The 143,187-nt window shown below is 43.7% G+C and overlaps 6 protein-coding genes across 14 annotated transcripts; all 6 read right to left on the bottom strand.

Annotated features, from left to right (window-relative positions):
• Positions 1-14,653: 14,653 nt before the first annotated feature.
• Positions 14,654-47,577, bottom strand: LOC310851756 (protein NKG7-like). 7 transcript variants are annotated; one of them, XM_083754432.1, is made up of 6 exons: positions 42,346-42,441; positions 41,266-41,315; positions 39,992-40,222; positions 38,499-38,645; positions 20,611-20,724; positions 14,654-14,854 (listed from the first exon to the last, which is right to left on the bottom strand). In XM_083754432.1, exons 3-6 carry the CDS (start codon positions 40,170-40,172, stop codon positions 14,808-14,810), a joined length of 489 nt encoding a protein of 162 aa, XP_083610558.1. In that variant the 5' UTR covers positions 40,173-40,222; positions 41,266-41,315; positions 42,346-42,441; the 3' UTR covers positions 14,654-14,807. The 7 variants fall into 7 exon arrangements, 5 of the variants coding, with proteins under 5 accessions (XP_083610558.1, XP_083610556.1, XP_083610559.1 ...); XM_083754430.1 differs by having other exon boundaries at positions 41,266-41,453; positions 42,346-42,423; XM_083754433.1 differs by lacking the exons at positions 14,654-14,854; positions 20,611-20,724 and adding exons at positions 35,171-37,120; positions 37,450-37,563.
• A 10,134-nt stretch (positions 47,578-57,711) lies between these two features.
• LOC310851760 (protein NKG7-like) lies at positions 57,712-72,495 on the bottom strand. Of its 3 annotated transcripts, none has more exons than XM_083754438.1 (5): positions 72,430-72,495; positions 68,400-68,618; positions 64,585-64,731; positions 62,547-62,660; positions 57,712-59,455 (listed from the first exon to the last, which is right to left on the bottom strand). In XM_083754438.1, the coding sequence occupies exons 2-5, from the start codon at positions 68,566-68,568 to the stop codon at positions 59,421-59,423; spliced, it is 465 nt and encodes a 154-aa protein (XP_083610564.1). In that variant the 5' UTR covers positions 68,569-68,618; positions 72,430-72,495; the 3' UTR covers positions 57,712-59,420. The 3 variants fall into 3 exon arrangements, with proteins under 3 accessions (XP_083610564.1, XP_083610565.1, XP_083610563.1); XM_083754439.1 differs by lacking the exon at positions 72,430-72,495 and adding an exon at positions 69,025-69,142; XM_083754437.1 differs by lacking the exon at positions 57,712-59,455 and adding an exon at positions 61,578-61,642.
• Positions 72,496-85,558: 13,063 nt separating this feature from the next.
• On the bottom strand, positions 85,559-110,342 carry LOC310851758 (lens fiber membrane intrinsic protein-like). Its single transcript, XM_083754435.1, has 6 exons — positions 110,076-110,342; positions 105,473-105,700; positions 105,075-105,221; positions 104,075-104,188; positions 102,392-102,896; positions 85,559-85,683 (listed from the first exon to the last, which is right to left on the bottom strand). The coding sequence occupies exons 2-5, from the start codon at positions 105,648-105,650 to the stop codon at positions 102,856-102,858; spliced, it is 480 nt and encodes a 159-aa protein (XP_083610561.1). The 5' UTR covers positions 105,651-105,700; positions 110,076-110,342; the 3' UTR covers positions 85,559-85,683; positions 102,392-102,855.
• On the bottom strand, positions 90,863-99,308 carry LOC310851761 (protein NKG7-like). Its single transcript, XM_083754440.1, has 5 exons — positions 99,156-99,308; positions 94,448-94,675; positions 94,040-94,186; positions 92,826-92,939; positions 90,863-91,556 (listed from the first exon to the last, which is right to left on the bottom strand). Exons 2-5 carry the CDS (start codon positions 94,623-94,625, stop codon positions 91,516-91,518), a joined length of 480 nt encoding a protein of 159 aa, XP_083610566.1. The 5' UTR covers positions 94,626-94,675; positions 99,156-99,308; the 3' UTR covers positions 90,863-91,515.
• Positions 110,343-116,304: 5,962 nt separating the features above from the next.
• Positions 116,305-122,971, bottom strand: LOC310851748 (peripheral myelin protein 22-like). Its single transcript, XM_083754423.1, has 5 exons — positions 122,890-122,971; positions 121,330-121,548; positions 118,992-119,138; positions 118,738-118,851; positions 116,305-117,099 (listed from the first exon to the last, which is right to left on the bottom strand). The coding sequence occupies exons 2-5, from the start codon at positions 121,505-121,507 to the stop codon at positions 116,999-117,001; spliced, it is 540 nt and encodes a 179-aa protein (XP_083610549.1). The 5' UTR covers positions 121,508-121,548; positions 122,890-122,971; the 3' UTR covers positions 116,305-116,998.
• A 1,721-nt stretch (positions 122,972-124,692) lies between these two features.
• On the bottom strand, positions 124,693-137,571 carry LOC310851759 (lens fiber membrane intrinsic protein-like). Its single transcript, XM_083754436.1, has 5 exons — positions 137,518-137,571; positions 135,174-135,401; positions 129,291-129,437; positions 127,601-127,714; positions 124,693-125,303 (listed from the first exon to the last, which is right to left on the bottom strand). The coding sequence occupies exons 2-5, from the start codon at positions 135,349-135,351 to the stop codon at positions 125,263-125,265; spliced, it is 480 nt and encodes a 159-aa protein (XP_083610562.1). The 5' UTR covers positions 135,352-135,401; positions 137,518-137,571; the 3' UTR covers positions 124,693-125,262.
• Between the last annotated feature and the right edge of the window lie 5,616 nt (positions 137,572-143,187).

The following is a 143,187-nucleotide window of genomic DNA, read 5'->3' as shown; positions in this document are numbered from 1 at the left end:
GGAAGGTAAACGGCGTTTCCGTGCGCTGCTCTGGTTTCACCAGAAGCGGCTTAGTCATGCTGGCCACATGACCCGGAAGCTGTACGCTGGCTCCCTCGGCCAATAAAGCGAGATGAGCGCCGCAACCCCAGAGTCAGTCACGACTGGACCTAATGGTCAGGGGTCCCTTTACCTTTACCATGAAACTCTGAGAGTATTTGGATGTTGTTTTTATTTCATTTATTTTTAAAATCATTTTGCACACAGCAGTCACTGAGAGAAAAAATAAGCATTTTTAAAAAATTCTATTTATACAAAATTGGTAGCGTCAGTATGCATGGTGGATATTTCTACTGGAATTCTACTGTAAGCCAATCAGGTTGTGGATTCACTTCTATCTGGAGCATGATTGGGTGGTTCCTGCCAACCAATCATACTGCTGAATTGTTCTAAGACCAATCAGACTGCTGCTGCCTTTTGGATCCTATTGTTCTAGGACCAATCAGACTGCTGCAGTTTGGATCCTATTGTTCTAAGACCAATCAGACTGCTGCAGTTTGGATCCTATTCAATTCAGTACATAACATTATGCTTGTTATTTTTCACACCATTTTCATATTAAATTGTTTAACTTTTTAATATACGTATCAGTTACATACAATAAAAAAGTAAGTGTGTCATCACTCTGCAGTTCACTCGAACACAGACCGGTAGCGATGTAAAATATGGTGGTGAATGGGAGGCCCAGGTGATATGTAGAGGGATAATGTTACAGCTTGGTCTCTCCCACAAACGTGAGACGACTCTGGCTTTTAATTATTTCAGATTTATTGCTAAAACAACAAACTAGGATGGAGCTCCTCTACTCATCGTCCTCCCCAGGAGATGGAGTTGCCCGGACTGAGCTCCTCCTCCTTCCCCAACACAGAAGCCCTCGCCTTCTTTTCTGGTATCTTTCACGTGTCTCGGCCACTTTTGTGATCCAACAAGATTTGGGAGAGAATACTTCCTGCATTCCAAGATCTGACTCACTATTTGAGCTCTCATGCAGCAGCCTTTCACTCTGGCCCTGTCCTTTTTCTCCCCTGTGTTCAGAGCTCAACTTACAGCTGCTCTCCCACTCCTCTCTGCCTTCCACTTTTAACTGTTCTCTCTCTATGCCTGCCTCTGCTTCTCATCAGCACTGGGGCTTCGCTGACAGATACCCAGAACAAGTGGTAGCCACTGCCCTGCTCTGCTGGCTCCTCTGCCTGCTACCTTAGTGGTTCATGCTCCCAGGATCCAGAAGCACAGATCTGCCAGAACTGCTACTGGCTACCTCCCAGTGTTGCTCCTCCTGCCAGGCAAATTCTTCATCCTGCTTGGTTGTGGCAGCATGAGGTGAAAGGGGCAAGGTTTTAGAAGCAAGCCATACTCTAGATCCGCCTCTTCTGGTATACCTTAAGGTCCACAAATAACAACACTTTGGAGGTCCCGAGCCGCAAGGAGGTTAGATTAGTCTCAACTAGGGCCAGGGCCTTTTCAGTACTGGTCCTGACTTGGTGGAACGCTCTGTCACAAGAGACTAGGGCCCTGTGGGATTTGACATCTTTCCGCAGGGCCTGCAAGACAGAGCTGTTCCTCATGGCCTTTGGTTTGGACTCAGACTGACCCTTATGTTTCCCTTCCCTTATGGTTTTGATTTATGGGTTACTACTAAAATGAGGCTGCATTTTAAATTGTATTTTAACCCGTATTTTAATTAACTGTTTTTTCTTTTTCTATTACGTTTAATTGTAATTTTATTGGTGTTAGCAGCCCTGAGCCCGGTTCTGGCCGGGGAGGGCGGGGTATAAATAAAAAAAATGTTATTATTATTATTATTTATTATTATTAAAAAGGGGGATGTGGTTTTCATTCAATGGAAGCCACTGCTCCCCACAGTGTGGCTTTTGAAGGCACCCCACATGGCTGCTTTCTAACTCCAGCATAGCAGGTGGAAAACAGCCTCCCTGGCAGGGCTATGAAAGCCCTTTGCATCTCCCCCTCATCTTTTGTAACTCTGAAACTGGAGGTGGAGAGGGGGAAGGGCATTTTTCACCCTTATTCATATCCATCAATTTCCATGGGTCTATTCTGAGTATAACTTAGTTCTGCCAATAGTGTTCTGTGAAATGAATATGTTTCATTTGAGCTCAAGTCTTCTTGGCACGGAATCTGTTTAAACACAGTCTACAGCTCTGATTTCTGGGGTTTCAGGGGCTTGGGCTTAGTGTGGACATAGATGCTCAGAACCCCCATGATACCTGCAATGAGGCTGGCTATAGCTGAGCTCTTAGTCTTGGAGATGGAGCCAAGTTGGAAGGGAAAGAAAGTGCAACAAAGTCCAATGCAAGAGATGGCTCCAGCAATCATCCCGAAGAACAAGAAGGCTCGGGTAGCATGGTACGAATCTTTCAGGAAGGAAGGAAGAGAAAGAAAAAAGGTTAAATGCATCTGTGGGATTTGGCAATAGCCCTGCAGACGTCCCATGTAATATTTCCCCCCATGGATGGATCAATCAGTTTTTATCTGACACATATCACTTTTGCATGCACCCTGTCCAGTTTCAGAATTATTCTGTATATAGTGGTACCTCTGGATACGAACGGGATCTGTTCCGGAGCCCCATTCGCATCCTGAAGTAAACTTAAGATGCGACTGTACATCTGTGCGTGCGCAGGTTGTATTTCACCGCTTCCGCACATTTGTGTGACATCATTTTGACCGTCTGCGCATGCGTGAGCGGCAAAACCCAGAAGTAAGGCGCTCCGTTACTTCCGGGTTGCCGCGGAGCGCAACCCGAAAATATTCATCCCGAAGCTACTTCAACCCGAGGTATGACTGTATATATAAAAATAGTTTTTATTCAGTTTTACATTCTTATATTCAACACAATCATCATTATCACAGGGAAAAAAGGGGGGACACATATAGAAATTCCAGCCTCTTTTTTTAAAAAAAAATGATATTTATTAGAAATTTCAAAAATTACAGAGAAAGAAAAAAGTAGAAAACAACAAAAAAATAACAAAACATACATAACAATACATAAAAAAGAGAAAAAAACATAAAAGCCAATACAACAATAACAATAAAAACACACATCCAATATTCCATATCTTTATCCTTCATTTACTTGTTTCATCGACCTCCTCACACCTCCCTTTTTGTATTCTAGTTTAGTTATTTATTTCAGCAAATTCTTTCCATCTTTCTCAATTTTTATTGAGTAGTTTGTCTTAACAGTCTAACCTATTAATTAACTCAGCAAATCCTTTCCATCTTTCACTATATTCTGTCATTCAGTTTACCTTAATTTATTTTAACCTTATCTTACCATAAAATACCTTTAAGCTTAAAACTTAATATTTGTACATAATTCCTTATATCATTTCTTCTAAAGCCAAATATTTTCATTCCAACATTTTTCCTAATACTCATTAATTTTACACTAATTCCCAAAATAAATTTTTAATAATTTTCTTCCAATCTTCCTCCAGCGTCTCTTCTTCCTGGTCTCGGGTTATGTCAGTCCTTACTGTCCATTCCATCTAGTCCATCAAACTGGTAATCTTATATCCGAGGTTCTTAAGTCTTTTCCATGTCCCTTCTGCAGATCTTCTTCTTGTTTGTACTTGCACTTTACCTTGTCTTTTGCTGATCTCTTTCTTAATTTCTTTCCTTTCTCATTGAGGAGTAGGTCTTGGCGATGTTCCAACCCGAAAATATCTCCGTCTCTCCTCAGCAGATCGGCCCATTTCCCACAGTCCCATTTCCCACAGTCAACAGTGTAGTCGAGAAAATATTTAAAGGCATGTTTCAAAGCCCCTCCAAACTTAAGGGCCCCCACAACTCCAGACCCCCCCTGGCCCACTCCAAATTCAGCCTTCAACAACAATGGCGTATGCTCCTGTAGGGCCTCGGGCCTCTCCATTTGTGTTACTTGAGGTTCAACAGCAGCCTCCTCCATTATCTTCTGCACTTGCTCTATCAAAACAGGTTCCTGGGTTGGCTCCTGGATGGTTTCTATATAAATATTCCCTGTTTGTCCAAAGGTTTTGACTGCAACAGTCATCAAATCCATCTTCTCATGCATCTGCTCCAACAAAGTGCTTGACTTGCAAAAAGCAAGCACCAAAACGTCTTCCAAACACATTTTTATTCAAGGTGACAGTCTGGTCCCAAGATCCTAATCTCCACAGCTGTAAAGTCCCCAGATCGACTCCAGCAACAATTTAACAAGCTCCCTCTAGAGGAGACAATTTCTATTTGTATCCATCTTTTGAAAGCAGGTACAACAAAAGAAAATTACTTTCATTTTTCGGATTTTTTGTTTCTTTTAAATGCAAAAGGCAACATTGGAATCAATTTGTTTCTCTTCTTTAACTATCTGTCAAAAGATGTTCCATTCACAGTCAATGAACTTCACCAAAAATCTCTGTCTCTGACACCCGGTTCCCAGGTTTGAGACGGTGGAAATTTATCTTTCTTTACTCTCTCTCCTGCAGGCTTGAACAGTCAAAATTCCCCCTCTTTACTCCTGCTTCCAAGAGAGGTTTAGATGGTTAAAACAGGAGGAATTTTAAACCTTTATGTACAACTTTCCAGACTTTAGCTTGCACAATTTTTGCTTCAGACTATTTACAAAAGCGGAAGGCGGACTTCCTGTTTAGGACCTTCCCGCTTGAGTGCCAAATTAAAATGTTTCTTAGCCCAATTTTCCGTTCTACTCACGGGTACTTGTTTAGAGTCCAATTGTCCACAGGAAAAAGTCAGCGCTCTCCGGCAACTGCTGTGCGGCTTCACTCCGTAAAAATAGCGGTCGATTCAAAACACCGCGCCACTCACCCCACGTCACTTCGGATCCCCAAAAAAGGGGTTTCCTTGCATGTAGGGGGGTGCTCCTGGTGTCAGCCGAATCCCACGTTCCCAGGCTTCCTCTGCCTGGGATTTTTAAAGGGTCTCCGCCTTCGCCGTGGCGGCAAGACCCGGTTTTTGCAGAGCGGGTTCCTCTGGATCAGAGGAATTCCGCCATTGCCGATGGCGCTAACCCGGAAGTCGGTAGAAATCCCAGTCTCCACCCCTACCCCCAACTTCCCTCAACTTCCTCTTCTGGTTCTTTAAGTATTTGTTTCTTCTGCTTGTTTTATTCTACCTTAATTTGTAGTTTAGTATTATTGCCTGTATATCATTTTTATACCATGTTTTCCAAATAACGTCTTCCACTTCATTATTTTCCCAATTATTGCCTCCTAACCTTTATACTTGATTTCTTAATTGTAAGTGTTTGGTCAAACTCTGCAAGTGAGTCTACTTCTTTACATTGTTTCTGTAGGTACATCATATACGGTTCCCAGTCTTTTTAAAAGTCTCTATTGTCTTTATCTCTACGTTTTCTGGTGAGCTGCACCATTTCAGTAGTTTTACTTGCCATTCTTCTTTCGTTGGTACCTTGTCGTCTTTCCATTTTTGGGCTAGTAAAATCTTAGCCACTGTTGTAGCGTACATAAACAGTTTCTTCCAGTCCTTTGGCAAGTCTTGACCCATAATGCCTAGCAAAAAAAGCTTCTGGTCTTTTAACAAAAGTTATCTTAAACATTTTTTTCATTTCATTGTAAATCATTTCCCAATAGCTTTGGTTACTTTACAATTCCACCACATGTGATAAAATATGTCTTCTTTCTCTTTAAATTTTCAACACTTATTGGAGCTTGTTCTATACATTCTTCCCATTTTTCCAGGAATAATATACCATTGATACATCATTTTCATGTAATTCTCTTTCAAAGCTATGCAATCAGTGAATTTAAAATTCACTTTCCATAACTTTTCCCAGTCTTCCATTTGTATGTTATGTCCTAAATCGTGAGCCCATTTAATCATCACACATTTAACCTCTTCATCTTTAGTTTCCCACACTGGCAATAGACTATACATCTTCAATGTTTCTCTTTGAAATCTGGATAAAGTATATGGTAGCTAAACCCTTTCTTGCTATCTTCTTTAAATACCTCATTTAATTGATAATACTGCATCTTTTACATATTCTCAAATGTCTTCAAGCTCTTTCAATTATAATTTCCATTCTATTAAAAGATCTCTATATGTAGGCCATTTTTCTTTCCTATTTACCTTTCTTCTTGATGTTGCTTCTGTTGGTGACAGCTACCATGGAGTCTTTTGTTCCAATAGGTCTTTATATCTTTCTCAAACTTTTAAAAGTGATCTCCTAATTATATGGTTATAAAATCCTTTATGTACTTTCCCTTTATCATAACACAAATACGCATGCCATCCAAATCTGTTATCGTGTCCTTCAAGATCTAACATATCCATATTGTCTAGTTTAATCCATTCTCAGATCCAAGCAACACAAGCAGCTTCATAGTATAATTAAATTCTAGAAGAGTGAAGCCTCCCCTGTCTCTAATGTCTGTTAGTAATTTATATTTTATTCTTGGCTTCTTCCCCTTCCATATGAATTTTGAAATATCTTTTTGCCATTTCTTGAAGCAAGCTGTGTTACTTATTACCGGCACTAACTGAAACAAAAACAACATTTTTGGCAATGCGTTCATTTTAATCGCTGCAATTCTCCCTAATAATGATAAACTCATTCTGCCCCTTATTTCTAGATTCCTTTTTATTTCATTCCAAATCTTTTTATAATTATCCTTAAAGATACAGTGGCACCTCGAGTTACAAACACCTTGGTTACAAACACTTTGGGTTACAGACTCCGCTAACCCGGAAGCAGTACCTCGGGTTAAGAACTTTACCTCAGGATGAGAACTGAAATTGCACGGCAGCAGCCCAGCAGTAGCGGGAGACCCCATTAGCTAAAGTGGTACCTCAGGTTAAGAATGGTTTCAGGTTAAGAACGGACCTCCAGAACGAATTAAGTTTGTAACCAGAGGTATCACTGTATTTATATTCTTGCTTGTGAGCCAAATTCCTAAATATTTAACTTTTTTTATGAATCTCTTTTTCTATACTCTGATAAATACTTTGTTATCCTTTTCTGATAGGTTTTTTTACTAACAGCTTTGTCTTATTTTTATTTAATTTGAAGCCTGCCACCTGCCCAAATTCCTGCATTTTTTCTAGGACTTTCGGAAGAGAATTCTTGGGGTCTTCCACTGTAATTACAAGGTCATCAGCATATGCTTTCAATTTATATGTCTTTTTCGCTACCATAATTCCTCTGATATTTTCATCTGCTCTGATATTTCTTGTCAGGACTTCTAGGACCGAAATGAATAATAACGGTGTTAAAGGATATCCCTGTCTTGTTCCCTTCTGTATCTTACATTCATCTGTTATCACCTGATTTACAATTAATTTTGCTTTTTGATCCGAATATATTGCTTGAATCCCTCTCCCAACATTTTCTCCAAAGTCCAAATTCTTCTTCAAGAATTTTTTTCATGAATTCCCAAGAGACAAGAGTCAAAGGCTTTTTCAGCCTCTATAAACATCAATGCTGCCTGTTTTTCATTTCTTACTCCCAGGTATTCTATTATATCTTTAATGTTTCTTATATTATCCTTCATTTGTCTCCCTGGAAGAAAACCTGCCTGATCATGATGTATGTATTCTGTAAGCTCCATTTTTTTTGCAATTCATGTTTTTCACTTTTCACCATAATCTTCGTTTTTTACAATGCAAGAATCCAATATTTTATTAAACACATAGCCAAAGTAGTACAATATGAGTATACATATAAGTGACTTATATAGCATTGAACATGACATGTATAGCATTGAAAATGACATGTATATCTATGTAAAGTTGGAGGTATGCAAAAAACTGTATTCCCTTGGGATACACAGCATACTGGGGAACAATTCCTTTTTTCATTTTCTGTTGCATGAGATTTTTCAACTGTTCTTATATGTTCTTTCAATGCTGATTTCAAATCTGAAATCGATTTTCATGTGCGTGCTATAGTTATCTTTCAATTTCTGACTTTTGCCGATATGTCATATTTACACTGGGGATAAGTGGACACTGACACGTTGATCTACCCTAAACCACATGGTAATTATTGTTTTGCAAACTTAATTTTTCTTAATTTTTATAGTTTTGTAACCTAAATATTTGTATTTTTCAGATTGGACCATGGCTTCTTCAAGTAGACAAAAATGTGTATAGCATGTATTCCTGAGTATCCTTAGAAGCTTATCATTTTGAAGGAAATAAAAATAGATATAAAACTAAGAAATGTAATGAAATACTTGGGAATAAATATAACAAGAAATTTAGAAAATTTAGACCAATAGAACCTTAACAAATTAAAGAAGGAAATTAAGGAAAAGTTGGAGGAATATAAGAAAATTAAGCTTTCATGGTTTGGAAGACTACTGATAAGTAAAATGAAATTTTTTCTAGAGTAAAACCTAAAAGACAAAGTGCGAGACTGGCTTCATTATTATCAAATATTGGAGGTCTATAAGTTGGATAGGAAAATTGGCTTTCAGGTGGAAAAATCAAAACTGGAAACAGAGTTGTTAGAATCCAAAACTAAGAATTTGTCAAAAATGTATAACTTGCTGTTGAAATGGAATACACAAGACGAAACAGTTAAATCGGCTATGATTAAGTGGGCACAAGATATTGGTCATAACATTATGTTTGCTGACTGGGAAAGGTTGTGGACCACCGGTATGAAATTCACGGCATGTAATGCCTTGAGAGAGAATATTATGAAAATGATCTATAGGTGGTACATGACCCCAGTCAAGCTTGCTAAAATTTACCACTTACCAGATAATAAATGTTGGAAATGTAAAGAAAATGAAGGCACTTTTTTTCACCTCTGGTGGACCTGCCCAAGGATCAAGGTTTTCTGGGAAATGATATATAATGAAATGAAAAAAGTATCTAAATATACTTTCCTGAAAAAACCAGAGGCCTTTCTCCTGGGTATGGTAAGCCATGAGGTGTTAAAGAAGGATAGAACTTTTTTTATGTATCTACAACTGCAGCAAGGATACTCATCGCAAAGTATTGGAAGACACAAGATCTACCCACTGGAAAAATGGCAGATGAAGATGATAGACTACATGGGACTGGCAGAGATGACTGGCAGAATCCGAGACCAGGATAGAGAGTCTGTGGAAGAAGATTGGAAGAAGTTTAAAGACTATCTTAATAAATATTATAAAATTAATGAAGGCTAAAAAGATATGGGTTTAAAAATTAGTGGTTTGCAGGGGTATTGACTAAGGAAAAAGAATAGAATAAATAAAAAAATATGGAAATATGGGAATGGATTTGCTGATAAGATAAATGAGATCAGAATACAGAAGGGGGAGGTGTGAGGAGGTCGGTGAAATTAGGTTTAGAAAATAAGGTTTGAAAGTATACTTGTTTTTGTTTTTGTTTGTTTGTTTGTTGGTATGTTTTTATTGTTGCTTGTATTTGTGTTTATATGTGTTTATTGGAAACTTAATAAATATCATTAAAAAAAAAAGAAATTTTTTCTAGAGTAAATTTTTTATTTAGAATGTTACCAATTAAGATAACGGAGACAGAGATAAAGGGTTGGCAAAGTATGATTAATAAATTTTGTAATGGGGATAAAAAACCTAGAATTAATAAAAGAAGATGGTATGATTAAGATATATCATAGATGGTATAACAGAACAAGGAGAGATAGAATGGTTAGAGAGTGGTACACAGGAAATGAGGGAGAAGTTAGTGAATACATTTTTTATCAAACCAAATAGACAATGGTGGCAGAATATTGAAAATCCCTTACTAAGAAATATCATTGAGATATGGGCGAAATATAAAGGAAAATTGATACTAGCAAATTCCCCACTAACCCCGGTGATGATGACAGAAGACTTCCCAGTAAATTGAAAAAAGTAAATTGAAAAAGAAGCGAAAGAGAAGAAAATACTTAAAATAAAGTTGAGTGGAGAAAATGAGAAGCAAAGAACAAATAAGAGAAGCTCTAAAAGGAAGTAAAATAACTTGGTTTAACTGCATACAACTGGAGCAATGGACAAAGAAGTGGTCAAGGGAAAACAAGAACTGCAAAGAATATACAAAATTTGGGGATATATATATATATATATATATATATATATGATAAAGAAAAAAATAGTTATAAAAATGGAAATCAATGAAATTTATAAAATATTAATAGAAATGGAGGATCAAGGAGATCAATTAAAAGAGGTGTGGGAAAAGAAAACAACAGGGCAGTTACATAGTAACAGCTGGGGGAAATATGGAAGAAACATATGTTGAAAATGCTGTCTATAAGAATAAAAGAAAATTGTTATAAATTAATTAGGAGATGGCATTTAACACCAGTCAGATTAAATCAAATAAACAAGAAATATTCAGTGTTATATTGGAGGGGATGCCAGGAAACCGGGAATTATGTTCACCTGTGAGGGTGCAAATATTTACATTTTTTGTTGTGTTTTTTGTTTTGTTTTTTTGCAAAAGGTGTTTAAGGAGATAACAGAAATCACTGGGTTAAAGGTAGCATTATTATCAATTTACGATGGGGTGGAAGGTTCACAGGCTATAAAGGACTTGCTCACTAATTTATTGACAGCTGCACGAATTATGATAGCTAGGAAGTGGAAGGGGCAAGCAGAATATAAAATGGAAGAATGGTATAAAGAGGTGTGGGATAGAGCTATTAATGATCAATAAACATGTGCCATTAAGGTAAGAGGGGGAATATGCAGGAGAAATGATTTCGGGGAGAAATGGAGGGTGTTTGTGGAGTTCTGTTCAAACAGAAAGGAGTCGGACCACCACAAGAGGTGTTGAAATTTGGGGAGGTTGGATAATTACAATGGAATGGTCTCAGTGGTGGGATGCACATGTTTATTCTTATTTAAAGAAGAAGGAGGAGAAACTCATCAAAGGTTTGCCAACTTGAAGACTAGTTGTGGTAGGGAAACATCTCTTCAGAGCAACTTGCCCAACGCCACAGATCTTCTCCTGCAACACACAGCTTCACAGAACTGAAGAAAGACACACCCAACTCACACCGAGCGACATTGGAGCACAGCAAACCTGCCAAGAGCACAGTGCAAATGGAGTGGGCACTCCAAAGCACTCCCAGGATCCTTTGCAGCATGCAAGGTTGTATATCGTAGGGGATCCTTGGCAGACAAAAATGGCTTCCAGACAGCATATATTAAAAATTAAATGCAAGGGTTATTTTGTGAAAAGAGGGGACTCAGAGGACTCATCTACACTGGTCAATTATAACGTTAAAAATGTGTTCTAAAAATGTGACACGAGAGGGCACTGTAGAGCAGTGATCCGTCGTCAATGGTAAACAGCCATATATATATATATATATATATATATATATATATATTCATATCTATGTAGATCCAGCCTCAGTGGTATGAACTACCATCACCTTTTAATTTTTTTGCTGCCCACCCACAGCAGCCATTTTGTGCAGGCACTCATGACACCTTTATCAAGATATGAGTCCCAGCACCTACTATTTTAAACCCCCCCCCCCAAAAAAAGGACAGGATAAATGTGTTATCTCTAGTCACACTGGACTTTCAGGGGGTTGAAGAAGGATCAACTGCCCCCCTCCCACTGCTGCATGCCTTAGAAAGGAAGATCAGTTCAATCTGCTTTAGAATTCTGTACCTTAAGCAGTCCAAGCACAAGACAGAGATCTCACCTGGTTCTACATCCATCGAATATGTAAAACAAATATAGCTCGAAGCAGAAGGACGACAAAATTTCCAGAGGCCACGGTTCAAATTGCCAATTAGCACCCAGTGGTCTGAGCCCAGGGCAATGAGAGTGAGAAGAAGGCTGATGAAAGCACTAACTACAGCACTGATCTGCAGTATATGCATTGTGAGGACAGTCAGGTCTGTGACTGAGGCTAGATGGACCTTCGACCTGACCTAGAAGGGCAACAGTAGAGGAGCAGGAGCAGGAGGAGGAACAATCAGGCAAGACTGAATCCAGAGAGTGGGCATGGGTTTCTAGTCTGGCCCTCTGTGACTGCCCAGTGACGCCAACTCTGATTAACAAGTTGGTGACTCATTAACCTATATGATTTCTGCAAATGGGTCTCTTCCGCCTTTTGATGCTGCTTGCCTGCCATAGATCAATAACCAAAGAAATACATTTGTGAATCAAATGCTTCTCATGAGTTGTTGATGCACTTTTATAACTTTGCATGCAGATGAAAATATGTGAGCAGTGATTGGAGCTTTTGTCAGTTCCGTATGCCTCACTCCCATAATCATTCACAAATATTTTAAGAAAAGAATTCTATGCCTGGTCTGGTCTGGGGAGTTGCAGTGTCAATCTCTCTCCCACACACACCCACACACACACCTACACACCCTGCTCTCCTTCCCTCTTTCATTCTTCACTGCACACTCCTATTGCCTCAAACTACAATTGCCTAGCCTAACCTAGCCATGCCCTACTTTGTTGGCTGATGGAATCAAAACAGAAGGCTCATGAAACTCTAAGAGTATTTGGATGTTGCTTTTATTTCATTTATTTTTAAAATCATTTTGCACACAGCAGTCACTGTGAGAAAAAATAAGAATATTTTACAAACTCTATTTATACAAAATTGGTAGCGCCAATATGTGTGGTGGCTATTTGTTTTTCCAAATTTAGAAAGCTTACTCAAGGTGCCTCCTGACTGTGTATCCTAAAATTGGGGTTGCATATAAATAATGTGGGTTAAAGCCATCTATTACCCTGAGACAACAAATCCATTTTAAAATATATATATATAAAGGAATCAGGGTTATAGCCAATGCTAATCTACTAACATAGGCTCATTAATTTTGATGAATCTACTCTGAATGGAATTCAGTGGGGTACAACCCAGACTTTGTGTGATTGGGGAGGAGTGCCGGGAAATGCATTGACAAGTGAGAAATGAGTGAATTATTACTGGGAACACATATAAACACTTGACAAACAAATCAGGGCAGGTGCTTATTGTAATATGACTCCCCAAGAAAAATCAGGATGGATGCTGAGTGAAGACCGGATATGGTCTAACCTCCACATAAGTTTTCTGCAAGTATATTGGGAGGAATAAATAGGCTGTGTGTGGGAACCTTCTGTTAAAGAGAAAGTCACATCCAAGAAGAACTGTTTTTCTCCCAAAACTTGCATGGGGGAGAGAAAGAGCCACATATCAAAGGATGGAGACGAGAGAGGTTCCATTGCTTCCTATGGCTTCCTTTGCAGGGAAGTCTGCTGGGAGCAAAATTAGAACTCTTGATTCTAAATCCAAACCCATGCTTCCACCCTCATAACCAGGCTGTGTTTTAGGCTTCAGAATCTGTGTGCTTATATTCTTGCTGCCAGAAGGTAAGCAAGATAAACAGAAGAATCAGAAAAGTCATTTGCTCATACAAACTATACGGAAGATAGAGACATATCATTTAATTCATAGACCTTCCTTCCTATTGATGAATAGAAGATGCCTATCTTACTCATTCCTTATCTTTATTTATTTATTTTTTAATGAAATTTTATTAGATTTTATCATAATAACACAACACAAAATATAAAAATAAAGGGGGAAAAAACACCAGAAAAACAGAAAAAAGAGAAAACAAGTATAATTTCAAACCCTTACTTTCTTGTACCTTACTTTCCCGACTTCCCCATACCTCCCCTCTCTGTATTCCAAATTCAATTTTGTTTCTTCAACAAATCCTTACCCTTGATTTTAACTTAATTTTTAAACTTTCTTTTCATTTTACTTGTCCATTACCACTGAAAACCATGTAATTTCTAAACCAACGTCATTCTAACATTCATTAATTTTACAATGTTTCTTGAGATAAATCATTCCTTATCTTTAACCCAGCTACTGAAGGAATAATAATATTGTTCATCATTGTGGCAGATCAAGCTGGTGGACTATGCCAAAATGGCAAAAATGACTGGAAGAATCAGAAATCAGGAAGACCAAAACTGTAATAAGGAATGGGGAAAAGGTATCTTAAAACCCATTGTAAACAGCTAAAAAAAATTAGTGGGATTGGAATAACGGTTGTAGTTTAATGGTGAATTTTGGAGACAATGGAGATGTAAAAAGGGTTGGATTATTATAGAATATGCAAGAGGAAAGGACTAACAATAGGACCCACAAATGGGAGGAGGGAAGTCCAGGAAGTCCAGGAGATTGTGTGTATATCTTATTTCTATATTGTATGTTGATACGTTATTGTAAAATTTTAATTTGAAAAAACCAAATAAATAAATTTACAAAATAATAATAATAATGTTCATCATGATTCTTAATGGGTAATAACAGCATACATTAAGCTAATGTGATACTTTAATCATCCTTCTCCCACCAATTTGAGAAGTTCTGTTCTACAGCATTCAGTAAATAACTTCCAGTTTCTTAACCACCTTGCTGGACCTATAAAAATGTCAGTTTTGTCATTAGAGGAGGGTTGCCATACATCCGGAATTTTCCCAGACATAGCAGGCACTTGTTTCATGTCAGAAGTATAGATTTTGGAAAATTTCATTAAAGAAAGCTCAAAAACCCTTAGAGATTTTGCAAAGAAAACTCAACAACTTTGGGCAAAACTAAAAAAATAATAATGAAGAAAAGCTCAACAACTTTGGACAAAAAAAAAATCAAAACCTTGACAAAAACTCAACAACTTTTGTGTCCTGATTTTCACTTTTTGAAATGTGGCAGCCCTACATTATATTCAATTCCCCCCAGCTCCAACTCGCCCCAATGCAGGCTGTGTCTGTGTGCCCCAGGTGTCATCTGAAGTGGAGGCACAGCCTTTTCTTCATGCTCCTGTTGACATAGCCCTATCCAAGGGGAAAGCCAGCCCACCTGTCAGGAGAGAAAAGGGACTGATTAGGGCAACGGGGAACAGAATAAAACACCACCCAAGATATCTGGGGCTCTGATCCCCAGCGTTACCTCTCTTGCTCATCCTCCAAGACCTGCTGTTCTCGTGGACCAAAATATATTCCCTTCCACAGAACCACACTGACTGCGCATTTTGAGACTTCTCCAAGGGACTAGTCATGGGCAGAACTGGAAGTGTCTAGGAGTGGATGGATAAGCCTATCTCCCATCTGTGTCATTAATGCATAAACCTGTTCCAACCCATTTTCACATCACACTGTAAATTATCTATTTTAAAATAAAATGTAACAAGAACTAACATGTATCCACAACATACATATATAAACACATATCTTGGGTCAACATATGCATTACTAAAATACATATTTTGATGTATATGTGCTGGTTTTTAAAGCAAGAGGCTTTTACTGATGTCCTCCATGGGCACATGGGATCCTAGAACTATTGGGGTAGTATTGGATTTGATCGTAGGAAGCAGCCATGCAGACACATGCCTTGGAGTGTATGGGTGTGTGGATAGCTAGGTTGATAGATGACAGACAGAGACGGATAGACGGATAGACGGATAGACGGATAGACGGACAGACGGACAGACGGACAGACGGACAGACGGACAGACGGACAGACAGACAGACAGACAGACAGACAGACAGACAGACAGACAGACAGATGATAGATAGATGATAGATAGATGATAGATAGATGATAGATAGACAGATAGATGATAGACAGACAGACAGACAGACAGACAGACAGATAGACAGATAGATAGATGATAGATAGATGATAGATAGACAGATAGATGACAGACAGACAGACAGACAGACAGACAGACAGACATAGATAGATAGATAGATAGATAGATAGATAGATAGATGATAGATAGATAGATAGATAGATAGATAGATAGATAGATAGATAGATAGATATAGATAGATAGGATAGATAAATAGATGCCATATATATCAATCCTGTGTGCCAACAGTTCTCGGGGTCCCGGCCAGATACATTTTCAGAACCTTCTGAGAAGCTTCTGAAGCTTGGACATGAAAAGCATGCATGTTATACTGAGCTACAGCTTCTCCACCAATCTGCAACACTTAGGCAACATAACTATAGAACGTCACCATTCCATTGCAGGCATTTTGGGATCCCATGCGTTACCTTGGCCTCAATCACCCTGGCTTCAGCTCTGCTAAGGGGCAGAAACTGCACTGGTTGTGCCTCCAAATTACCTTTGACTAGGGTTGGGTATTGGGGCTGTGACACTCTTGGTTCTTCTGGACATCTCAGTGGCATTTCATAGGAGTCCGCTTACCTTTCGGTCGCACTGTGGGTAGGCAATACCTCCTGGCACTCTCATCCGACAGGGGCCCTGGTGCTGGGAACTGCCTGGCTGGCGAGGGCGGCTTCAAGCTCACCTCATCAGCTGGCATTTCGGATTCAAGCCTGCCTGCAAATTGGCCAATGGCAGGCAGGCTTGGAGATAGGGCCTTCCCAGGGAGTGGGCTTGATAGGGCAGTTTGGCCCTAGTCCGAGCAACTAGTTTTTTGTTGGATCCCCCAGCCAGCCAGCCCTTTCTCATACTGTTTTCAGACCTAGCTGTGGCATTGGTGGTCACCATATTCGGTGCAGGAATTCGTCCATCAAGGAAATCAGCATCTGCCTGTTGGTTTTTTCCTACCTCATAGCAATTGTCACAACTTTGGCGGTCTAGGTATTGGATGCTCCTTAGTCTTGGCCGGGCAGGGGAGAGGTTGTAGTCTAGGCCTACCCCTCCCCAAATGTGTTGTTGTTTAGTCGTTTAGTCGTGTCCGACTCTTCGTGACCCATGGACCAGAGAACGCCAGGCACCTCTGTCCTCCACTGCCTCCCGCAGTTTGGTTAAACTCATGCTGGTAACCTCGAAAACACTATGCAACCATCTCGTCCTCTGTCGCCCCCTTCTCCTTGTGCCCTCCATCTTTCCCAACATCAGGGTCTTCTCCAGGGAGTCTTCTCTTCTCATGAGGTGGCCAAAGTACTGGAGCCTCAGCTTCACAATCTGTCCTTCCAGTGAGCACTCAGGGTTGATTTCCTTCAGTATGGAGAGGTTTGATCTTCTTGCAGTCCATGGGACTCTCCAGAGTCTCCTCCAGCACCATAATTCAAAAGCATCAATTCTTCAGCGATCAGCCTTCATTATGGTCCAGCTCTCACTTCCATACATCACTACTGGGAAAACCATAGCTTTAACTATACGAACCTTTGTTGGCAAGGTGATGTCTCTACTTCTCAAGATGCTGTCTAGGCCTGTCATTGCCCTTCTCCCAAGAAGCAGGCGTCTTTTAATTTCATGGCTGCTGTCACCATCTGCAGTGATCATTGAGCCCAAGAAAGTAAAATCTCTCGCTACCTCCATTTCTTCCCCTTCTATTTGCCAGGAGGTGATGGGACCAGTGGCCATGATCTTCGTTTTTTTGATGTTGAGCTTCAGACCATATTTTGCGCTCTCCTCTTTCACCCTCATTAAAAGGTTCTTTAATTCCTCCTCACTTTCTGCCATCAAGGTTGTGTCATCTGCATATCTGAGGTTGTTGATATTTCTTCCGGCAATCTTAATTCCAGCTAGGGATTCATCCAGCCCAGCCTTTCGCATGATGAATTCTGCATATAAGTTAAATAAGCAGGGAGACAAAATACAGCCTTGTCGTACTCCTTTCCCAATTTTGAACCAATCAGTTGTACCATATCCAGTTCTAACTGTAGCTTCTTGTCCCACATAGAGATTTCTCAGGAGACAGATGAGGTGATCTGGCACTCCCATTTCTTTAAGAACTTGCCATAGTTTGCCGTGGTTGACACAGTCAAAGGCTTTTGCATAGTCAATGAAGCAGAAGTAGATGTCTTTCTGGAACTCTCTAGCTTTCTCCATAATCCAGCACATGTTTGCAATTTGGTCTCTGGTTCCTCTGCCTCTTCTAAATCCAGCTTGCACTTCTGGGAGTTCTCGGTCCACATACTGCTTGAGCCTTCCTTGTAGAATTTTAAGCATAACCTTGCTAGCGTGTGAAATGAGTGCAATTGTGCGGTAGCTGGAGCATTCTTTGGCACTGCCCTTCTTTGGGATTGGGATGTAGACTGATCTTCTCCAATCTTCTGGCCACTGCTGAGTTTTCCAAACTTGCTGGCATATTGAGTGTAGCACCTTAACAGCATCATCTTTTAAAATTTTAAATAGTTCAGCTGGAATACCATCACTTCCACTGGCCTTGTTATTTGCAGTGCTTTCTAATGCCCATTTGACTTCACTTTCCAGGATGTCTGGCTCAAGGTCAGCAACCACACTACCTGGGGTATACGGGACATCCATTTCTTTCTGGTATAATTCCTCTGTGTATTCTTGCCACCTCTTCTTGATGTCTTCTGCTTCTGTTAGGTCCTTTCCACTTTTGTCCTTTATTATGGAAATCTTTGTACGAAATGTTCCTTTCATATCTCCAATTTTCTTGAACAGATCTCTGGTTCTTCCCATTCTATTGCTTTTCTCTATTTCTTTGCATTGCTCGTTTAAGAAGGTCTTGTTTCTCCTTGCTATTCTTTGGAAATCTGCATTCAATTTCCTGTATCTTTCACCATCTCCCTCACATTTTGCTTGCCTTCTCTCCCCCACTATTTGTAAGGCCTCATTGGACAGCCACTTTGCTTTCTTACATTTCCTTTTCATTGGGATGGTATCCCATTAAAGGGGTCCAGGAGGAGTTGCTTCTGGCTGTATGCCCAGGCAGGGGCTTGGACCTCAGCACTCCTCAAGGTGGTGACCCCCATGGGAGTCCCCCTATTTGACATAAGCCAGAGGAACCCCTGCTGCTGCGATGACCCTTGGTGTCACTTCCGGCAGGCGGGTTGGGAGTAAATGGTTGACCGATGCCTATGCCGAACCTCTTGCCTCTGATGTCAATAAAGTTGTGGCCTGGTTTGATCCCATTCAAGCTGTGTCATGTCCTTCATACTGTTATTCGGAGAGTTTGGGGGGAGTGCAGAGCCTGGTCACGTAAGTCAGGCATTATGGAGTCCTTCTGGCATAGTAGGGAAGAGAGGGTGCTGATTTGCAATGGGTCCTTTCATTGCTGTTAAGGGAGATGCAGGATGTGGTCCTATGAGATAAGTGTTCTACCCCACGGAGACTGATTTTGGAGCCCCACAGATATGTACCTTATCTTTCACACTATTTAACACCTACATATATACTAACCCCATAGGTAGCACACAAAAAAAAAACAATTTTCTTAATCCACAATCGTTCATGCTCATCCTCAACCTGCTGCTTTCAAACTTTAAAAAAATTCTACATCCTGGCATCCCACTAGGGTGGGTGTGGTGTTATAAAACCTTTCACCTAATTAGGGTATCCATATTTTTGCTTCCCTGCCTGTAGTAATGTTTACCCCCAACCGCTTGCCCCTCCCTCACCTGTCTCTGCTCTCCGGCCAGACTAGGTCTCTAGGGCAGGGCTGGCAGGTACATTACTTTTTGCAAAAACCAAACAAATTCGACCCGGTAGGGCTGCCACCACTCCCTCTTTTCCAGGGGACCCAGAATCACAACCCAGGGAGAAGGCTGCGATCCGTTATCCTGGCTGTCCCCCACTCCACAAGTTGTTTCCACAGACTTGCAGACAGAAATTCTACGGTAGGGCGTAACCAAGCGTAAGGCTAGGACTTAGCTATTCCCCGGGAAGGCACACAAACTAAAACAGTTTCATTCTTAAAAGTTTATTTTAAAATAACATAAGGAACATGCTAAAATAGCAGGCACTTCTTTTGAACGTTACAGATAAGAAAAATAAAGACATTGCATAGTATAGCTAGCTCTACATACTCACAAGGTCTAACACAAAATAGGATAGTTGAAGTCCTTTTAAGAATCTGCAAATTGAAGGCTTTTGAAGATCTCCATTTCAAAAGACGAACGACGGCTATTAGTTTGGGACATCACAGCTGGGCATCTATGCGGATTGCAGAGCAATGGCAGAGAGCAAATTCTCAAACAATTCCCTGATCTTTTATTCACAATTCTCACTTGGCGTCGTAACTCTCAAGCCAATCATAAGTCTTAATTTATTTTTGAATTCACCAATGACCGGCTTGCTGGTCAATCAATTTACTCCTTGACAGCTGGGCCAATTTGGAATCCAAACTTTAAATCAAAGGGTTTCCTCCCTTCCGTGGAAATTATCCAGATACACATTCCCAAGCAATTCAAGGACAGATAGCATCATTGGGGGGGGGGGGATGTTCACACTCTCAGACCCAGGTGTTAGGTCTTTCATTAAATCAAGGCTTCCTTGATTCCAATAAACCTTTCACGCCAAGGAGCCAGCTAGTCTAGGGTTTAAAGAAACACAACTTCTTTCCCAGGGTCCTTGTGGCTGATGAAGTTCCCACAAGGCTTCACTCTTTTTACTTGACCAAGGAATGATTTCTAAACAGTACCAACTTTACTACACTGCCCATGACTCAGATAATTGAAGAAGGAAGCGTTCTTGGCATATACCAACCCACAACATCATTGGGCAGGTATGGATGCGCACACACACACCTGCTTCCATCTGTGTTCAAATGGACACACTGTAGAGCAGCCCCAGACTTAAATAATGCAGCTGCCAACTCCATGAAAAAGCAAAACTTTAAATAAAGACGTGCATTTTCAGCATTTCCCATTTGACACATACTCACCAGTAATAAGGAAGAGAGGAAAGGAGGCCCAACCCAAGCCAAAAGACCATCCATAAGGGGCATTTCCTCCTATCTGCCCTGTGTAGGTGGCCATGGCAATCAGGACGCAACCAGCTAATATTGGATGTGCAAAGAGGAAGGGGGAAGCTCATGAAGGGTTTTCTGAACTGGCTCTTCTCCTTTGCACCTCTGACATTGGTGGAAATGGAATCAGAAAGAAGTATTTAGGGAGATCTCTAAGCCCTTTTCTAGTAAAGGTAAAGGACCCCAGCACAGCCATCTACGGAGAGCGCCGGCTTTTTCCTGATGACATTTGGACTCTAAACAAGTACCCGTGAGTAAAAACGGAGGATTGGATTAAGAAATAAAATTATTTTTTTGTTTTGAATTAGGTACGAAGCGGGAAGGTATAAAAAGGAAGTCTGCCTCCCGTTTTTTGTAAACAGACTGAAGCAAAGATCGTACAAACTAACTAGCCTTGAATTTGATTCAAAGATTGAAATTTCCGGCACTTATGACCATTAAAACCCCCTTGACGGCAGGAGGAAAGGGGGGGAAAGAACTTATCTAATCCTGAAGATAGAAAGTAAAGGAATAAATTTCCATTGCCCCCAACCTGGGGACGGGACGTCAGGACAGATTCTTTGAAGGAAATGGATTTGGACAGATAGAAACAAAAGAGAAACAAATAGACTTTAATGTCGCTTTCTGCTTGTGCTATTTGCAAGGAAACAAAGTATTGGGAAATTGAAAATAAATTTTCCTTTGTTTGATACATTTTAAAGATGGAGGTTAACAGAAGTTCTGCCCTCTAGAGGGAGTTTGTTAGCTTCTTCGTTGCAGTTCACAAAGAGACATAACAGCTGTGGAAATCAGCGTGAGACCAGATATTTGACCTTGACTAAAAATGAGCAGGAAGGAAGTTTTTCTTGCTGCCCTTGGTAAAGTGTATGCTATGCTACAGCAGCTGCAGGAGGATTTGAACTTGGTAGATGAGAAACTGGATGCCATGACTGCTGTAGCTAGAAAGTATGGATTGACAGGAGAAGAAGAGAGTGAAACTTTACAACAACTGACCCAGGAAACTGACTTAAGGCAAACCCAAGGGCAGGGGGAGATGGAAGAGATTGCTATTATACCTCAAAAGTTACAAAATGAGAGATCTAACGTCGTTGAATCCAAAGGGTGTCTGCAAACTTCTGGAGTTAAGGGGATTTTTAGCTCTAGTGGGACTGTGAAACAAGAGAATAAGTACTTTTGGAGCAACTACCGTTTGGATTATAAATTTAACAATGGGGAGTGGAACTGGGGGGAATTGAACAACTTGACAAATGAAAATGGAGACTATGACTGTATGGAACCTCCCAGAGACCCACTCCCCAAGGAGAAGGGGAAGAAAGTACGAAAGACTTTAACAAGGGACAAGAAAGTGTTGTATCACAACCAGGAGCAAGAAAATCTGCAGAGGTGGCATGGAAGTGACTTGAGAGCCTCAGACATTAGAACACCGGACTGAAAATTAAGATTAAAGGGAAGAAAGGACGGACGCAACCCGAAACCAGGAAGAAAGGGACGATGGATAAAACCAGAAGAGAACTGTGTGTGTGTGTGTGTGTGTGTGTGTGTGTGTGTGTGTATATATATATATATATATGCAGGTTTTGGTGTCCTCGGGTGTCTTCCCGTGTAAAAGTTGGGGTGTCTAGGCGACGTTTCGACGAGGTCTCACTCGTCATCTTCAGGCTGGTGCTTTCGGCTTCTTGTTACTGGAACAGAGCGGGATCTCAATGTTTGAGTTCCTATAAATACTGTAGAGGGGGTGTGGTGTCTAGCCTCCAATGTTCTGGGCAGAGAGGAAGTTCCCAGGCTAGTGTGCCTTTTCTTCTTTTGTTCCTTAATTACTTGAGAGATACCTTGAGTGATTTCTTGAGTGATATCCTGAGTACCACTTAGGTGGGTCATTAGGTGTGGATTAGTTGCTAAAGTCTTTGTGTCTTGACCTCTTGAACTTTGTGAAGAGTTTTCCTGAGAAGATGGCTGTATTGCACTTAGTTGTGCTTTGGCTTGGCTTCGTGTATAGGGGCGAGCTGTGGTTTTGTGGCTTGTGTCAGCCAGATCTGTGTAGGGATTGCAGGGGGGTGCAGCATCCGGAGGTGCCACCATGGATTGGCTACTGGATGGTGTCAGTAATTCATCTGTGGAGAGGGTCTGGGTTTGGGTCTGGTGTGGTTGATTGGTGTTGGCGTTCTGTGTGCCTCTGGATCTGGTGTCAGTTTTTGTGGGGAGGGCTAATTTCCAGATGTCTGGCAAGCGGGATGTGTCGTCACGCTTGTTCATGTTGTGAGGGTGTTTCTCTATCTCGATGGCTTCCATGATTATTCTCTTGTGGTGATGTTCCGTGTTAAAGAGCAATTTGGAATCTGCAAAATTAATTTCGTGTCCTGTTTCTTTCATGTGTTGGAAAAGAGAGGAAGTTTTTTCTTCTTTTTTGACGGCATTCTTGTGTTCTGCGATACGTGCATTTATTCGTCTGTTTGTTTGTCCAATGTACGTGGCTGGGCAGACTTTGCAGGGTATTTCATAGATCCCTTGGTTTTCCAACTGGATTTTATCCTTGGGGTTTCTGAGGATATTGGCTATTTTTTGGTTGGTGCAAAAGGCTGTTTTGATATTGTGTTTATGGAGGATTTTGCTAATTTTATCTGTAGTGCCCTTGATATAAGGAAGGAGGGCCATGCCATTGTTTTCTTCTGTGTCTTGGTTTTTGGGGGGTGTTTCCTTTTGGATTAGCTTCGTAATCCTGTTTTGCTGGTATCCATTGGCAATTAACACATTTGAGAGATTCTGTAACTCAGTTGTCAAGTGGTCTTTGTCAGCCAGGCGTTTGGTTCTGGAGATGAGAGTCTTGGCTACGGAGTTTATTTGTGCAGGGTGGTGGTGTGATTGTGCATGTAAGTAGCGGTTGGTGTGTGTTTTTTTCTGGTAGATAGTGTGTCCTAGGGAGCCATCAGGTTTTTTGTAGATTAGGACGTCAAGGAAGGGAAGTTGGTTGTTGGCTTCTATTTCCATAGTGAATTGTATTTTGGGGTGTAAGTTGTTGAGATGTGTGAGGAAGCTATCCAGTTTTTCCTTCCCGTGTGGCCAAATTACAAAGGTGTCGTCAACATATCTGAGCCAAAGTTTGGGTTTGTGTTCTGACTTGTCTAAAGCATTGGTTTCAAAGTGTTCCATGTACAGGTTTGCGATGACCGGTGAGAGGGGTGATCCCATAGGTGCTCCTTCTATCTGTTTGTATCTTTGTCCATTGTGGATGAAGTACGTGTTGGTTAGGCAGTGGTTGGTCAGGTCCAAGATGTATTCGGGGGGATTGTATTTGTTTTGAATAGCTGTCAAGGCTTCATTAATGGGCACTTGTGTGAAGAGAGATACAACATCGAAGCTCACAAGTAGGTCATTAGGATGTAGGTTTTGCTTCTTTATTGTTTCTATGAACTGGAAGGAGTTTGGTACGTGTGAAGAGATGGATTCTGCATAGGGCTGAAGTTGCTTGGCGAGAAATTTAGCGAGATTTTGTAGAGGTGAGCCTATGGAGCTGACTATTGGTCTGAGTGGTGTTCCTTCTTTGTGTATCTTGGGGAGGCCGTAGAGTTTGGGGCATCTGGATGATTTTTCTCTGGGGATGATTCTTAGCTGGATTTCTTCACTGATAGGAGAGGCTTTTATTTTGGATTTGGTGGTTTTTTCCAGATAGGTGGTGGGATCTGTTTTTATAGGTTTGTAGGCAGGATCTTGGAGTAGCTTTGATAGTTTTGCTTGGTAGTCCGATGTGTTCATCACCACTGTGGCATTACCTTTGTCTGCTGGGAGAATGATTATGTTGTTGTCTTTCCTCAGGTTGGTGAGTGCTTTCTGTTCTTCTTTGTGTAAATTGCTTCTGGGTGGTTTGCTGGAGCAGAGGATGTTGGTGACTTCAAGTCTGATTTTATTGGCTTCATCTGGGTTGAATTTGGTTAGGCTAGCTTCGACTCCGCATATGATGTTTTCCGTGGGGATGCGTCTCGGGGCGACTGCAAAGTTGAAACCTTTGGAGAGTACTTTGGTTTCAGTTGTGGTGAGGATCCTGTCTGATATGTTATGTACTGTTTGTTTCATGGGTTGCTGTGGAGGGTGGCCGGGCTTCTGGCGTTTCTCTAGTTTGTGGAGTTTGTTGGTGTGTGTGTCTGTCTTATGTGAGGTCTCCGTTTCAGCTCTCCAGACGGCTAGTTGTTTGCATTTGTCCCAGAGTGCAGGGTGGATTTTGTTACAGAGTTTGAGGTGAAGAGTGAGTAGATCTTTGTTGGTTTGGTCTAGTAGGTATCTTTTCTTGTGTAGTTCGTTTCTGATTAGGGATAGTTCAGATCTGGCTGACACAAGCCACAAAACCACAGCTCGCCCCTATACACGAAGCCAAGCCAAAGCACAACTAAGTGCAATACAGCCATCTTCTCAGGAAAACTCTTCACAAAGTTCAAGAGGTCAAGACACAAAGACTTTAGCAACTAATCCACACCTAATGACCCACCTAAGTGGTACTCAGGATATCACTCAAGAAATCACTCAAGGTATCTCTCAAGTAATTAAGGAACAAAAGAAGAAAAGGCACACTAGCCTGGGAACTTCCTCTCTGCCCAGAACATTGGAGGCTAGACACCACACCCCCTCTACAGTATTTATAGGAACTCAAACATTGAGATCCCGCTCTGTTCCAGTAACAAGAAGCCGAAAGCACCAGCCTGAAGATGACGAGTGAGACCTCGTCGAAACGTCGCCTAGACACCCCAACTTTTACACGGGAAGACACCCGAGGACACCAAAACCTGCATTCCTGTACCCGTGAAAATCTACGAAAGCATATATATATATATATATATATATATATATATATATATATATATAAGCATATATATATATAAGCATATATATATATATAAGCATATATATATATATATATATATGCTTTCGTAGATTTTCACGGGTACAGGAATGCAGGTTTTGGTGTCCTCGGGTGTCTTCCCGTGTAAAAGTTGGGGTGTCTAGGCGACGTTTCGACGAGGTCTCACTCGTCATCTTCAGGCTGGTGCTTTCGGCTTCTTGTTACTGGAACAGAGCGGGATCTCAATGTTTGAGTTCCTATAAATACTGTAGAGGGGGTGTGGTGTCTAGCCTCCAATGTTCTGGGCAGAGAGGAAGTTCCCAGGCTAGTGTGCCTTTTCTTCTTTTGTTCCTTAATTACTTGAGAGATACCTTGAGTGATTTCTTGAGTGATATCCTGAGTACCACTTAGGTGGGTCATTAGGTGTGGATTAGTTGCTAAAGTCTTTGTGTCTTGACCTCTTGAACTTTGTGAAGAGTTTTCCTGAGAAGATGGCTGTATTGCACTTAGTTGTGCTTTGGCTTGGCTTCGTGTATAGGGGCGAGCTGTGGTTTTGTGGCTTGTGTCAGCCAGATCTGTGTAGGGATTGCAGGGGGGTGCAGCATCCGGAGGTGCCACCATGGATTGGCTAACACAAACCCAAACTTTGGCTCAGATATGTTGACGACACCTTTGTAATTTGGCCACACGGGAAGGAAAAACTGGATAGCTTCCTCACACATCTCAACAACTTACACCCCAAAATACAATTCACTATGGAAATAGAAGCCAACAACCAACTTCCCTTCCTTGACGTCCTAATCTACAAAAAACCTGATGGCTCCCTAGGACACACTATCTACCAGAAAAAAACACACACCAACCGCTACTTACATGCACAATCACACCACCACCCTGCACAAATAAACTCCGTAGCCAAGACTCTCATCTCCAGAACCAAACGCCTGGCTGACAAAGACCACTTGACAACTGAGTTACAGAATCTCTCAAATGTGTTAATTGCCAATGGATACCAGCAAAACAGGATTACGAAGCTAATCCAAAAGGAAACACCCCCCAAAAACCAAGACACAGAAGAAAACAATGGCATGGCCCTCCTTCCTTATATCAAGGGCACTACAGATAAAATTAGCAAAATCCTCCATAAACACAATATCAAAACAGCCTTTTGCACCAACCAAAAAATAGCCAATATCCTCAGAAACCCCAAGGATAAAATCCAGTTGGAAAACCAAGGGATCTATGAAATACCCTGCAAAGTCTGCCCAGCCACGTACATTGGACAAACAAACAGACGAATAAATGCACGTATCGCAGAACACAAGAATGCCGTCAAAAAAGAAGAAAAAACTTCCTCTCTTTTCCAACACATGAAAGAAACAGGACACGAAATTAATTTTGCAGATTCCAAATTGCTCTTTAACACGGAACATCACCACAAGAGAATAATCATGGAAGCCATCGAGATAGAGAAACACCCTCACAACATGAACAAGCGTGACGACACATCCCGCTTGCCAGACATCTGGAAATTAGCCCTCCCCACAAAAACTGACACCAGATCCAGAGGCACACAGAACGCCAACACCAATCAACCACACCAGACCCAAACCCAGACCCTCTCCACAGATGAATTACTGACACCATCCAGTAGCCAATCCATGGTGGCACCTCCGGATGCTGCACCCCCCTGCAATCCCTACACAGATCTGGCTGACACAAGCCACAAAACCACAGCTCGCCCCTATACACGAAGCCAAGCCAAAGCACAACTAAGTGCAATACAGCCATCTTCTCAGGAAAACTCTTCACAAAGTTCAAGAGGTCAAGACACAAAGACTTTAGCAACTAATCCACACCTAATGACCCACCTAAGTGGTACTCAAGATATCACTCAAGAAATCACTCAAGGTATCTCTCAAGTAATTAAGGAACAAAAGAAGAAAAGGCACACTAGCCTGGGAACTTCCTCTCTGCCCAGAACATTGGAGGCTAGACACCACACCCCCTCTACAGTATTTATAGGAACTCAAACATTGAGATCCCGCTCTGTTCCAGTAACAAGAAGCCGAAAGCACCAGCCTGAAGATGACGAGTGAGACCTCGTCGAAACGTCGCCTAGACACCCCAACTTTTACACGGGAAGACACCCGAGGACACCAAAACCTGCATATATATATATATATATATATATATATATATATATATATGGCTAATTTTGAGTAATATTTCTGAAATAATAGATTGTGGCGGAAAGGAAATAATTGGCTTTAGTAGAAAGATTTGAAGATAATAAGTATAAATATAATTTAAATTCTAAATTTAAACGTATATGGTTCGAAAAGTAAAGATTAAGTTAAAGATAATATTGATAAATTTGAAATAGATTGTTAAGATAAATTATTCTGTTTTTGATAAATATGGGAAGAATTTGCTGAAACAATGATTAAATTGGAAGGGAGGTATGAGGAGGTCTAAGACACAAGATAATGAAATGAAGCTATTTTGAATCTTGTATATTCTTTTCTCTTTTTTCTCTTTTTTCTTTTTACTATTTTTGTTTGTTTATGTTTTAAATGTTTTTGTATCTTGAAAATTTGAATAAATATTATTTTTAAAAAAGGACCCCAACAGTTTAGTCTAGTCACGGACGACTCTGGGGTTGCGGTGCTCATCTTGCTTTACAGGCCGAGGGAGCCGGCATTTGTCCACAGACAGTTTTTCTGGGTCATGTGACAAGCAGGACTAAGCCGCTTCTGGCGTAACAGAACACCGAAACCAGAGCAGCACAGGGAAACATCGTTTACCTTCCCGCTGCAGGGGTACCTTTTAATCTACTTGCACTTTTTGGCATGCTTTCAAACTTCTAGGTTGGCAGGAGCTGGGACCGAGCAACAGGAGCTCATCCCGTTGCGGGGGTTTGAACCGCCGACCTTCTGATCGGCAAGCCCAAGAGGCTCAGTGATTTAGACCACAGCACTTTTCTAGTCTCCTACTTTCAACTTCTGATGTTGCAGGTGTTGCAGAAAGAAGCATTAGAAGTTCACCCTCCTGAGAGGCCTACAGCAGATTCATACCTTCCAGATGAACTGGATATGCAGTAGTGGCTCCACCACTTTCTAAATACCTGGGATGGATAGTATGGGTTTGAATTGTACCTTTTATCATGTCAATACATTTCAGTGGGTCTACTCTGAATATGACAGTTGGAGTCCACCAATAGGATTCTGTGTGGACTTTTCCTTTCAGCTCAAGTTTTCTTGGCATAGGATCTGTGGGATTTGTTCAGGCACAGTCTACAGCTCTGAGTTTGGGGCTTGAGGGGACTGTGGAATCAGATGCATATGACCCCAAGGATACCTGCAACAAGGCTGGCTATGGCTGAGGTCCTGGCCCGGGAGAGGAAGCCAAACTGGATTCAAGCAACAGCATTTTGCATGGACATTTCAGCTTGGCACAGTCTTCAGCTTTGTGAACCGGGGCTTAAGGGGCTTGAACTGACTGGAAGCAGATGCTTATGACACCCCCCCCCCCAATAATACCTGCAACAATGCTGGCTATGGCTGCACTCTTAGCCTTGGAGATGGAGCCACACTGGAAGTCAAAAAATGTTCCACAAAGAATAATGCAAGAGACAGCTCCAGCGATCATCCCAAAGAACATGAACGCTCGGGTGGCATGGATGAAATCTTGAAGGAAGGAAGAGAAAGGAAGAAGGGGGTTAAATGCCCATAACAGCCAGGGAGACCAACAGTAGGCAGTGCCAGAGGCCATTTCAGGCAGAGCCAACCCCTGGCAGGTGCCCCATTTGCCCTAATGGATCAGGCTCCTAAAATAATAATAATAATAATAATAATAATAATAATAATAATAATAATAATAATAATAATAATAATAATTACCGTAATTATTATTTACACATCTGGCTGAGTTTCCCCAGCAATTCTGGGCAGCTTCCAATCGAATGTTAAAAACAATACAGCATTAAATATTAAAAACTTCCCTAAACAGGGCTGCCTTCAGATGTCTTTTAAAGATAAGATACCTTCTTATTTCCTTCACATCTGAAGGGAGGGTGTTCCACAGGGTGGGGGCCACTACCGAGAAGGCCCTCTGTCTGGTTCCCTGTAACCTCACTTCTCGCAATGAGGGAACTGCCAGAAGGCCCTCGGAGCTGGACCTTGCTGTCCGGGCTGAACGATGGGGGTGGAGATGCTCCTTCAGGTATACGGGACCGAGGCCGTTTAGGGCTTTACAGGTCAGCGCCAACACTTTGAATTGTGCTCAGAAACATACTGGGAACCAATGCAAATCTCTCAGGACCGGTGTTATGTGATCCCGGCGGCCACTCCCAGTCACCAGTCTAGCTGCCGCATTCTGGATTAATTGCAGTTTCCAGGTCACCTTCAAAGGTAGCCCCATGTAGAGCGCATTGCAGTAGTCCAAGTGGGAGATAACCAGAGCATGCACCACTCTGGCGAGACAGTCCATGGGCAGGTAGGGTCTCAGCCTGCGTACCAGATACAGCTGGTAGACAGCTGCCCTGGACACAGAATTGACCTCCACCTCCATGGACAGCTGTGAGTCCAACATGACTCCTAGGCTGCACACCTGGTCCTTCAGGGGCACAGCTACCCCATTCAGGACCACGGAGTCCCCAACACCCGCCTGCCCCCTGTCCCCCCAAAACAGTACTTCTGTCTTGTCAGGATTCAACCTCAATCTGTTGGCCGCCATCCATCCTCCAACCGCCTCCAGACACTCACACAGGACCTTCACCGCCTTCACTGGTTCTGATTTAAAGGAGAGGTAGAGCTGGGTGTCATCTGCATACTGATGAACACCCAGCCCAAACCTCCTATTACTTAGCACCATGATTATTTTATTTATTTAGGAATATCCCTACCCCACCTACTAACCAAAGTTTTTGAGGCAGGTTACAATAAGTTCAAAACACTATTTAAAAAAGGCAGCGGTGCAATCATCAAAACAGCTCAGAGTCTCCCCTAACCCCTGTTCTCCAGCGCTCCAAGAAATGCCAGCCTGCAGCTGCATCGTCAATATGTCCTCACTGGGTGGCTGCTGTTGTCTCTCACAGCTCCAGCCCTCCTGGCAGATGCAGGAGTTGCTGGTTCATGTACTTGACATTTCAAGCACTGCAGTGGTTCATTTGACGGATCCATGTGCATCCCTTCTGTGCAAGGAAGGAATTTTTGACTTGAAGGAGCAGTGCAGTGTCTTTTGGCTGAATCTCGGGCAAGCCCTTGGGCAGCATTCACCACAGATTTCATACTCAGGGAAGGAGATGTGTTCCAAAGGAGATGTGGGAACTCACATCCTCATGCCCTCGCCAGCTCCTTGTTTACACTCCAAACACGGCCAGAAGCTCATTGCGACTGCGCCAAGTCTCCCCATAACCGTCCCCATTGCAGTGAAGGTGTCCTGTCATTGGTGATGCTTCAGGCCTGGCATTGCAGTGCTGGTGTACTTGCAGGTGGCAGCTACTGCAAGCAGGAAGCTACCGAAGAAGAAGCACTTTCTGTTTTGCCTCAAGTGCCGAAACCTCTCAGTCCAGCCCTACATAAATTATACCATAGTAAAGGCAGAGATGGGACTCACTGCTGCAGATTACTGTCGCCTATTTCTTTGCTTCCTGCAGCAGCCATTTTGTGCTGGCTTCCAGGGCATATTTATCAAAATATGATTCCCAGTGCCTAAGACAGAGTAAATATGTTATCCCTGTTCACACTGGACTTTCAGGGAGTTGAAGAATGATGAAGTGCCCCACATACTGCTGCATGCCTTAGAAATGAAGATCAGTTCAATCAGCTTTGGAATACCGCACCTTAAGTACTCCTAGCAAAAGACAGAGAAGATCTTACCTGCCACAACCATCCCGATAGGATGGCAATTAGGAATACACACATTCCAGAGGCCAATGTTCCAGAGGCCAATTTGCTGCCAGTAGTCTCAGCCCAGGGCGATGAGGAGGAGGACAAGGCTGATGAAAGCACAAATCACAGCGCTGATCTGCAGTATATGCATTGTGAGAACGGTCAGATCTGAGACTGAGGAGCACAATAGGGATGGTGAACCTGGGGAAAGGAGACATCCACATTATTCCACATCAGTGGCAGTTTGTGTTCAGGTGTGCTTTAAAGATGCACATGTGCTCAGAGGCCTGCCGCAGATTGTGCTGTCCTGAACAGAAGAGGTTTTCAGGCTGCGCAGACTACAACAGGCCTTTGGATTTTATATGTTCTGGGTTCTGAGGGCAGTTTACAAATTTTAAAAAACCCTGGGACTTCCTTCTCCACCCTGTTCTCATAAAGGGTATATATTATACATAATGTGTGTTGCTTAGTGCAATAAACTTTATGTGTAATATGTAAAGTACACATCCTTCTTGCCCGCTTTCCAGAAACAGCTACGAACTGCTCAAGGGAGGAGGCAGGCAGTGGCAGACACCGAGAGGCAACGGGGTGCTCCCTCACCACTGCCGCCAGCGCTCGAGACAAGCACCAGCTCATTCTCTTTCCTGAGCTCAGTGGTGGCAGCACTGGCAGGGGAAATAGGGACATTGTGGGATCAAATCAGTAGCCAGGCAAGGCAAGAAGCCACGAATTAAATATAAATTATTAACAGATATAAAGGAAAGAGGGGGCTTCGCCTTGCTGGATCTGAAACTCTATTATGAAGCCTCACGTTTATGTTGACTAAAAGAATGGTTGACATTGAAAAATACAGATATATTGGACATAGAAGGATGGGACAACAGATACGGATGGCATGTTGGATGGCACCCATATCTACGTTACGATAAAGTACATAGGATTTTTTAAAACCATATACCGTAATTTTCGCTCTATAAGACACACTTTTCCCCCTCCAAAAATTAAGGGGAAATGTGTGTGTGTGTTATGGAGCGCATACAGGCTCCATGGCTTCAGTGAAAGCAATGCGAAGCCTTGCTGCTCTCCGGAGGCTTCTGGCGGCTATCCATCAAGCCAGGAGAGCAAGAAGGGTCGTGCGCACCGACCGCTCTTGCTCTCCTGGCTTTGCTTCACTGGAGAGGCGCTGTGCAGTTTCCCTCTCTGTGCAGCGCCCCTTCAGCGAAGCGGGAGGAGAAATGGAAGTTGCTTCGTTTCTCCTACCGCTACGCTGAAGGGGTGCTGTGCAGAGAGGGAGAGAATTTTTTTTCTTCTTGTTCTCCTCTAAAACTAGATGCAGCTTATGGTCGGGTGCGTCCTATAGAGCGAAAACTACGCTAATTCAAAAATCTCTATACACAGTATGGGTCAGATATAAAGACTTTGTATATATAAAGACACCATGGTGGCTTTCACTGATGGAGGCCTTTATGGTAAAGAGGAAAAGTATGGAACCAAATTGGGCAACATATAGAAAAACTCTAAAAGAAGAACAAAGCCAATTTTAAAAAAAACAAAAATTGAAACAATTAGACATTATTGCATGGACTGGTTACAATATCATCAATTAAATGATGTGTTTAAATTAGATAAGAAAATTGGATTTGAAAACGAGAGGTATCAAAATTAGGAAAGGAATTATTACAGAACAAAAGGAAAATATCATCAAAACATATAGATTATTGCTGGATTGGAAAGTAGAAGACTAAGAGATCAAAAAAGTGATGATCAAATGGGCAAAAGATTTTGGAAATCCTATCCAGATGGAGGATTGAGAAAGATTGTGGTAAAAAGACTAAAAATTCACGGCCTGCTATACAATAAAGGAAAATTTCATGAAAATGCTGTATAGGTGGTACATGACCCCCATAAAATTGGCTAAAATATATAAATCAAAATCAAATGTTTGCTGGATGTGTAATCAAGGGGAAGGAACAATGTACCACATGTACATGCTTATTTTGGAATACTGTCTATGATGAATTTTTTAAAACGTTTAGACAAACATTGGGGGGGGGGTGTCCTTGAAGCCTTTCTCCTAGTCATTATGCGAATCAATATCCCAAAGCATAAGAAAAAGGTGTTCTTGTATGCTACAACCGCAGCAAGAATGTTAATTGCAAAGAATTGGAAAGGGGATACACCAACAAAGGGAGAATAGCAAAATAAACTGTGTGAATATTTGGAATTGGCAAAAATTAAAGCGGCAATAGGGTATCAACCCTACCAAAAACTTTAAAAGAAATGGGAATGTGTAAATAGCTATTTGGGAAAACATTGTTCCCAACACAACACAATTTCACCACTGAAACTATATTAGCATTTCAGCTTTCCCCAAGGGCTGGGGGTAGGGGGAATCCGAAATTCTTTAATCTGGATTCCACCCTGCCAGGTTCCTATCCAGGAACTGTGCTGGAAATGCAGAATTTCAAAGTTTTAAGTTTTAGGTCTCCTTCCAGATCAAGACAAAGCATTTAGTAGATCGCTGAAACAAGGGATCAAGGGAAAAGAAAAGAAAGTCTAAATGAAGGACCTAAATGAAATAATGTGTCGCCTAACAACTTTGTGCTGCTACTACCAGGGGCGAATGAAGGCTAACCGACACCCAGGGCGGAGAAACCACCGGGTGCACACGCATTGCGCCGCTACATGAGAGGCATGTGTGGCGTCGCTATGTAGGGTGCATGTGTGGTGCCACTATGCACAGCGCATGTGTGCGACACTGTGCATGCATTTTACGTAGCGGTTTGCTGCCAGCGCCGCCTGAACGCCACATGGGTGGTGGTCGGATCCTCTGCCTGCACCTGCAGCTGTGAACGAAGGATCCTCCACATTTGGCGTGATGGTTGCTCATACTGCTGAGCCCAGGGGAGGCAGGGCGAGCACCCCACCGGGTACCTTCTTGTCACCCTCCCCCCAGACATGGCACATGCCCCCCTTGTGACGCCACTGGCTACCACCACCTCCCACCCCACCCCCTCTGTAGGTATGTTGAGTCTGATGGTACACCAACGTTTGCTGGTGCACAGATCCAGAGGTTGGGAATGGGTCTCTAGGTGAGGCCCTCTGTTACTGCCTAGTGACGCCAACTCTGGTTGACAAGCTGGTGAATGATTTCTCCAAATGGGTCTCCTTTGCCTTTTGATGCGGTTTGCCTTCCATAGAGCAATAATAGTGGTCCAATCTGCATACAAATCCAGGACTGCTTCACTTTCAAAAGTGGATCGAACAAATGTATCAGCAAAGTAGGCATCGTCAAAATTAGAACAAAGAAGTTTATATGTAGCCCAGTGCAAAAAAATAAATAAATCGTTTTTAGTCCCTCTCATTTCTTCCCTGTATCAAAATTCACCAACCTTCAGCTACTGAAAAAATTCCATTTCCCTCCCGCATAAATCTAGAGAAGTTTAATCCCACCTGGCTCAGAATGCCTTCCTCTTTTCTTCAGGTGAAGTCTTCACTCTGGAACAAGGGCCAGGCATGCTCTGACTCCACCACCCATGGGAGTGCCCTTTTCCCCTCTGCAGAGGTGGGGGAACCTATTCGGAAGGTCCGCCCCCAGAGGCTGATGGATCCAGTGGGATTCCAAACGGTTCTGTGAGGTTTTCTGGCTGATATGACTGGCACCCATGTCAAAGCTCTGGCTGACCTCTGGAACAACTGAATGGCTTGGGCTATTGATATGATCACTCTCCCACTTTGTGGAGCCGGAAACTGATTTACATCACAATTTTATTTCTTATTTATTTAAGACATTCCTACACCGCTTAATCATTTACCTTTTCAAGCAGTGGGCATTTTTAAAAAACCAACTTACGGGATACAGGAACATCAAACAATAAAGATGTATCAATAAACCAGCCACTACCTTAAAATGCACAATGAAACAGTACTCCAGAGCTTAGGACGAGGAAACAAGCTGGGAAATGGCTTGAGCGCAAGTGGAGGAAAGATCTATATGAATGCAACCAAACACTGGTAAGGTGTCCTCTATGCTGAAGCTTCATCTGTTGATTTCTGAACACAGAGGCAGCATTCATGACTACTCCAGAGCTTAAGATGAGGAAACAAGCTGGGAGACAGTTTGAACACAAGTGGAGGAAAGACCCGGACACTGGTAAGGGCTCATTATCGACCTGACCTAGAGGCAGCAAAGGCAGCAAAGAAGGCACACTTTGCTGCCTCCACTGCATCCTCATTATGTCATCAGGCAGAGCTTTTCTGGGGTGTATCGTGGCCCAAAGGAGGTGATAGAACCAACGGTAGCTCTTTGTGACTTGTTTGTGAAGCATTTTGAGAATAAAATCACTTGCATCCACCCAAATCTTGGCTCTGCTGTTATAGCAGATGAATCTCATTGTGAGTGGCATATACATCTGCAGACATGTCCAGAGCGAAATCTACACTTGCTGGTTTCTGCAGATCAAACCACAGCTAAAGACACAGGAGGAAGCCAGGGCATTAATTCTTATCTCCCCCTGGCCAGCTGGCACTACTATAATTAGATCTAACTGCTAGGAGCAGGGTAAGGAGTGGAGGCAGTGGACCAGATGTCTGGCCCATCAGCTTGAGGTTCCCAAAGCTGCTCAGATGCTTTCCTCATTGTAGCTTTTTTATTATAAAATCAGAGAATTGTAGAGTCATCTAGCCACAAGGGTCATCTAGTCCAGCCCCCTGTAATCTTTGGCCCAAATGGGACTCGAACCTAAGACCTTGAGATTAAGATTCTCATGCTCTACCAACTGTTCAGTTGAGTCAACATCAATATCCATTGGGTTGGGGGAGGAGAGATTTTCATTAAAGCTTGGGGGGGGCATAGAAAAAGCAATATACAACAGTTTCCATCAAATAAGTTTTTTGCAAAAACATTTGGAGGAATAAATAGGCTGTGTGTGGGAACCTTCTGTTAAAGAGAAAGTCACATCCAAGAAGACTGATTCAAATGCCAGAAGTACTGTGAATTTCGGACACAATGGAGATGAAAAGATTTGGATTATTAAAGAATACACAGGAGCGAAGGACTAACAATAGGACCCACAACTGGGTGGAGGGAACTCCAGAAGATTCTGTGGAATCCTATTTCTATATTGTATATTGATATGTTATTGTAAAATTTTAATTTGAAAAAACCAAATAAATAAATTTACAATATAATTATAATAATGTTCATCATCATTCTTAACTGGTAATAGCAGCATACATTAAGTAAATCATATTTTCCCCGCCAATTAGAGAAGTTCTGTTCTACACTGATCAGTAAATAACTTCCATTTTCTTAACCACTTTGCTGGACTTTTAAAAATGTCAGATTTGTCATTAAAGTTGCCGTGCATCCGGAATTTCCCAGACATAGCAGGTATTTGGTTCATGTCAGAAGTGTAGATCTCAGCAAATTTCAGTAACGATAGCTCAAAAATCCTTAGGGATTTTGCAAAGAAAAATCAACAACTTTGGCCAAAAAGACAAAACAGAGGTTCAACAACCTTTGTGTCTGGATTTTCACTTTTTGAAATATGGCAGCCCTACATTATATTCAGTTCCCCCCCAGCTCCAACTCGCCCCAGTGCAGGCTGTGTCTGTGTGCCCCAGGTGTCATCTGAAGTGGAAGCACAGCCTTTTCTTCATGCTGCTGTTGACACTGCCCTATCCAAGGCGAAAGCCAGCCCACCTGTCAGGAAAGAAAAGGGACTGGTTAGGGCATCAGGGGGAGCAGAATAATACACCATCCAAGATATCTGGACTGCTGACTTCGCTTCCTCATCCGTGAGGTCACAAACTTGCCATTCTAGAGGGCAAAAATATATTCTCTTCCACAGAACTACAAGGTGCATTTTGAGTCTTCTACAGGAAATGCACACCTGCATTCATCTGTGTTCAAATGGACACACTGTAGAGCAGTCCCAAACTGTTCTGAGCTAAATAACGCAGCAGACTACTCTACACAAAGGTAAACCTTTAAATAAAGATGTATATTTCCAGCATTCGACAAATACTCACCAGTTATGAGGAAGAGAGGAAATGTCGCCCAACCCAAGCCAAAAGCCCACCCATAAGGGGCAATTCCTCCTGTCTGCCCTGTGAAGATGGCCATGCCAATCATGACACAAAGAGCTAGGAAGAAAAAATACATCAGGATATCAAGTTACTTGTTAGTTAAATCCTTGATGCTGAGCTGGAAGCTACAGTTAGTGCAAAATGGAGAAGATCAACTACTCATTGGAGTGGAATATGACTGACATATACTGCGGCTGAAAGAAATGCACTGGCTGCCAATCAGCCCCTGTGCAAGGTTCAAAATTAGTGTACAAAGCCCTATGCAGTTGTTTGGCTATCCTTTTATAGTATGTGTAACATGTAATAAAAAGGTAAATGTGCCATCACTCTGCAGTTCACTTGAACAGAGACAGGTGGCGATCTAATATAGAGTGTGATGAGAGGTGGTACATGGGTGGTCTAGGTGAAATGTAGAGGGACAGCTGGAACAGGTGGCAGCCACTGCCCTGCTCTGCTGGCTCCTCTGCCAACCACCTGAGTGGCTCATACTCCCAGGATCCAGAGGCACAGATCTACCAGCAGTCCAACTGGCCATCTCCCAGTGTTGTTATTCCTGCCAGTCAATTTCCTCAGCCCACTTGGCTGAGGCAGCATGAGATGAAAGGGGGAAGGTTTTAGAAGCATGCCATACTCAAGAAGGGGTGCGTGTCAAGTTACTTGTTAGTTAAATCCTTGATGCTGAGCTGGAAGCTACAGTTAGTGCAAAATGGAGAGGATCAACTACTCACTGGGGTGGAATATGACCAACATATATACTGCGGCTGAAAGAAATGCACTGGCTGCCAATCAGCCCCTGTGCAAGGTTTAAAATTAGTGTACAAAGCCCTATACAGTCGTACCTTGGTTGTCAAGGGGAATCTGTTCAACTTCCAAAAACATTGGACAACCAAGACACGGCTTCCGATTGGCTGCAAGTGTCTACAGCTCTGATTTCTGGGGTTTCAGGGGCTTGGGCTTAGTGTGGACGCAGATGCTCAGAAACCTCATGATACCTGCAATGAGGCTGGCTTTAGCGGAGTTCTTGGTCTTGGAGATGAAGCCAAGTTGGAAGGAAAAGTAGTTGCAACAAAGGCCAATGCAAGATATGGCTCCAGCAATCATCCCGAAGAACATGAAGGCTCGGGTAGCATGGTAGAAACCTTTTGGGAAGGAAGGAAGAGAAAGAAACAAGGTTAAATGCATCTGTGGGATTTGACAATAGCCCTGCAGACATCCCATATAATACTTTCCATCAGGGATGGGTAGATCAGTTTTTATCTGACACATACCAGTTTTGCATGCTCTCTGTCCCGTTTCTGAATTAATCTGTATTTTTTTAATAGACAAGTCAAAATAAATATTCACATTTAAAGGAATCTACAACAACAAAAAAGTATTGAAATGCCTTGAGGGCACGATTTCCTGGTGGTGCTTCTACTCCTACCTGCTTGGTCAGTCCTGAAAGGGGGGCTGTCACCAGTGGTGGCTGAAGCATATGAGTACTGGTAGGGCAGATGGCAGGAAGACCAAAAGTAAGTGGAGCAAGAGGGAATGTCAGACACAGCCAACCCGTGGTAGGTGGGTGTTGGCTGAAAGCAGACAGACGTTGGTGGACCAATGCTCCATTTCCCTTAATGGGCCGGCCTCCTATTACTCAGCACCATGGTTACTGGCCTGTTGCATAACCCACTGCACTCCACAGGGGTTCATTCTTTCCCCCATGCTGGTTCATATCTCTGTTAAGCTGTTGAGAGATGCCATCAGGAGATGAAGCTGGTTTAGTCTGTATTGTTCTAAGTATCCTTTGAAGCTTATCATAGGTTTGCCAACTTGAAGACTAGCTGTGGTAGGGAAACACCTCTTCTGTGCAACTTGCCCAACGCCACCCATCTTCTCCTGCAATGCACAGCTTCGCAGAACTGAAAAAAGACACACCCAATTCACACTGAGTGACATCGGGGTCCAGTAAACCTGTCAAGAGCACAGTGCAAATGGAGTATGCAGTCCAAAGCACTCCCAGGATCCTTTGCAACATGCAAGGTTGTATATAAGGTAGGGGCTTCTTGACAGACAAAAAAAAAAAAAAAGTTTCCTGACAACATATATTAAAAATCAGAGGCAAGAGGGTTTTTTTTTGTGGAAAGTGGGGACTCATCTACACTGGTCAATTATAACGTTAAAAATGTGTTCTTAAAATGTGACACGAGAGGGCACTGTAGAGCAGTGATCCATCGTCAATGGTAAACATCATTGGGAGCTATATTCTTATAGCGTTTTTATAGCATTTCTCATATCTGTGAAAATCCAGCCTCAGTGGTAAGAACTACCATCACCTTTTAATTTTTTTGCTGCCCACCCACAGCAGCCATTTTGTGCTGGCATCCAGGGTTGAGGAAGGATCAACTGGGGCCCCCACTGCTGCATACCTTAGAGATGAACATCAGTTCAATCTACTTTGGAATACTGCGCCTTAAGTACTCCTAGCACAAGACAGAGAAGATCTTACCTTGTACGGTATTAATCGAAGGTGAATAACAAGTATAGATCGAAAAGACAGGGCCGCAAGCTACCCAGAGGCCACTGTTCGCATTGTCACTTTGCAGCCAGTAGTCTGAGCCCAGGGCGATGAGGAGGAGGAGAAGGCTGATGAAAGCACAAACCACAGAGCTGATCTGCAGTGTATGCATTGTGAGAACGGTCAGATCTGAGACTGAGGAGCACAATAGGGATGATGAACCTGGGGAAAGGAGACATCCACATTATTCCACATCAGTGGCAGTTTGTGTTCAGGTGTGCTTTAAAGATGCACATGTTCTCAGAGGCCTGCAGCAGATTGTGCTGTCCTGGACAGAAGAGGTTTTCAGGAACCAAATTGGGCAACATATAAAGAAGAACAAAGCCAATTAAAACTGGGGAATTTTGAAGCTATTAGACATTATTGTACGGATTGGTTACAATATCATCAATTAAATGAGGTGTTTAAATTAGAAAAAAAGGATTCGAAAATTAGATATATCAAAATTAGAAAAGGAATTATTACAGAACAAAAGGAAAATATCATCAAAACATATAGATTATTGCTGGATTGGGAAGTAGAAGACTAAGAGATCAAAAAAGTGATGATCAAATGGGCAAAAGATTTTGGATATCATTTCCAGATGGAGGATTGAGAAAGATTGTAGCAAAAAGACTAAAAATTCACAGCCTGCTATAGATTAAAGGAAAATTTCATGAAAATGCTGTATAGGTGGTACATGACCCCCAGAAAATTGGCTAAAATATATAAATCAAAATCAAACGTTTGGTGGATGTGTAATCAAGGGGAAGGAACAATGTACCACATGTGGTGGGGTTGTGATAAAATCAAAATATTTTGGAATACTGTCTATGACAAATTTTTAAAAATGTTTAGACAAACATTTGGGAAATCAAACAAACCCTGAACCCTTTCTCCTAGGCATTATGTGAATCAATATCCCAAAGGATAAGAAAAGGGTGTTCTTGTATGCTACAACGGCAGCAAGAATGTTAATTGCAAAGAATTGGAAAGGGGAGACTACACCAACAAAGGGAGAATAGCAAAATAAACTGTGTGAATATTTCCAATTGGCAAGAATGACAGCAGCAATAAAGTATCAACTCTACCAAAAACTATAAAAAGAATGGAAATGTGTAAATTGCTATTATGTGTTGAATAAATTTCACAAAGTCACAATTTAGATAGATATGTTATATATTTTGTGAACTTTCAACCATATGCATATCAAACAAGTTCTTTACCTCTATTTTTTCAGTCCCCTCTTTTTGCCTTTTATGGTTTCCCTATTGCCCTGTTATTGAAAGGACACAGAATAGTGGCAGGCTCTAGCTTATATGGTCACATCCTCCTGTGTTCTGTAACTTCGTCTTTGTCTCCAGACATGAGTGAGCAATTGTGTCCTCAATGCTGAAGCTTCATCTGTTGATTTCTGAACACAGAAGCAGCATTCATGAGTATTAGGCACTGACAGTTACAATATACATGGACTTGTGTCTGGTTCCTCTCTAAGAGCTTTATATCCTCTTCCCATGACTGCATCTTACTGAGCGAAATATGCCTTAGGTATGATCCAGATGCCCTTTTCTTTCCCTGCTCCTTTTCCAGGGAAAACTTCTCTTTTGCTTTAAATCTGAGCAAACGGCAAAACAGCAATCCAAAGAAAGCCCAAAGTGCTGTTTGCTCTGATTGAAGGCTAAAGAGTTGTTTTTCCCAGGGGAAAGCAGGAGGACACGAGGAAGTGTGGATAAACCCTCAGCTTTTCTGGATATTGGTATTTGTGCTCTCTATCAACCTATCTATCAGGGACTGGTGGCTTTGCCTATTTCCAGTGGATGCCAGCTTCATGGGCACTTAAGAGATCCATTCTGTACCATTTTCTGTAGATAACAAAAAGCAGCAACATTTCACATCTAAATTGTATGCCCTTTCCCCTAAAGTACACATTTTATACTCATCCATCCCACCCAACCAAATATAGATTCTGTATGCTCTGAAATGCATGTCTGCTGTAAAATGCACATTTTTGTAGTGGAACTGAGCCACAAAATTCAAAGACATGTCTAATCCAATAGCTAGCTGTGCTCCAATCTGCATACAAATCCAGGACTCCTTCACTTTAAAAAGTGGATCGAAGAAATGTATCAGCAAAGTTGGCATTGTCGAAATTAGAACAAAGACGTTTATATGTAGTCCAGTGCAAAAATAAAATAAATCACATTGAGTCCCTCTCATTGGTTCCCTGTATCAAAATTCACCAAAAAATCAGCTACTGAAAAATTTCCCTTTCCCTCCCACATAAATCTAGAGATGTTTAATCCCACCTGGCTCAGAATGCCTTCCTCTTTTCTTCAGGTGAAGTCTTCACTCTGGAACAAGGGCCAGGCATGCTCTGACTCCACCACCCATGGGAGTGCACTTTTCCCCTCTGCAGAGGCGGGGGAACCTATTCGGAAGGTCCACCCCCAGAGGCTGATGGATCCAGTGGGATTCCAAATGGTTCTGGGAGGTTTTCTGGCTGATATGACTGGCACCCATGTCAAAGCTCTGGCTGACCTCTGGAACACCTGAATGGCTCGGGCTATTGACATGATCGCTCTGAGCGCCCTCTCCCACTTTGTGGAGCCCGTTTGGCCCCCTGGTATACTCCAGAGCTTAGGACGAGGAAAGAAGCTGGGAAATGGCTTGAACGCAAGTGGAGGAAAGATCCATATGAATGCAACCAAACACTGGTAAAGTGTCCTCTATGTGGAAGCTTCATCTGTTGATTTCTGAACACAGAGGCAGCATTCATGACTACTCCAGAGCTTAGGACAAGGAAACAAGCTGGGAGACAGTTTGAACACAAGTGGAGGAAAGACCCGAAGACTGGTAAGGGCTCATTATCGAGCCGACCTAGAGGCAGCGAAGGCAGCAAAGAAGGCACACTTTTGCTGCCTCCACTGCATCCTCATTATGTCATCAGGCAGAGCTTTTCTGGGGTGTATCCTGGCTCCAAGGAGGTGATAGAACCAACGGTAGCTCTTTGTGACTTGTTTGTGAAGCATTTTGAGAATAAAATCGCTTGCATCCACCCAAATCTTGGCTCTGCTGTTATTGCAGATGAATCTCATTGTGAGCGGCATCTGCATCTGCAGACATGTCCAGAGCGAAATCTACACTTGCTGTTTTCTGCAAATCAAACCACAGCTAAAGACACAGGAGGAAGCCAGGGCATTAATTCTTATCTCCCCCTGGCCAGCTGGCACTACTATAATTAGATCTAACTGCTAGGAGCAGGGTAAGGAGTGGAGGCAGTGGACCAGATGTCTGGCCCATCAGCTTGAGGTTCCCAAACCTGCTCAGATGCTTTCCTCATTGTAGCTTCTTTATTATAAAATCAGAGAATTGTAGAGTCATCTAGCCGCAAGAGTCATCTAGTCCAACCCCCTGCTATTTTTGGCCCAAATGGGACTCGAAAATAAGACCTTGAGATTAAGATTCTCATGCTCTACTGACTCGTCCGCTGAGTCAACATCAATACCCATTGGCTTTTTTTTGGGGGGGGGGGAGATTTTCATTAAGCATGTGTGGTGGATATTTGTTTTTCCCAAATACTTCCATTTGACATAAATTTAGAAAGCTTACTCAAGGTGCCTCCAGACTGTGTACCCTAAATTTGATGTTGCATATAAATAATGTGGGTTAAAGCCATCTATTACCCTGGGACAACAAATCCATTTTTAAAAAATATTTATAAAGGAATAGCCAATGTTAATCTACTAACATAGGCTCATTAATTTAGATGAATCTACTCTGAATGGAATTCAGTGGGGTACAACCCAGACTTTGTGTGATTGGGGAGGAGTGCTGGGAAATGCATTGACAAGTGAGAAATGAGTGAGTTATTACTGGGAACACATATAAACACTTGACAAACAAATCAGGGCAAAGGCAGGATGAATGCTTATTGTAATATGACTCCCCAAGAAAGATCAGGATGGATGCTGAATGATCTAACCTTCACATAAGTTTTCTGCAAGTATATTGGGAGGAATAAATAGGCTGTGTGTGGGAACCTTCTGCTAAAGAGAAAGTCACATCCAAGAAGAACTGCTTTTCTCCCAAAACTTGCATGGGGGAGAGAAAGAGCCACATATCAAGGGATGGAGAAGAGAGAGGTTCCATTGCTTCCTATGGCTTTGCAGGGAAGTCTGCTGGGAGCAAAATTAGACCTCTTGATTCTAAATCCAAACCCAAACTTCCACCCTCATAACCAGGCTATACGAAACATAGAAGCATATAATTTAATTCATAGACCTTCTTTTCAGCTTGATGAATAGAAGATGCCTGGCTTACTCATTCCTTATCTTTAACCCAGCTACTGAAGGAATAATAATATTCTTCATCATAATGGCAGATCAAGTTGATGGACTATGCCAAAATGGCAAAAATGACTGGAAGGATCAGAAATCAGGAAGACCAAAATTGTAATAAGGAATGGGGAAAATTTATAATCTATATTAAAAACCATTGTAAACAGCTAAAAGTAATAATTAGTGGGATTGGAATAACAGTTGTAGTTTAATGCTGAATTTTGGACACAAGGAAGGTGCAAAACATTTGGATTATTATAGAATACGCAGGAAGAAAGGACTAACAACAGGACCCACAAATGGGTGGAAGGAACTCCAGGAGATTCTGTGGAATATTATTTCTATATTGTATATTTATATGTTATTGTAAATTTTTAATTTAAAAAAACAAAATAAATAAATTTACATAATTATTATAATAATGTTCATCATCATTCTTAACTGGTAATAGCAGCATACATTAAGATAATACGATACCTTAATCATCATTCCCCCACCAATTGGAGTTTCTTAACCACCTTGCCAGACTTATAACAATATCAGTTTTGCCATTAAAGTTGCCATGCATCCGGAATTTCCCAGACATAGCGGCTATTCGGTTCATGTCAGAAGTGTAGATCTCAGCAAATTTCAGTAAAGATAGCTCAAATTTCAGTAAAGATAGCTCAAAAACCCTTAGGGGTTTTGCAAAGAAAGATCAACAACTTTGGCCAAAAGGACAAAACCGATTCAACAACTTTTGTGTCCGGATGTTCACTTTTTGAAATAGGACAGCCCTACATTATATTCAGTTCCCCCAGCTCCAACTCGCCCCAGTGCAGGCTGTGTCTGTGTGCCCCAGGTGTCATCTGAAGTGGAAGCACAGCCTTTTCTTCATGCTGCTGTTGACACAGCCCTATCCAAGGCGAAAGCCAGCCCACCTGTCAGGAGAGAAAAGGGACTGGTTAGGGCAACAGGGGGAGCAGAATCAAACACCACCCAAGATATCTGGACTGCTGACCTCACTTCCTCATCAGTGAGGTCACAAACTTGTTGTTCTAGAGGGCAAAAATATATTCTCTTCCACAAAACTACATGGTGCATTTTGAATCTTCTACAGGGAACACACACCTGCTTTCATCTGTGTTCAAATGGACACACTGTAGAGAAGCCCCAAACTGTTCTGAGCTAAATAACGCAGCAGACTACTCTACACAAAGGTAAACCTTTAAATAAAGCTGTACATTTCCAGCATTCGACAAATACTCACCAGTTATGAGGAAGAGAGGAAAGGTCGCCCAGCCCAAGCCAAAAGCCCATCCATAAGGGGCAATTCCTCCTGTCTGCCCTGTGAAGATAGCCATGCCAATCATGACACAAAGAGCTAGGAAGAAAAAATACATCAGGATATCAAGTTACTTGTTACTTGTTGAGCTGGAAGCTACAGTTAGTGTAAAATGGAGAGGATCAACTACTCATTGGAGTGGAATATGACCAACATATATACTGCAGCTGAAAGAAATGCACTGGCTGCCAATCCACCGCTGTGCAAGGTTCAAAATTAGTGTACAAAGCCCTATACAGTCGTACCTTGGTTGTCAAAGGGAATCTGTTCCGGAAGTACGTTCAACTTCCGAAAACTTTCGACAGCCGAATCACGGCTTCTGATTGGCTGCAAGTGCTTCCTGCACTCAATCGGAAGCTGCAGGAGCTGCACCAGACTTTCGGCTTCCAAAGAACGTTTGCAAACTGGAAGACACACTTCGGGGTTTGTGGTGTTTGGGAGCCAAAACATTCCCGCTTTCAACAAACATGCTAAAATCCTTATCTCGGCTGGTATCTGTCCTGGATTTGAATTGATTGTGCATTATGTGATGCTGTTCTAAACAATTTTTCATATTTGTGCTTGTTATTTTTCACATTGATTTCATATGCAGTTGTTTCGCTATCCTTTTACAGTATGTGTAACATATAATAAAAAGGTAAATGTCCCATCACTCTTCAGTTCACTTGAACAGAGACAGGTGGGGATCTAATATGACGAGAGTCTAAGAGATGGGTGGTCTAAGTGAAATTTAGAGGACAGCTGGAACAGGTGGCAGCCACTGCCCCGCTCTGCTGGCTCCTCTGCCAACCACCTGAGTGGCTCATGTTCCTAGGATCCAGAGGCACAGATCTACCAGCAGTGCAACTGGCCATCTCCCAGTGTTGTTATTCCTGCCAGGCAAATTCCTCATCCCACTTGGCTGAGGCAGCATGAGATGAAAGGGGGAAGGTTTTAGAAGCATGCCATACTCAAGAAGGGAAGTGTGGTTTTCATTCAATGGAAGCCACTGCTCCCCACAGTGTGGCTTTTGAAGCAAAACCACACAGCTGCTTTCTAACTCCAACATAGCAAGAGGAAAGCAGCTGCCCTGGCAGAGCTATGAAAGCCCTTGCATCCCCCTCCCTATCTTTTGTAACTCTGAAACTGGAGGTGGAGAGTGGGGAGGGCATTGCCTTGCACCCTTAATCATATCCATCGATTTCAGTGGGTCTATTCTGAGTATAACTTAGTTCTAACTATAGTGTTTTGTGAAATCGGGTTCTCCTTCCAGAGAGCATGCGTTGTGGTGAAGTCACCACAACTGACTCTCTGTTTCTGGGCTGGCTATGTTTGGATTGCCACAGCTACCCAATTGGATTGCCACAGCTACCCTCAGAAGCATGGGACCTGTTCCAGCCAATGGGGTTGCAGAAATTGCTTCCAAGGGATAAATATATACCACTGCACATTGTGTTGAGATTCTTCTGTTTCGTTTTGTCCATTGGATCACCCGCCCACCCTCCCTATACAGTGGTACCTCGGGTTAAGAACTTAATTAATTCTGGAGGTCCGTTAACCTGAAACTATTCTTAACCTGAAGCACTACTTTAGCGAATGGGGCCTCCTGCTGCCACCACACCGCCACCACACGATTTGTGTTCTCATCCTGAAGCAAAGTTCTTAACCGGGGGTACTATTTCTGGGTTAGCTGATTTCTGGGGTTTCAGGGGCTTGGGCTTAGTGTGGACGCAGATGTTCAGAACCCCCATGATACCTGCAATGAGGCTGGCTATAGCTGAGCTCTTGGTCTTGGAGATGGAACGAAGTTGGAAAGAAAAGAAGTTGCCACAAAGGCCAATGCAAGAGATGGCTCCAGCAATCACGCCAAAGAACATGAATGTTCGGGTAGCATCGATGTAAGCTTTCAGGAAGGAAGGAAGAGAAAGAAACAAGGTTAAATGCATCTGTGGAATTTGACAATAGCACTGCAGACATCCCATGTAATACGTTACACCAGGGATGGGTAGATCAGTTTTTATCTGACACATATCAGTTTTGCATGCTCTCTGTCCTGTTTCAGAATTAATCTGTATTTTTTAATAGAAAAGTCCAAATAAATATTCACATTTAAAGGAATCTCCAACAACAAAAAAGTATTTAAATACATTGAGGGCACGATTTCCTGGTAGTCTGTAGTAGCTGAAGTTGGGTGCAGGGCAGTCAAGTGAAGTCAAGTTAAGTCAGGAACAGGCATACAAGCAGGGAACCAGGGTGGGTCAGGAGCTCAGGCAAGAAAGCAGGACAGGATTCAGGCAGGAACTAGCAACCAACAATGTTGCTCCTGCAGTTTGGGACTGGGGCTGGCTGGCTTTTATCTGCAGCTCAGGAGAGGCTGGAGGGTTACCGGACCCAGAGGCAACCTCAGCTCCCTCTGACAGGGCTGAGAGTGGAGCACCTGCAGGCAATGGGTCCTCCATCACCTCAGGAGCCAGAGCAGACTCAGCTGATGCCTGCACCTGAGGATCCAGCACAGGCAAGGACCCTTCAGGCTCATGCCCCAGCCCTGGCTCAGCTGGTTCTGGAGGCGGGGAATCCTGTGCAGGCTGGGATCCCTCAGGTTCAGCATCTGAGTCTGAATCCCAGGCCATCACAGTGCAATCCAAAGCACTCCCAGGATCCTTTGCAACATGCAAGATTGTATATAAGGTAGGGGCTTCTTGGCAGACAAAAAAAAAAAAAAAGTTTCCTGACAACATATATTAAAAATCAGAGGCAAGAGGGGTTTTTTTTTTTTTGTGGAAAGTGGGGACTCATGTACACTGGTCAATTATAACGTTAAAAATATGTTCTTAAAATGTGACACGAGAGGGCACTGTAGAGCAGTGATCCGTCGTCAATGGTAAACAGCATTGGGAGCTATATTCTTATAGTGTTTTTGTAGCATTTTTCATATCTGTGTAGATCCAGCCTCAGTGGTAAGAACTACCATCTCCATTTAATTTTTTTGCTGCTCACCCACAGCAGCCATTTTGTGCTGGCGTCCAGGGTTGAGGAAGGATCAACTGGGGCCCCCACTGCTGCAAACCTTAGTAATGAAGATCAGTTCAATCAGCTTTGGAATACCGCACCTCAAGGACTCCTAGCACAAGACAGAGAAGAACTTACCTGGTACTTCTTTTATAAAAAATGGAAGACAAGTATTGAACAAAAACTCAGTACTGCAATATGCCCAGAGACCACTGTTCTCCTTGGCACTTTGTATCCAGTAGTCTGAGCCCAGGGCGATGAGGAGAAGAAGAAGGCTGATAAAAGCACAAACCACAGCGCAGATCTGCAGTATAAGCATTGTGAGAACGGTCAGATCGGAGACTGAGGAGCACAATAGGGATGGTGAACCTGGGGAAAGGAGACATTCACATTATTCCACATCAGTTGCAGTTTGTGTTTAGGTGTGCTTTAAAGATGCACATGTGCTCAGAGGCCTGCAGCAGATTGTGCTGTCCTGGACAGAAGAGGTTTTCAGGCTGCGCAGACTATGACAGGTGTTTAGAATATATATGTTCTGAGTTCTGAGGGCAGTTTGCAAATTAAAATGAACCTGGGACCTCCTTCCCCACCCTGTTCCCCACCTGCAGCAGCAGACACAGAGAGGCAACGGGGTGCTCCCTCACCGCTGCCGCCATCACTTGAGACAAGCGCCAGCTCATTCTCTTTCCTGAGCTCAGTGGTGGCAGCACTGGCAGGGGAAATAGGGACAATGTGGGATCAAATCAGTAGCCAGGCAAGGCAAGAAACCATGAATTAAATATAAATCATTAACAGATATAAAGGAAAGAGGGGGCTTCGCCTTGCCGAAACTCTGAAACTCTATTATATCTGAAACTCTATTATGAAGCCTCATGTTTATGTTGACTGAAAGAATGGATGACATTGAAAAATACAGATATATTGGACAAAGAAGGATGGGACAACAGATACGGATGGCATGTTGGATGGCACGCATATCTAGGTTACGATAAAGCAAAAGTACATAGGGGGGTTTTAAACCATGTAATTCGAAAATCTCTATACACAATATGGGTCAGATATAAAGACTTTGTATATATAAAGACACCTTGGTGGCTTTCACCAATGGAGGTCTTTTCAGTAAAGAGAAAAAATATGGAACCAATTTGGGCAACATATAAAGAAGAACAAAGGCAATTAAAACTGAAAAAAATTGAAGCAATTAGACATTATTGTACGGATTGGTTACAATAGCATGAATTAAATGATGTGTTTAAATTAAATAAGAAAATTGTATTTGAAAAGCAAATATCAAAATTAGAAAAGGAATTATTACAAAAAAAGAAAATATCATCAAAACATATAGATTATTGCTGGATTGGGAGGTAGAGGATGAGGAGATCAAAGAAGTGATGATCAAATGGGCAAAAGATTTTGGAAATCCTATCCAGATGGAGAATTGGGAAAGATTGTGGCAAAAAGACTAAAAATTCACGGCCTGCTATACAATAAAGGAAAATTTCATGAAAATGCTGTATAGGTGGTACACGACCCCCAGCAAATTGGCTAAAATATATAAATCATAATCAAATGTTTGCTGGATGTGTAATCAGGGGGAAGGAACAATGTGGTGGAGTTGTGATAAAATAAAAAATATTTTGGAATACTTTCTATGACGAATTTTAAAAAATGTTTAGACAAACATTTGGGGGGGAAGACCCTGAAGCCTTTCTCCTAGCCATTATGCAAATCAATATCCCAAAGGAGAAGAAAAAGGTGTTCGTGTATGCTACAGCCGCAGCAAGAATGTTAATTGCCAAGAAAAGGAAAGGGTAGACTACACCAACAATGGGAGAATAGCAAAAAAAACTGTGTGAATATTTGGAATTGGCAAGAATGACAGTGGCAATAACCCTGCCAAAAACTTTAAAAAGAATGGGAATGTGCAAATTGCTATATGGGAAAGCATTGTTCTCAAATCAAACCCTTGATATGTGTTGAATAAATTTCACAATTTAGATAGATAAGTTATATATTTTGTAACATAAAGATAATAAAGATAAACAACACAATTGAAAAGAAAAAGAAGATAGAAGATGCTGTAATGAGGTGGTGGGAAGTCACTGGGGAAGAATTATGAAAAAGATCTGGTTTATAAATATGAATAGTATATGTTAAAAATAAGAATTTGACTATATGACTAACAATGGAAAAATCTAATAAAAAGCATTTTAAAAACAAAAGAAACAAATCATGATTCCAAATTAGCCATGATTCCAGGATTCATGATTCCAGGATTGTCCCTGGACAATTGGGGCACTTGGAAGGTATGGTGGTTCTAGAAAAGAGCCTGGAAAGCCTTTGCCCATCAGTGTAGACCAGGGGTAGTCAACCTTTTTATACCTACCACCCACTAATGCATCTTTCTTGATGGTAAAATTTTCTTACCGCCCACTAGTGCTCGTTGGAAGGAGGATTCAGCTTGTGTCATAGAACCCCCTACGTCCCACCTGGAATCCTGAAACGCCTACTAGTGGCACCGCTTGAATGCCACATGGGTGGTGGCGGGGTCCTCTGCTCGCATCTGCAGTTGTGAACGGAAGATTCTCCACATGCGGCGGCAGGGGTTGGCGGGGCAAGCTCCCCACCGGGTGCCTTCTTGTCACCCCCCCAGACATGGCACCCAGGGTGCTCCATCCCCCCGCCCCCATGCGACGCCACTGGCTACCACCACCTCCCTCCCTTCCACACCCCACCCCCTCTGTAGGTTTGTTCTGCCTGATGGCACACCAACATTTGCTGGTGCACGGATCCAGAGGTTGGGCATGGGTCTCTAGGTGTGGCCCTCTGTTACTGCCTAGTAACTCCAGCTCTGGTTGACAAGCTGGTGACTAATTAACCTATACGATTTCTCCAAATGGGTCTCCTTCGCTTTTTGATGCTGGTTGCCTGCCAAAGAGCAATAACCGAAGAAATATATTTGTGTGTTTTTGAAGCACTTTTATAACTTTGCATGCAGATGAATGAGCAGCGATAGGGGCTGTTGGCGGTTTCGTATGCCTCGCTCCCATAATCATTGACAGATATTTTAAGAAAAGAATTCTATGCCTGGTCTGGTCTGGGGAGTTGCAGTGTCAATCTCTCTCTCTCTCACACACACACCCCCACACACCTACACACCCTGCTCTCCTTCCCTCTTTCCTCCTTCATTGCACACCCCTATTGCCTCAAACTACAATTGCCTAGCCTAACCTAGCCATGCCCCATTTTGTTGGCTGATGTAATCAAAACAGAAGGGCAAGCAAGGGGAAGAGGGAAAACATGAAGGGAACCAAATAAATTGTTATCTGTTCATTCAGGAGTCATTTCTGTCCATGGTGCTTGGCTCATGGCGAATAACAAAAGTGACAAACATTCACTCAATTTTCCAGTTCTTCCTGAAACAAAGGCACACATCTAGTCTGACCTAAATATTTCCTCCACTACAATCTTTTGTCTGCATAGTCACCATCTATCTTCCCCCATTTTTTTCTGCGTAACATAGGAAGCTGTCTTATACTTCTCACCATTGATTCATCTAGCACGGTATTGCCTTACTCTGACTGCCAGTAAATCCCCAAGGGCTCAGACTTTTCCACGAGAATCTGCTACCTCTTCCGTCTTTGTCTCCAGATGTCAGAGACCGAACTTTCAACCTTCTGCATACCAAACAAGTTCTTTACCTCTATTTTTTCAGTCCCCTCTTTTTGCCTTTTATGGTTTCCCTTTTGCCATGTTATTGAAAGGGCACAGCTTAGTGGCAGGCTCTAGCTTATATGGCCGCCTCCTCCTGTGTTCTGTAACTTTGTTTTTGTCTCCAGACATCAGTGAGCAATTGTGTCCTCAATGCTGAAGCTTCATCTGTTGATTTCTGAACACAGAGGCAGCATTCATGAGTATTAGGCACTGACGGTTACAACCTCCACACCTGTGTCTGGTTCCTCTCTAAAAGCTTTATACCCTCTGCCCATTACTGCATCTTAGTGAGCGAAATATGCCTTAAGTCTTAACATCCAGATGGCTGTTTCTATGAAGTCACCAATACTTTTTCTTGTCACATGCAAAGAAGGCACAGGTCTGAGCCCTTTCTCCTTTTTCTGCTTCTTTTCCAGGGAAATCTTGCGCTTTTGCTTTAAATCTGAGCAAATGGCAAAACGGCAATCCAAAGAAAACCCAAATTCTTGTTTGCTCTGATTGAAGGCTAAAGAGTTGTTTTTCCCAGGTGAAAGCAGGAGGACAAGAGGAAGTGTGGATAAACCCTCAGTTTTGCTGGATTGAACCCCTTGGTATGTAAGCTCCCTATCAACCTATCTATCTGGGACTGGTGGCTTTGCCAATTTCCAATGCATGGCAGCTTCATGGGCACTTAAGAGATCCATTCTGTCCCATTTTCTGTAGATAACAAAAAGCAGCAACATTTCACATATAAGTTGTATGCCCATTCCCCAAAAGTACACATTTTGTCCTCATCCATCCCACCCAACCAAATATAGATTCTGTAAGCTCTGAAATGCATGTCTGCCATAAAATGCACATTTTTGTAGTGGAACCGAGCCACAAAATTCAAAAACATGTCTAATCCAAAGGCTAGCTGTGCTCCAATCTGCATACAAATCCAGGACTGCTTCACTTTAAAAAGTGGATCGAACAAATGTATCAGCAAAGTTGGCATCATCAAAATTAGAACAAAAAGTTTACATGTAGTCCAGTGCAAAAATAAAATAAATTGCTTTTAGTCCCTCTCATTTGTTCCCTGTATCAAAATTCACCAAAAAATCAGCTACTGAAAAATTTTCCTTTCCCTCCCGCTTAAATCTAGAGATGTTTAATCCCACCTGGCTCAGAATGCCTTCTTCTTTTCTTCAGGTGAAGTCTTCACTCTGGAACAAGGGCCAGGCATGCTCTGACTCCACCACCCATGGGAGTGCACTTTTCCCCTCTGCAGAGGCGGGGGAACCTATTCGGAAGGTCCGCCCCCAGAGGCTGATGGATCCAGTGGGATTCCAAACGGTTCTGGGAGGTTTTCTGGCTGATATGACTGGCACCCATGTCAAAGCTCTGGCTGACCTCTGGAACACCTGAATGGCTAGGGCTATTGACACAATCGCTCTGAGAGCCCTCTCCCACTTTGTGAAGCCCATTTGGCCCCCTGGTATACTCCAGAGGTTAGGACGAGGAGACAAGCTGGGAAACGGCTTGAACGCAAGTGGAGGAAAGATCCATATGAATGCAACCCAACACTGGGATGCGGGTGGCACTGTGGGTTAAACCACAGAGCCTAGGACTTGCCGATCAAAAGGTTGGCGGTTCGAATCCCCGCAACGGGGTGAGCTGCCGTTACTCGGTCCCTGCTTCTGCCAACCTAGCAGTTTGAAAACACATCAAAGTGCAAGTAGATAAATAGGTACCACTGTGGCGGGAAGGTAATCGCCATTTCCATGCACTGCTCTGGTTCGCCAGAAGCGGCTTAGTCATGCTGGCCACATCACCTGGCTCCCTCGGCCAGTAAAGCCAGATGAGCACCACAACCCCAGAGTCAGTCACAACTGGACCTAATGGTCAGGGGTCCCTTTACCTTTACCTTAGAGGCAGTGAAGGCAGCAAAGAAGGCATACTTTGCTGCCTCCATTGCATCCTCATTATGTCATCCAGCAGAGCTTTTCTGGGGTGTATGGGGCCTTTTACATCCTGGCCTAAAGGAGGTGATAGAACCAATGGTAGCTCTTTGTGACTTGTTTGTGAAGCATTTTGAGAATAAAATTGCTTGCATCCACCAAAATCTTGGCTCTGCTGTTATAGCAGATGAATCTCATTGTGAGCGGCATCTGCATCTGCAGACATTTCCAGAGCAAAATCTACCCTTGCTGTTTTCTGCAGATCAAACCACAGCTAAAGACACAGGAGGAAGCCAGGGCATTAATTCTTATCTCCCCCTGGCCAGCTGGCACTACTATAATTAGATCTAACTGCTAGGAGCAGGGTAAGGAGTGGAGGCAGTGGACCAGATGTCTGGCCCATCAGCTTGAGGTTCCCAAAGCTGCTCAGATGCTTTCCTCATTGTAGCTTCTTTATTATAAAATCATAGTATTGTAGAGTCATCTAGTTGCAAGGGTCATCTAGTCCAACTCCCTGCTATTTTTGGCCCAAATGGGACTCGAAAATAAGACCTTGAGATTAATATTCTCATGCTCTACCGACTGTTCAGCTGAGTCAAAATTAATCCCTTTTCTTTTTTTGAAAGGTTTTCATTAAAGCTTGTGGGGGGTCATGGAAAAAGTAATATAAAACAGTTTCCATTAAATATGAAGCATCTTTTTTAAACATAACAATGAAAAGAAAGATAAGATAGAAGAAACAAGAAAAGAAAGGAGTGGGAAGACTTTTGGTGCTCAGTCTATCAGCTTTACAGGCTTATGCAAAACCCTTGCTCCACAACAGCGCTCAACTCTTCTACTTTCCGTACTTTTTAGTCGTCAAACCCAGATATCACAAGTTCATTTTCCTTTTCATGCAAAAAGTCCATAAGGGTTTTCCAATCATGAGATTATTCCCCATTGCTGAGGAACAAGTAAGCCACCCCAACCTCTGCCACCACCCATTGCTAAATATTGTTGTTACTGTTTGTCAGAATAATTAGGCTCTGCTAATTGTATCCTTTTAAGAAATGAAAAATAGCACACTTGAACATGACTAATGAGTGAGTCATTGAGGCTTGATCCATAGCTGTAATGGAAAAAAACTGACAAAAGAAGGCAGAAAGAATGAAAAAAACAAATTCTAGTGACTCATTCCATGAACACTGGAAAAGAAACCCAGGCAGATGGGTGGGGTAGAAATTAAATTAAATTAAATTAAATTAAATTAAATTAAATTAAATTAAAAAGTTGAATTGAATTGAATTGAATTGAAACTTATTTCATATTCATCTCAGAAAGGACGTAACTAGAGCCCACTCTCAACACTCAGAACATTACAGGGGGATCTCCTGGGATAAATGTTATACCATGTTTATTGCCGTATGAACCTGTACGAAACTGATTTACATCACAATTTTATTTCTTATTTAAGACGTTTCTACCCCGCTTAATCATCTACCTTTTCAAGCAGTGGGCATTTTAAAAAACACAACTTACGGGATACAGGTATATCAAACAATAAAAGATGTATCATAAAACCAGCCACTACCTACCTTAAAATGCCTAACAAAACAATAAAGTCTTATGCCATGCACCTGAAGTTCAAGGAAGTGCCTGCATATGTAATCTTGGCTGGGGGGAGAGCTTCACTTCCCTGGGCCCACTACAATGAATGTGCCGCTTATAGAAGCTGTGCTTCCCATGAGTTATGGAGACACTCCATTTTACAAATCTGCACTCTAATGAAACAAAACAGGGAGTGAGAGGGGTCACTCTTTTAGAGGGGTCCTGTGCCTTTACTCCCATGTCATTCACAAGTATTTTGAGATATTTCAGATTGATGGACATTTTGGCTGGGTGGGGGGTGGAGGACACACATTCCTGAGTATGGGGACTTGCACCCAACTGCTCTCTTCCCTGCCCCCCCCTTCCCTCCTTTTCTCATTGGACATCTGCGTTGTCTTGAGCTGCAACTATCCTACACCCAACTTTGGTTTGCCTAGGAATTGCAACCTAACCTGATCATGTCCCCCTTTGCTGGCATCTGGAATCAAAACAGAAAAGCAGGATAATAGGAGAGGAAGATATTTTTTAAAACCCTGTAAACAGTGCCAGATTTACGTATAAGCTGAACAAGGTATAGCTTAGGGCTCCACACTTTTGGAGGCCCCCCAAAAGTTTAAAGGAAAAAAAACCTGGATGTACATTTCCAAAATATAAGATAAAAAACAAATAAAATAAAACCTACATACAGCAACAGTGGTTTGTGTTGTGTAGGCTCCTATGATGTAAGTAATGGGCCCCGCCTGCTAGCCTGCTCCCTAAAATATCACTGGTTTGCTCATTTCTATATATAGGGTGCCTACGTTCTGCAGGGACTGTTATGTGCAAATGGCTTTAGATACCTGTTAGGTCCATAAATTACCATATAGCATATATTCAACACAAAAACAGTGACACTGTGTTGTTGAAGAAGGACAGCTGGACATATAAAGGGCCCCATTACCTTCAGTTGCTAAGGGCCTCGTCAAACCTAAATCTGGCCCTGCCTGTAAAAGAACCTGCTGTTCTCTTTTTCAGGAATTGTTTCTCTCGAGGATGTTCAGCTCCTGTCATAGGATATAGGAAGTTGACTTAAATCAAATCAGACCATTGTTCCACGTTGCTCTGCATTTTCTACACTGAGTGCCTGATCTGCCTCTTTAAACACCATCAGCCTACATCATAGATTTGTATAACGGCACTATAATACCTGCAGTTTTATTTTCAATTCTTTTCATAATGGTCCCTAGCATAGAATTTGCATTTTTCACAGCTGCCGCATACCAGGCTGACATCTTCGCTGAGCTAACCACTACCAACCCAAGTTCTCATTCCTGGTGCATCCCTGCCACTTTAGTAAACCTCATGAGCATATGTGTGAAATTAAGGTTTTCTTCCTCCGACATACATCGCTTTATATAAGTATATATTGAATGACACTTTCCATTTTATCGCCTTTTCACTCAGTTTTGAGGAGTGCATAAATGGATGTTCATTTTATTGCGGGGAGGAGGAGATTTTGCACCCAGCAGCCACTAAGAGAAAAATAAAGCATTTCATTTCATTTTATTTTAGAATCTCTTTTTGTGAGATTGGTAATGTCAACATGGTTCAGGGTTGCATATTTCTTTTTAATAGTTTCACTGGAGGTAAATTTAACAATGCTCAGTTGGGATGCCTCCAGATTGTCACTGTTTCGTGGGAAGGAGTAAAGTATAGGCTGTAAATTTAAGTTTGCGCAAATGAAGTGGAAGAAAGGGCTTGGTAGCCCTGACACTACAAATTCACTTTAAAAACAGAAACAGAGAGTTCATTTTTTTTCAAATAATATTTATTATTTTCAGTAGATAAACATAGTAAAGAAATGAAAGATTAACAATAATAAAAACAAACAAAAAAGAAAAGAAAAAAGAAAAAAAGATACATACAACATATTACCACTTAATTAATTAAAATTAAGTACCATCCATCTTCATAAACATAGTATTTGACTTCCTCAAATCTCTTCCATTCGAATTTCTTAGTAATTATATGTAGCAGTTTCCAATAGCAGTGTTTCAAAAGACCATATCACAGTCCTATTCATGTTACATAGCTTTCCTTATCGTACATTTTCTTATTTATAAATTTAATTCCATTTTAATCCTAGGCCTAATTGTTTCTTTCACTGGGAGAATCTGCGTCCAGAAAGAAGAGGAACATCAAGAAGACTGGAAGAAATTTAAAGACTATTTGAATAAATATTGTAATATTAAAGATATGTAACCACTTGACAGAAACAGAGAGTTCTAGTTGATGCTACTCCTTTAGTGTAGATCCACTGAAATTAATGGCTGTGACTAACCTAGGTCATGGGTCTACTCTGATTAGAAATTAGTTGGCTACAACCCTTAGGTTGACGAGGGGGGATGCATGGACAAGTGGTGTGTTTGTGTGTGTGGAAAAGTGATTAACAGGAAGACATATAAACACCCAAAAGTGATGAAGGCAGGATGACTGCTGATTGTTGCATGACTGCCCCATAAGCAAATCAGAATGGATGCTCAAGAAAGACCAGACACAGTCTAACCTTTGCCTAACTCATTTTTTTGCAAGCACATCTGGATGAATGCTCAATAAGTAGGTTGTCTAGGGGAACATTCTGTTAAAGAAAAAGTCACATTCAGGTCTAATTAAAATGCCCCGAAGGAGCTTGGCAAGAAGAACCATTTTTCTCAAAGGACTTGCATGTTTGAGAGACAGACAGAGGAAGGCCTATCAAGAGATGGAGAAGAGGGAGGTTCTATTGCTTCTGATGACTTTGCAGGGCTGTCTTCTGGCTGCAGAACCTGACCTGATTCTGAATCGAAAGCCATGTTTCTGTTGTCATATGCAGGCTGCCTTTTAGGCATGGGAATCTTTGGGTCCATTTTAAATATATTATTCATCATTGAAACCATAAGATATAGGAGAAAAACAGGTGAATCACAAAGGTCATACAAAATGTGAAGGCAATACCGCAAAGCTTATAATTTACTGCATAGCCATAGGCTATTCCTTTCTGCTGGATGCATAGAAAATGTCTGGTCTATTCATTCCTTATCTTTAACTCAGCCACTGACTACTGTTCATCACTATTCTTCATTAATAATAGTTGCATATGCTAAGCAAACAATATCTTGGATATACTCTTTAATGTCTTTTAAAAAAAATGAATGTCACCATTTGGGCAAGGAATGATTTCCTTCTAATCCAAAGTTAGCCTGTCTTTTGCTTTCCTAAGTCAGAAAGGCCAGTGGTATGGGATGCTGGGAGTTGTGTCTTTTGTTGGTAGTTCTGTTCCACAGTACTGAGTTAATAGATTGCAATTTGCGGTGAAGGGACTACGTTGCTGTTTCTTAACCCTATTGTTATTATATAATGCATCAGTTTCGTCATGCAAGTATAGTTATTTCCTCCAGGTCCAGCTTGTCTTGGTGCAGGCTGTGTTTGCATCCCACGTGATCAACATAGCTCCAGGTGTCATCTGAAATGGTAGCAGAGTCTTTCCCTCATGTTCATGCTGACCCATCCAAGAGGAAAGCCAGTGCACCTGTTAGGAGAGAGAAGGGGCTGAATCGGGCAATTGGCAGAGGAGAATAAAACATCACCCAAGATATCCTGATCATTGACCCCAAGATGACTTCTCTTGCTCAAAGATGGGAACATGCGCTGATCCTCAAACCCCTGCCATTCTAATGGACGGACACATACCGTATTGGCCCGAATATAAGCTGCACTTTTTTTCCAAATTCCAACTGCGAAAAGTTAAAGTGAGGCTTCAATTCGGAAACTTACAAAAACTGGCTTTCACGAAATCATTGCTGAAACAGACATACAGTAAAACGGAACAAAAAAAAATGTTGTATTGCCAATTTGAGACTGCTGTGCAATTAATTCTAAGGTCATTTACTGCTTTCCCCATATCTTAAAGGTAAAGGTAAAGGTACCCCTGCCCGTACGGGCCAGTCTTGACAGACTCTGGGGTTGTGCGCCCATCTCACTCAAGAGGCCAGGGGCCAGTGCTGTCCGGAGACACTTCCGGGTCACGTGGCCAGCCTGACATCGCTGCTCTGGCGAGCCAGAGCCGCACACGGAAATGCCGTTTACCTTCCCGCTGTAAGCGGTCCCTATTTATCTACTTGCACCCGGAGGTGCTTTCGAACTGCTAGGTTGGCAGGCGCTGGGACCGAGCAGCGGGAGCGCACCCTGCCGCAGGGATTCGAACCGCCGACCTTTCGATCGGCAAGTCCTAGGTGCTGAGGCTTTAACCCACAGCGCCACCTGCGTCCCCCTTTCCCCATATCTTACAGTGCAGTATTGATTTTTAAAATTTGCATTTACGCTGCTACGGTGTTTAACCCACTTGCAGGTCCTCTCTAGTACCCGTAGGATTTTCTTCTACATTTTCCATTTACGGGTGTGAGTGCCTGTGGAATTTTAAGGGAGCAGCTTATATTCGGGTATTGTCTTTTTCTCTCCCCCCCCCCCCCTTGAATTTTAAAGGTGTGGCTTATTTGCGGCTGCGGCTTATATTCGGGCCAATACGGTATTTTCTTCCACAGAACTACATTCTTTGCACATTTTGAGACTTTTGCAAGGGACAAGTCCTAGGTGGAAATGGAGGTGTCTAGGGATAGGTGGATCAGCCTAGTTCTGGCCTGTTACACCCCATTCTCACATTAGTATGTAAATTGTTTATTTAAATTATGTAAAAAAAAACATATTAAAAATGTATTCACGACATGTATTAGTTCAATGTATACATTTCTAAATGAATTTGATCATAAAATGCATATATTGAAGCCAATACGTCCCTCCCCAAGCCATTGACACCAAACTGGGAGGGGTAGCTAATGCTGCAGAGGACATAATCAGAATTCAAAATGACTTTAACAGATTGGAGAACTGGGCGCAAGCTAACAAAATGAATTTCAATAAGGACAAGTGTAAGGTTCTGCGCTTAGGCAGGAAGAACCAGATGCACAAATATAGGATGGGGGACACCCGGCTTACTAGCAGTACATGTGAAAGGGATCTAGGGGTCTTAGTAGATGACAAGCTTAAAGGAGTCAACAGTGTGATGCAGCAGCAAAAAAAGCTTACGCTATTCTAGGGCTGCATCAACAGAAGTATAGTGTCCTGATCAAGGGAAATAATAGTACCACTCTATTCTGCCTTGGTCAGAGCACACTTGGAACACTGTGTCCAATTTTGGGCATGACAATTTAAGTTGGATGTTGACAAGCTGGAACGTGTGCAGAGAAGGGCAACCAAGGTGATCAAGGGTCTGGAAACAAAGCCTTATGAGGAGCTGAGTATATTTAGCCTGTTAAAGGGGAGACTAAGAGGAGATATGATGCCATCCTCAAATATCTTAAGGGCTGTCACATGGAGGGGGGAACATGCTTGATTTCTCCTGCACTAGAGGGTTTGACTCAAACCAGTCGTGTCGAGTAATGAAATTCCAACTAAACATTAGAAAAACTTTTAACAGTAAGAGCTGTTCAGCAGTGGAACAGACTCCCACAAGAGGTGGTAGACTCTCTTTCCTTGGAGGTTTTTAAACAGAGGTTGGGTGGCCATCTGTCATGGATGCTCTAGCTGAGCTTCCTGCATAGCAGGGGGCTGCACTAGATGACCCTTGGGGTCTTTTCCAACTCTAAGATTCTACGATTTCATGTGACATATCAGCCAGAAGTCCACTTGAGGATCCCAATTCCGTTTCTGCTCTCCCACACTACGGAAGGAAAGGATGGCAAAGCCATTAGTAAAGATGTCCACCCTGAACACACATGATCCTGGAAATACTCAGACAGTGTTGACTTTGATCATAAGAAGCTGCAGATATTCTCATTGGTCCATTTATAAGTCATTGGGCAGAAGTAGATGCTCCTCCCCACCCCACCTACACCTCTTTTTATATGGGATGCACTGTGGGGTAAGGCAAAATCAATTTGCAATGAGCTGCCATTTTTGGAATGAAAACAGTTTATCAAGGAGCGGTTTACCGGGTCAAAAAAGTAGATCTAGATTGCCTGTGGACTTCATAGAGGGTGGGGAAAGTACTCGGTACCTATTCATTCTGGAATAATGAATATACAGCTAAAGTCTCTGGAGGAGTTTGTAAGGAATAAGGCCAATGAATTCCAAATTGCTGAAGTTTTGTACAAATGCACTTCTGTAGTCCGGAAATCCTGTCTACCTACTCAGGTCAAACTTGATTCAGATGGTTTTTCCTGTCCTTCGAACTGAATCTGGGGGAACCTGATTCCTTCAGAGGGTAGGTAAGAAGGGAGAATGACATTTCTGAATTGTTTTCAATGCAAAACATACAGAAGTAATCCATGCTTTCAGAAAAGCAGCACACCCAGGGGATTGGTTCACATTCCGCCCTCTTCCTCTTTTGCTGAGAGTGGAATCAAGTGTATGGCATGTCACACCCGGAAACTGTCCAATATGTGAACCTCTACCCACAGCCAATGTGGCACGCTGCCAGGGGCACAACTACATAGTGATGCTAAACGTGTAGATCAGCCCCAGATTGTTCTGTAATGAAAGAATGCAGCTGGGAACTCTGTGTGAAGGTAAACTTTGAAATGAAGACGTACATTTTCAGCATTTCCCATTCGACAAATACTCACCAGTCATAAGGAAGAGAGGAAAGGAGGCCCAGCCCAAGCCAAAAGACCATCCGTAAGGGCCTTTTCCTTCTGTCTGCCCTGTGAAGGTGGCCATGGCAATCATGACGCAAAGAGCTATTAAGGGGGGGAAATGCATTAGGATATTAGATTATGTATAAATCAAATCCTGGAAGATGACCAGGAAAATTCAGCTTGTACAAAATGGAGAGGCTCAGTTGCTCACCAAAGCCAAACATCACCATCAAATTATGCTGCTGCTGAAAGATGTGCGCTGGCTGCCAATTAGCTGCCAGGGTAGGCTCAGGGTGCGGTTATTGGTGTACAAAATCCTAAGCAGTTAGGAACCAGCATGTTTAAAGGATTAACTCACCCCCTACATCGCAAGCTGACCACTGTGTTCTGCAGGAGACGGCATCCAGCCAGCCCCAACCTATAAGGAGGTTCGTTCCACATTATGTCAAAATTGGGCCTTTGGTGTGGTGACCCTTGGAAATCCCTCCCACTACATATCCTCAAGCACCTTCTCTCTTGTCTTTTTAGTGCCTGGTAAAGATGTTCCTCTTTCAACAAGCCTACTAAAATCTTTAGCTCAGCTGGTATCTGTACTGGATCTGAATGGATCGATATGCAGATGCTGTTGTTTAAACAGATTTTTATATTTACGGTTGTTATTTTTCAAATTGTTTTCATATGCCGTTGTTTAACTGTCTTTATATGTGTAACATGCAATAAAAAGATAAGTGTGCCATCACTCTGCAGTTCACTTGAACACAGACAAGACAGTTACAGATAGGTAGCCGTGTTGGTCTGCCATAGTCAAAACAAAAAATTCCTTCCAGTAGCACCTTAAAGACCAACTAATTTAGTTCTAGGTATGAGCTTTCGTGTGCATGCACTTCGAAAGCCACTTCGTGTGCATGGTATTTGAAGAAGTGTGCATGCACACGAAAGCTCATACCTAGAACTAACTTAGTTGGTCTTTAAGGTGCTACTGGAAGGAATTTTTTGTACAGACAAGACAGGTGGCGATGTAATGTACAGTGTGATGAGAAGTGGTGGGTGGGTGGCCCAGGTGAGATGTAGAGGGACAGCCGGAACAGGTGGCAGCCACTGCCCTGCTCTGCTGCCCTCCTCTGCCTGCCAGCCCAGTGGTTTATTCTCCCAGGACCCAGAGAACCAGGCTGGTCAGCACAGCTAGTGGCCACCTTCCTGTGCTGTTCCTCTTCCCAGGCAAATTCTTCATCCCGCTTGGTTGTGGCAGCATGAGATTAAAAGGGGAAAGTTTTAGAAGCATGCTATACTCAAGAAGGAGGTTGTGGTTTTCATTCAATGGAAGCCACTTCTCTTTGCAGTGTGCTTTTTGAAGCCAGCCCACATGACTGATTTCCAACTCCAACATAGCAAGTGGAAAGCAGTTGCTCTGGGTAGGCTTTGAAAGCCCTTTGCACTCCTACTTCTCCTTTGTAACTCCGAAACCAGGGATGGAAAGGGCTGGGGTTGCATTGCACCTTTTAACCAGATCCATCAATTTGAGTGGGTCTACTCTGAGCATATGCCTGTTGTCTTTGTCCATGGAGGAGACCCTTGAGAGTCCCATGGACTGCAAGAAGATCAAACCTCTCGATTCTTAAGGAAATCAGCCCTGAGTGCTCACTGGAAGGACAGATCCTGAAGCTGAGGCTCCAATACTTTGGCCACCTCATGAGAAGAGAAGTCTCCCTGGAAAAGACCCTGATGTTGGGAAAGATGGAGGGCACAAGGAGAAGGGGACGACAGAGGACGAGATGGTTGGACAGTGTTCTTGAAGCTACAAACATGAGTCTGACCAAACTGCGGGAGACAGTGGAAGACAGAAGTGCCTGGCATGCTCTGGTCCACGGGGTCACGAAGAGTCGGACACGACTAAACAACAACAGCAACAACTCTGAGTATAACTTAGTTCCGCTAATAATATTTTGTCAGGTATATACATCTGAGTTCTGGGGTTGGAGGAGCTTGAACTGACTGTGGAATCAGATGGTTATGATGCCCAGGTTACCTGCAACAAGGCTGGCTACAGCTGCGGTCTTGGTCTTGGAGAGGGAGCCAAATTGAAAGTCAAAAAATTTGCCAATAAGCGTAAGGCAAGAGACGGCTCCAGCAATCATCCCAAAGAACATGAAGGCTCGGGTAGCATGGTAGTAATCTTTCAGGAAGGAAGGAAGAGAAAGAAAGAAAGAAGAGGATTAAATATATCTATGGGATTGAACAATAGGACACATTCATGTATTAAAAATAGTAAAGACAGTACAGAATACTGTAAACTGTTCTTTTTTTGTTGTTGTTGCCCATGGCATCCATTTTATGGTGGTACCGACATAAACTTTACCAAGATATGTGTACCAGCATACACCCACACACCCACAAACACACAGAGTAAAGGTCTTAACTCTAGTCACACTGGGCTCTCAGGCAGTTGAAGAACCATGAACTGCCTCACACACTGCTGTGTACCTTAGAAATGAAAGTCTCTTCCTGTTTTGAATACCATACATTGAGTACTCCTAGCAGGATGCATGGGGTGTTTTGGGAGGACTAGAACCTCCGGTGGCAGACACACTGTGCTCTTTTTGGGATAGTCTGTCCACTTTTAATAATAAATAATAATAATAATAAGAAGAAGAAGAAGAAGAAGAAGAAGAAGAAGAAGAAGAAGAAGAAGACAGCCAAGCTCTCCTTGGTGCCTCACACTAGGCCAACACATTCAATGCCGGAGATTGATGGTGATGGCAGATCCCTGAAAGAGCAACCCTCCCAGATTAACAATGCTACAAACAGTCCGCGATTGGTGGAGGATGGAGAAACCTGGAGGTGTCATCTCATGCAAGGTGACTACTTCGCCTTCGCGCACCCAGGTCTCCGTCACACAAACCAGGTCAACCCTCTTCAAGATAAAGAAGTCTCGCAAGGTGGTGGTTTTATTGCCTAAGGACCTGGCATTGCACAGCACCAATGATTGAGGTGGGTAATCCCTGTTCACCCTACTCATGTCCCTTGGGATGGGGCGTAGATTGGAAGGGGTTCAAGCATCACCGCATCTCAAAACCCTTCACCGATAATATCTACCCCCACCACCGTTCCTCCCTTGTCCTTCGACGGTGGCAATCCCAGACCCCACACTAGCCTCCCCTATAAAGGAATGATATACCCTCACTAACATAACATCCCTGGGCCAAGTCTCCCAAATTGAAAAGGTATAATATTGAGATGAAAAATCAGCAGGACAAACATCTCCTGTAGGTAAAACCTATCCAGCCACACCCCAGGTATCGAGGGGAGCCCAACACTGGTCCGCTGTCAATCCCTCTCTCCCTCATAAGGTAGCCAGGGGGGTATTAACTCTTTCTGTGCCTTTGGGAGTATTAAAGAGGCATGTGCTGTAAAATGGGGGTCACTAGCCAGCAGAGAGCCAGCTTCATGTTCAGAGACTCTGTCCATCCTATCTTGCCAAAGATGCAGTAGGAAAAGTCAGTTGTTCTCATAAGTTTTAGGAGTATTAGGCAAAGGCCCTGGTATAGCCTGGGTGCTTGGTTTCAGCAATCTATCCATGGCATGAAGTTCTTTAGAAGCTGTTGCCATGAGAGTGTCAGGGTTGCTGGGGTTAATCTTCTCCATCGCTTGGGAAAAGATCAGGAGATTGCACAGGTGTCTTTCTTCAAGATGAAGAGCTATTGGGCATATTTCAATATTGTGTTCCGGGCTCTAATGTCCTTATGTTTTGAATTGAAATCTCTGTCTTTATACTCAGTAATCTCCTCGTCAGTTCTTCTAATTCTGAACTCACAGGTTTATCTTCCTCCTTCGTGCAGGTAGTGTTTCTATTGTTTAATTTAGCTTCCCTTATCAGTGTTTGCTTTGGTTCTCTGCCGGGGACCAGCTGCCTCACTGTCTCATCCTTGAAAACCCTTATCGGGTGAAGAAGGTGAGACCGGCATAAGATGTTTTTCATCTCCATAAGTCGGGATGGAAGAGCTGGAGTTCTAAAAGTCATAAATAGGTGTGTGATGTTTCTTATGCTGGGCAGGAAATGGAAATTTTTCAGATCTACTTTTTGGTAATGGCAGTTCAAAATCTGAGATAAGAACATCGTAATTAACCTGCAATTCATCCACCTGTACTCATTTCGATGAATCTCAAGCATTATCTGGTTTACCTGGAGGACTTGGCAAGGCCTTATTTCATCCGTGACTCGTATTGACAGGTCGCTGGCATAGTTGTATCTAATCCTCCTTTTAGCCCTTTGGGCATTTATAGAGGGAGGACAATTATCCAAGTATTCCTCTATATTAGCTATTTTGGTGAAAATTTCATTCAGTCTTTGAAGAACTAAGACCACAGTTTCTGCCGACATCATGCAAATCTCTTGGTAAGGGTATAAATCTGGAATCTTCTGGGAACAAGTTCCCCTATTGTCTGGTTCTAAAGACATGGGTGGGTCAGCATTTGGGATAGGGGGAATCCCTCCTACTCCTGTTTTCTGGGTCAGATCATCTCCTTCCCTCCTTGAAAGGGGGGGGGGGTCGGATCATCTCCTTCCTTCTTAGAATGGGGGAGAGTTCCCTCAGCACAGTTTGCTCTGTTTCTGAGCTAGGAATGAAGGTGTTTGCTTTCCGCCTCTTCTCCGCGTTGGCGGAATTGTGAGTCCCAATTATGCTGTTTTGGCTCTTAATGCCTCGTTTTTTCCTTCTAGCAGGCATTCCAGATAATTAGAAGCATTCTATCAGGTCAAGGCCAGGCCTTATGTTCAATGGATGAAAACTGTGCGTTAGTCGCAAAGGCTGCAATCTATCTTCTTTAGTGTTCCTTGTTACGCTAAATCGAGTTGAGCCATAAAACAATAGGTAATAAAACAATAAACCAGTAGGCTAAAAGCAAAGAAAACAAAATGACAACTCAAAATATAAACATAGGGTCTGAAAATGGCTAAAACCTAAGTAAAAACTTAATTGAGGGCAGGAGGTTCTGGCTAGGCTGCTACCTCCGTCGCCATTTTGGCTGTATACCCACCCTGCAATCAGCTCTCACCTGTGGCTCCTAGTCAGCATGTGGCAATGGCCACTTCCCAGGAATGACTTTGACTGGCTGGCGTGAAGGCAGCCAATGGGTCTCAGACCCTCGGTGAGCTAGGGACTTCCCCTGTGTGCAAAGAGAGGCTCTGGTGGATTGTGCAGATGAGATCAATAGTGGGTCCAATGATCAAGAGGGTGGTTTCTGCACATGCTGAAGATGGAAGTGAGGGGCAGATGGGGCTCATCAATCTGGGAAGACATCTGTAGCATAGGTGGCAACTCCCTGGGTGCTCAAGCACCCACAAAATTCCCCATGAAGGGGCCGGGCACCCACAAATTTCGGTGCCAGGGCCATGCATGCTGCATGGCACCCTCAGCCCCAGGCACCCTCAGTTGCAGGGCCAAGTTGGCACTCCTGATCTGTAGGACATCTAGGAGAAGGAAGGAAACCTCTGCTGCTTTGTGGGATATCTACAGGAGAAGAAAAGGCTAGGGAGTAAATCCTACACAAATCCAGAGTGGAGTCCCTAAAACGGTTGGATGACACCTTATACGTCTCCTTCCAGCAACTTCTGCAGCTAAGCTGCTACTCTGCTCTCCTTTGGACCACACCAGCAAGGCCAAGAACACAGTCTTCTCACCTGAGCACCCCAGGACCTCCATAAATACTGCTCAGGCTTGCACCCTGGGGAGGTCACTTCAATGCTGCTAACGCAATGGTTTGACTTCGCTCCCGGAGGCACACTCAATTCTCACACTCACACTCAACAACAGTACTCAGAGCTGAAGACAGAGAAGTTCTTACCTGGCACATCCATCCCATATGAATGACAACCACCTTGGGAAGAACAACCTACCCACAGGCCAGTGTTGGAAACATTGTTTTGCAACCAGTAATCTGAGCCCAGGGCAATGAGGAGGAACAGGAGGCTGATGAAAGCGCAAGCCACAGTGCTAAACTGTAGGACATTCATTGCGAGAATGCTCAGCTATGTAACAGAGGCGAGAAATAGGGATGATGAACCTGGGGAAAGGAGATATTCATGTTATTCTTTATCAGTTGCATTCCCTCCAAACTTCCTCAGATGAAAATAGGGACATCTCTCTGTCTAATTTTTATTAAATTTTACAATTTAAAGTACTGATGTTTACATCCTTAAGATATCAATGACTCCCCTTCTTCTCTTTCCATGGTTCATTTTACATATCATCAACCCCTGCATATTTTACAGAGACTATACCATTCAGTATTCCATTATTACATCCATCATAACTTATTTACACTGCTGAATTTATCTTAATGCTGCCAGCGTTTTCAGCTGTACACAGTTATTTCCCATATATTCAATAAACATTTTCCAATCTTCTCTAAACATATGCTCTTCTTGTTCTCTTATTCTATATGGAAAAGAAGAACATTTGTCACTAACCTCAACTGACCCTCCTAGACCCTCCATTTGTTGTCCATCTCCCGAGCATTTTCTATCAGAAAAGGGGCAAGTGTAGGGCTGACATATTTCAAAAAGTGAAAATCCAGAGCTGCTTTTTTTTTTTTTTGCAAAGTTGCTGAACTTTTTAGGCAAAATCTCAAAAATAAATATTTTTTTGAGCTATTCACATGGGAAATTGCCAAAATCCTGACGTCCGACATTGGTTGCCATACGACAGGATTTTCCTGGACATTTCCTGCCAAGACACTGCTTCCGACTACTGTAGTATTCCAGATATGTTGTTTATTATTATTATTATTATTATTATTATTATTATTATTATTATTATCCGGGAAATTCCTGACGTATGACAACCCTAGGCAAATGCCACCTCCATCACAACCAACACGACATAGAGCACATGCCCTCCACTGCCCTGAGAAAAATCCCTTAATCCCATTTTTTATCATTTTTTATTCTTTGGTAGATTTACAAAAAGGAGGAGGAGGAGGAGGAGAGTTTGGACTTCATATCCTGTCTTTAACTCACTTTAAGGAGTCTCAAAGCGGCTAACATTCTCCTTTCCCTTCCTCCCCCACAACAAACACTCTGTGAGGTGAGTGGGGCTGAGAGACTTCGGAGAAGTGTGACTGGCCCAAGGTCACCCAGCAGCTGCATGTGGAGGAGCGGAGACGCGAACCCGGTTCTCCAGATTATGAGTCCACCGCTATTAACCACTATACCTCTTTCTCCCTGCCCATCGTGGCTCTGTCCTCTGCCTGCCCCTCAGAGCTGGTGGGTCACATGGGGCAGGGCCTCAGTGGTGGCAGCCTCTCATCCTTCTCGGCCGCTCTCCAGCAGCCGCTAGGAACTGCCCAAGGGGAAGAGGCCAGCAGTCATGGCCATGGAAAAGCAACAGGGTACTTTCCTTGCAGCTGCTATAGCCACAGCCACTGCTCAGGACAAGCACTGGCTCACCTTGCAGTAGTAGTAGTAGTAGTAGTAGTAGTAGTAGTAATAATAATATATTATTTATACCCCACCCATCCGCCTGGGTTTCCCCAGCTACTCTGGGCAGCTCCCAACAGATTAAAAACACAGAATAAAACATCAGTCATTAAAAACTTCCCTAAACAGGGCTGCCTTCAGATGTCTTCTAAAAGTCAGATGGTTGTTTATTTCCTTGACATCTGATGGGAGGGCGTTGCACAGGGAACGCGCCACTACCGAGAAGGGCCTCTGCCTGGTTCCCTGTAACCTCACTTCTCACAGGGAGGGAACAGCCAGAAGGCTCTCGGAGTTGGACCTCAGTGCCCGGGCTGAACGATGGGGGTGGAAACTGTACTGGCAGGGGAAATAGGGACATTCCAGGATGAAATCAGAAGCAAGGGTGGCTTTTGTAATTCCGAGACTGTCCCTGGAAAATCAGGGCACTTGGAGGGTATGCAGTTGCAGACTATGTTTAGATTTTTCTTTAATAAGGTCTACAGCAGATTGCGCTGTTGTGAACAGAAGATTTCCTCAAACTCAGCAAACTGTGACAGGCATTTAGCATTTCTATACTGCAGATCCTCAGGGTGCTTTGCAAGTAAAAAGCTGTTCCCTCCTTCCCCGTTCTGCTCTCACAAGGAATATTTTATGCAAGAGGGGTAGTGTTTACTCTAGTGGCCCCCAAGTTTTACTTTCCCTGAACCACCTGAAAATCACTGAGAATCTCAGACCCTCCAAGTGTCCCTATTTTCCAGAGATGTCCCTGATTTAGAGAAGCCATCCTGGCTTTTTATTTGATCCTAGAATATCCAGCTTTTCCATGGAAAGCCCCTGTTTTCAATGGAGAAATGTTGGAGGGTATGGAGTTATCCAACCCCTGAGTTGTCTGAAGGCAATCCTGTATAGGGAGGTTTTTAAAAATGATTTATTATGTTTTTATATATGTTGGAGGCTGCCCAGAGTGCTGGGGCAACCCAATAAGATGTGTATTACTATTAATAGTTAAATTATCATTATGGAATGGGACGTCCCTATTTTCACTGGAGAAATGTTGGAGGGTGTAGAACAGGCATCCCCAACCTGCGGTCCTCCAGATGTTTTGGCCTACAACTCCCATAATCCCTAGCTAACAGAACCAGTGGTCAGGGATGATGGGAATTGTAGTCCAAGACATCTGGAGGGCCGAAGGTTGGGGATGCCTGGTGTAGAGTCTTGGTGGCACTTGGTGGAACCTAATGATTTCTCTGCCTGTTTAGCAATTGCAATGTGCTCTGCTTGTGGTTGTGGCTGATGTTTGGAATTCCAATTTTGATACAATAAAATATAACCCTTCACAGACCTATAACCCCAGAGTACTAAACTGTCAATCGCTCTTCCCATGGAATTCTGGGAATCATAGCTCTGTCAGGGAAAGGGAGTTGCCAGAAAGCTCTCAGCACCCTTTACAATTCCTGGGATTCTTTGGGTGAGGTCATGACTGTTTAAAATGGTATAATATTGATTTTAATGTATGGTGCTTATGTGCCTAGGTCTACCAGATCAAATAAACAGATTGACAGATTAAAGCAGCCTGGGTTGAATTTAAAAGGTGTCCTCAATTAACTAAGCAACAGGGTTGTTGTTGTTGTTTTTACAAAAAATAAAGCTCGCTTTAACACAACTTCCCACAACTGGAAGTGGCATATGCCCATTTAAAAGCGTCATTCATAATATAGGATATGCCTCTTCAAAGCAATTACTATTACTATATGTGAAATGAAGAATCTAGAAATAAAATATGCTTTCCTTCAGAGCTACTGCTAATTGATATGCAGATTGATGTGCATATAACCAACCAACCATTCAATTATATTAACCATAAAGCAATATATATATATATATATATATCTCAAAGCAAACTAATACCCTATTTCCACTGCATTCCAGTTTCACATGCACTTAGAGATCCATTCTTCCCTGTTTAGTGTTGTAACAAAAAAGCATCAAAATTCCGCATCAAAATTGTATTCACTTTGCCCTAAAGTACACATTTCTATATCCGTCCTCTCCCATAACCAAATATACATTTTGTATGCTTTTCAGCACATTTGAGACATGCCTATCTGAACTGGAATTGCTCCACAAAATTTAAGGATGATTCTAATCCACTTGACACCTGTGTTCCAATCTTCATATAAGTCCAGGACTAGTTAACTTTAAAATGTGGACCGAACATACTTCTCAACAAAATAAGTATCATAGAAATTAGAACTAAGAACTTGACTGTGTGTGTGTCTGTTTAGTACTTCACTGCATTACACTAGTGCAAAGCAACAGATTTTAGTCCCTCTCACTAGTATCCAAATCAGCTAACCAGCTTGAGGGGGGGGGGATTCCCTTTCCCTCCAGCATAAATCTAGAGATGTTTCATCTCACCTGGCTCAGAATCGGCTCCTCTTTTCTTCAGGTGAAGTCAGCACTCTGCAACAAGTTCCAGGCATGCTCTGACTCCACCACCCATGGGATTTGTATTTTAACAGGGATGGGCAGGATCAGCTCCTCCTCTTCAAGGGCACAGCCCTTCTGTGAAAGGCCCCCATCTCATTTGCTTCCTTCTTGTATCTAATTTTTATTAAATTTTGCGTTTTACAATTTAAAATACTCATTAAAATATCAGTGGCTTCCCTCCCTCTCTTTCCATGATCCATTTTACACATCACAAATCCCTGTATCTTTTACAAAAACTGTACCATTCAGTGTTCCACTATTGCATCCATCAAAACTTATTTACACTGTTGAATTTATCTTAATGCTGCCAGCGTTTTCAGCTGTACACAATTATTTCCCATATATTCGACAAACGTTTTCCAGTCTTCTCTAAACATATGTTCTTCTTGTTCTCTTATTCTATCTGTTAAGTCTGCAAGCTGCGCATATTCTGTCATCTTGAGTTGCCATTCTTCTTTGGTTGGGACCTCTTTCCTTTTCCCATTTTTGGGCTAACAAAACCCAAGCCGCGGTAGTAGCATGCATAAATAACCTTTTTTTTGACACCTGGGAATTTCAGTCTGAATTATCCCCAACAGAAAGGATTCTGATTTTGGGGGGGAAAGTACTTTTAAACATTTTTTTCAGTTCATTATGGATCATTTCCCAATACTCTTTTACCCTTTTAAAAGTCCATGTCGGTTCGCTTCGTTTCTTCTCTGAATGGTTGAGCTGGCCTGTACAGTGGATCAGTACACTTTTTACTCAGGTGTGAGGATCATTTCAGACTCCCCACCTGTTCTATGGACACATCCTCCCATAGCTTTAATAGCAGCTGCTACATCTGCAGACATCTGCAGCTGCAGCCGGGGGTACCAACTTGAGTAAAATATTGAGGGGGGAGCAGGTAAGCCCCACCCCACATAATCAATCACTTGATGCAGTGCACATACACCATTTGAATGGCAATGGCCATCAACTTTGGGGGCTCCCAACCACCTCAAATAATTTACTGGGGGCCCAAAGACCCCACAGCCCCTAGGAGTTGGCTTCCAGAGTTGCAGCTGAAGATCAAACCACTACGAAATACACAGGAGGAAGACAGGGTATTAATGATTCTCCCCCTGTCCTCCACCAGTCAGGTGGCACTACTAAAGGTACAGTAGGTTGTTTCCAGGTATAATTGCACACAGAGGGCCAGGAAGTGGAAGCAGTGGACCAGATGTGGATGCCTCGTGGTCCATGTTTGGCCCACAAGTTTGAGGCTCCCCAGCCTGCTCAGGTGTGTTCCTCATCGTAGCCTCTTTTCTATGTTCAGCTGAATCCCCATTGCTGATGATCAGAGTAGCCTCTCACACCTCTGCCACCACCTGATTGCAAAATTAATGAGGCTCTTCACTGCAGATGGTGACAGCAGTCATGAAATTAAAAGACGCCGGCTTCTTGGGAGAAAGGCAATGACAAACCTAGACAGCAATGACAAACCTAAAAAGCAGAGACATTCCCAATTGGTCATGACATTATGTTCGCTGACTGGGAACAGTTATGGACCACCGGTATAAAATTCATGGTATGTAATGCCTTAAGAGAAAATATTATGAAAATGATTTACAGGTGGTACATGACCCCAGTCAAGCTTGCAAAAATTTATCATCTGCCCAATAACAAATGTTGGAAATGTAATGCGACTGAAGGTACCTTCTACCACCTTTGGTGGACGTGCCCGAGGATTAAGGCCTTCTGGGAAATGATCTATAATGAAATTAAGAAGGTACTTAAATGTACTTTTAACAAGAAACCAGAGGCATTTCTCCTGGGCATGGTCGGCCAATTGGTGCAAAGGAGGGATAGAACGTTTTTTATGTACGCTACCACAGCAGCAAGGATCCTTTTAGCGAAGTATTGGAAGACACAAGAACTACCCACGCTGGAAGAATGGCAGACGAAGGTTATTGACTACATGGGACTGGCGGAGATGACTGGCAGAATCCGTGACCAAGAAAAAGAGACGGTGGAAGAAGACTGGAAGAAATTTAAAGTATATCTTAAGAACTGTTGTACAATTCACGAGTGCTAAAATGCCAAGGGAAAGGAAAATATAGAATTACAGCTGTAACGATTAAGTATGAGGAGAAACTAAAATAAGAAGATGTTATTAATTGATTGGTGCAAGGGGTTGTTGAAAAAAGGTCAAAACAGGGATGCAGAAAAGGGGAGGTAAGGGGAAGTCTGGGAAGCGAAGTTTATGAAAAAGAGGTTTTGAAATTATACATGTTTATATGTTTTTGTTTGTCTATGTGTGTGTGCTGTTTTGTTTTTAATTTATGTTGGAAAATCAATAAAAAATTATTGGGAAAAAAAGAGACATTCCCTTGCCAACAAAGGTCCATATAGTTAAAGCTATGGTTTTCCCAGTAGTGATGTATGGAAGTGAGAGTTGGACCATAAAGAAGGCTGATCGCCAAAGAATCAATGCTTTTGAATTATGGTGCTGGAGGAGACTCTTGAGAGTCCCATGGACTGCAAGAAGATCAAACACATCCATTCTTAAGGAAATCAGCCCTGAGTGCTCACTGGAAGGACAGGTCCTGAAGCTGAGGCTCCAATACTTTGGCCACCTCATGAGAAGAGAAGACTCCCTGGAAAAGACCCTGATGTTTGGAATGATGGAGGGCACAAGGAGAAGGGGACGACAAAGGACGAGATGGTGGGACAGTGTTCTCAAAGCTACCAGCATGAGTTTGACCAAACTGTGGGAGGCAGTGGAAGACAGGAGTGCCTGGCGTGCTCTGGTTCATGGGGTCACGAAGAGTTGGACACAACTAAACAACAACAACAATGAGGCTCTGCTTATGGCGTCCCCTCCAAGTGCCCCTCAGTCTCGTAACATTAGGGAGGGGAGTCCTGGGACAAATTTTATACTCTGTTTATAGGAACCTGTACTGAAGTTATTTATATCACAATGTTATTTTATTTTTATCAAGGCATTCCTTTAGGACTTAATCATGCATGTTTGTAAGCCATGTGCACTAAGAAAACCAAAAACCTACAGGAAACAGGAAAATCAAACAATACAATATACATCATACACGAACCACTACCTTGAAATGCCTGCTGGAACAAGAAAGCTTTAGTCATGCATCTCAAGTGCAGGGAGGAGGCTGCTTTTGTAATCTTGGTTTGGAGGGAGTTCCACTAGGTTAGTCCCACTACAATGAATGCACGGCTTATAGAAGTTATGCTGAGCGTGAGTTATGGTGACACTCCCTTTGACAAATCTGCATTCACAGTTGCCACACAAGATGTTGACCCACACAATGGGTCAACATCTTCAGAGAGCTGTCCTGGTCCATCAATGCCACATCTGACTTCATGAGAATACGTGAAATTTAAATATATAGTCATAATCCGTTCCGGAAGTCCATTTGACTTCCAATATGTTTGGAAACCAAAGTGTGGCTTCTGATCAAAAGCTGCGGAAGCCACATCAGACGTCCAGCTTCCAAAAATTGTTCGCAAACTGGAACACTCACTTCCAGGTTTGCGGTGTTCAGGAGTCAAAACATTCAAGAACTAAGCTGTTCAAAAACCAAGGTATGACTGTATATGTATTTGTCCCCAACATGCATGCTTCGTGTCTGTAAATGTTGAGTAAGAGCAGCCATTTTATTGCCAATTCACTCAGTTATGTGATGTCCCTTCAGTAGCATCTCATCAAACTCTGAAAGTATCTTTGCACACAGGGAGATACAGCATTTCATTAAAAAAACAACACACCTCTCCATACAAAATTGTTAATGTCAATGTGGCCTGTTTGTTTTTCCAGATAGCTTTATGTTTCACTGGTGTTAAATTTAGAAAGCTCACTCAGGATGCCTCCAGATTGTCAGTTTTGCAGGAGAGGTTAAAGGACATGCTGCAACTTTATGTTTGCACAATTAAAGTAGATTAAAGTGCTCTGTCACCCTGGCACAACAAATCCACTTTTCAGAATGAAACAGAACGTGCCATTCAATTCTAGTCCTATTCATTAGTTTCAATGGGTCTACTCTGAGCAGGATTTAGTTGGCTAGAATTTAGACTGTTTGTGGTTAGAGAGGTGATGGGGGTGGATTGACAAGTAGTTTGTATGTGTATTTGTGAAGAAATAATGAGAAGTCAAGTAAACACCTGACAAGCAGATCAGGATGAAGACAGGATGAGTGATATTTGTATAACTGCTCCACAAGCAAATCAGAATGGCTGCTCAATAAAGACTGGACATAGTCTAAACTCCTCCTAACCTTTTTAATTTTGCAAACATAACAGGATGAATAAACAGGTTGTCTGTCACATTCAGTCACATTCAGGTCTGATTAAAATGCCAGAAATGAATTCAGGAAGAACTTGCATGTGAGATGATAGATAGAACAGTTGTGTTGCACCAGCTGAGTTTTCAAGGATGTCTGGTGGGTACAGAACTTGGTCTCCTGATTCTACAGGCATTTCCCCATCTATGCAGGGGTGATGCATAGGCACCATGCGCTGAAGTGAAATCAGGTATATTGGGAACACCATTGGAAAAGCCTGCAAACACTCTCTAAACCTCTGGAAAACCTTGAAAGACCCTTTAAAGTCCACCACAATCGAACTCTCCAAACATCCTTTCTCAAACTCAAATTCTCTGCATGCCTCAAGGCTCAGTGCAAAGGCTCCTGGGATTGGGAGACACCGTTTTTGAACAATTTTTGTCATTTCCATGCTCTTTTAGGGCCACCCCCCCCCCTTTCCATGCCACTTCTGGGTTCACGATGATGCATGCATGCACAGTCGTGTATGCCTTGAACATGCGTAAATGGAAGGTTGCCTGTAAATCCAAAGGCATATTTCTGTCTTTGTAATGAGGTTGCCTTTTTTGGCTTGGGAATCTGTGTGCTTGTGTTAAAAATATTCTTTATTAAAACCACAAGCTGTGAGACAAACAGAGGAATAACAATAGTTATTTGCACTATACAGAAACTGAAGGCCAAAACTCAAAACAAACAATGTAATCCATAGATAATTTCGTTCTGTTTGATTCATACAAGATACCTGTCTTTCTCGTTCCTTACATTAACTGAAAGAATAATATTGCTTAGCATCATTCTTAACTCGTAATACAGTAGTAGCATGTGTTAGGCCAATACTATACTGTAAATATTTTGTAACCTCTAAAAAGAAATGTTTTAAAATGGTCACAGTTTAGGGGAATGAAAAGGGTTTCTTTCAGAACTGGGAGTAGCCTATCTGTTGCTCTCCAGATGTTGGTGAACTCCAGCTGCAATCAGCCCCAGCTAGCCTGGTCAATGGCCCTATGGACGACAATGAAGAGAGTTGTAACTAGGGTTGCCATACGTCCAGTTTTTCCAGGACATATCTGGTATTTAAAGGGTGAAAACATCATCTGGTGGAATTTTTTTTTAATTGCCAAAATGTTCAGGGTTTTTTGGTTTTCGACAAAGCGTGTTCTCATAAAAGAAAGAGCACGTGTTGCGGATGGGGCCGAACAAAACCCCATTTAGTTGCCAGGCCATTGATGGCAATGGGCCTGGAGCAGATTGGTTGATGTTGTTACTGGGGTAAATTTGATGTTGCCAAATCAGGGGTGGGATTAACGGCTATATAAACAGGGTCCACAGCTTTCTCTTTCTCTTTCGCTGTGGACATCGGATCTTCTGTACCGGAGTGAAACAGCGAGAGAAAATTTGGTCGTATTAATCTCAGATTTTGCCTTTCTTTCCTTCCCACTTTTAATTTCTCCCCAAGCGATCTTGGTTTAAGTTAGTTACGAATTTTAGTATTGTTATTATTTAATTATCTTTCCTTCATATTGTCCTCACTTTTCTCCTTTCAGGGGGGGGGGGCGATCGCCCGGTCCCGGCTGGCTACGGCCCGCTCTCGGCCGAGCCGCCGGTCCGGGCTGGGAAGGTTCTGCCCCCTGATCCGCGGCCTGCCGCTTCAGGGGCCTACCGCTGCAGTTGCTGCCGTATCCGCGCGCGGCAGCGGCGCAAAAGACCCCCCCCCCATTTCGCTGCTGCGGTTCGTCTGTTACCCCCCTTTCTTTCCCCCCCCACCCCCTCTTTTGCTCACCCAGCGCCGCCCGAGGCCGGGCGTTTCCCCCTGGGCCTCGCTGCTGCCGCCGCTGTTGCGGGCGGCCTGCCGGGGGAGCGCCTTGATCGCCGGCCGTTTCCCCCTGGGCCGCGCTGCTGCCGCTGCTGTTGTGTGCGGCCTACTGGGGGGAGCGCCTTGATCGCCCGCGGCTGGGTTGGGCCCGGCCGGGCCTGCCGCGCCGCGCCGTAGGCGGTGCCGGCGGCGCGGGGATTGGCCCGCGGCCCGTTTCGGCGCGGTTGAGGCCTGGCGCGGCCTTGACCGCCTTCTCGTCGTGGGGCCTGTGGGTTCCCAGGGCTTGCGGCTGCGGCTGCTGCCGCACGCAGCCCGTTAGGGCCGCCTCGATCGCCCGTGCTCGGGTCGGATCCGGCCGGGCCTGCCGCGCCGTGGGCTACTTCCGGCGGCGCGGGGATCATCTGTGGGTGCCTTTAGGCTTGCGGCCCGGGGAGCGAATTTCACCCCTCCCCTCCCTCTCCCTTTCACCCCCCCCGTTCCCCTTTGGGGCCTTTGGGGGTGCCAGAGAGGGGCCGCGCAAGCCGTGAACCTTTTACCTGCCCCGCTGGGCCTTCTTACCCGGCGCTTGGGTGAATTGAACCCTGGTTGCTGACCCAGCCTCAGTATTTGGGTGGTGATCCTCCATTTTAGGGGTAATTTTGGCGGGAGCGCCATCTTGCCCCTTGTTTTAACAGTTAATAGAGGCCTCTGCTGGCCACCCTGGTAACTGGTGGCCTCTAGTGGCCGCTTTGGTATTGCAGTTTTTTTTTTTTTTTTTTTTTTTTTTTTTGAATGTTACCTGCTTAGGTCTTGCTGTTATTTCCTGTTGCTTATACCATTGACCGGGCCTCAGAATACGTTAGTGGCGTTGGGTTATTCTGGTACCTGCTGGTTGTCTTAATTATATTTTAATTATCCGTTATTTTCGTATTGTTATTACCTTATTAATTTTACTATTATTTAGTTTTATTTAATCTTGACTTAATTTCGATTTGATTTTATCTCCTTTTGTTTGATTCTTTGTTTAAGCCAGCGGCAGGGATGGCTCCAAAGAAGGCAACAAGGAAGTCGGCTCCTGCTCTCACTGCTAAGCGGCCCATAAAAGGCCCATCTCAGGCTCTGCGTTCTCCTCAACCTGGCCAGTCGTTACAACGCATTCGATCCATGGTCTCCAGTTTGGCTGGTGACCCAGTGGCCCTGGCAAGGGTAGAGGCCGAGATGGATGGGTGGATGCACCGCTCTTCAACCCCGTCGTCCTCATCTGCTATGATGAGTCCTGCCTTGGGCGCCTTGTCCCCGGTGGCATCTTCTAGCGAAGATGATGGAGAGATATTGTTAGCCGGCGGCTCATTGCCTGATATTCAATCCGCACACCCTCCTGTCCTTCCTGTGTCGCAGGTTACGGTGGAGAGAGGTCGTGGCCATACCAGGGCTGGGGCCAGGAGGAGGGATCCAGCTCAGGAACGGGTTGTGCAGGGTTCACCTGCGCAGTCTTCTGTAGCGGGGGGTCTGGCGCCGGGTCATTCACGGTCAGTTTCTTTTCAGTCACGCCCAGGTGCGGTGCAGCAGGGTGAGGTATCAGAATCCTCAGTGGAGGACAGCCTCCCTCTTCCTCCGAAGACCTCTTCGGGGGGTCATCGCCGACGCAAGAAGAGCTCCAGGAGGCGTGCCAAGAGGAGACGTAGAGACACCTCGTCTTCTTCATCAGGTGCGTCTACCCAGAGTTCTAGTAGTGACGAGGAAGCGCCCCTTAAGTTATACTGGGGTTTCGGGGAAACCTCGGGGCTCCCAAAATGGGTTTGGGAGCGGAGGGCGAATTCCCATAGGGCTAGGTATGGGGCGGTGCAAGACTGCCTCAAAGGGGCCCTGGTGCCTGACGTAAAGGTCTCCACCAACTCAGCCAGGGATATTATTCCGGGGGCTCACCTGTCTGCTAAATTGCGGTCCAGAATTTTGGATGGCCGTTATGTTGATATATTCAGCCTAGCCCCCCCGCTTGAAGGCCAGGAGCCCCTGGATAGGGGCCAGCCTGTACCGAAGAAACGGTCGTTCATACCAAAGTCGGATAGGACTTTTGAGCGATGGTTAGATAGTTTCCAGGTTTTTGCTGGAGTAGTGGCTGCAGCTTATCCCAGGAGATCCTTGCATCTCTGGGTGTATCTATCTATAGTCCGTTCTGCCTTCACAATGGCTGGAGAAATTGCTGCGCTAGCCTACGACCAGAATTTTAGGCGTAGGGCTGCTAAGATCCCCACGGCCCGCTGGGATCGGAAGGACTTAGACGTCTGGACCACTTATGTGGCCCCCCGCATTGATAAGAAGGCCCCTGATACACGGAAATTCAAGGTTGCCCCGACACGGTTAGGCCGTAAGCCGTTTTGCTGGGATTTTAATAAGGGCGCTTGCCCGCGGCAATCCTGCAAATACGCACATGTGTGCGAAAAGTGTTCAGGGAACCATTCGGCGTCCACGTGTTTGGGGGGCCGTCCCCCCTTTCGGAAAGGAGGGGGCTCTCAGCAGCCCCCAAAAGTCGCTGCCCAAGTCCCTGCCGCAGGAGCGGGAAAGTAGCACACTATCCTCCTTAGCTTACACCCCGGTAAGGTTACAACCGTTACTAGCATTGTTAGAGTCATATCCTGATACCAAATCGGCCTCTTATTTGCGCGAAGGTTTTTCTTTAGGTTTTAGAATCCCAGTAGTTTCCGCCCCAGTGGCTGGGAACCCTGCAAACCAAAAATCGATCAAGGATATGCCAGAGGTGGCGCGCAAGAAAATTGGAAAAGAATTGGCTTTGCGTCGCATGGCCGGTCCTTTTGCCGCCCCCCCTTTTCCCAATTTGCACATTTCACCTTTGGGTATAGTTCCCAAAAAAGCTCCGGGGGAATTCCGCTTAATCCATAACCTTTCTCATCCTATAGGCACGTCAGTAAATGACATGATTCCCCCGGAGCTTTGCTCGGTGAAATATGCTTCCCTTGATCACGCGATCAAGATGATTCGGAAATTTGGGCCGGGCGCCTTACTGGCAAAATGCGACATCGAATCTGCATTTCGGCTGCTTCCAATTCATCCCGATGATTTTTGGTTGCTGGGATTTCAGTTCGAAGGTGGATTCTATTTTGATAAGGCTATGCCCATGGGCTGCTCAGTTGCCTGTGCGGCTTTTGAGTGTTTCAGTTCATTTTTGGAGTGGGCCTTGCGTGAAAAGACCGGACTGGGCGGAGTCACGCATTATCTCGATGATTTTTTGGTCGCCTCGGCAGGCAATACAGGGGACTGCGTGGCGTTATTGCAGGCCTTTGCTTCCTTAACGGAAGATCTGGGTGTCCCTTTAGCGGCTGGAAAGACCGAGGGTCCTTCTACGCAGCTGACCTATTTGGGTATCTTATTAGATACCGTGGCCCAAACCTCTAGCTTGCCGCCTGAGAAGATAATCAATTTGAGGAAGGTTATCAAGGATCTGGTGCCTTTAAAGAAGGTTACCTTGCGGCAGCTTCAGTCGTTGCTGGGCCATTGAATTTTGCGTGCAGGGTGGTCTCCCCCGGGCGACCATTTTGCTCCCGCTTGGCTAAACTTACCTCGGGCTTACGAGCCCCGCATCACAGGGTACGCCTTCCTAGTCAGGTGCGGGCTGACCTTGATATTTGGTTGGAGTTCCTGGAGGACTTCAATGGGGTGTCGTTGTGGCAGGACATTCTGAACCTACGCAACGACTTCCAGGTGCATTCTGACGCTGCCGGGTCCTTGGGGTTTGGATTGTTTTGGGACGGCAGGTGGTGTGCTGAGCGCTGGCCGCCCGCTTGGCAGGGGCAGGCTATTACTCGGGATCTAACATTTCTTGAGTTTTTTCCCATTGTAGTGGCAGTGCACTTGTGGGTCGAGCATTTCAGGGATCATCGCGTTTGTTTCTGGACTGATAACCAGGCGGTGGTGAAGGTACTGGCCAAGCAGTCTTCACGATCCCCTAGGGTATCTGCCCTTCTGCGGGCCTTCGTTCTGCATTGCTTGCGTTTTAATATTGTGTTCTCTGCTCGTTTTGTTCCGGGAATTTCTAATGAGATTGCCGATGCTCTGTCCCGTTTTCAGATGGAGCGATTCAGGTCCCTGGTGCCAGTGGCTCGAGACCGTCCGGAAATTTTCCCGGATCATCTCTGGAACCTTGGCAGAACTTAGTTTTACAGGGAGTAGCTGCATCTGTTGCACCCTCTACATTGAGGTCTTATGAAAAGGCCTGGTCGGATTTTTTATTATTTATTGGACAGTCTAGTGCGGAAGTTACCACCTCCCATTCCACCTCTCAGGTGCTCCGGTATTTGGCACATTTATTCCAGATGCGTCGGGCGGTTAGGACCCTACGACTGCACTCTGCAGCAATTTCCTTTTTTAACAGGGCATATTTTGATAAAGATCCGTGTCGGAAATTTGTGGTCCGTAGGGCCTTGGAAGGATGGGGTCGACTCACTCCTTCCAGGCCCATCCCCAGACGCCCCATTACCTTTGAATTGCTGGCACAGATGCGGTCTAAACTGCGGGGCATCTGTTGGTCCAAATTTGAGGCTCGGCTATTTTCTGCAGCCTTTTCATTAGCTTTCTTTGGGGCCCTGAGAGTCGGAGAGGTGGTCCTTGAGTCCAAACGGGATGGAGGTTCGAGGGGTTTACTGTTGCAGGACGTTACTGTGTCTGCAAGGGTCCTGCAGGTTAATATCAGGAATTCAAAGACGGACCAACTAGGCAGGGGCGCTGTGCTTACGCTCCCTGCGACTTGTGAAAATGGCCCTTGTCCGGTAAAAGACCTTACGAAGTATTTAGCTTTGCGTCCCGGCGGTGAAGGGCCCCTGTTCATTCATGAGAATGGCCGCCCGCTAGTGCGACACCAGTTTACTAGTGTGTTGCGGAAAGCTGTGGCGGCTTGTGGCCTTCCGGCTCCTGAGTTTGCCCCTCACTCATTTAGGATTGGAGCTGCTACAACTGCCGCTCATTGGGGTTTATCAGTAAAGAGGATAAAGGACCTGGGACGGTGGAAATCGGATGCATTCAAAGTCTACGTACGGAAATAATGTGTTGTCTGTACTTACATATGTGTGTTTTAACCCTAGGTCGGGCTGCTATCCGTATCTGGATAGTAGGGCACAGTATTGTGCATTGGGCTGCGGACAGAGCTCGCCAGTCTGGACTGGGTGATGGCCTGGGATTCCCGCAGCACGTACAGGTGTCCTGGATCTGCAGAAGGGGGATGCTGTGGTGGGAATTCTTACCTCTCATGCGAAGGCGTGTCCGCCAGTTTGGCCCTCCTTCGGCGATCGTAGTGCAGCTCGGGGAGAATGATTTGGTTTCATCTTCCTGCTTCGGGCTGCGTGCTGCTATGTTACAGGACCTTCGGGAGCTGGCGGCACTGGTGCCGACAGCTAAGTTATTTTGGTCACAGTTACTTCAACGCCGCATCTGGCGGGGTAGTCCTTGCCCAGCTGCCACCGAACGTATGAGGAAGCGGATTAATTCTGCGGCAAGCAAGCTGGTGGTGAATTTGGGCGGGTGTGTGGTCCCTCATCCTCTTATTTCTTTTAAGGCGGTTGAATTTTACAGGGATGACGGGGTTCATCTCTCCCCAGTTGGGAATGATGTGTGGTTGGATGCTTTGGTGTCCAGGTTGAGGGTGTGGTTTGAATTGTGAGTGGTTGGCGGCGAGCGTAAGGGCTCGATTGGCGGTTAGGCATTGGTTAAAATTGGTTGGTGGAGGGGTATGGATTGGCTGTGCCTGCCCCTCCAATGCTGCTGCTGACGGGTATTCCGTTAAAGGAATTCTGAAGCTTACCATCCCCTTCGTCCAAACCCTGACGGCAGGGTGCGGGCCGCGTAAGCTTCAAGGAACATGCGCGGAGTAGCTGAGGGCCTGTATCGCAGCTCCAGCTGACTCTGACCTTGTTCCTCCGGGACTGACTAAGGAGTCAGTGCTGTCCCCCAAGGCGGGGGGAGACAGCTAGTCATAACCAATGCCTAAGCAACCACTCTCAATTTGTATGAAAATAAAGTTGTGGCCAAAAATTATGCCAAAAACCTTAAACAAAAATTATGTGTGATGTTTGAGTTATTGAGGAGGGGTTTTGGGGGACCTCAGCACGCAAAGCGTGTTCTCATAAAAGAAAGAGCACGTGTTGCGGATGGGGCCGAACAAAACCCCATTTAGTTGCCAGGCCATTGATGGCAATGGGCCTGGAGCAGATTGGTTGATGTTGTTACTGGGGTAAATTTGATGTTGCCAAATTAGGGGTGGGATTAACGGCTATATAAACAGGGTCCACAGCTTTCTCTTTCTCTTTCGCTGTGGACATCGGATCTCCCGCCCGCCCTCCCTTGTCTGGGCTTTCGCTTGACCTTGCTTTGCCTGTCATGGGGTCGCTCGCATTGTTGCGTGGGCCCAGTAGGAATTTTCCCAATTGGCTGATTAGTGCGTGCCTTTTGGGTTTTGCCTACTGCTTAGCAAATCGTCACAACTTGTAAGGTTGGCGGTTAGGCATTGGTTAAAATTGGTTGGTGGAGGGGTATGGATTGGCTGTGCCTGCCCCTCCAATGCTGCTGCTGACGGGTATTCCGTTAAAGGAATTCTGAAGCTTACCATCCCCTTCGTCCAAACCCTGACGGCAGGGTGCGGGCCGCGTAAGCTTCAAGGAACATGCGCGGAGTAGCTGAGGGCCTGTATCGCAGCTCCAGCTGACTCTGACCTTGTTCCTCCGGGACTGACTAAGGAGTCAGTGCTGTCCCCCAAGGCGGGGGGAGACAGCTAGTCATAACCAATGCCTAAGCAACCACTCTCAATTTGTATGAAAATAAAGTTGTGGCCAAAAATTATGCCAAAAACCTTAAACAAAAATTATGTGTGATGTTTGAGTTATTGAGGAGGGGTTTTGGGGGACCTCAGCACGCAAAGCACACGTGTGCTTGGGAACTGCCTTCCAGAAGCATGAACAGCTGTGCCCTGCAAGCAGCATGCCTTAGAGCGGGAGGAGTGTCAGGGCTCCTTTGTGTGGCTCTGCTGGGGCACGGCAGAGCTCCCAATCCCCAGCTGAGCCAGCCCCAGTGCTCCCCCTGCTCGCAGGCAAAACAGTGCCAGACTGGGGGCTCCTTTAACTGCTCAGCTAAGCAGTTTCATAGAGCCCACCCTCCCCCATTTAATTTAATTTAAAATAATAAATAAATAAATAAAATATGTCCTCTCTTTTGCTTTTGAAGATATGGCAACCCTAATTTATATCACAACAGCATTTGGAGGACACTAAGTTGGCTATTTCAGTAGTCAGTTAACAGATTCCAATGTGTTGTGAATTTGTTATTCCTTAACACTATTGCTATTGTTATCAGCTTCATCACGAAAGTATAGTCATTTCCTCCAGGCTCAACTTGTCCCAGTGCAGATGGTGTCTGTGTCTGTAACATCAACACAGCTCATCTGAAAATGTAGCACAATCTTTGCCTCATTATGTTCAAGCGGCATTAATATGGAAAGCCAGCCCACCTATCAGGAGAGAAAAAGGGCTGGTGAGGGCATAGCCAGCAGGGAATAAAACACTATCTGAGATATCCAGAACAAAAAATTCCTTCCAGTAGCACCTTAAAGACCAACTACGTTAGTTCTAGGTATGAGCTTTCGTCTGCATGCACACTTCTTCAGATACACTGAAACAGAAGTCACCAGACCCTTCTATATAGTGAGAAGGTGGGGAGGGGTATTACTCAGAAGGGTGGTGGGAATGTCCAGATCACTGATCCCAGCATTACCTTCCTTTCTCATCAGGGGAATCATGCCCTGATCCTCAAAGCCCTGCCTTCCTAACAGGCCCAGTTCTCTCCCACGGAACTACATTGTTTGTGCATTTTGAGACTTCTACAAGGGACTCCTCTTGCCAGGCTCCATCTGTTTTCCTAGGTTTTCAAATAGATGTATTGTGGGATAATGCAAAATCTATCTGCAAAGAGCATTTACTTCTGGAATAAAACCCATTTATCAAGAAGTGCTTTTCGGGACCAAAAAATATATCTAGATTCTCTGTGAATAAAAGAAGTGCTCTGTCTCCATTCATTCTAGAATATAATATCATTTGTACTCAGCCGGTCTCTGGGAGAGTTTGTAAGCAATAAGGCTAGTGAATTACGAATTGCAGAAGTTTGGCACAAATGCATTTCACTAGTCCGGAAATCCTACTGACATACTCAGGTCATACTTGATTCAGATGCTTTTCCTGTCCTTCGAGCTGAATCTCGGGAAACCTGATTCATTCATAGTGTTGGCATGAAGGGAGAATGACATTTCTGAATGCTTTTCAAGGCCAAAAAAATCCAGAACTAATCCATGCTTGCGGTAAAGAAGCACACCCAGGGGATTGGTTCACATTCCATCCTCTACCTCTTTTGCTGATAGTGGTATTCTGTGTTACATCAGGAAATTGATCAATATATGAGCCTCCGTCTGCAGCCAATGTGGCACGCTGCCAGTGGCATGACCACATGATGATGCTAAACTTGCAGATCAGTCCCACACTATTCCGTAATGAAAGAATGCAGCTGCCAACTCCATGCAAAAGCAAAACTTTAAATAAAGACGGACATTTTCAGCATTTCCCATTTGACACATACTCACCAGTTATAAGGAAGAGAGGAAAGGTGGCCCAGCCCAAGCCAAAAGAAAAGCCGTAAGAGGCTTTTCCTCTTGTCTCCCCTGTGTAGACGGCCATGGCAATCATCCAGTATACCTCCGCCCCCATCATTCTGCCTGGACGCTGAGGTCCAGCGCTGAGGGCCTTCTGGTGGTTCCCTCATTGCGAGAAGCAAAGCTACAGGGAACCAGGCAGAGGGCCTTCTCGGTAGTGGCGTCCGCCCTGTGGAACGCCCTTCCAGCAGATGTCAAAGCGATAAACAACTACCTGACATTCAGAAGACATCTTAAGGCAGCCCTGTTCAGGGAAGGTTTTAACATGTGATATTTTAGTGCATTTTTGGTTTCTGTGGAAACCGCCCAGAGTGGCTGGGGAGGCCCAGCCAGATGGGCGGAGTATAAATAAATTATTATTATTATTATTATTATTATTATTATTATTATTATTATTATTATTTTTATTACGCAAAGAGCTATTAAGAAAAAATACATTAAGATATAAAGTTGCTTGTACATTAAATATTCCAGATGGCTACAGGGCTGGGGTCAAGGATCAAGTGGAATTGATTGTATTTAAGTGTTGCTGTTTTAAACTTTTTTTTCAATTTATAATTGTTTTTTTAAAACCTGTTTTCACATTTTATTTATTTGTAATGTCTGATGCCTTACCATGTTGTCATTTGTTGGAAGCCACCCAGAGTAGCTGTAGCAACCCAGTCAGATGGGCAGTCTATGAATATATAACTTATTATAGTAGTAGTTGTTGTTGTAGTAGACTATATTTATATTTGTTTTTAAAATTGTGTTCATATTTTTTTATTTATTTATAACAATACTTATATGCTCCTGTATCCTGAAGATATGTTACTAGACTAGAACAGCAAAAGGTAGCAGAGCTAGCTCACTAGTTCCTGCTGCCCTCTCTTGGATGTTTGCTCATCTAGTTTGCTCCAACTTTGATCTGTCTTCAGTCTCCCACCATCATTCCCCTGGCTCTGAGCCTTCCTCCTCTGAGGCTTCCCTAGAGGGCTTTCTGGCTGGTACCTCCCACCGCTCCTCTTCCTCTAGCCAGTGCCTGGCAGAGTTACCAGCCACTGCCAAGGGCAGACCCTCCAAGTGTCCCTATTTTCCAGGGACAGTCCTGGATTTACAGAAGCCATCCTGGTTTCTGATTTTATCCCGGAATGTCCAGCATTTCCTTAGGACGTCCCTATTTTCATCGGAGAAATGTTGGAGGGAGTTATGTGAGTTATGTGACACGCCCCACCCCGAACCAAGGAAATAAATAACTATACAACCTAAGGTGATTTGGACATTTAAGCTGGCACATTCTACCTGAGAAACCCCTGCTATTCTATTGTAAGCAACAAATAATTTTTAGGAGATGTGGTTGTGGTTTATTGTATCTGCAGTGCCTGATGTTTTTATAGCTATTATTGCTTTTCTTTTAGTTCCCTTTGTGAATGATGCCATGGCCTTTGGCTAGTGCAATAAAGTTTATGTTGAAAAACTATACAACCTTTAGAAGACATCTGAAGGTAACCCTGTTCCATGTTGGAGGGTATGCAATGGAATGATGCGTGCATTACACTGTCAGCACCAAACTCCCACTTCTGTTCACCAAACATGCAAGTGTGTGGGAGGCACAATGGTAAGGCCAGCAGAAATCCGCTGAACAGGGTGCTTCCAAGGCAAGGGGGAAGCAGGGCTGAACCAGTCCCACCACTAGCATGCCGTAGCATTGAGCTTGATCTGAACCTGACTGAAGCACCAGCCAGGAATTGGGCCTGATCATCCTGCTTCCCCCACCCCACCCCACCCCCCGCCACCTGCAACATATCCATTGGATGTGTGGTGGGTGGCTCCACCACTTGCAAAACCCTGGAGGTGGACAGAGGAGGATTCGATAGCACCTTTCATCATTGATTTCACTGGCTCTGGTCAGAGTATAACTTCACTGGATTCAAGCAAGAACATTTTGTGTGTAGATAATAATAGTAATGTAGATAATGGTTTTCCCAGTAGTGATGTATGGAAGTGAGAGCTGGACCATAAAGAAGGCTAATCGCCAAAGAATTGATGCTTTTGAATTATGGTGCTGGAGGAGACTCTTGAGAGTCCCATGGACTGCAAGAAGATCAAACCTCTCCATTCTTCAGGAAATCAGCCCTAAGTGCTCACTGGAAGGACAGATCCTGAAGCTGAGGGTCCAATACTTTGGCCACCTAATGAGAAGAGAAGACTCCCTGGAAAAGACCCTGATGTTGGGAAAGATGGAGGGCACAAGGAGAAGGGGACAACAGAGGACAAGGTGGTTGGACAGTGTTGTCGAAGCTACCAGCATGAGTTTGATCAAACTGTGGGAGGCAGTGGAAGACAGGAGTGCCTGGCGTGCTTTGGTCCAGGGGGTAACAAAGAGTCGGACACGACTAAACGACTAAACAACAACAATGTAGATAATAGTTGTAATGCATCAGTTGTCTTTGCAGGGATGTTTGCAGGTGCAGAAAACCATTGAAAAAGCATGCAAGCACTCTCTAAACCTCAGGAAACCCTTGAAAAACCCTTTTGGTAACCCAAAACTCCACCAAACTCCACCACAATTGCTCCCTCCAAATCTCCTTTCTCAAACTTGAACTCTCTGCAGGCCTCAAATTTCAGTGCAAACATCTCCTGGGATTGCAAGACAACGTTTTTGCACCGTTTTAGGGCTGTCCCCCCCCCCCTTCTGTGCCACGTCTGGGTTCACAGTGATGCGTGCATGCACAGTCGTGTATGCCTTGAACATGCGTAAATGGAAGGTTGCCTGTAAATCCAAAAACATATTTCTGTCTTTGTAATGAGGTTTCCTTTTAGGCTTGGGAATCTGTATGCTTGCCTTAAAAATATTCTTTATTAAAATCACAAGCTGTGAGAGAAACAGAGGAATAACAATAGTCATTTGCACTATACAGAATTTGAAGGCCAAAACTCAAAACAAACAATGCCATCCATAGATAATTTCGTTCTGCTTGATTCATACAAGAATTTCTCATTCCTTACTTTAACCCAGCCACTGAATGAATAATAATATTGCTTAGCATCATTCTTAATTCGTAATACAGTCATACCTCGGGTTGAAGTAGCTTTGGGATAAGTATTTTCGGGTTGCGCGTTACTTCCGGGGTTTGCAGCTCGCGCATGCGCACAGTCAGAATGATGTCACGTGCATGCTCAGAAGCGGCGAATAGTGACTCACGCACGCGCAGACGTGAGTTGCGTTCACTTCTGGATGCGAACGGGGCTCTGGAACGGATCCCATTCACATCCAGAGGTTCCACTGTACTAGCATGTGTTTAGCCAATACTATACTGTAAATATTTTGTAACCTCTAGAAAGAAATATTTTTAAGGGAATGAAAAGGGTTTCCTTCTGAATTGAGAGTAGCCTATCTGTTTGCTCTCCAGATGTTGGTGAACTCCTGCTCCATTAAGCCCTAGCTAGCATGGTCAAAGGCCAACAGGCAATGGACAAGGATGATGGGAGATGTAACTAGGGTTGCCATACGTCAAGTTTTTCCGGGACATATCTGGTATTTAAAGAGTTAAAACACCGTCCGGGGGGATTTTTTTAAAAATTGCCAAAATGTCCAGGGTGTTTTGGTTTTAGACAAAGCACACGTGTGCTCGGGAACTGCCTTCCAGGAGCATGAACAGCTGTGCTCTGCAAGCGCAAGCAGCATGCCTCAGAGCGGGAGGAGCGTCAGGGCTCCTTTGTGTGGTTCAGCTGGGGCACAGGAGAGCTCCCAATCCCCAGCTGAGCCAGCCCAGTGCACCCTCTGCTCACGGGCAAACCAGTGCCGGGCTGGGGACTCCTTTAACTGCTCAGCTGCAGGAAGCGGCAACCGCGCTCCCCACAGCCAGACAGTTTTACAGAGTCCCCAGCCCACCATGCTAACTGCTCAGCTGAGCAGTTTCACAAAGCCTACCGTCCCCCTTATTATTATCATTATTTATTTATAATGATTTTTTTTATGTCCTCTTTCTTGGTTTAGAAAATTTGGCAGCCCTAATTTGTAACAAAACAATATTTGGAGCGCACTAAGTTGGCTGGTTTCAGTATTCAGTTAACGGATTGCAATATGCTGTGAATTTGTCATTCCTTAACTCCATTGCTATTGTATAATGTGTCATCTTCATCATGAAAGTATAGTCATTTCCTCCAGGTACAACTTGTTCCATTGTAGACTGTGTCTGTGACATCAACATAGCTCATCTGAAATCTTTTCCTCATTCTGTTGCAGCAGCATTCAGGCGGAAAGCCAGCCCACCTTTCAGGAGAGAAAAAGGGCTGGTGAGGGCATAGCCAACGGAGAATAAAACACTATCTGTGATATCCAGATCACTGATCCCAGCATGACCTTGCCTTCTCATCAGGGGAATCATGCCCTGATCCTCAAAGCCCTGCCATTCTAACAGGCCCAGTTCCCTCCCACAGAATACATTGCTCATTTTGAGACTTCTACAAGGGACTCTTCTTGCCAGGCATGCCTCCATCTGTTTTCATAAGTATTCAAATAGATGCATTGTGGGACAATGGTCATCTGCAATAAGCTTTTTTACTTCTCAGTTGTGGCACCCGCCCTGTGGTACACCCTCCCAAGAGGTCAAGGAAATAAAAAACTATCTGACTTTTAGAAGACATCTGAAGGCAGCCCTGTATAGGGAAATTTTTAATGCCTGGTGTTTTATTGTATTTTAAATATTTTGTTGGAAGCCGTCCAGAGTAGCAGGGTATTACTAATAATTATAATAAAATAATAAGAAATAAGAAAAACAAAAACAACTCATTTATCAATAAGTGTTTTTCGGGATCAAAAAAATAGATGAAAATTGTCTGTGAATGAAATAAGTAGTCTGTCTGCATTCATTCTAGAATATAATATCATTTGTACTCAGCCAAAGTCTCTGGGAGCATTTGTAAGGAATAAGGCTAGCGAATTACAAGTTGCTGAAGTTTGGCACAAATGCATTTCCGTAGTCCGGAAATCCTGCCGAAACACTTAAGTCAAAATTGTTTTAGATGTTTTTCCTAACCTTCGAGCTGAATCTAGGGAAACCTGATTCTGTCAAAGTGTTGGTATAATAATAATAATAATAATAATAATAATAATAATAATAATAATAATAATATTTTATTTATATCCTGCCCTCCCTAGCCAAAGCCAGGCTCAGAGTGGCTAACAACAGTATGAAGGGAGAATGACATTTCTGAATGCTTTTCAAGGACAAAAAACAGAGGTAATCCATGCTTGCAGTAAAGTTGCACACCCAGGGGATTGGTTTAAATTCCACCCTCTTCCTCCTTTGCTGATAGTGGAATTGTGTGCACAGCATGTCACACCAGGAAACTGATCAATATCTGAGCCTCCATCCGCAGCCAAAGTGGCACACTGCCAGGGGCACGAGCACGTGATAATGCTAAATGTGTAGCTCAGCCCCAGACTGTTCTGTAATGAAATAAACAGCTACCAACTCCATGCGAAGGCAAACCTTTAAATAAAGATGCATATTTTCAGCATTTCCCATTTGACACATACCAGTTACAAGGAAGAGAGGAAAGGAGGCCCAGCCCAAGCCAAAAGACCATCCATAATAGGCATTTCCTCTTGTCTCCCCTGTGTAGACGGCCATGGCAATCGTGACGCAAAGAGCTATTAAGAAAAAATACATTAAGATATAAAGTTGCTTGTACATTAAATATTCCAGGCTGACCCTGAAGCTGCAGCTAGTGAAATGCAGTGGCTGAAAGATGCGCCCTGGTTGCCAGATGGCTATGGGGATAGGGACAAAGGATCAAGTGGAACTGATTGTATTTAAGAGTTGTTATTTTAAACTATTTTTATTTATAATTGGGGTTTTTTTAATTGTTTTCACATTTTAGTTATTTATAATGTTTGTTGCCTTACAGTGTTGTCATTTGTTGGAAGCCACCCAGAGTGGCTGTAGCAACCCTGTGAGATGCGCAGCCTATAAATATATAACTTGGTAGTAGTAGTACAGTGGTACCTCAGGTTAAGTACTTAATTTGTTCCGGAGGTCAGTACTTAACCTGAAACTGTTCTTAACTTGAGGTACCACTTTAGCTAATGGGGCCTCCTGCTGCCGCCGCGCTGCTACTGCACAATTTCTGTTCTCATCCCGAAGCAAAGGTCTTTACTCGAGGTAATATTTCTGGGTTAGCGGAGTCTGTAACCTGAAGCGTATATAACCTGAGGTACCACTGTAGTAGTAGTAGAAGAAGAAGAAGAAGAAGAAGAAGAAGAAGAAGAAGAAGAAGAAGAAGAAGAAGAAGAAGAGGAAGAAGAAGACTATACAGTTGTATCTTGGAAGTCGAAAGGAATCCATTCCGGAACTCGTTTGAACTCCAAAAAGTTCTGAAACCAAAGCGTGGCTTCTGATTGGCTGCAGGGAGCTCCTACTTCCGCCCTTGCAACATATCCATTGGATGTGCTTCCAGGGCAAGGAGAAAGCAGGGCTGAGCTGACCAAGCATCCATCGGATCTGGAACCAGTCTCACCGCCCACATGCCATAGCATTGGGCTTGAGCTAAACCTGACTGAAGCACCAGCCAGGAATTGGGCCTGATCATCCTGCTGCCCTCCCCTTCCCAGCTACATATCCACTGGAGATGTGGTAGGTGGCTCCACCACTCACAAAACCCTGGAGGTGGAGAGAGGACTATTGGATAGGTCCTTCCATCATTGATTCAAGCGGGTCTGCTCAGAGTATAACTTCACTGGATCCATAATACCTGCAACAATGCTGGCTATGGCTGCGGTCTTGGCCTTGGAGATGGAGCCAAATTGCACGCTACAAAAGGTGCCACAAAGACCAATGCAAGAGATGGCTCCAGCGATCATCCCAAAGAACATGAAGGCTCGGGTAACATGGATGAAATCTTTCGGGAAGGAAGGAAGAGAAAGGAAGAAGGAGGTTAAATTCCCACAACAGCCATTTTGTCCTGGAACCCACTTCACTTTAATCAAAACATTAATTCCTCCCCCCCCCCCCAAAAAAAGCATGGAGTAAATGTGTTATCCCTAGTCACACTGAATTTTCAGGGAGTTGGGGAACTGTCAACTGCCCCCCCCCTGCGCGCGCACAAGTTACGGTTGAATACTACACCACTAGTACTCCGAGCGGAAGACAAAAAGCTTACCTTTCACATCCATCCCAAGTGAACCACAAGTATAACTTGCCAGAACTTTAGCACAAGCTTTCCAGAGGCCAATGTTGCCCGAGGCATTTGCCAGCCAGTAGTCTGAGCCCAGGGCAATGAGGAGCAGCAGAAGGCTGATGAAAGCACAAACCACAGCGCTGATCTGCAGGGCCTGCATGTTGCGAATGGTCAGATCTGTGACTGCTCAGTGTAACTGCGATGCCGAACCTGGGGAAGAGAGATAAGTTGCAGTTTATGTTTGGGTGTGCTTAAAATTTGCATATCTGCCAAGAGGCCTACTGCAGATTGTGCTGTCGTGAAGATGTCCTCAGGCTGTACGTTTAATACTTCTCTGTTTCAGGTTCTCAGGGCGCAAGATAAAAAAAAATAAACAAACTGTGCTGCCTTTCGCCACCCTGTTCTCATAAGTGATCCCTCCTCCCAAAATAATTCCCACCTTGATCTTCTGAAAACTGCTGAGCGCCTTAGTGGACCACTTACTAATTTTACCTGCCTGTTGCTTAGCGCCTACAAAGCCGCCCTGACATCTGTTAACTCAGTCAGGCAACAAGCCTATCTCTCCGTACGTGCCTTAAAAAAAGAATATAAAGCCCTGATAACCTGTCAAAAGAACATCTACAGCAGAAAATGCTGGTCAGAACTAATTATTTGTAGCAAATGTAATATGCTTTGCCATCTTGGTTTTTTCCACCTCCTTCAAAAGCTTGATGGATAATGGCTTCGGAGATGGCCCTAAAGCTGTGGCACTCCCTCCTGACAGGTGTGAGTCTTGCACCATCATTATATAGCTTTTGGTGAATGCTGAAGACACACCTCTTTACCCTGGTTTTTGACGCTGGAGATGTAAAAACCATTTTTACATTTTTTTTTTTACAAAGTACATCAATACTTTACTGGGTCTCCTCCATCTTTTGACACCATTTGCCTGCGATATAGCTGTAGCTGAACAAATACATTTGTGCACTGGATTATAATTATAATTATTTTTAGTTATTGAAAATACTGAATTTTTCCATTTACAAGAGGCCCCCTTGTATAAGAAACTCCTATTTTTTAAACCCAAATTTAAGAAATTCAGTTGTTTAGCCTCTTTGGGGGGTGGGGGGAAACACTTCCGCCAATCGCTCGCCCACCTGCCCCCCACTGCCAATCGCTTGCCACAGCCATTGCCGAATGCACACCTCACTGCATTCACCAATTGTCTGCCCGCTCACTGCCACCAGCAGCCCACCTGCCCACTTGCCACAGCCGCCAATTGCCTGCCCAGTTGCCACTGCCAATCCTTCTTGCTGCTACCATTAATCACACGTCCCCCCTGCATTCATTCTCCGTGTATAAGACGACACCCAATTTTTGCCTATTTAATTTTTTTTAGCAAAAAGCATTGCATGGCGAGTCTCCTCCCCCATGTGAAATGAAGACACTGGGCACATTGTTTAAGGTTAATGGGCATAAAAAGGTCACAACTTTATTGATTACAGAATTGAAAGGTATTGGCTTTAGGCATTGGCTCCTATCGACTACCTGGCATGGAGACTGGGAAGGGTTGTCCACAAGCCGTGGGGGTCCTGTTGAAGTACGCCAACTAGGATCCCATGGGTGTCACCGCTCGGGGGCGTGCCGGAGGCCCTTACCTCCCTAGGTTCCGGACAAGGCAACGCCCCCCGGAGTCCTCTACCGGACTACCCCTTTCATTGGGGGGAGGTGATGGCGCTTCCTTCCCCCCTTTCATTTGCATAACAATAAACCCCTGCCAATGCCTAACCGCCAATACCGTGGAAGTTGTGACATTTGCTACGAGGTAGGTGAAAAAACCAAAAGGCTCGAAGTGCGCCCAGTTGGAAAAATTTCTACCAGGCCCCTTGCGGCGAGCAACTGAAGTCCATAGCAAGGTCATAGCTAGCTAAGCCTAAGGGTGGGTGGGATGGGAAAACCTCTCGGCTGGCCAGGTGGAAAGAGGGTGGTCCCCGGGCGTGCCTGGCCTTAAATAGGCTAGGCCCCACCTCCCCGGCCCGCTGATTGGCGGGCCGGGTCGGAGACATGCCCGGGGATTCCCTGTTCACGCGGGGGCCAAGGTCAGCCCCCGCGCATGTGTGGGAGGAATTAGCCCACAACCCCCTCTCCTCCAAGTCGGAAATGGCTTTGTCTTATACACGGAGAAATATGGTATATGCCGCCATACAGCTGCAGGTCTCTGAATCCTTCTTATGAACTCTTGACACTCATTTGTTGCTCTGCATTCCGATATGTGGATAGTGATAAGGATCTTTGTGGGGTTTGTATGCCTCACTTCTATATCTTTTAAGATCTATCAGATTGATGGACACTTTGGCTAGAAAAATTATATGCCTGAGCTGAAGAATGGTGGCTAGCAGTGTCAATTGCGGGCAAACAACTGCTCTCCCCACCCTCCCCACACAACTCCATTTCCTCAAGCTGCAACTGCCCCAGAACTACTTCTGCTTTGTGCCTATTTGTGCCCCAGTTAGTAAGTTAATGGAATTGAAACAGAAGGGTTGGGTGGGAGAGGAGGAAGACATGAAGAGAACCAAACAAATTGCCATCCATTCACTCAGGAGTCATTTCTGTGAATGGTGTTTGGCTCAGGACAAATAACCGAATGGCATATATCTGCTCTCCTTCCCTCCCTCCCTTCTTCTCTCATCGTTCACCTTCATTGATTCGACCTCAGCCTTTGACAGAAAAGAAGACTTTTTATGGAGAAAACTGGAGACTAAGATGGACAGGTGCCTCTGCTGAGTTTAAATTAAGAACTTCAAGCTTCAAGTCAGAGTAGACTGAGAAGGCCAGTTGTCAGGGCCAATAGACTCAGCCAGAGGGTTAGACAAGGTTGTTTGCCAGCTCCCATTGTAACTATCCAGCCTACCAAAATTTCAACACCTCTTGTGACGGTTTGACCCCTTTCCGTTTGAACAGTACAAATTCCACAAATACTTTCCATATCTCCTTAAAATCATTTCTCCTACATATTCCCCATTTTACCTTAATAGCACATGTTAATTTATCATTAGTAGCTATATCCCACACCTCTTTATACCATTCTTCTATTTTATATTCACCTTGCCCCTTCCACTTCTTAGCTATAAAAACTCATACAGCTGTCTATAAATTTCTGAGCAAGCCCTTCATAGCTGCAAACCTTCCACCTCATCATAAATTGATAACAATGCTACCTCTGGAATTTCAGACAGCTTTAACCCAATTTTTTTTTCAAATGTTCCTCTATTACCTGCATATTTTCCAATGGATTTTTGATTGTTAGCAAGGCGTCATGTGCAAATAAACTTATTTTCTCTTTTCCATTATTGCTTATTCCTTATATATTTCTAACTTCTCAAATTACATTGGCCAGAGTTTCAGTGATCAATACAAATAAAATAGGGGAAAGGGGGCATCCTTGTCTTGTAGCTCGAACTAGTGTTCGTTCTGTTATACCATTGTTCATGATGACATATGCTTTGTTCCTCAAATATAATTGATTTATTAATCCCTTAAATTGTTTTCCAAATCCTAAGCTTTCTATAATCATTTTTAATGCCAACCATTCTACATAGTCGAATGCCTTACAAATATCCAGTGCTACTATACCAACTTTCAGTTTATTTCTTCTTATTATATCCTTTGCTGGGATTGCTGAGCTTCCAGGTCCTGCTGCTGCTCCTTCAGACCATTAACTATCCACTGGCCTTTTCTGGGTCTACCTCCCTTCAAGAGGAGAGATCACTGATGGCATTTCCTAACAAGAGATCACTGATGGCATTTCCTTTCATTGCCTACAGACAGCCACCCAGTCTTAAACAACTCCTAACCCACAATAATACTACAACCAGACCTAACACGGACACTGGCACCAGAGCCTGCAATAAACCCAGATGCCAACTTTGCTGCCACATACACCCGGACAACACCATTACTGGCCCCAACAACATCACACATACCATCTCGGGACTATTTAATTGCTCATCGTCTAACATTGTGTATGCCATCAAATGCCAACAGTGTCCTTCAGCTCTCTATATTGGACAAACAGGCCAGACCTTACGCCAAAGAATAAGCGGACATAAATCGGACATCAGGAATCACAAGACAGAGAAACCAGTAGGAGAACACTTCAATCTCCCAGGACATTCTATACAAGATCTCAAAGTAGCTGTTTTACTACAAAGGAATTTCAGAAATAGACTGGAAAGAGAAGCTGCTGAATTACAACTTATCACCAAACTTAAAACCATGGAGAAACCTGGCCTGAACAAAGACCTTGGATTCTTATCTCATTATACATGACAAAGCCATTTTTCACCTTTTCACCCCTTGCTTCTTCCTGTAAGACCTATTGCAGTTGTTAAGAGTCGTCAACAGGCTCATCACAGCCATCTGCCAATCACCCATTCCCACCACCCGTCTGAGTAATACCCCTCCCCACCTTCTCACTATATAGAAGGGTCTGGAAACTTCTGTTTCAGTGTATCTGAAGAAGTGTGCATGCACACGAAAGCTCATACCAAGAACTGACTTAGTTGGTCTTTAAGGTGCTACTGGAAGGAATTTTTTTTGTTTTGACTATGGCAGACCAACACAGCTACCTATCTGTAACTAACAAGAGTAGGTTAAGCATAGGTGAAGGCAACCAGGATAAGCCCCTCTTCCAGGCAACAGATTTGCTTACCGCACGTCAGATCTCCAGAGAGATGTTCCTGCACACCAAAAGCCTCCAGTTCACGGCTCAGTCCTTCTCTCTGCTTCTCCTTTGCTCTGTCTTCAAAGGTTACAACACACAAACAACTTGCAAAAGGCCTTCAGCATTAGCAAGAGGAAATGCTGCAACCCACCGGGATTGCCACTGTGTTCCAGAAATGATCAAGAAGCCAACTGCCAACAGCAAGGCAAAAAGTGGGCAGAGCAACAAAGGTTAACTTCTCTGAAGTCTTATCCTGTGTTGGGGAGACCACTCCATCCCAATATCCCATAAGGCACCAATTCTCATATGGAAAATCCACTAGTCTATTCATACATTCTTTGTAAAGAGATAAGTGTGAATTTTGAAAGATGTTTTGCTTTGCATATTGTTACAGAAAGTGTGATTCAAATGCAGACTGAATCAAATCCCCACCCCTAGGCTAACTTGGTTGTCTCAATCCCCATCTTTCCACTCTCTGGCGAAGTTGGACTTGTACCCTAGGAGTTGTGTTTTGTTAGGGGACATACTGGAGCTTATGCAATTTGTAGCTCACTTTACTTTGCATCTGTTCTTGTTCGTTTATTTCTTCAATTTATATCTCACCCTTCTTCCCAAAGGATTTGCTCCCAAAACTTTGCCCCCCCCCCGACTTCTGGTCTGATCGCCATCGCGTTTGGCTGCTTTCCCATGGCACTGGACTCCAGCTGTGCAGGAATTCAGGGGTAATATGGGAGTAATTATCCCTGCCCCCCCCCGGGTGGGGGGGGCTGGCCGTCACCTGCGGATCATCTGATAACTGCCGCTCACTACAGAATGTGGGGGCAGGGACGCTGGGTGCTGAGCACTGCAAAAATTGGAAACTCTCCAGAGCCATCGCCATGAGCATCCCTGTTCTTTAAAAAATAATTAAATCTGAATTTACAAACAGGCGTGTTCTGGAAGAAGGAGACAAAAAAAGACCTGCTAAGTAATTCAGTCACTGAGTGCCAAGCTTTGAACTGAGAAGGACTTTCAGCGTTTTCTACGGTTTATGTGAGGTGAGCGGCTGTTTCCTTTCTATACTTGCTATTTCACGATTTGAATTTGATTTGGATTTGATATCCCGCTTTATCACTACCCAAAGGAGTCTCAAAGCGGCTAACATTCTCCCTTCCCTTCCTCCCCCACAACAAACACTATGTGAGGTGAGTGAGGCTGAGAGACTTCAGAGAAGTGTGACTAGCCCGAGGTCACCCAGCAGCTGCATGTGGAGGAGTGGAGACGCGAACCCAGTTCACCAGATTACGAGTCTACCTCTCTTAACCACTACACCACACTGGCTCTTTTGGCAATTTGGCAAGCCTCATTAAGAAAGATCTAATTAATCAAATGGAATGCAGGAGGAACTGTATAAAAACTTGAGAATTTGATGCTTCATGGCGCGGTCATCTGTGGAGGGCTCTAATTAGAACTGGCAAAAACTAGATTGATATGCTTTCAGTTTGGGATGATAAAATGCCGAACTGTGGTCCAGTTAGCTGATGGATTACAACTGGGGTATATCTCACACAAAAACTGCATCTGCTTGTATGGATTTTCATCGTATATCAATTATTAAAGTGAAGGTGAATCTTTGGTCTTAGCGAGCTTTCCCTAGGGCTCAGAGAGAGCAAGCTTGGATTTTAGAGGAATCAAAAAATTATTAATTGTGGGATATATGCGATGGCATTGCTGTCTACAGAATATCTTTAATTGGACTTGGGGAACATCTGCTCGTTAAGAGACTCGAAAAATTACACTGAATTTCATTAAACAAAGGAAAGTTGGAAGACAGCCCAGAACTTTAGAGATAAGAGCTTGGAATGAAGAAGGAACTCTTCGAGGGAGTACAGTGCTGAAAATGACTGACAACAACAACAATAAAATTCCTGTTGCATGTCAACATATTTATGGATTTGTTAAACATGATTGAAAGTCACATAACAGTGACTGTGATAACGATAAAGGGTTTGAAAGGGAATTTTGATATTGAGAATAAACAACAGAGAAAAATGCAGGAACATGTGAGAAATGTAGATAATAGTTGTGCGGCATCTAATGTCTTTGTAGGGGTGTTTGCAGGTGCAGAAAACAATTGAAAAAGTATGCAAGCCCTCTCTAAACCTCAGGAAACCCTTGAAAAATCCTTTTGGTAACCCAAAACTCAACCAAACTCCACCACAATTGCTCCCTCCAAATCTCCTTTCTCAAACTCAAACTCTCTGCAGGCCTCAAACCTCAGTGCAAAAGGCTCCTGGGATTGCGAGACACCGTTTTCGCACTGTTTTTGTCATTTCCATGCTCTTTTAGGGCCGTTTCCCCCCTTTCCGTGCCACTTCTGGGTTCGCGGTGATGCATGCATGCACAGTCGTGTATGCCTTGAACATGCGTAAATGGAAGGTTGCCTATAAATCCAAAAGCATATTTCTGTCTTTGTAATGAGGTTTCCTTTTAGGCTTGGGAATCTGTGTGATTGCCTTAAAAATATTCTTTATTAAAACCACAAGCTATGAGACAAACAGAGGAATCACAATAGTCATTTGCACATACACAATATTTAGAATTTGAAGGCCAAAACTCAAAACAAACAATGTCACCCATAGATAATTTCGTTCTGCTTGATTCATACAAGTCTCATACAAGCCTGTCTTTCTCATTCCTTACTTTAACCCAGCCACTGAATGAATAATAATATTGCTTGGCATCATTCTTAATTTGTAAGACTAGCATGTGTTTAGCCAATACTGTACTGTAAATATTTTATAACCTCTAAAAAGAAATGTTTTTAGGGGAACAAAAAGGGTTTCTTTCTGAATTGGGAGTAGCCTATCTGTTTGCTCTCCAGATGTTGGTGAACTCCAGCTCCATTCTGCCCCAGCTAGCATGGTCAAAAGCCAATGGACAAGGTTGATGGGAGATGTAACTAGGGTTGCCATACGTCCAGTTTTTCCGGGACATATCTGGTATTTAAAGGGTGAAAACACCGTCCGGGGGGATTTTTTTTTAAATTGCCAAAATGTCCAGGGTGTTTTGGTTTTAGACAAAGCACACGTGTGCTCGGGAACTGCCTTCCAGGAGCATGAACAGCTGTGCTCTGCAAGCGCAAGCAGCATGCCTCAGAGCGGGAGGAGCGTCAGGGCTCCTTTGTGTGGTTCAGCTGGGGCACAGGAGAGCTCCCAATCCCCAGCTGAGCCAGCCCAGTGCACCCTCTGCTCGCGGGCAAACCAATGCCGGGCTGGGGACTCCTTTAACTGCTCAGCTGCAGGAAGCGGCAACCACACTCTCCACAGCCAGACAGTTTTACAGAGCCCCCAGCCCAGCGCTATAACTGCTCAGCTGAGCAGTTTCACAAAGCCTACCGTCCCCCTTATTATTATCATTTTTTATTAATCATGTTTTTTTTTATGTCCTCTTCTTTGGTTTAGAAGATTTGGCAGCCCTACTTTGTAACACAACAGCATTTGGAGGGCACTAAGATGGCTGGTTTAGTATTCAGTTAACGGATTGCAAAGTGCTGTGAATTTGCCATTCCTTAACGCCATTGCTATTGTATAATGTGTCATCTTAATCATGAAAGTATAGTCATTTCCTCCAGGTCCAACTTGTTCCATTGTAGACTGTGTTCGTGACATCAACATAGCTCATCTGAAATTGTAGCACACTCTTTTCCTCATTCTGTTGCAGCAGGATTCACGCGGAAAGCCAGCCCACCTATCAGGAGAGAAAATGGGCTGGTGAGGGCATAGCCAGTGGGGAATAAAACACTATCTGAGATATCCAGATCACTGATCCCAGCATGACCTTCCCTTCTCATCAGGGGAATCATGCCCTGATCCTCAAAGCCCTGCCATTCTAACAGGCCCAGTTCCCTCCCACAGAATACATTGTTCATTTTGAGACTTCTACAAGGGACTCTTCTTGCCAGGCATGCCTCCATCTGTTTTCATAAGTATTCAAATAGATGCATTGTGGGACAATGCTCATCTGCAATGAGCTTTTTTACTTCTCAGTTGTGGCGCCCGCCCTGTGGTACACCCTCCCATCAGAGGTCAAGGAAATAAACAACTATCTGACTTTTAGAAGATATCTGAAGGCAGTCCTGTTTAGGGAAGTTGTTAATGTTGTGTTTTATTGTATTTTTAATATTTTGTTAGAAGCTGCCCAGAGTGGCTGGGGAAACACAGCCAGATGGGCAGGATTTAGTTAGTTAGTTAGTTAGTTAGTTAGTTAGTTAGTTAGTTATAAACCCATTTATCAAGAAATTATTTTCGGGATCAAAAAATAAATGCAGAATGTCTGTGAATGAAATAAATAGTCTGTCTCCATTCATTCTAGAATATAATATCATTTGTACTCAGCCAAAGCCTCTGGGAGCATTTGTAAGGAATAAGGCTAGTGAATTCCTGAAGTTTGGCACAAATGCATTTCCGTAGTCCAGAAATCCTACTGACACACTTAGATCAAGCTTAATTCAGACGTTTTTCCTGCCCTTCGAGCTGAATCTGGGGAAACCTGATTCCTTCAGAGTTTTGGTAAGAAGGGAGAAAGACGTTGCTGAATGCTTTTCAAGGCCTAAAAACCCAGAAGCAATCCATGCTTGCAGTAGAGAAGCACACCCAGGGGCTTATGTCACGTTCCACCCTCTTCCTCTTTTGCTGATAGTGGAATTGTGTGCACAGCATGTCACACCAGGAAACTGATCAATATCTGAGCCTCCATCCGGAGCCAAAGTGGCACACTGCCAGGGGCACGGCCACATGATGATGCTAAATGTGTAGCTCAGCCCCAGACTGTTCTGTAATGAAATAAACAGCTACCAACTCCATGCGAAGTCAAACCTCTAAACAAAGACACACATATTCAGCATTTCCCATTTGACACATGCTCACCAGTTATAAGGAAGAGAGGAAAGGAGGCCCAGCCCAAGCCAAAAGACCATCCATAACTGAACTGTGTTCCCGCACACCCTGTGAAGGTGGCCATGGCAATCATGACGCAAAGAGCTATTAAGAAAAAATACATTAAGATATAAAGTTGCTTGTACATTAAATATTCCAGGATGACCCGGACGTTGTAGCTTGTGAAATGCAGTGGCTGAAAGATGTGCCCTGGTTGCCAGATGGCTACAGGGATGGAGTCAGGGACCAAGTGGAACTTATTGTATTTAAGCATTGTTGTTTTAAACTATTTTTTATTCATAGTTTTTTCTTAAAAAATTGTTTTCACATTTTAGTTATTTATAATTTTTGATGTCTTATAGTGTTGTCATTTGTTGGAAGCCACCCAGAGTGGCTGTGGCAACCCAGTCAGATGGGGAGCCTATAAATATATAACTTAGTAGTAGTAGGAGTAGTAGTCATATATTGGAAGCCAAAAGGAATCTGTTCCAGAAGTCGTTTTGAATTCCAAAAAGTTCTGAAACCAAAGCGTGGCTTCTGATTGGCTGCTGGAAGTTCCCGATTCCACCTTTGAAACATATCCATTGAATGTGCTTCCAGGGCAAGGAGAAAGCAGAACTGAGCTGGCCAAGCATCCCTTGCATCTGGAACCAGTCTCACTGCCCACATGCCATAGCGTTGGGCTTGAGCTAAACCTGACTGAAGCACCAGCCAGGAATTGGGCCTGATCATCCTGCTTCCCCACACGCCCGCTACATATCCAGTAGAGATGTGGTAGGTGGATCACAAAACCCTGGAGGTGGACAGAGGACTATTGGATAGCTCCTTTCATTATTGATTTCAGTGGGTCTGCTCAGAGTATAACTTCATTGGATTCAAGTAAGAACACATTGGGTAGACATTTCAGCTTGGCACAGTCTACAGATTTGTGTTCAGGGGCTTGAGGGGCCTGAACTGACTGGAAGCAGATGCTTATGACCCCCCATAATACCTGCAACAATGCTGGCTATGGCTGCGGTCTTGGCCTTGGAGATGGAGCCAAATTGCACGCTACAAAAGGTGCCACAAAGACCAATGCAAGAGATGGCTCCAGCGATCATCCCAAAGAACATGAAGGCTCGGGTAGCATGGATGTAATCTTTCAGGAAGGAAGGAAGAGAAAGGAAGAAGGAGGTTAAATGTCAACAGCCATTTTGTGCTTGAACCCACTGCACTTGAATCAAAACATTGATTCCTCCCCCCGCCCCCCCCAAAAAGCATGGAGTGAATGTGTTATCCCTAGTCACACTGAATTTTCAGGGAGTTGGGGAACTGTCAGCTGCCCCCCCCCCCCAAGTTACGGTTGAATACTACACCACTAGTACTCTGAGCAGAAGATAGAAAGCTTACCTCTCACATCCATCCCATATGAACTGCAAGTTTCAACTAATACAATATTAACACAAGATCTCCAGAGGCCAGTGTAGCTCACTTCATTTTCCAGCCAGTAGTCTGAGCCCAGGGCAATGAGGAGCAGCAGAAGGCTGACGAAAGCACAAACCACAGCGCCAATCTGCAGGGCCTGCATGGTGCGAATGGTCAGATCTGTGACTGTTCAGCGTAACTGCGATGCCGAACCTGGGGAAGGGAGACACGCACATTATTCCACATAGGTTGCAGTTTATGTTTGGGTGTGCTTAAAATTTGCATAAGTGACAAGAGGCCTACCACAGATTGTGCTGTTGTGAAGATGTCCTCAGGCTGTACGTTTAATACTTCTCTGTTTCAGGTTCTCAGGGTGCAAGGTAAACAGAAAACAAACAAACTGTGCTGCCTTTCACCACCCTGTTCTCATAAGTGGTCCCTCCTCCCAAAATAATTCCCACCTTGATCCTCTGAAAACCGCTGAGCACCTTGGTGGACCACTTACTAATTTTACCTGCCTGTTGCTTAGCAACTGTAATATGCTTTGCCCTCTTGGTTTTTCCCAGCTGCTTCAAAAACTTGATGGATAATGGCTTTGGAGATGGCATTCTCGTGGACTGCTCTAAAGCTGTGGCACTCCCTCCTGACAGGTGTGAGTCTTGCACCATCATTATATGGCTTTTGGTGAATGCTGAAGACACACCTCTTTACCTTGGTCTTTGACACTGGAGGTGTATAAACGATTTTTAAATGATTTTTTTTACAAAGAACATCAATACTTTACTGGGTCTCCTCCATCTTTTGACACCGTTTGCCTGCAATATAGCAGTAGCTGAATAAATGCATTTATAATTATAATTTTTATTTATTTATTGAAATTATATACCACCCTATATCCACAGCTCTCTGAATCCTTCCCATGAACTGTTGACACTCTTTTGTAGCTCTACATTCAGATAAAAATATGTGGATAGTTATAGAGACCTTTGTAGGGTTTTGTATGCCTCACTTCTATATTTTTTGTAAGTATATTAGGATCTATCAGATTGATAGACACTTTGGCTAGAAAAATTATATGTCTGAGCTGAGGGTTGCAGTGTCAATCACAGGCACACACCTGTTTCCCTCCTCCCTCCCCACACAACTCCATTGTCTCATGCTGCAACCACCCCAGAACTACTTTTGCTTTGTACCTGTTTGTGCCCCACTTAGTGGGTTAATGAAATTGAAACAGAAGGGTAGGATGGGAGAGGAGGAAGACATGAAGGGAACCAAACAAATTGCCATCCATTCACTCAGGAGTTATTTCTGTGAATGGTGTTTGGCTCAGGACAGTTAACCAAATGGCATATATCTGCTCTCCTTCCCTCCCTCCCTTCTTCTCTCATCGCTTACCTTCATTGACTCGACCTTAGCCTTTGACAGAAAAGAAATCTTTTTATGGAGAAAACTGGAGACTTGGACAGACAGGTGCCTCTGCTGAGTTTAAATTAAGAACTTCAAGCTTCAAGTCAGAGTAGACCAAGAAAGCCAGTTGTCAGGGCCAATAGACTCAGCCAGAGGGGTTAGACAAGGTTGTTTGCCAGCTCCCTTTTTTGTTCAACATGCAGTGGTACCTCTGGTTATGAACTTAATTATTAACCTGAAACCGTTCTAAACCTGAGGTACCACTTTAGCTAATGGGGCCTCCCGTTGCTTACACGCCACCACCGCATGATTTCTGTTCTCATCCTGAGGTAAAGTTCTTAAATCGAGGTACTACTACAGGGTTAGCGGAGTCTATAACCCGAAGTGTTTGTAACCCAAGGTACCACTGTATATGTAAATAACACCATTGACCAACTTGCTAAAATTAAATATGCTGCTATAAGCAGATGACATGCTCCTATTATCCCAGACTTTAAATTGCATAAGGAGATGGTTGAAATTGTTTGGGGATGTATGTAATAAAGAAACACTATTTGCTGATAATTGCAAGACCAAATGATGGTATTTGACAAGCAGTTAAGCACAAATGGCAATTTGATGGCAATCTAATAGAATCACCTTCTTTCTTTAGGTGAAAGTCAGCACTGTGGAACAAGTCCCTGGCATGCTTTGACTATGCCACCTACTCAGTAGGGGTGGGCAGTATGCCCACCTCCTATCAAAGGCTACCACCTCTCTGTGGATGGTCCTCATCTCTTTTCCCCGACCCTCTGCTTTCTTTTTATTTCTGAATTGCTGGATTGCGGGGTGGTAGGCTCTTTCTGGATACTGGTTCCACTAGAGAGATTAGAATGAGGCACATATGCAATACCCTTTGGTTGTGCCACTGTATATAGGCATCGTTGGAAACCTGCTCAGGCCCACAACCTTTGCTGGGTTCACTGAACCTCCTGCCCCTGCTCTGCTCCTTAAACCATTAAGTATCCACTGCCTTCCTTCTAGAGGAGAGATCACTGATTTTTATTTTTATTTTTTGACAAAGTAATAATAAGAAATAAATAGAAATAGAAATGTGCACCCTGCCCCTCAGACCATTCCATTGTAACTATCCAACCTCCCAAAATTTCTACACCTCTTGCGATGGTTTGACCCCTTTCCGTTTTAACAGTACAAATTCCACAAATACTTTCCATATCTCCTCAAAATCATTTACACATGTTCATTTATCATTAATAGCTACTATATACCCCTCACCTCTTTATATCAATAAATTTGTGAGCAAGTCCTTCATAGCCTGTGAACCTTCCACCTCATCATAAATTGATAACAAGGCTACCTTTGGACTTTCAGTCAGCTTTAACCCAGTGTTTTTTCCCCAAAATGTGCCTCTATTACCTGTATATTTCCCAACGGATTTTTTATTGTTAGCAAGGTGTCATCTGCAAATAAACTTATTTTCTCTTTTCCCATTATTGCTTATTCCTTTTTTATTTCCATCTTCTCAAATTACATTGGCCAGAGTTTCAATGATCAATACAAATAAAATACAAAAATTGTCTTGTACCTTGGGCTAGTGTTATTTGTTCCGTTATACCATTGTTCACTACGAGATATGCCTTGTTCCTCAAGTATAATTGATTTATTAATCCCTTAAATCATTCTACAAATCCTAAACTTTCTATAATCATTTTACCACAGGTTATTCTACACAGTCAAATGCCTTACAAATACCCAATGCTACTATACCAGCTTTCAATTTATTTCTTATTATATCTATTTTATTCAGCGTTTTTCCTATTAAACTAGACGTCTATCTTCTTGCTACAAAGCCGTGTTGGTTTTTATTTATATATTTATACATAAAATTATTCATCCTTTTTGACATTATTGCAGTCAATATTTTAGCATCTCAATTTATTAGGGAAATCGGTCTATACAATCCTGGGTCCTTCATATCTTTTCCTGGTTTTGGAATATAGATAATTATTGATTGTTCCCATGATAGAGGGATCCTCTCACTCTCTATTACTGAATTATTTAATATGTTTAATTTAGGAACCAATATATTTTTAAATATCTTATAATATTCTGTTCCCATTCCATCTGCTCCTGGGGCTTTCCCCCCTTTTAGTTTACCTATAACTTCCTCTATTTCTTTTTCTGAAATTGGTTGTTCCATAACCTCTCTATCTCTACTTTCTAGGTTTATCTTCCAATTTCTATATTTGTAATTTTTAGGTATTAAGTTTTTTTAAACAAAGATATAATCAATCCTTGAATAGATCTTATGCATTGGTGAGAAGAAAGAAAATTTCTTCTTGCCCCCCCCCCCATCACTCTCAATTTTAGCTAATCCTGTAGCATTATTACATCTTTCCTCTGGGGTAGGATTTTACTTATCTAATACCATATTGAAATCTCCTGCTATAATCACATAGCTTTTTTGAATGTCCTCCATTTCCTTAAACACTTTATCAAAAAATTCCACCTTATTTCATTCGGAGCTTAAATATTAATCATAGTGTATTCTTCCACTGCCACTGTTCCCTGGATTATAACGTATCTTCCCTCAGGATCTTTCTTCATCTTTACTATACTAAACCCACATCTCTTTGAAATTATAGTTGCTACCCCTCTTGATTTTGAAGTACCATATGCTTTCTCATAATTATTTATACCTCTCAGTTTGAGTTCATTAACCCCTTCTTTTGTATGATGCGTGTCATGTAAAAATATTATATCTGCTTTATCTTTATTCAGTAATGTTTCTATCCTCCTTTTCATACTCTACCCCAGTCCTTTAACGTTTAAAGTTGAAATCCTTATTTCATTATCCAAGAGTTAAATGTAGTTCTTAATTTCTGGTCTCGTGTCTTAGGATACTTATCTAACCCATTTCCCATCCTAATCAACCCGCTCTCCATCCCTTCCATACCCATACATTCCAATTTATCTTTCCCGCTATTTTTCTGAGGTATTTCACCTCTCCCATTGTCCTAATTGTCCTCTCGGGGGGGGGGGGAGGTTCCTCTGATCACAGAGCCACAGCAGAACTTCTCAGTGATCAGAGATCACTGATGGCATTTTCTAACATGAGTAGGCTAAGCATAGGTGAAGGCAACCAGGATAAGCCCCTCTTCCAGGCAACACATCTACTTACCCCACGTCAGATCTCCGGAGAGATATTCCTGCACACTGAAAGTCTTCAGCTCACAGATCAGTCCTTCAGCATTAGCAAGTGGAGATGAAGTAACCTGCCTGGATGACTGTTACATTCATAGTTCAACGTCAAGGCAAAAAGAGGGGAAACGAACAAAGGTTAATTGTACCTTCAGATAAGCAGACTACTTTTCAAATACACTCACGTTACTTCCCTGTGCAGGCAAGCAAAGAGCATGATGGGAGCAATGTGGCTTAGAAAGAGTCCTGAGTGCCAAAGAGATGCCTCTGCCTGTTCCTGCTTTGTGCAGTGAATTAAGGTAAAGGTAAAGGGACCCCTGACCATTAGGTCCAGTCATGACCGACTCTGGGGTTGTGGCACTCATCTTGCTTTACTGGCCGAGGGAGCCGGCGTACAGCTTCCGGGTCATGTGGCCAGCAATAGAATCATAGTATCATAGAATCATAGAGATGGAAGAGACCACAAGGGCCATCGAGTCCAACCCCCTGCCAAGCAGGAAACACCATCAGAGCACTCCTGACATATGGTTGTCAAGCCTCTGCTTAAAGACCTCCAAAGAAGGAGACTCCACCACACTCCTTGGCAGCAAATTCCACTGTCAAACAGCTCTTACTGTCAGGAAGTTCTTCCTAATGTTTAGGTGGAGTCTTCTTTCTTGTAGTTTGGATCCATTGCTCCGTGTCCGCTTCTCTGGAGCAGCAGAAAACAACCTTTCTCCCTCCTCCATGTGACATCCTTTTATATATTTGAACATGGTTATCATATCACCCCTTAACCTCCTCTTCTCCAGGCTAAACATGCCCAGCTCCCTTAGCCGTTCCTCATAAGGCATCGTTTCCAGGCCTTTGACCATTTTGGTTGCCCTCCTCTGGACACGTTCCAGTTTGTCAGTGTCCTTCTTGAACTGTGGTGCCCAGAACTGGACACAGTACTCCAGATAAGGTCTGACCAGAGCAGAATACAGTGGCACTATTACTTCCCTTGATCTAGATGCTATACTCCTATTGATGCAGCCCAGAATTGCATTGGCTTTGCATTGGCTTTGCATTGCAATGACTAAGCCACTTCTGGCAAACCAGAGCAGCGCACAGAAACGGCGTTTACCTTCCCGCCGGGGCGGTACCTATTTATCTACTTGCACTTTGACGTGCTTTCGAACTGCTAGGTTGGCAGGAGCAGGGACAGAGCAACAGGAGCTCACCCCGTCGCAGGGATTCGAACCGCCGACCTTCTGAGTCCTAGGCTCTGTGGTTTAACCCACAGTGCCACCCACGTCCCATGCAGTGAATTAGGGACAATTCTGCAAGGGATTCCCACAGGGTGGTACTGATGTTGAGAACCTTATACCAACCGCCCTTTATGCAAGCAGGCACGGTCGTTCATGCCTTCAATGTATGGAAATGGAGAGCTGCCTTTAAATCCAAAGGCACAATTCTGTCTTTGTAATGAGGTTGCCTTTTAGATTTGGGAATCTGTGTGCTTGTGTTAAAAATATTCTTTATTAAAACCACAAGCTGTGAGACAAACAGAAGAATCACAGTAGTCAAGTGCACATACGGAACATACAAAATTTGAAGGCCAAAGACTCGAAGCAAATAATGCAATTCATAATCTCTTTTTCTGCTTGATTCATAGAGGTGCCCATCTTACTCATTCCTTACCTTTTTTATTATAATTTTATTTGCATCCTTACAAACAATTCAAAAGGAACATGTAAAAAAAACAAAAGGAGTAGAAAAAGAAATTACAAATGACTGATAACAAACAACAATAAAAAAACTACCCCCACATATAGGTTTCCCTTCCCCTCCTTCCCTGGTTTCTTTTGTTTTCCACTTCTGCATTTTCTAAGTTGCCAAAATCTACTCTTCATCTCCGGCTTTCTCTTACACCGCTGAATTTATTCAAGACCTGGTAATCTGTTTGCATATACCATATTTCTTGCTCTATAAGACACACCAGACCATAACACAGACCTAGTTTTTGCAGGAGGAAAACAAGAAAAAAAATATTCTGAATCCCAGAAGCCAGAACAGCACAAGGGATCGCTGCGCACCAATCCCTCTTGCTGTTCTGGCTTCTGGGATAGCTGCGTGAAGCCTCTTCAGGGCAGAAGAAGAAGAAGAGTTTGGATTTGATATCCCACCTTTCACTCCATTTAAGGAGTCTCAAAGCGGCTAACATTCTCCTTTCCCTTCCTCCCCCACAACAAACACTCTGTGAGGTGAGTGGGGCTGAGAGACTTCAAAGAAGTGTGACTGACCCAAGGTCACCCAGCAGCTGCATGTGGAGGAGCAGGGAAGCGAACCCAGTTCCCCAGATTACGAGACTACCACTCTTAACCACTACACCACACTGGATGAAGGCTCCCCCTGCCCTGAAGAGGCTTGGCACAGCTAAGTCAGAAGGTAGAACAGCAAGAGGGAGCACTGCACAGCGATCCCTCTTGCTGTTCTGGCTTCTGGGATAGCTGCACAGCCTGCATTTGCTCCATAAGACGCACACTCCCCTTACTTTTTAGGAGGGGAAAAGTGTGTCTTATGGAGCGAAAAATACGGTATATAGTGATTTTTTAAAAAAATACTCAACATTTCCCAGTCCTTTTTATATTCCTGACCATCTTGTTCTCATATCTTACTAGTCAGACCCACTAACTCTGCATATTCCAGCATCTTGAAATGTCATTTCTAGTCAGTACATCGTTTGTTCTTCATTTTTGTGCAAGCAAAATTCGAGCTGCTGTAGTGGCACATGAACAGATTTTTTTTTGGGGGGGGGGGAACCCTTCTGTTGCTACCATTCCCAAAAAAAGGCTTCTGGTTTCTTGGGAAATGTTCTTTTATTTTTATTTTTTAATTCGTTATACATCATTTCCCAGAATTCCTTAATAACTTTGCACAGCCATGTGGTAATATGACCCTTCTACCTCTTTATACTCCCAGCTCCAAACATTTTCACTAATCTGCTTGGCATTGAATACCATCTGTGGATCATTTTCACGAGGTTTTCCTTCAGTAAATAACATGCAGTGTATTTCAGGTCTGTTTCCCATAATTTCTCCCAGAATGCAAATTCAATTATTTTGTCCCACATCCCTTGCCCAATTAATCGTACTGGGTTTCACAAATTCACCTTTCTTTTCCCATTCTAGCAGCAGCCTGTATATTTTATGCAATGTTTTCTCTTTAGTTCATAAAAGTTCCCTTTCAAACTGGGAACTCTGGTCTGCAAACCCAATTTTTTGTCCATCTTAAATAGTTCATTAAGTTGGTGAATCTGGTCAATCCACCACTTGATTCTTTATCTCTTCCAATTTTTTTCATTCTGCCCTCCTGTTCTCTTAAATCTAAGAGATCTCTGTAGGTTATTCACTGATGGTCCATGTTCATTCTGTTCCTTGCTATCACATCCATTGGGGATAGCCACAATGGTGATTTTCTTTCTAATCAGTTTTTTATGTTTTTTCCCAAACTCTGTACAGAGAAATCACATGGTTTGAAAAGTTTTTACATATTTTCACTTTCTCATACCAGAGACTGGTATGCCATCCATACTTAATATCATGCCCTTCCAAGTCTAATAGTTGAATATCTTTGAGTTAAATCCATTCCTTTAGCCAGCACATTCATTTAACCCAACCACTGAAGGAATAATACAATAATAATATAATAATTTATTATTTGTACCCCGCCCATCTGGCTGGGTTTCCCCAGCCACTCTGGGCGGCTTCCACAGAAACCAAAAATATACTAAAATGTCACACATTAAAAACTTCCCTGAACATGGCTGCCTTAAGATGTCTTCTGAATGTCAGATAGTTGTTTATCACTTTGACATCTGATGGGAGGGCATTCCACAGGGCGGGCGCCACTACTGAGAAGGCCCTCTGCCTGGTTCCCTGTAGCTTTGCTTCTCGCAATGAGGGAACCGCCAGAAGGCCTTTGGCGCTGGACCTCAGTGTCCGGGCAGAACAATGGGGGTGGAAACGCTCCTTCAGGTATACTGGGCCGAGGCCGTTTAGGGCTTTAAAGGTCAACACCAACACTTTGAATTGTGCTCGGAAACGTACTGGGAGCCAATGTAGGTCTTTCAAGACCGGTGTTATGTGGTCTTGGTGGCCGCCCCCAGTCACGTAGAGCGCATTGCAGTAGTCCAAGCAGGAGATAACTAGAGCATGCACCACTCTGGTGAGACAGTCCGCGGGCAGGTAGGGTCTCAGCCTGCGTACCAGGTGGAGTTGGTAGACAGCTGCCCTGGATACAGAATTAACCTGCACCTCCATGGACAGCTGTGAGTCCAAAATGACTCCCAGGCTGCACACCTGGTCCTTCAGGGGCACAGTTACCCCATTCAGGACCAGGGAGTCCTCCACACCCACCCGCCCCCTGTCCCCCAAAAACATAATACAAAAACAAAAAATAATAATATTGCTTGGCCAATGGACAAGGATGATGGGAGTTGTAGCTGTTAACGGAGAAATCTGAGGGCTCCCTTGGACAAAAAACAAGGACACCAGCCAGGAATACCAGAGCAAAACAGCAGCCACTAGTCTTAGTCTTTATTGAAGACTGTCGTGACAGGACTCCCACCTGCCACAAGGTGGAACAAGAAGGAAGCCCCGAACAAAAGAGCCCCCAAACTTTTATTAGCTGTTAATCCCCATGTTACAGCCCCCCAAACTACATCACTCATACATCACGGTTACATCATGAAAGGGGAGGTCTGGTGGCAGTAATCCTGGACCCTGCCCCATGGTTCTCCTTGCCCTCCACCAAACACCCATCAAGTGTAACAAAAAAAGATATTTACATTTCCCTGTTTCCCAGCCAAGTTAATCACACCCTTTTGTCTTCATCTGGGTTTGTTATTTCTGGAATGGCTACCTGTCTGGCACTCAGGTATCAAGATGCCAGGGATTATCACTCAGGCAGAGGGGCTGCTGACTAACTGAGCTCACATGTCTATGTGAATTTCTGAAGTTTTCCCAGTGAGCCAGTACATAGATACATTTATCAGCGAATTGTTACATTTGGTATCGTGCAGCAAAGGCCCTTTGAATAGATAGGAAGAAACTGTGATGAAGTGTTTTGTGGGGACAAATCACAAAAGTCACAAAAGCGATTGTGCTGATTTTGGTAGTGGGCTGCATGTGCATGATATCTGCTGGAGGGGCAACCCCCCAACCTATACATAAATTCCTGCCACATAGCACAACAACGTTTGGAGGGCATTAAGTTGGCAAGTTCAGTATTCAGTTTCCAATTTGTTGTGAATTTGCTATTCCTTAACCCCATTGCTATTGTATAATGTATTAGCTTCAACACAAAAGTATAGTCATTTCCTCCAGGTCCAGCTTGCCCCGGTGTAAACTGTGTCTGTGACCCAGTACATTGACATAGCTCCTCTGAAATTGTAGCACACTCTTTTTCTCATGCTGACCTAGCAGTATGCGTCAGTTTGCATTTCTTGGTACAGAAAGTGTTGATCTGATCTTTCCTATTCCACTTCATTCAAGAGGGTTCTCAAATCTTCTCTGTGTGAAAGAAACTGGTGTAAGCTAGAAATTTCTAGCTGACATGTAAGTTTCTATTCTGCCTGGAAGCAAGCAGAAGGTTTATGATATTTGAGTCATTCCTTCAGAGAAGCTGAGTACAGCTGGCTTAAGCTGGTTTTGTTCTCTCTTTTTCTCAAGGTCATGCTGGCTATAATCATAAGGCCAGAAGGAGCCTGGGTTTCACTTTCTGTCTCTCTTTCCTTTTGGTGTAAATAGGTAAAGGTAAAGGACCCCTGACAGTTAAGTCCAGTCGCAGATGACTCTGGGGTTGCAGCTCTCATCTCGCTTTACAGGCTGAGGGAGCCAGCATTTGTCTACAGACAGTTTTTCCAGGTCATGTGGCCAGCATGACTAAGCCACTTCTGTGGCAACGGAACACCAAAACCAGAACAGAGCATGGAAACGCAGTTTACCTTCCTGCCGGAGTGGTACCTATTTATCTACTTGCACTTTTTGATGTGCTTTTGAACTGCTAGGTTGGCAGGAGCTGGGACTGAACAATGGGAGCTCACCCCGTCGCGGGGATTCAAACCGCTGACCTTCTGATCGGCAAGCCCAAGAGGCTCAGTGGTTTAGACCACAGTGCCACCCACATCCTTTTGGTGTAGTGTTCTGTATATAGTATGCTTAGTGTTACAGTTCTAGTTTTATTATAAGTTATTGTAAGTTTAAATTAAATCTGCTGCAACTGGATTTCTTATGGACAGTGCCAATCCTGAATGTATTGTATTTGTGACCATTATGCTCATTTGCCTTCTGTAGCAGTAAAGCTCTGCTGGATGAAATCTTAATTGCCTCTGGTCTCTTTATTGGGAATCCTGCAATGTGTTTAAGTTTTTACTCTGCTATGTATACATTGGAATATGCTCTGGATAAATATTAGCAGAATGCATGTCAGTATGTCAGGGTTTGTGCTCAAATGACCCCAGCCACGCCTGCTTGGTTGGTAGCAGAGTAGAATAGCTTGCAAGATGATGTGTAATTCAAAACAACAACAACAACCTCAGACTCAGTAAACTCTATTAGTAAAGGTTTACTGACGACATAACTTGAGCTTGGTGGTACAATTCCAGCTCCCTGGAAGGTAAAAGTCTCTCAAAAATCCGGTTGCTGCACAATTTAACAGAAAAAATGAAACTTAAACGTCTATGTACACTTAGCAAGTAAAAATCAGCACAGAATGAGAGGAAAAGAACAGGAAAGAGTAGAATAACACAAGACTCCTTTCGGACATCCCTGAAAGCACTTTGTCTTTGGGTAAGAGATAACACACTGAGATTGTCCCAGCAGCATGTCTCTGTTCCCTTGATAACTTTCCTCACGCACAGAACACCCTAGAAACTTCTGTTTAATTATATAAGCACACTAGAAACGTCTGTAGCTTCTGTGCCTTAGAAACGCCATCAAACCTGATCCCTTGCACAGTATTCAGGTGAAAAGCCAGCCCACCTGTCAGGAGAGAAAAGGAGCTGGTTAGGGCAGACGTTCGAGGAGAATAAAACACTATCTGAAATATCCAAATCACTGACCCAAGCATTACCTCCCTTGCACATCAGTGGGATCATGCCTGGATCGTCAAAGCCCTGCCATTCTAACGGGCACAGATGTTTTCTGTTCCACAGAACTACATTGTGCATTTTGGATTGACATCCAATCCCCCTTTTTAATGTGTTGCGGGGAGGGGAGATATTGGGTTGTTTTAGTTCTCATTTTGATTATGTATTCTGTGGTTTTATATTGTGATTTTATCTTGTGAAGCACCCTGAGACCCGCAGGTATAGGGCAGTGTGGCGATCACACAGGGCCCCCAGACATTTCATGGTCTATTGACCCTGTGCCACCACTGCGTTAGCGTTCTTCGCTGCCACCAGCCCGCTTCTCACGGGGACAAACGGAGTCCAGACAGTTGTTAACACAAACAAATAATCAAGTTTATTTTTAAATGCAGGAACAAGCGTATGGTTTCCGTTTATTTCTCTTGACAGTTTCTTAAATCTTAGTTCCTAACAACTTCAAACTGAATTATTCCCAACTATCTATCTGTCTCCACCTAACAATTCCTCTCACTCTCTCACAATACAACTCTACCAACCCACTCCTAATCCACCCTCTTCCATCTCCAACACCCAAGCCTCAACTCCCAACTGACAAACCTCAACTGCTTTTCAAAACCTCCCACTCTATCTTTTACTCCCCCCTTGCATTCTCACTGGCTAATCACATCACATCCATTTTAACCCTTTCCTTGACCCATCCTAGGAGGCAAACACCACAGGCAGCATACAAATTTTATTATTGTTACTATTATTATTAATAATAATAATTTTGAAACTTCTACAAGGGACTCCTCTTCCAAGACATGCCTCCATCTTTTTTCATAGGTTTTCAAATAGATGCACTGTGGGGTAATGCGAAACCAATCTGGAATGAGCTTTTAGTTTTGGAATGAAACCAATTTATCAAGAAGTGCTTTGGAGTAAAAGAATAGATCGAGATTGCCTGCGAATAAACCAAGTACTCTGCCTCCATGCATTCTAGAATATAATATCATTTGTACTCAGCCAAAGCCTCTGGGACAGTTTGTAAGGAATAAGGGCAGTGAATTCCAAATTGCTGAAGTTTGGTACAAATGTATTTTTGTAGTCCGGAGGTCCTGCCGACACACTTAGGTCAAACTTGATTTAGATGTTTTTCCTGCCCTTCGAGCTGAATCTGGGAAAACCTGATTTCTTCAGAGTGATGGTAAGAAGGAAGAAAGACATTTCCGAATGTGTTTCAATACAAAACATACAGAAGTAATCCATGCTTTCAGAAAAGAAGTACGCCCAGGGGATTGGTCCACATTCAGCCCTCTTCCTCTTTTGCTGAGAGTGGAATTGTGAGTATGGCATGTCACATTCAGAAACTGTCCAATATGTGAACATCCACCTGCAGCCAAAGTGGCACACTGCCAGGGACACATGTACACGATGGTGCTAAACATGTAGATCAGCCCCAAACTGTTCACTAATGAAAGAATGCAGCTGGCAACTCCATGCGAAGGTAAAGACACACGTATTCAGCATTTCCCATTTGACACATGCTCACCAGTTATAAGGAAGAGAGGAAAGGAGGCCCAGCCCAAGCCAAAAGACCATCCGTAACTGGCCAGTGATCCCACATGCCCTGTGTAGCTGGCCATGGCAATCAGGACACAAACAGCTAGGAAGAAAAAAATACGTTAGGATATAAAGTTACTTGTAAATTAAATTCTGGAAGCTGCCGCTAGTGAAATGCAGTGGCTGGAAGAAGTGCTCTGGTAGCCAGAAGCAGGTGCTTATGACCGCCCCCCCCCATAATACCTGCAAGAATGCTGGCTATAGCTGAGGTCTTGGCCCTGGAGATGATGCCAAAATGGAAGTCAAAATATTTGCCACAAAGACCAAGGCAAGAGATGGCCCCAGCAGTCATCCCAAGCAGCATGAAGACTCTGGTACTATGGACAAAATCTGGGAGGGAGAGAGGGGGGGGAAGGAAGGAAGGAAGGAAGGAAGGAAGGGAGGGACGGAGGGAGGGAGGGAAGGAGGGAGGGTTAAATGCATCCATAGGATTGGACAATTGCACATGGGATTGGACAATTATCTGTCCCACGTCCGTTTTGCAAGTATGCTGTTCCATTTCAGAATTAATCTGTATTTTTCAAGAAAACCCCCAACTTAAATAAATAAAATTAATTTAGACACAGTGGGGCACCATTTTGTGATAGTGTTCCTAATCCTACCTGTGGGGGTCAGTTCCTGAATGGAGCAAAGTGGGGCTGTTAACATTGGTGGCTGATGCTTATGGTGGTGGGGGGTGGTGGCAGGAAGTCCAACAGTAAGTGTCTTATTATAAGTAAGGAGGCTGGCAGGTGGGGGCTGGCTGAGAACAGACTGAGGTTGGTGGGGCAATGCCGCATTTGCCCTGAGAGACTAGCCTCCTATTACCCAGCACAATGGTTATTGAGCTGTTGCAACACCTGCCACGTTCCACTGGTGTTCATTCTGCCCCCCTCTCCCCCCAATGCTGTTTAACATCTCTACAGTGGTACCTCAGGTTACATACGATTCAGGTTACAGACTCCGCAAACCCAGAAATAGTGCTTCAGGTTAAGAACTTTGCTTCAGGATGAGAACAGAAATTGTGTTCTGGTGGCGCAGCGGCAGCAGGAGGCCCCATTAGTTAAAGTGGTGCTTCAGGTTAAGAACAGTTTCAGGTTAAGAACGGACCACCAGAACGAATTAAGTACTTAACCCGAGGTACCACTGTATTAAGATGCTGAGAGATGCCATCAGGAGAGGTAGCTGAGGTAACATTTTGTTTTCATTTCATTTATTAGACTTATCAGTTGCTTGTCACCCGAAGGTCTCCAAGCGACTTACAGCGAAAAAAGGAAAAAAAGTAATACATAATACCATAGAGTGAAAAGGGAGGGGGGGAGAGATCATATAATACCTTAATATTTCATGTAACATAAATTGCATTGGGGGGCACATACACAGCAATGTTCTGACCCACTTATTAGCAAATAAACAAAACCTCCACCTCCGCCTAATCCTACAGTCATTGCCATTGAACCAACATTTCCCCCCCGTTAACCTCTCCACCCCACCCAGAAGTCTCAAGGCCAGCTGTTGCAAATCAGTGGTAGGTGGGTCCCATGTCCTGCAGGATGGTCCAGCATCTCTCTTCTCCTTTCATCAGGGAGCAGTAGCAAAGCAGGAAGATGGTAATGGAAGTTTTAGCTGCTTTGCAGTTGACCAGACTACTGCTCCTCCTCCTGCTGGTTCAGGTGCCACTAAGATGCAATTTGTGGAGTCCTGGGTATTGTTACAAGCTTATCAGTGTGAAGCTAGTCACGGTGGGACAACATCCATTAAAAAACCCGCCAAAAAATAGTCCCAAACTGCCAATCTCCCTCTGCAGTACACACACACACACACACACACACACACACGTGTCACATGAAGCGGCAGTGGGACACAGCAAGCCTGCCAAGAACACAGTGTGAATTAAGTGTGCAGCCATCCCAGGATCCTTTGCAGCATGCAGAAAAGTTGTGGTTGATAGTGATGGACAGGGACTCCGAGGGGCACCAACTTGGGCCCCAGATTATGAGTGCCCAGTGGCACACCGTGATGTAACGTGATGTCATGATATTACGTTATGTTGTGCAAGCTGCAGCAATTACCTGGGAGTCCTGGAAGTCACGTCTGAGGCCTTGAACGCAACCAGCAAGGCCTCTGACCTGACTTCCTTGAGAAACTGGAAGTCACATCAGAGGCCCTGAAAGGCTTCGAACGCAATTTCTGAGGCCCTGTGAGGCCTCCAATGCACTTTTTGGGGCCTCGCGAAGCTCCAGAAGTCATATTGGAGGCCCCATGGTGTGGGTGCCAAGCACCCAGGCGTCCAGGGCCCCCTATAGTTGGTGCCAGTGGGGACTCCTCAGCAAACAAAAGTGGTATCCTGATGGATCACCTGTTGCATATATTATACCACAGTAAAAGCCGTGATTTTTGGAGATCAGATGGGAATCAGCAATATGGATCATCACCATTTTTATGCTGCCCATAGCAGCCATTTTGTGCTGGAACCCACTGCACTCAAGTTAGTGCTGAATACCACACCACTAGGACTCTTAGCAGAAGACAAAAATCTTACTATTCACATCCGTCCCAAGTGACCTACAACCAGAATTGACTCCATAATAAACACAAAATTTCCAGAGGCCAATGGTTCTATTGCTATCTGCTACCCAGTGGTCTGATCCCAGGGCAATGAGGAAGAGCAGAAGACTGATAAAACTGCAAATCATGGCGCCGATCTGCAGGGCCTGCATTGTGAGAATGGTCAGATCTTGTGACTGCTCAGATGACGAACCTGGGGAAGGGAGACATGCACATTATTCCACATAAATTGCAGTCTGTGTTTGGGTGTGTTTAAAATTTGCTTATGTGCCAAGAGGCCTACAGCACATTGTGCTGTCATGAAGATGTCCTCAGGTGTGCAGACTATGATAGGAAATTAATACTGCTCCATTTCAGGTTAATAATAATCAGTGCTTTTTTTCTAAAAAAATGTTTAGGGGTACTGTCACTTTCCTACTCATATCGAAATACTGCCCCTCAATGACGTCAAACTTAGATTCAGAATATGTTTAGGGGTATACTTACCCCTGCATCCCCCCAGAAAAAGCAATAATAATAATAATAATAATAATAATAATAATAATAATACAGTGGTACCTCTGGATGCGAATGGGATCCGTTCCGGAGCCCCATTCGCATCCTGAGGAGAACACAACCCGCGTCTGCACATGTGAGGATCGCAATTCGCCACTTCTGCACATGCGCGTGACGTCATTTTGAGCATTTGCACATGCACGAGCGGCAAACCTGGAAGTAACCCGTTCCGTTACTTCCGGGTCGCCACGGAACGCAACCTGAAAACACTCAACCTGAAGCTACTTTAACTCGAGGTATGACAGTAATAATAATTTATTATTTCTACTCTGCCCATCTGGGTGGCTCCCAACAGAATATTAAAAACACTATAAAACATCTCAGAAGTTGATATTTTATATATTTTTTAAAAACTATTTTACTGCAAAAGTCTGGTTCAAAACAATTGCTTTTAGTCTATTTCCTCGGCTCCAGTTATGCGAAGTACCAAAGTCCGCCAGCATTCAGCTACTGAAAAATATTCCTTTCTCCTAGAGAAATCAAGAGGTTATTGTCTCACCAGGCTCAGAATCTCCACCTCCTTTCTCTAGATGAAAGGAACCCTGGAACAAGCCCCTGGCATGCTTTTACTCTGCAACCCACTCACCAGGGGTGGGCAGTATACCCACCTCTGATCAAAGGGTGCCACCTATCTGTGGATGGTCCTCATCTCTTTTCCATGACCCTCTGCATCATTGTGCTTTCTTTTGACTTCTGAACTGCTCGACTGTGGGGTGGTAGGCTCTTTCTGGATACTGGTTCCATCAGAGATTAGAATGATGCACATATGCAATACCCTTTGGCCCACACCTTTGCTAGGATTGCTGAGCTTCCTGGTCCTGCTGCTGCTCCTTCAGACCATTAACTATCCACTGGCCTTTTCCGAGCCTTCCTCCCTTCTAGAGGAGAGATCACTGATGGCATTTCTTAACAAGAGTAGGCCAAGCATAGGTGAAGGCAACCAGGATAAGCCCCTCTTCCAGGCAACACATCTACTTACCCCACGTCAGATCTCCGGAGAGATATTCCTGCACACCAAAAGCCTCCAGTTCACGGCTCAGTCCTTCTCTCTGCTTCTCCTTTGCTCTGTCTTCAAAGGTTACAACACACAACTTGCAATAGGCCTTCAGCTTTAGGCAAGAGAAAATGGTGCAACTCACCTGAATTGCCACTGTGTTCCAGAAATGATCAAGAAGCCAACTGCCAACAGCAAGGCAAAAAGTGGGCAGAGCAACAAAGGTTAACTTCTCTGAAGTCTTAGCATGTGTTGGGGAGACCACCCCACCCCAATATCCCATAAGGCACCAATTCTCATATGGAAAATCCACCAGTCTATACATAAGTCCTTTGTAAAGAGATAAGTGTGAATTTTGAAAGATGTTTTGGTTTGCTTATTGTTACAGAACATGTGATTCAAATGCAGACTGAATCAAATCCCCACCCCTAGGCTAACTTGGCTGTCTCAATCCCCATCTTTCCACTCTCTGGCGAAGTTGGACGTGTACCCTAGGAGTTGTGTTCTGTTAGGCCATGTCCTGGAGCTTATGCAATTTGTAGCTCACTTTATTTTGCATCCATTCTTGTTTGATTATCCATTCAAAGACAGTGGGCTTTTTGGGTACAGTACATATGTGTGTGTGATGGGTGGAGGCACGGCACAGCATGGAAGGTCAACAGGACCCACTGCGCCACACCAGCCCTCACCATCAATGCCGCCTGGCATGTGCACAGGCTGAGGAGAGTTTGCAGAGCCCGTGCGCCAACTCAGCCCTGGCTACCACAGCAAAGAAGGGCTGTACTGAGTCCTTTCCTGCCCATGCAGGGAGGACCCAGGTTGGCCGATGCGGCCCTTCACTGGCAAGTCCAGCCCCCACCCCCCCACACTGGCCAAGCAAATATTCTGTGAGGGGGCTGGGGACACGGTGATGAGACTAGGCTGGGCTCTGGGACCCAGAAACACCCAGTTGCAGGCAGGGTGGAGCGGGGATTCCTGGGGGGAGGTGCCTAGCTTGTGCCCTCTAAAAACCATGCACCCAGGGCTACAGCCACCTGTCCCCCACACACTACGCCTGCCTCCTGGGTCTGAAGTTCTCCATTTCTTCTTTATGCAGTGGATGAAGAGGAGAAGACATGGACTGCTCCCCTCCCCCGCTGCCCACAGATTGGTCCTCCATCTCCAAGCAGCCCCAGTTTTATCATCAGCCTGAGAGGCATCACTGGCAGCTTTTAATCCTCATCGATACTCACTAGTTAACATAATCTATTGCTAAAGCATTTGTAAATTCCAGAAGTGGCCTTATGCAGGGCTCTTAAGGAGAGAGTGCTGGATGCTTGCAAAACTTTTTGCAAAGTCTGGATAGTTTCCATATACTGGTACGTTTTGTGACTAGGGATGGGTGAAGTGACAAATTTCAGTGTATTTCTGTTTCTCGTTTCTCCAATCTTCCGTTCGGTTCAGCTGGAGGGGAGTTTGTCCAGTTTATAGCTCACTTCACTTTGTACCCTTGTAACCCGTTTTTATGCATTTACTTATTCAGTTTATATCCTGTCCTTTCTCACAAAGGAGCATGGCAAGCCCATCGACAACCACATACTGTAACCCCTTCTCTTACAATCAGTAAAAAATGCTTTATCATTTTAGCCTAGTCTTTTCCTTTCTTATTGTCACCCACTAAAGGTTTGCAAAGTTTGTTTTGAGCCGGCATCCTTAATCATTTGAGCCAGGTAGAGCCTCGCTGAGAAAGACTTCCTTCCTCAGCAAACCCACATCCTCATGAAAACAACAGAATATGAAGGCAAGAACTCAAAGCATATAATTTAATCCATAGACCATTCTTTTCTGCTGGATGCACTGCAAAAGCTTGCTTTACTCATTCCTTGACTTTCACCCAGCCATTGAAGGAATAATATCGTTCATAATTATTCTTAATTTTTAGATTATCATACGTTGGGCAGATACTAAACTGTAGATATTCTTTAACCTCATTTTAAAAAAATAAAAAAATAAAAATTAAAGTCTGTGTTTGGGGAAGGAATGATTTGCTTCTCATGCCGGGCTAGGCACTCTGCTGCCCTCCAGATGTTGTTGGACTTCAGCTCCCATCAGCCTCAGCTAGCAAGGTCATTGGTCAGGAATGGAAATCGTAGTCCACAAAAGTTTGGAGGCACCTCACTGAGTAGTCCTGTTCTACGGTATTCAGGAAAGGGATTCCAATTTATTACAAAGAGACCTTGTTTCTGTTTCTTCTCACTAAAGTACATTCATTTTCCTTCAGCTCGAACTTGCCCCAGTGCAGGCTACGTCTCTGTGCCCCACTGTATCAACTTGGCTCCAGGTGTCATCTGAAGTGGAAGCACAGCCTTTTCTTCATGCTCATGCTGACCCAGCAGTATCCAAGGGGAAAGACAGCCCACCTGTCAGGAGAGAAAAGGGGCTGATTAAGGCAACAGGGGGAGCAGAATAAAACACCACCCAAGATATCTGGGGCTCTGACCCCAGCGTTACCTCTCTTGCTCATCCTCCAAGACCTGCTGTTCTTGTGGACCAAAATATATTCCCTTCCACAGTACCACACTGACTGCGCATTTTGAGACTTCTCCAAGGGACTAGTCATGGGCAGAAATGGAAGTGTCTAGGAGTGGATGGATAAGCCTATCTCCCATCCGTGTCATTAATGCATAAACCTGTTCCAACCCATTTTCACATCACACTGTAAATTATCTATTTTAAAATAAAATGTAACAAGAACTAACATGTATCCACAACATACATATATAAACACGTATCTTAGGTCAACATATGCATTGCTAAAATACATATTTTGATGTATATGTGCTGATTTTTAAAACAAGAGGCTTCTATCGATATCCTCCATGGGCACATGGGATCCTAGAACTATTGGGGTAGTATTGGATTTGATCGTAGGAAGCAGCCATGCAGATCACCTTGCCAACAAAGGTCCATATAGTTAAAGCTATGGTTTTCTCAGTAGTGATGTATGGAAGTGAGAGATGGACCATAAAGAAAGCTGATTGTTGGAAGAATTGATGCTTTTGAATTATGGTGCTGGAGGTGACTCTTGAGAGTTCCATGGACTGCAAGAAGAAGAAGAAGAAGAAGAAGAAGAAGAAGAAGAAGAAGAAGAGGAGGAGGAGGAGGAGGAGGAGGAGGAGGAGTTTGGATTTGATATCCCGCTTTATCACTACCCGAAGGAGTCTCAAAGCGGCTAACATTCTCCTTTCCCTTCCTCCCCCACAACAAGCACTCTGTGAGGTGAGTGGGGCTGAGAGACTTCAGAGAAGTGTGACTGGCCCAAGGTCACCCAGCAGCTGCATGTGGAGGAGCGGAGACGCAAACCCAGTTCCCCAGATTACGAGTCTATCGCTCTTAACCACTACACCACACTGGCTCTCTCCATTCCAAAGGAAATCAGCCCTGAGTGCTCACTGGAAAGACAGATCCTGAAGCTGAGGCTACAATACTTTAGCCACCTCGTGATAAGAAAAGACTCCTGTTGGTTTTTTCCTACCTCATAGCAATCATCACAACTTTAGTGGTCTAGGCCAGGGGTAGGCAACCTAAGGCCCATGGACCACAAGCAGCCCTCGGGGGTCATTTAATTGGCCCATGAGCCACCCCCGAATTAAGCCGCCCACTCGGTGAGTCCCCGAGGACTGTGCAAAACTGGCACAGCATGGCGTGGGGACTCACTTCCGCGGTACCAGAAATTGTGTCTGCACAGGCTCAGATGCTGAAAATCACCCGAAATCGCGGCCACACGCACTCATACATGCACCTAATCTGGCCCACAGATGGATCTCCACTGGAATGAACCGGGGCTTGGACCTCAGCACTCCTCAAGGTGGTGACCCCCATGGGAGTCCCCCTATTTGATGTATGCCATAGGAACCCCTGCTGCTGTGTTAACCCTTGGTGTCACTTCCGGCAGGCGGGTTGGAAGTAAATGGTTGACCGATGCCTATGCCAAACCTCTTGCCTGTGATGTCAATAAAGTTGTGGCCTGGTTTGATCCCATTCAAACTGTGCCATGTCCTTCATACTGTTATTCGGAGAGTTGGGGGGAGTGCAGAGCCTGGTCACGCAAGTCAGGCATTATGGAGTCCTTCTGGCATAGTGGGGAAGAGAGGGTGCTGATTTGCAATAGGTCCTTTCATTGCTGTTAAGGGAGATGCAGGATGTGGTCCTATGAGATAAGTGTTCTACCCCACGGGGATTGATTTTGGACCCCCTCAGATATGGGGGGGTCCTTATCCTTCATGCTATTTAACACCTATGTATATACTAACCCCATAGGGAGCACACACAAAAATCATTTTTCTTAACCCACAATCATTTGTGCTCATCCTCAACATGCTGCTTTCAATCTAAATTAATTCTGGATCCTGGCATCCCACCCACAAGGGTGGGTGTGGTGTCATAAAACCTTTCACCTAATTAGGGTATCCATATTTTTGCTTCCCTGCCCATGCCTCAGATAATTGAAGAAGGAAGCGCTCTTGGTATATACCAACCCACAATGTCATTGGGCAGGTATGGATGCGCACACACACACCTGCTTCCATCTATGTTCAAATTGACACACTGCAGAGCAGCCCCAGACACACTATAGAGCAGCTGATGATGCTACGCGAAGGGAAACTTTTTAATAAAGATGTGCATTTTCAGCATTTTCCATTTGACACATACTCACCAGTAATAAGGAAGAGAAGAAAGGAGGCCCAGCCCAAGCCAAAAGACCATCCATAAGAGGCATTTCCTCCTGTCTGCCCTGTGAAGGTGGCCATGGCAATCAGGACGCAACCAGCTAGGAAGAAAATATACATCAGTTTATCAAGTTACTTGCAAATTAAATCATTGATGCTAAGCTGGAAGCTGCAGCTAGTGCAAAATGGAGAGGATCAACTACTCACTGAGGTGGAATATGACCAACATATATACTTCAGCTGAAAGAAATGCACTGGCTGCCAATCCGCCGCTGTGCAAGGCTCAAAATTAGTGTACAAAGCCCTATATAGCTATGGACCAGTGTGCCTAAAATATCATCTCACTCCCTACATCCCAAGCTGACCACTGTGCGCTGCATCCTGCAGGTCCCAGCCTATGAGGAGGTCCGCTCCACATGATATCAAAATCAGGTCTTTGATGTAGTGGCACCTACACTTTGGCACTCCCTCTCATTATATATCAGTCAGGCACCTCCATTATTGTCTCTCTAGTGCATGCTAAAGATGTACCGCATTCAACAAACCTGCTAAAGTCTTTATCCCAGCTAGTACCTGTCCTGGATTTGAATTGATTGTGCATTATGTGACGCTGTTCTAAACAGTTTTTCATATTTATGGTTGTTATTTTTCACATCATTTTCATATTAAATTGTTTAACTTTTTTATATACGTATCAGTTACATATAATAAAAAATAAGTGTGTCATCACTCTGCAGTTCACTCGAACACAGACAGGTAGTGGTGTAAAATATGGTGGTGAATGGGAGACCCAGGTGAGATGTAGAGGGATAATGTTATAGCTTGGTCTCTCCCACAAACGTGAGACGACTCTGGCTGTTAATTATTTCAGATTTATTGCTAAAATAACAAACTAGGACGGAGCTCCTCTACTCATCGTCCTCCCCAGGAGATGGAGTTGCCCGGACTGAGCTCCTCCTCCTTCCCCAACACAGAAGCCCTCACCTTCTTTTCTGGTATCTTTCACGTGTGGCGATGTGAAATAAAGTGTGATGAGCAGTGGTGGATGGGTGGCTCAGGCGAGGGACTGCCACAACATGTTGCAGCCATTTCTGAGCAGCAGCCCAGCTTTGCTGGCCACCTTTCAGCCTTGCTCCTCCTGCCAGCCAAGCTGTTCATTCTACTGGCTGGTGGAGGCAAAGGTAGAAAAAGGAATGTTTTAGGAGCATGCCTTGCCGAAGAAGGGGGACGTAGTTTTTGTTGTGTGAACTCCACTTCTCCTTGCAGTGATGCTTTTGAAGCTGCTCTATACAGGCCTTTTCCATCTCCAACATTGCAGTTGGAAAAGAGCCACTTCTGGGGAGGCTTTGAAGATCATTTGTGATCCTCTTCTTCTCCTTTGCATCATAATATTGGAAGTGCAAATAAGAAGGGGGAGGATCATGAAGGGTTTTATGAACTGGCTCTTCTCCTTTGCATTGATGGAAATGGATTCAGATGTATATGACCCCAAGGATACCTGCAACAAGGCTGGCTATGGCTGAGGTCCTGGCCCGGGAGAGGAAGCCAAACAGGATTCAAGCAACAGCATTTTGCATGGACATTTCAGCTTGGCACAGTCTTCAGCTTTGTGATCTGGGGCTTAAGGGCTTGAACTGACTGGAAGCAGATGCTTATGACCCCCCCCCCCCATAATACCTGCAACAATGCTGGCTATGGCTGCGGTCTTGGCCTTGGAGATGGAGCCAAATTGCAAGCTAAAAAATGTTCCACAAAGAATAATGCAAGAGACAGCTCCAGCGATCATCCCAAAGAACATGAATGCTCGGGTGGCATGGATGAAACCTTGAAGGAAGGAAGGAAGGAAGGAAGAGAAAGGAAGAAGGGGGTTAAATGCCCATAACAGCCAGGGAGACAAATAGTAGGCAGTGCCAGAGGCCATGTCAGGCAGAGCCAACCCCTTGGCAGTGCCCCATTTGCCCTAATGTATCAGGCTCCTAAAATAATAATAATAATAATAATAATAATAATAATAATAATAATAATAATAATAATAATAATTTATACCCCGCCCATCTGACTGAGTTTTACCAGCAGTTCTGGGCAGATTCCAATCGAATGTTAAAAACAATATAGCATTAAATATTAAAAACTTCCCTAAAGTTCTGATGTCTTTTAAAGATAAGATACCTTCTTATTTCCTTCACATCTGAAGGGAGGGCATTCCACAGGGCGGGCGCCACTACTGAGAAGGCCCTCTGTCTGGTTCCCTGTAACCTCACTTCTTGCAATGAGGGAACCACCAGAAGGCCCACGGCGCTGGATCTCAGTGTCCGGGCTGAACAATGGGGGTGGAGACGCTCCTTCAGGTATACAGGACCGAGGCCGTTTAAGGCTTTAAATTTCAGCACCTACACTTTGAATTGTGCTTGGAAACATACTGGGAGCCAATGGAGATCTCTCAGGACCAGTGTTATGTGGTCCCGGCGGCCATTCCCAGTCACCAGTCTAGCTGCCGCATTCTGGATTAATTGCAGTTTCTGCGTCACCTTCAAAGGTAGCCCCACGTAGAGCGCATTGCAGTAGTCCAAGCGGGAGATAATTAGAGCACCACTCTGGCAAGACAGTGTGCGGGCAGGTAGGGTCTCAGCCTGCATACCAGGTGGAACTGGTAGACAGCCGTCCTGGACACAGAATTAACCTGCGCCTCCATGGACAGCTGTGAGTCCGAAATGACTCCCAGGCTGCGCACCTGGTCCTTTAGGGGCACAGTTACCCCATTTAGGATCAGGGAATCCCCCACACCCACCCGACCCCTGTTCCCCAAAAACAGTACTTCTGTCTTGTCAGGATTCAGCCTCAATCTGTTGGCCACCATCCATCCTCCAACCGCTTCCAGACACTCACACAGGACCTTCACCACCATCACTGGTTCTGATTTAAAGAAGAGGTAGAGCTGGGTGTCATCTGCATACTGATGAACACCCAGCCCAAACCCCCTATTACTCAGCACCATATTTCTTTTATTTATTTAGGAATATCCCTACCCCACCTACTAACCAAAGTTCTTGAGGAAGGTTACAATAAGTTCAAAACACTATTTTAAAAAAGCAGCGGTGCAATCATCAAAACAGCTCAGAGTCTCCCCTAACCCCTGTTCTCCAGCGCTCCAAGAAATGCCAGCCTGCAGCTGCATCGTCAATATGTCCTCACTGGGTGGCTGCTGTTGTCTCTCACAGCTCCAGCCCTCCTGGCAGATGCAGGAGTTGCTGGTTCATGTACTTGACATTTCAAGCACTGCAGTAGTTCATTTGACGGATCCATGTGCATCCCTTCTGTGCAAGGAAGGAATTTTTGACTTGAAGGAGCAGTGCAGTGTCTTTTGGCTGAATCCCGGGCAAGCCCTTCGGCAGTATTCGCTCAGATGTTATACTCTAAGTCAGGGAAGGAAAACACTTCCTGGCAGAGAAACAGCTGTGTTCCAAAGGAGATGTGGGAACTTGCATCCTCACGCCCTCACCAGCTCCTTGTTTACACTCCAAACATGGCCAGAAGCTCATTGCGACTGCGCCAGGTCTCTCCATAACCCTCCCCATTGCAGTGAAGGCATCCTGTCATTGGTGATGTTTCAGGCATGACGCTGCAGTGCTGGTGTACTTGCAGGTGGCAGCTACCGCAAGCAGGAAGCTACAGAAGAAGCAGCACTTTCTGTTTTGCCTCAAGTGCCAAAACCTCTCTTTTTTAATTTTTTAAATTCAAAGTTATAACAAAACATATTTTCCAAAAACATATCCTTATTCCCCCCATTTTTCCTTCCCCCACCCCCCACAAAACCCATCCTGCCACCCCACCCCCGACTTCCCTCAGTTCCAGTCTTTGGTTTCTCCAATAATGCTATTTTCTGCATGTTACAAAGTTGTATAGATCCTCCAACTGTTTAGCTAATTATTATCAGTAAAAAAATGTGGATGTTTATTCAAAACCTGCCAAGGAGTCCAGTTCACTTTGTTGCATCTTCAAATACTTTGTGAAAGGTTCCCATTCATCCTTAAAGTCACAGTTATCCTTGTCCCATAGCTTATGTGTCAATTTTGCCAGTTCTGCATAATCCATCAATTTTTCTTGCCATGATTCTTTAGTTGGGATTTCTTCAGTCTTCCATCGTTGTGCTACCAGAATTCTCGCGGCCGTTGTTGCATACATGAAGATGTTTTTCAACATTTTTGGCAGGTCTTTCCCTACAACCCCCAACAAAAATACCTCGGGTTTTTTAACAAATGTTACATGGAACATTTTCTTCAGTTCATTGTATATCATTTCCAAAAAAAATTAAATTACTTTACAATCCCACCACATATGATAAAATGTTCCCTCCTTTTCCTTACACTTCCAACATATGTTTGAGCTAGTTTTGTACATTTTCCCTAGCTGCACTGGTGTTGTGTACCATCTGTACATCATCTTCATGTAGTTCTCCTTCAATAGTGAACAATCTGTAAATTTTAAGTCAGTTTTCCATAATTTAACCCAATCCTCCATCATAATATTGTGACCTACATCTTGTGCCCATTTAATCATAACTGATTTTACCTCTTCATCTTTCGTCTCCCATTCTAATAGTATGCCATATGTGGCCTTCAGTAATTTCACTTTCCCTTCAATCACTTCCGTTTGAAACCTAGATCTAGTATAACTAAATCCTTTCTTACAGTCTTCTTTATATGTTTCATGTAATTGTCGATAATGCAACCAACTCTGAAAGTGGTCTTTGATCTCATCATAATCTCTTAATTTCCATTTCCCATCATGTTCCTTTAATAAATCAGCATATGTGAGCCATTTTCCTTTCTTTCCAAGTGGTTTGAGCAGTAATGCTTCATGTGGTGAAAGCCACCATGGAGTCTTTTGTTCCAATAAGTCTTTATATCTCTCCCTTACTCTCATTAATGATTTCCTGATTATATGGTTGTAAAAGCTTCTATGAATCTTCCCTTTCCCGTACCCTAAGTATGCATGCCAACCAAATCTGTTGTCATGTCCTTCTAGTTCAAGTGCCTCTTGCTTGTCCTATCTCATCCAGTCCCTGATCCATACCAAACAAGCAGATTCGTAATACAATTTAAGGTCTGGGAGGGCAAACCCGCCTCTATCTTTTACATCTGTAAGTATTTTATGTTTTATCCTTGGCCTTCCCCCCCCCCCCCGATAAATCTTAAAATCTCTTTCTGCCATTGTTTAAAGCATTCATCTTTCAGGATGACTGGTATTGATTGAAACCTGAGTGCCAAAACCTCTCAGTCCAGCCCTACATATATTGTACCCAGTGCTTTTTTTCTGGGAGTACGCAGGGGTATGCATACCCCTAAATATTTTGTGAATCTTTGTACTTTTGTCAATTTACTGTATTTATTTTTCCCAATTTGAACTATAAATGGTGATTTTTTGAGTCAAAGTGAGAGCACCCCTAAGCATTTTTTTTAAAGAAAAAAAGCACTGATTGTACCATAGTAAAGGCAGCAATGTGACTCACTGCTGCAGATTACTGTCACTTATTTCTTTACTTCTCATAGCAGCCATGTTTTGCTGGACCGCATGGCACCGTTATCAAAATATGATTCCCAGACCTAATTTTTTAATTAAAAAAAAAAACCACCCCCAAACAGAGTAAATATGTTATCCCTAGTCACACCGGACTTTCTTTTTTTCTTTTTTTTTAATTAATTTTTATTCAAATTTCCAATAACCATTCCGTTTATAATTAAACATCCAATTTAACTTATACATTCTTTTAGACTTCCATCAGCCTATCTGACAATTTTCATATTTATCACAACTTCTCACATTTCATACATTTATGTTGCACTTTGACAATCCCTATTTTATCTTCTCTTTTAAGCGACATTCCAGTCTATTTTTTCACAGAGCTTCTTGAAATCCAACAAGCGTTGTTTCCTGATCACACACAGTTTTCATATACTCTGTAAATTTGTTCCAGTCCTCGGTGAATCTCTGATCGCGTTGGTTTCGAATTTTTCCGGTTCATTTCTCCATTTCTGCATATTCCATCAGTTTCATTCTCCATCTTCCCTCGTTGGCATTTCTTCCTGTTTCCATTTTTGGGCCAACAAAATTCTGGCTGCTGTTACTGCATATCTAAATAACTTCACATCTTTCTTTTCAACATCATTCCCTAATATACCTAGTAACAATGCTTCTGGTTTCTTTACAAAAGTATATCTCAACATTTTTTTCATCTCATTATAAATCATTTCCCAAAAGCATTTCACTTTCTTACATTCCCACCACATGTGATAAAATGTTCCTTCTTTCTCTTGACATTTCCAACATTTATTACTAACTTTAAACATCTTTCCAAGTTTCACAGGAGTTATATACCATCTATATATCATTTTCACGACATTTTCCTTTATCGTAGTACATGCGGTGAATTTCATTTCCTCTTTCCATAGTTTTATCCACTCCTCTAATTGTATATTATAACCAAAATCTTTGGCCCATTGAATCATAACCGTTTTTACTTCTTCATCTTTTGTGTGCCATTCAAGTAATAATTTATACATTTTTGACAGTATTTTTACATCACTATTCAAGATTTCTTGATGAAACCTTGATTTTTTCCCTAAAAAGCCTTTTTCTCGCATCTCTTTTTTAAACATTGCATTCAGTTGGAAATATTGCAACCAATCATTCACCTTTTCTTTAACCTCTTCGTATGGTTTCAAATTCCACTTATCTCCTTCTTTAATTATCAGATTTTCATATGTAACCCAATTCCCTGTCATATTGACTTTTTTCATACTCATTATTTCCAATGGCGATAACCACATTGGAGTTTTAGGCTCTAGTAGGTTTTTATACCTATTCCACACTTCAATTAACGTTCCTCTAAAAATATGGTTTTCAAAACCTTTATGCATTCTGTTCTTATCACACCATAAATACGCATGCCACCCGAATCTATTGTCATATCCTTCTAAATCCAACAATTCTGTATTCTCTAATTTTATCCATTCTTTCAACCAGCAAAGACACGAAGCTTCATAATATAACTTTAGAGCCAGAGCCAGGTCACACCGGACTTTCAGGGAGTTGAAGAATGATCAAGGGCCCCACATACTGTCTCATGCCTTAGAAATGAAGATCAGTTCAGTCTGCTTTTGAAAACCTAAGTACTCCTAGGAGAAGACAGAGAAGATCTTACCTGACGCAACCATCCTCAAAAGTTGGCAATTAGGTATGCACATATTCCAGAGGCCCAAGGTGTAATTGTTGGTGACCACCCAGTAGTCTGAACACAGGGCAATGAACTACCATCACCTTAAAAAAAAAAAAAAATGCTGCCCTCAGCAGCCATTTTGTGCTGGCACCCAGAGCACCTTCATCAAAACATGAGTCGCAGCACTTTATATTTTACCCCCCCCCAAAAAAAGGACATGGTAAATGTGTTATCTCTAATCGCACTGGATTTTCAGGGAGTTGGGGAACTGTCAGCTGCCCCCCCCCCAAGTTACGGTTGAATATTACACCACTAGTACTCCAAGCAGAAGACAAAAAGCTTACCTCTCACATCCATCCCATGTGAATCGCAAATATTAATTGCCCCAGTATTAACACAATATTTCCAGAGGCCAGTGTGGTTCAAGGCATTTGCCAGCCAGTAGTCTGAGCCCAGGGCAATGAGGAGCAGCAGAAGGCTGATGAAAGCACAAACCACGGCGCTGATCTGCAGTATACGCATTGTGAGAATGGTCAGATCCGTGACTGAGGAGCACAATAGGGATGATGAACCTGGGGAAAGGAGACATTCACATTATTCCACATCAGTTGCAGGCTATGATTAGTTTTTTCTGTAAAGTTGCACATGTCCTGAGAGGCCTACAGCAGATTCATATCTTCCAACATATCTCCAATGAAAATGGGGATGTCATATTCAATACTGCTACTATTATTACTACTACCACTACTAATAATGTTTATACCTAGCCCATTTGACTGTTTTCTCCCAGTCACTCTGGGTGGCTTCCGACATATATACAGGGCTACCTTCAGATGTCTTATAAAGGTTATAGTTACTTATCTCCTCGGCTCGGGTTCATACCCTCCAACATCTCTCCAGTGAAAATAGAACATCCTACCATACCCTTCAACATTTCTCTGATGAAAATAAGGATATCCTAAGGAAAAGCAGGACATTCCAGGTTTGGGTACAATTCTTTGTGTTTGGATAAGTGAATTTGTGGATAATGAGCAGACGGATAGCATAATGTAGTTCACTGAATTCCTTCAAATATCTCTGAGTTAGACCTGAAAGTAGTTTTCAGGGTTGCTGAGTGAACTAAAGATAAATTAAGTTTATTTTGGGGTAGAACTTTGTGCAATTTATAGTTCATCATCACTTTCATCCTTCCACACAGCAGGAAGCCCAGACTTTTAACTTCCTTTAAACAAAACAAAAAAAGTCAATGGGATAGCTATAAAGAAAGTTGAAAATCAAAATGTGGAGGCAATGTTCTTATTATAACCTATTTATCCTAGTGCCGATGACCACATCTCATTGATAAGATTTTTCATGCATTTTTGAACCACAGAGTGGACACTTTTGTCCAACTCAACATTCAAAGCAGAAAATCTAAACCTCCCTCCAACCTTCCTCTCTTGAAAATCGGGATGCCTCTCTTTTGGTGCCATGCTCTTGTGATAGAGGGACAACACTGCAAGTGCCAGCACTGGCTTCAAGCACCGGCTCATCCTCTGCTCTGAGTTCAGCAGTGGTGGTGCTGGAGGGGCAAACAGGGCATTCTGGGATCAAATCAGAAGCTGAATTGGCTTCTGTAATTCCGGGATGTCCCGGGAAAATTGGGACAATTGAAGTGTATGTCATTGCAATCAATCAACTTACTCTGACAAGGACTAGTGTTGGATACAACCCTATCCTACCAGTTTTCATATCTCCCCTTTTAAAATAAATATGCAAAGTGACTCAGAACAAAACGCCCCCCCAAAATGAATTTTCACAGCAAAATAAGCTTCATAGGAATATCTACGAACCCAGAAATATGGGACCCCCAACAGAGCTATGCCAAAGTTTTGTGATCATTTTGCAGCACCAACCCCTCCCTTTCATGGCCTCTCAAATTGAGTATCTGATGCATCAAACCAGGCTTCATAGTTAACACCCCAAAACCTAGCATTGTCCAATTCACTACGAATCATTTTGCAGTAGAATCCCTGTGTTTCGCGGTGCCCACAAAACTGAGTAATGGATACAATGGCAAAACTTTGGAGTGAATTAAAGCAACGTTGAATTTGGGGTGACCAGTAAGGCCCACCCACTGGGCAAGTCAGCCTCACAATTTTGGGCGCTGCCAAACGTGGGGGTTTGTGCTGCAAAACAAATTACAAAATTTTGGCTAAGACAATGGGCTTATCCACACTTCCTCTTGTCCTGCTACTTCCTACCCCCCTGGAAAACCGCTCTCGTGTTTCCCCCAGATTGCCATTGGTTCCGATGTACTGCTAGAGAGCAGGTTTTCCCTTGGAAAGGAGTGGGGCAAGGAGGAAACTGCTCAGACCCTTGCCTAGAAAGCTGTTAGGACCCTGAACTTTCTAGGCACGGCACAAGCAGAAGTATGGATGGGCCCAATGTTGAATTTTGTGTGTTGTTAAATAGGAAGCCCAGTTTGATATATCAGTTACTTTGTATGGGGGTTGGGGGGGTGCAAAATGTTGCAAAATGATTGCAAACCAGTGGCTCAGGTTTGGAGTGAATAAGGCAATGTTGGATTTTGGGGTGTTAACTAGGAACCCCAGTTCCATTTATTAGCTACTCTGTTTTGCAGGCACCTTCAGCTATTTTAAAAAATACCCCTTTCTCCCACAGAAATCTAGAGATTTGTCATCTCACCTGGCTCAGAATCACTTCCTCCTTTCTCCAGGTGAAGCCAGCACTCTGGAACAAGTCCCTGGCATGCTCTGACTCCACCACCCCTTAAAAGGGGTAGGAAGAGATTGGCACCGCCTCTCAAAGGACACTGCCCCTCTGTGGTTGGCCCCCATCTCTCTCTGCCAAGCTTTGTGTACTTTTGCTTTCTTCATATATTCTCTGAATGGCTGAGCTTCACCTGCTGGTTTCTGCAGACCAAACCACCGCTAAAGACAAAGGAGGATGTCAGGCTATGAATTATCACCACCCCTCGCCAGCCACCTGGCAACCCTATGCCCTCCAAGTTTCCCCTGCCAGCACCACCCCACTGTTGAATATCGCTTTTCTGCCAGAATCATTGGTCTCAACTTATTAGTAGACACGGGTGGCGCTGTGGTCTAAACCACTGAGCCTCTTGGGCTTGCCGATCGGAAGGTCAGTGGTTCGTATCCCCACGACAGGGTAAGCTCCCTTTGCTTTGTCCCAGCTCCTGCCAACCTAGCAGTTCGAAAGCATGTCAAAGTGCAAGTAGATAAATAGGTACCGCTACGGTGGGAAGGTAAATGGCATTTCCATGCACTTTGGTTTCCGTCAAAGTGTTCCGTTGCGCCAGAATCAGTTTAGTCATGCTGGCCACATGACCCGGAAAGCTGTCTGTGGACAAACGCCAGCTCCCTCAGCCTGAAAGCGAGATGAGCGCCGCAACCCCATAGACGCCTTTGATTGGTCTTAACAATCCAGTGGTCCTTTACCTTTTACCTTTACTTATTAGGGCATTTGGGATGCAGGTGGCTCTGTGGGTTAAACCACAGAGCCTAGGACTTGCCGATCAGAAGGTCAGTAGTTCAAATCCCCATGACGGGGTGAGCTCCCATTGCTCGGTCCCTGCTCCTGCCAACCTAGGAGTTCAAAAGCATGTCAAAGTGCAAGTAGATAAATAGGTACCGCTCTGGTGGGAAGGTAAACGGCATTTCCATGTGCTGCTCTGGTTCTCCAGAAGCAGCTTAGTCATGCTGGCCACATGACCTGGAAGCTGTACACCGGCTCCCTCGGCCTATAAAGCGAGATAAGCGCTGCAACCCCAGAGTTGGTCGCAACTGGACCTAATGGTCAGGGGTCCCTTTACCTTTACCTGTATTGGGGCCTTTAAACAGTGGGAAGCTGCAAAGTTGAATATGACAAGAAAGTGGTGCATCCAGCATTGGTCCATAGCCCTAATGGAAAAATTGACAAAACGTGTTAGAAAAAATATATACAGAAATGTGAGAGATAGGTTCCATGAATGGTGGCTTAGATTTCTCCCAGAGAAAACTTGATTCAGCCCTCAAGTCTCAGAAAGGCCTATGCTCTGGAGTGGGAACCTCTACCGAACCTATTTATATCACCATTTTGGGTTTTTGGGGTTGTTGGTTTTTTTTAAAAAAAATGCTTTAAATACCACTTAATTATTCACATTTCTAAAAGCAACCAACTGGAAAAGAAATAATCAAATAATAATAAAAAGATACACTCAGGCACATGGAAATTCCAGGGACCACCTTTTAACAGGCAGTCTGTTTCCTTGTCCAGTGAAAGTATGGAGAGATCTGGTGACCTTGGGCCAAAGGTGCCAACGTTCTTTTAAACAGTGTAAGCTTTCCTGGAAAGGGGATTAATTTCCAGGAGTGGTGTGGAGACAGCAAACAATTGTGCAAGAAATGGGTGTTTCGTCTTTGAATGAGGAGCTTGAAACATTTCCTTTATTTTCCCTATCACTTTTCTCTTCTTTATGCTACTGCCTTTCCTTTCCAGCTATGTAAACTGCTTGGGTGAGGCTTTACAAAACTCTGTATGCATTCCTTTCACCTCCTTTCCAGCGTTGTGTTTGTACAGTATTTAATTAACCCTGCATCACATCACATATTCTATGAACCAAACATTCGCTTGGGTCTTTGTCTGAACATGCAAAGGCTCTGAATGTGCCCAAGGCAGGGTCACACACACAAGCCCAACCTTCAACATCATTGCATGCGCTGCATTTCCTGCTCCCTGCCAACCTGCCTGATTTCCAACTTGATGTGCTGTGAAGATCTGCAGGGAGCATTCTGCTTGCATTCACGTGACTATGGGAAGGCTCCTTTGCAGAAATGGACTCCTTGCTTTATTGGCGTCCCTGTTGGTAGAGGAGGGTCAGGATTTCCCAAACTTGCTAGCTAGGGGTGATGGGCGTTGTAGTCCAAAAACAGCTGAACCTAGGAATTTTGCTCCAATTGGTGGTCATGCATTACGTATAAAAGGTAAAGGTAAAGGTACCCCTGCCCGTACGGGCCAGTCTTGACAGACTCTGGGGTTGTGCGCCCATCTCACTCAAGAGGCCAGGGGCCAGCGCTGTCCGGAGACACTTCTGGGTCACGTGGCCAGCGTGACAAAGCTGCATCTGGCGAGCCAGAGCCGCACACGGAAACGCCGTTTACCTTCCCGCTGGTAAGTGGTCCCTATTTATCTACTTGCACCCGGAGGTGCTTTCGAACTGCTAGGTTGGCAGGCGCTGGGACCGAGCAGCGGGAGCGCACCCCGCCGCAGGGATTCGAACCGCCGACCTTTCGATCGGCAAGTCCTAGGCGCTGAGGCTTTAACCCACAGCGCCACCTGCGTCCCTTCCATGCATTACGTATATGACAGGCCAATAATGAGAATGGCAAGCCTTGATAAAATGTGCCTTTATTTGGTATTGATAACATTTGTTTTGCATTCTCTGTGTATCAGGTTGGTTTTTGTTATAACGTCTAAGTTATTGCCTAGTCCAGTGTTTTCCAAATGTAGGTCTCCAGCTGTTTTTGGACTACAATTCCCATCATCCCTGACCACAGACTCTGCTAGCTAGGGATGATGGGAATTGTAGTCCAAAAGCAGCTGGAAGCCCAAGTTTGGATAACCGTGTAGAGGGTTCTACTTCACCAAATAACACGGTGAAGCTTGAGGTCTGGGGAGGGAGCATTAAACCTAAGAACATTGAGGGTGGGACTTGCGTGTAGGCCTTCCCCACAGAGTTTTGGATGGAGAAACCAAGTCCCAAGAGTAATTTAAAGAGTTGTTTTAGAAAGAGTAAGTTCTGTAGTTGTTAGTGGTCCCAACACCCACTGAGAAATTGAAGAATGGACAGCATATTAATGAACATTACTTGGAATGGGGGGAGCAAAAAAGAAAATTGTCAGAAAATGTTGCTGAAAACCCTCATTTGATACTGAATGAAATTCTGTTTGTAGTCCATATTACTAGACAAAGGAAGCCATGGACCAAGAGTTGAGTGCTGGAAGGTGGAAGGGAACAAGCACTTTAATTTCTTTCAGGAACCTAAAGGCAAGTGGAGAAGAAAGGGTAGGGGTCCTCTTGCTGAATTTTCCTGAGTGGGGCGGAATGTTCTGCAACTGTTTGAGGGAAGGAGGAGAGCTGAGGAAGGAAATTCTCAAAGAATTGCTCAGAATATTCTTTCTTGGTGATTGCCATCAATTTTGATTTTAATTATTTTTTATAATGTTTTTATAATGTTGCACTGTTTTAGTGTTGTTAGCCGCCCTGAGCCCGGCTTCGGCTGGGGAGGGTGGGATATAAATAAAATTTATTTATTTATTTATTTATTTATTTATTTATTTATTTATTTATTTATCTATTTATTTTTCAGCTCTGTCCTAAAACTCTTCTCTGTCAACTGCTATCTGGCTCAGTTTTGAAGACACCCCTTCCCTGAAATTTAATGAGAAATGCCATTTCTCAACTGCTTGCTTTGAAGTGAGAATTTATTTGAAGATTGTGGTGGATCGGTGTTTAAAAGCACGAGCTGGAAAAGTAACAATCCGTTACAGGACGCAGGTGCGTTCTGCCAAATGGGATTCGCAAATTATGTGAATTAGTGGATTCTTGTGATGTCTTGTTTGTTTTCTATACTGTCCTTCATCTGAGGATCACAGGGTGACTTACAATATAAAAACACAATAATACATAGCAACAAATGCAAGAAAAATAACCCCAAATAACCCCCCAACACACAAACACACACACAGAGAGAGAGAGAGAGTGAGAGAGAGAGAGAGAGAGAGAGAGAGAGAGAGAGAGAGATTAAGAGGCCTGAGAGAAGCGGAATGTCTTTGCCTGATGCCTAAAGATATGTAATGAAGGTGCCAGGCAGGCCCCCCTGTGGAGAGCATTCCACAAGCAGTGAGCCACTGCAAAAAAGGTCCGTTCTCGTGTTGCTCCCCGCCAGACCTCACATGAAGGAGGCATATGAAGAAGGGCCTTGGATGGCGATTGCATGGTCTGTCAGAATCAGACCCCGTCTCTCTCCCCCCCCCAAAAAAAAAACCTATGGAGGCTAGGGCCTAAAGCGCGCTCCCGAGCGGTGACCCCTCGGGGAGCGCTTAGGGATGTGCATCTCAGGGGGTGCCCCTGTTGGTGTTAACCCTTTCCGGTTCTATGCCGGATAGTCTGATAGGACCAATGCCTAAAGCCAATACCACTCTTACCTGTAATCAATAAAGTTGTGGCCATTTTTTGCCCATTAACCTAAATTCTGGTGTCCAGTGTCTTTATTTATTCCAACTGGGGGGGGGGGGGATCGCCACGCAACTATAGTTTCTTTGCAATGTAGCCCTGACAGCTAACTTAGGTTGTGGCTAGCCTTGCATTGCAATGCTTAGCATTAAGAAGTGACATTTGCCCTACGTTTAAATTGACGAAGATGTTGCCTTCCAAGCATTCGGGGCTGGCCCATGACATGCTATTATCTAAGGCTGAACAGCAAATGGTAGCCCTCCCCACATGGCACATGCAGGTCTCGCTATCTGAACACAATGCATTCTCGGGAAATCATTTGTTATGCGAGCGTTCACATAACAAATCAACGATTTCCATTGAGTCCTATGGGAAATTTTCCAATGCGGTCCCGGCCATGGAATTTTGACCCCAAAATGACAAAAAACAAACCCCCCAGAAAATGCTCTGAAACCTCACATAAGGAGAGAGGAAATGCTCCCTTATTTGTCCACTCTCTCCAGCCCACTGTCCCCATGGTGTCTGGCAAAACAGCTGCCACAAACCAGCAAAACATCAAAAAGTAAGGTTGGTTTAAGGCTGCTCATTTGTTTATTGTACTACATGCAGATCCAGCTGTTTGGATATCTGAATCTGCGCTGTGTATAGTGAGATTAGGGTACTGATTATTCATGTTTGGATAAGTGAATTTTTTGCATAACAGGCATTTGGATAGCAGGACCTGCATGTAATATAAGGGGATTTTTGCCAGTTGAAAGAAGAATACCAACCTTAGTCTTCCAAACTCATATTTTCTGCACCTGGAGAACACCAGTCTTTTGAGAAGCTTGATAACTGAGACAGCTCCTGGGGACCTTGACTATAGCTGTTTGCAGGGAGAAATCTATTTATTTGGAGGCTGCTGTTGCCTCAGTATTGCCCCTGCCTGACACCTGGAAATATCAAGGGAAGTAATAGTACTACATGTCAGAACTGTTGCTTCACAGGTAAGCTGCTTTGGTCGTCTTTCTTTCAGTGGTGCATTTCATCCTTTGGGGCAATGCATAAGGGGCACCGTGCCTCTTAACACCCAGTGATAGTGTGAAAGTGAGATTAAATCACAAGACAGCACAGGCACTAGCCAAT

Source organism: Podarcis gaigeae, assembly GCF_964106915.1.
Source record: "Podarcis gaigeae genome assembly, chromosome: 8".
Taxonomy (NCBI): Eukaryota; Metazoa; Chordata; class Lepidosauria; order Squamata; family Lacertidae; genus Podarcis; species Podarcis gaigeae.
This window is presented reverse-complemented; position numbering and strand designations above follow the sequence as displayed.

Excerpts from the sequence above, each read along its gene's own strand:
- LOC310851759 (XM_083754436.1), bottom strand. The coding sequence starts at position 135,351 with ATGCGTATACTGCAGATCAGCGCCGTGGTTTGTGCTTTCATCAGCCTT. Across the intron at positions 127,715-129,290 it reads CATAGCCAGCATTGTTGCAG|CTGGTTGCGTCCTGATTGCC; the intron begins GTATTATGGGGG and ends TTTTCTTCCTAG. Across the intron at positions 125,304-127,600 it reads TCTTCTCTTCCTTATTACTG|GTGGGCTGTCTTTCCCCTTG; the intron begins GTGAGTATGTGT and ends CTCTCCTGACAG.
- LOC310851748 (XM_083754423.1), bottom strand. The coding sequence starts at position 121,507 with ATGCAGGCCCTGCAGATCGGCGCCATGATTTGCAGTTTTATCAGTCTT. Across the intron at positions 119,139-121,329 it reads ACTTGGGACGGATGTGAATA|ATTTTGTCCATAGTACCAGA; the intron begins GTAAGATTTTTG and ends TCTCCCTCCCAG. Across the intron at positions 117,100-118,737 it reads TCCTCTCTTCCTTATAACTG|GTGGGCTGGCTTTTCACCTG; the intron begins GTGAGCATGTGT and ends CTCTCCTGACAG.
- LOC310851761 (XM_083754440.1), bottom strand. The coding sequence starts at position 94,625 with ATGCAGGCCCTGCAGATCAGCGCTGTGGTTTGTGCTTTCATCAGCCTT. Across the intron at positions 94,187-94,447 it reads ACTTGGGATGGATGTGAAAG|ATTTCATCCATGTTACCCGA; the intron begins GTAAGCTTTTTG and ends CCTTCCCGAAAG. Across the intron at positions 91,557-92,825 it reads TCCTCTCTTCCTTGTAACTG|GTGGGCTGGCTTTCCGCCTG; the intron begins GTATGTGTCAAA and ends CTCTCCTGAAAG.
- LOC310851758 (XM_083754435.1), bottom strand. The coding sequence starts at position 105,650 with ATGCAGGCCCTGCAGATTGGCGCTGTGGTTTGTGCTTTCGTCAGCCTT. Across the intron at positions 104,189-105,074 it reads CATAGCCAGCATTGTTGCAG|CTCTTTGCGTCATGATTGCC; the intron begins GTATTATGGGGG and ends TTTTCTTAATAG. Across the intron at positions 102,897-104,074 it reads TCCTCTCTTCCTTATAACTG|GTGGGCTGGCTTTCCGCGTG; the intron begins GTGAGCATGTGT and ends CTCTCCTGATAG.
- LOC310851756 (XM_083754434.1), bottom strand. The coding sequence starts at position 40,172 with ATGCATACACTGCAGATCAGCTCTGTGGTTTGTGCTTTCATCAGCCTT. Across the intron at positions 38,646-39,991 it reads TTCGATTAATACCGTACAAG|GTTTCTACCATGCTACCCGA; the intron begins GTAAGATCTTCT and ends CCTTCCCAAAAG. Across the intron at positions 37,564-38,498 it reads TAAAGCCAGCCTCATTGCAG|CTCTTTGTGTCATGATTGGC; the intron begins GTATCATGAGGT and ends TTTTCTTCCTAG.
- LOC310851760 (XM_083754437.1), bottom strand. The coding sequence starts at position 68,568 with ATGAATGTCCTACAGTTTAGCACTGTGGCTTGCGCTTTCATCAGCCTC. Across the intron at positions 62,661-64,584 it reads TGTAGCCAGCCTTGTTGCAG|CTCTTTGCGTCATGATTGCC; the intron begins GTAACCTGGGCA and ends CCCCCTTAATAG. Across the intron at positions 61,643-62,546 it reads TCCTCTCTTCCTTATGACTG|TGTGGGAGAGCAGAAACGGA; the intron begins GTGAGTATTTGT and ends TTCCTTCCGTAG.